Genomic DNA, 125,403 nt, shown 5'->3' on the forward strand with positions numbered 1-125,403 from the left:
GGACACACTATGCGCAAGAGCTTGGCTGGGAGCCGCGATACACACACCCTCCCCGTCGCGCATCGATTAGCAGATTGGGTGCTTTGGAGATTGTAAAGGCGCTGTGTGCGCACTAGTCTCCAGTATCGGTATATCTCGTGTAACATTATCCTCAGGTAATTAAAACACAGCATAAAACTAGGTGCAGAGGGGATCTGTAAAATACACAGCACGAGTTAGCTGATAAACACAGAGCGCTTTAAATAATGAATCTGTAGTGCCGATGCCTCCCTCGGCACGCCCTTTATAACGGAGAGTCGCAACTTATACCTGAGGTTCTGGAAACGGCGCTAAAGGACTGCTCCGTGCCAAGACTATGCGTAGAATTGTTCGGTAGTTTTGTATTGTATTCGTTTGTATATAAATATATAAGTAATAAAAACATAACTCAGATGTTTGCTTATGTTGTTCGTTATAACAATAACAGGAATAATTTTGAAGACTGCTTGCAGAAACCGTTGTCTAATATTGTAAAGTTAAAGGTGTTTACTATACCCAAACGCTATTTTCTCTGTAGGCACACTACACCTTTTAATAGGTGTAAGATCAATAATTGAACCCTGTCACTTCGGAATCCATCCTCATGAGCATCTTGTCAGTACAGAATAAATAGAAAACATTTTGGAAGTGTCACTATTTTTGCATTTTCCATGAAGTTTCCTGTGAGCTAAGCAACTCTTTCGTACTTCTGTTTAAGATGTTCATTTAATTCGAGATGTTATGTTATTTAAAAAAAAAAAAAAAAAAAAAAAAACACCATACGCACACTTTGCATGCAACTACATGCAGAATATGTCAAACGTACGCCGAATACAGTTCTGCTTAGTTTTATTTTGGAATTTCTTCGACGACCATTTGAGGAACCACTCCAGACTGAGGGAATGCACTTTTCCAATACGGTGTGCATTGTGCGACTATACAGTACACTCGTGCCAATGTTCTTATGACATGTTCTGTGCGTTTCAATTCACGAATATTCTACTCTGAAGTTCGCATGCCTATGATTTATACTTGTACTTATCACGCATGAGTTGCAATGAAGAAATGTTGCCTATGTAACATGTCTGATGAAGTAGCCTACAACGCATACTATTTTATTCGTGTTCTGGTTCGCTTAGGGTGGTGTTTTTGAATCTCAAACAGAAACACGGATCTAAGGTTATATCTTCAACTGCGTTTACTTGTTGCAGCTTGCGATGACACATGTAAAAGTAATCTACAGACAAGAAGCGTGCCAGATTTACTATGGATAACGGTATATTTGTAAATTTTGCCCCCTAGAAATGAAAGTAATGTATATTTTGGACTCTACAGTTCCGATAATCTACTTGTCACCGGTTGGAAATGTTAACAGGGGGTTTGACTAAATAATTCACTAGTCTGACATTAGTGGTTAACAGTTGTCTGTTTACCTCTCCAACCTGTATTTATTTGCATGGAAAAAAGGTCACAAATTTAAAGAGTTGCTCTGGCAGTGTCAACGTCACCTGCTGCCCCGCTGAACGTTAATACCACGTCAGTCGTACCAGGTGACCGGTATTATTTTCCGACAGTCACTCGCTGGCGAAGTAAAATGGTTTTGTACTCTGATCTGCTACTATGTTGTACTAAACAACAATCAATTGGTATACAGCGTAACTTAAAACCATGCTTTACCACTTAAACGTGAGTTTCAAAAGCCAAGGTGTGCTGACTGGTTTATATCTGCATTCAATGTTTACACCTTTAACAGTTGTTGTTTTTAAAGACAAAGGCTTTAAAATAGTATGTTTAAATGAACATAAAATAAATATTTGTATTTCCAAAAAACATTACTGTTTGGTATAAGATAGCACAGACTGCTAGAACGTTCCTATAATATCACATTAGCTAAAATGGCAAGTAGACTCCAACATAATTGTATTAGCTTTAAAACTTGCATTTCTGCAGGAGATATAAATCCTGCAATTGGATACATTTGGGGTAGCACCGACCTTGTGATCATGGTTTATTAAAACAAGTTTAATTCATTTGAACAGTGCGTTTGGTACAAAGGGATATAGAATAGCAAAATGACCTTCGTCTCCCAGACCAGCCCTAACCTCTAGAGCTATTGCAGTGTAGACTATCCCCTGATCTGATACATTTTGTATCTTTCTACTTGGAAGAGAGATAACTATGGAAAATAGAAGAGAATACGACAGAATTCTGTAGCAATTACCCAAAAGAAAGAAAAAAAAATCACAAAAGGAAATATGGTTTACAAAGTTGTATAGCTATTTAAAAAGGTCATGTTATGTACATTTTACAATTAACAGAATACTGGCAAGTAGCAGGGTTCTGAAAAATACAACATTATACGTCCCCACGTGTTGCACGTCTGTTGAAATGATGTAGCTGTATTTTTTTTCTTTTCATTAACATCCTGACAACTTTTTACACTTAATAAAACTTTTAAAAGTGTTTCAAAGCTCTCTTCAAAACGGCCGCTGTAGTGCTATGGGGTTTGAGATCTGTCCTCTATCTAAATCACTGCAGGATGAGCAATTAAAAAAAAAAAAAAAACGTGTAACACTATTTCAGAACCCCGCTACTTACTCTTTCAGATGCTCTGAATGGTCCAATATATTTCACGTTTTTTATTTTAAAGTTAATGACTAATAATTCATGCAAGCAAAATACACCATTTTAAAAATAGAAAAATCTTAATTCTGAAATGCAATTGTTGTCTTTCTGCAGAAAAACAACTTCCATGACTGATTTAATGAAGGAATTCCCCACAAAAAATAGGCTAATTTTCACATGCTACAATTTTAAACAGTTCAGTGACACAATGTGCTGCTACCTACATAGATTATAGTACAACAGATGAAAAGTAAAAAAAAAAAAAAAAAAAAAAAACACATCATTAAAACACTGAAAAAAGACTTGATCATGCCTCATTTAAAAATACAAAAATGAAACTTTCTTCAAAAGATTTCCCTTATATTAAAATGATTTTTAAAGTGAAGCTGCATGTATTTTGTACAAGAAAACTGGTATATTAACTTCCCAATCTTTGCCATAAAAATCTTAGTTCTTTAATAAATCATACAAAAGCAAGCTCTTCTTTAGAAAAGTGCCGTTTCATCTGTATTCACTGGACGAGGGAGGGGGGTACAATACAAGCCTAACAGTCCAGGCATATCAATGCAGTCAAAAGAAACAATGTGCAAACGACCTTTTAAAAGCTTCAGAGGTGCATTGTTTTTAAATATTCCTGGAACTGTTGGGCAAAACTGAACACCAGAACATGTCCATTGATAGCGTTTTTCTAATACAAATTAGATAGACATTACATAGTGAAATAAAAAAAAAAACACACACAAATCCCCTCGGGCTCCATGCTTCCACTGCATCAGAACAAAGACTCGAAACAGGTTTAAAACCACAGTGATAACACTTGCTGCACTGGTGCTACCTGGGAAACTAGAGCCTTCGCTTTTACTTTAGAGCAGCTTCTTATGGGTTTCAAAAACAGGCTGGCAGCAGTGTGACAACCTGCACTACATTTTGGCAATGTTTATTTTTGCTATTAGTTTTAGTGTTACAAGACTTAAATACTCTACTCTTGACAATGACCAATGGGTGTTTATCATTACCGTGAATTGTGCTTTACGTAAGTTCCAATTGCACTTCAGTTATGGATGACAGAATTAATAAACACCAGCTTTCAGACTCTCATCTAGCACCACTGCAAATGCGGTTGTGTGGAAGATAATGGCAGCTTTTGCATGCATTACACTCAGTGAATTTATAGGCAGGGTTTACTGCACTGAATGAGGCTAGGAACAGGTGGAAATTAAGGTGAAAGCAAAAGACTGGTCAATAAAGGCAGCAGAGCACATCAGAGCCCATTTATTATATTGTTTTCTTAATGAGAACACTTTAATAGCAGGAAAGACCAGTTATGATAAAAATACAGACATTCTAAAACAAGGTTAAAAAAAAAAAAAAAAAAAAAAAGAAGAAACCCAGAACACACAGGCAAGAGAAAACATTGTGGTAGTCCTAGACTACCCATTTCCTCTTTTTGGTTACTAGATCTTTTTTAAAAAAAAAAAAAGAAATTATATATGTATGTTACCATACATTGAAAGTGTCAGTTTTAGAAGTTACCAAGTTTTAAAATTCCAGGTTTCAGCAACAGATCGCGCTCATAATACTTTCTTCTGCCTCAGTATACAAGCCATCACTATGGTTTAAACTGCTTTTTGTTACCTATACAATATTTTTATACATAATTTTAAAAACTACAGTAGAATATTGCAGAAACAATAAACGCATGTCTTGGGACTAAAACTATAGATTTTTTTAAACAAATATACAATATGCAGGCAGACAAAGCAGAAAAACAGCCATTAAAATACATATGGGGGGGTGGGGAGTAATAAAATGCTGGCTATTACCAGACTTTCTGTAGAGCAACTCCACTAAAACGGAATGCATAATGAAATTCTAGTCTAATACAAGTAAAATGTAAAAAAAGTTTAAAAATCTGGACAGGGAAAAAAAAAGAAAGAAAAGAAAATTACTGGCCATTCCTGTTGAAATGAGAGTCTGAAGTCATCAAGTGGCAACAAACCTACGTTGAGCACCAAACTGAGGGAATAGTCCTTCTCTTCATTGGAACATCACAAAATCTTCATATAATACAGTCTGAAACTGCTGGTGGCCGAAACAGAACACTTCTGAAACTTTGTCAAAAAATAACTAATAAGGTTGCACCGCTAATGGATCCTTTCTGTTCTGGCCTATCATATGTATATATTTCTCTACTGTGAGATTATGTCTCTTCATAACCCTTAATTGCCGTTTAAAATCAGCAATATGGGGGTACAAATGAATTTCAACAGTAACGGCAACCCTCTAGTTGTAGTCCAAAAAGGGTCCTGCATTTCCCTCCCCAGTCAGTGATTTTTTTATTGTCCTGGCACTCCGTCTGGGGGAAGTAAATCGTGCAATCGAAACCGCTCTCTGATGTGAGGTCTAACATCCTCATTCTGAAACAATAAAACAAAATCGAAATGAGCTCCAATATTGGAAAAAAAAAAAAAAAAAAAAAAAAAAGTGACACTATTCTGGAAATACACACAAAACAAAAATCATAGTATGGTCATCTCATTCAGTTTTACTGTTATATACTCCAACATAAACTATGGCACAAGCCCTTCATGTTAAGGTTTAAAACAAGTGCAATTGTACATTAACCAGAACAAGGTTTAAAAGTCAAAACTTACTAGTTCCACAAGTTTATCCAGGAAAGGAACCAATTTCAGGAGCTCGTTGTCATTTCTATCCATAAACCAACTCTCAATAGGAATTCCATTGGAAAGCTACAGGAACACACAAGAATTACTTTCTATAAAGTATTTAATATTTTCAATGCAATCTCAGATAACCGGTGCGCATTTAAAAAAAAAAATTGACCCCTCTCGGCCAATCAAATTATACATTTTATAATTACCTGGTATGCAAAGGCCTGTGGTGAATTGTCAATAATGATCGTTTTTGACAGATCCCGTCCAAGAATATTTAAATCCTTGATATAATTTCCTTGAACACAAACACAATGTTCACGGAAAAGTCTGTGCCTGTTGGGTAAAAAAAAAAGCACACACCACATCTGTTACCTGTTCTCTACAGACAAGGCAAGTTCATAGACAGCTAGCGCGTGATTGAAATGCTTATACTGGCTCTACCACACAGTTCCTATTTTATTTAATTTATAAAAAAATAAAAATGTATATGCACTGTTAAAGTAAAATGTTTTGTTTTCTGAAAAAAGCCACTCAAGTCCTGCTATGCATTAGAATATTTACCTGACCAACTGCTTTTTAGGGTCCAGGATGTTAAGCAATTTATCTGCATATACCTTCTTGGAGGCAGTGAAGAGGATGATCTGTTAATAAAAGTCAGAAGGAAAAGATTTAAAATGCACTGATCATAACACTTAGGGCATTCCTAAAGGTTATTTTAAACACCAATACTTTTTTCAGAAATGCCCAGCATAGTTTCACAGTCTTACCTCGTATATCTGGGACATGCGCTCAAGGAATTCTCTGAAGAACGGCCTCAACCGCACGTACACCTAGGCAAGTCGAAAAGTGAAATTTAAAAACAGAACCGCCAACTCCAATTATTTTAAATCTTCCGTTCCAAAATATAAGGCGTTCAAAATGTAGATACTTCGGAAAGTATCTTATTAAAAGCAACACAAATGTAACAAAATCTCAGGCAGCAAAACAAGACATTATGTTAAGATAAGGAACTAAAGTCAACCTCCTAAATCTGTCACACTTACCGTGTGCATTCCACCAAGTCTGTCAATGTATCTACATAACACAAGCTTGCACCATCTAGTGGCTGTTTATTATTATGCCTGTCAGAAGAATCACCAGCGCTATCACTTTCTTAAAGACGTGCAAGCTGGTGACTACTAGCTGATACTACTTTATTATACACAGGATTATTAAATGAAACTATGTACTACCTTTACACTCGTTAACAGACCCTTCACTACTTCATACAACAGAACCGCAATTAACTTTGCAATTATATTTCAAATACATGCACCTAAAGTCTTCATAGTACCTGGTATATAACATCTTGGAAAAGGACTGGGAAAGTGAGAGCTGCATCCTCAAGCTCATTCAAGCTACAATGCACCAAAGTTTCATCCTGGAGAGGAAGATAATTGTAACTATAAAACAGAACACTGCATGGAACAGAATATTTTGTCACAAAATAGGTCTTGTTGGTTTTGAGCAGTAATGTGTTTCAGACATCTGTCACCAACACTTACCAAGTCCAAGACTAAAGAGAACTCGGGTGTGCTTCTGGTCTTCAGAGGAAGAGCTGGCTTCCGGTTCAACTGTTCTTCAGTCAGTGGTGGGACATGCTTGATGAAGAAATACCTACAGAACAAGACCATAAGGCATAGGAAGATATTTTAAAAAGGAAGAGTTTCACAATAAGCACAAAGATGGTCAACCAAAATTCTCTGTGCACTGCACACTTACGGGTCAAAGACTTCCCAGTCCTCCTCGTACGTTCCTTCAGGGGGAGCTGTGGATGCTTCAGAGCAACCACCGTCCAGAGTCGATCCTGGTGCTAAAAAGAAATAAAAAGAAAAGCATGTGTTCAGTTAAATTAGAACAAGCAAGAATGAGAAAAACCAACTCATGTTTCACTCAAAGTCTGAATGGACTGAGCCATCTTGTGGTTCAATGGTTTAACAAGCTATAAACATTTGTTTTGTTTAGGTCAACCATTAATTCTCTCAGAGCTGGCCTTAAATTACTGCACTAGCATTCTCAAGCATGCTCCAGACCTGTTAATGGGGGGATGTCCGCATCAGATGTTATCTCCCCCTCTTCTGAACTATCATCTGTAGTGGACCGCAAGGGTACAGTCTGGTTGGAGAATGCAGCCCCTTCTGTTGAGGTTGCTGTGCTGGTAGGAATCTCCTCTCCCTGCTCCATATCCAACTGCTTAACAATCTCTTCGGCTTCCACAGCCTGCCCCGGAGAGTCGGAACCTGATGTTCCTGAGAGGAAGAGCGAGCAAAGAACAACTGCTGTAAGCTTTAAGGTTCTCCAACTCACCCACAACTGTAAATCAACTGCAGTGGAAAGCACACCTTACAAACATCGAAATGGACACAGTAATTCGGCAGATGGCCTCCCAGGAAAAGAGTTTGTGGTCTTCATGATGGCCAGTTTAAAAGAACCAATGCACAAATATTTTCTACTACCCACCCCAAAAATTGCTGAAGGAAAAAAAAAAAAATAATAATAATCCAGCTAATCTAACATTTAACTTGGCTTAAAAATAAATTGTTCAAGTCCCTACACATTTAAGGATGACAGCAGCCTTAAAAACATGAACATTAATTTAAATTTTCTATATACGCATGGCTCTATAAATGTAATTAAATTAATAATGTCCATTAATTGCATAAGCCAAGCCAAAAACAAATGCTTCTTACCATTTTTATTTGAGGATGAGAAGAAGTTAAACACCGGTGAGAAGATGGTCCCCAGCAGCGTAGTCCTCGGAGGACTCCCCACTGTGTCAGGGGAGTCGTCTAACTTCCCATTAGGCTTCACGTGCTTGTTTGTGTTGTGATTTGTAGCTTCTAAAAACAGAAATGAATGAAAACAAAAAAAAAAAAACGTTTCACAATTTGAGACACAGGCAGGAAGGCAGACAAAGATAATCTGTATTTTAGTGAGTTTACTGATAAAATTCACCTTCAATAAAAAAAATAAAAAAAAATCAAGTAGGCGCACCTTTTACGTCAAAGTATTTTTGCCATCACATAAAATTTAAGCAAGAGAAAGTGTTTGCCATTGCAGATATTAACTTTAACTTGTCTCACGCTTGCCTTCAAGACCAAGCATTATTTTTTGGTTGTTTTCAAAACCACCAAGTATTTGGACTCAGGATACAGTCTACTAGTACTGCAAGGGGGTACGACACGTGAAGCAAGAGACACAGTGTAAAACAACCTCACTACAGACCGTTTCAAAAGGTAAGAACTCCTACCCCATCTGTCAATCAAAAGTACACAACAGGGACTGTAGGGCACATTTACAGCACTTGCCTCCATTTACTGGGCTTTTCCGTCGAACCCTGGAAAGCTGTTTGCTGGGCAAGTCACCAGCCTGTGGGGTTGATGATATCAAGTTATTATCCAGGTCATGCTCAAGTCGACTCTTCTTTGAAGGATTTTCTTGCTCAACCTGAAAGAACCAGCAATAAAAATTGAAATCTAAAAACCATAATACAGCCTGGTTTACTACAGAAAGTAGCCAAAAAATCCCTCACAAAAATGCTTAAAGCATCAGATGGTGAACTGGACCCAACATTTGAATCTAAAACTGATTAAAACAAAAAACAAGATACAACTAACTCCCATTAAAAAAAAAAAAAGAAAAAAATTCTGTATAATGGTCACAGGATGCTCAAGGCAGAAAGAAGGGAAGGGCAAGGTTTCCTGTTGCAGAAACACATCAGGTTTCAATGAAGGTCGTCACCTGAAACAAACTGTGTACAGTAGGGTGGTACTCTTTAAACACACATGATCAGATGAAGTCAGTAAGTGTTTAACGTACCTTTGCAGCATTTCCTCTGATAAACTTTTTGATTGAAGAAAGTAAGCCCGTATCATTTTTCTGTGGTTTTCCTCCCCCCTCTTGCACACTGTCTTCAACCTCTGAGTGTTTTCGCTTAGTTCTCGAAGTATGGGGCGTGAGAACAGGGTTTGACTGCTGAGAAATCTTCCGCATTCTCAGCCTCATCTTCTTAAGTGTCACATGTAAAACTACAAGGGAGTGAGAGATAAACCAAATCAATTCAGCAACACAATTACTATACATGTGGTCTCTCGACCTTGCCGATTGTCCAGAGGGCCCCGCTCACAACATAAACACCGAACAGTCCTCAAAGCTGCCCAAACATAAGATTCAAAAGCCAGCACAGTACATTAACCCGTTAAGGTCAACCAGTTTGAGGTTAGGGGCTTTCTTTGCCACTGGTCCTTAGAGCTCCATTGCTAAAAATGGCAAAGCCATTACTGTTCAAACCCAAGAAAACCATAAAAATTTAAATCACACTACAAGGATTTGGGACCTTGTGGGAAGAGCTAAACTCATTCCTGCTGATGTCACAAATTCTGCCCATGGTTACTGGTATTAGTTTTTTCATGCAGTAGATAGATAGACAAACAATCAAGATATAAAAGGAACCCCCACTGTAGTAAATGAGGTTCTAAACCAACACTCGACTTTTGATTGAGCACACTGTCTGACAAACTCCAAGTTCCGAGTTTGAAATTCAAACCGTAAGAACGCATTCAGAGTCCCTTTTCAACATCTGGTTGTAGTCAGGAGCCCCCCCCAAACCCAAACCCGAACCACCACCTCTTATTGTGGCCTCCAAAAGCTGAGATTATGTATCTACTGAACAACTTCCTCAAGTAAAAAAAAAAAAGATACCATTGACGCCAACAAAGAAATATGAAACAGCTTTAAGTCGAACAGTCTTTCTGTCCTGCTAAGTGCTGAAGGCAAGAATGTTTGTGGAGAGAATTGTACTAAAAGCGAGGACTTATGCTTGCTTGCAAACATAAGTTAAACAGCTGCAATCATCAACAAGTGTAATGAAGTACAGCCAGAGCACACCCTTAGTGTACTGTTTTTCTGCAGTACACCAGATTTAGCAATCAGAAATATTTGCATGCTGACATGTGTTTCACAAGCCATTCACTTCATGAAATGCAATTATGATTTTGGGGCTATGAATTTTGAAGAGCCCATCTTTACTTTTGCAATGACCTGAACTACGTTAACTGTGTTCAAACTCATTTTTGCTATTCCCTTATGAATGCAAGACTTTATTGCACAAGGCAACAAACTAAAAAAACCTCTTAACCTGCTATAAATGCTTAAGATCAGTTAGAGTACACCACAAAAACAAAACAAAAAAAATCATTGTTGTTCTACCCTAAACCAATGGACCTCAGACTTTCTTTTAGAAAGCACCCAAGTTTGATAAGTAAAACTTAAATTCAAATTTTCCTCAGGTCACTTGGTATTGAAATCTGTCCGGGCATGTTCAGGGATTGTCAGACTGCCAATCTTAAGTATTAAAACAAGTACTTTTTATAGGGTTATATACATACCACGCATGCAATCATAATTACAGTATAACCATATGCGTCTACAATCCCTAGCACACCAATACTTTATACTTTGCATGATGTATCATTACATCAATTTATAATTGTCTCATGAAAAAACGGTGGACGCCTTGGCTGTAATTTTTACTCATTCAAGGATAATTTGGTATACTACAAAAAGTAGCTACATATTGATTAAAGTCATGTTTGGATACAAGAAATGTGCGCCTCTGGCATGATGCACTAATTTGATATAGCCAAACAGCAGATTCAATTATGTCATTTGTTTTAGCTTAACATATTATCTATAAATGAATTAACATGCTTGTAACTGCCTGGAACTCCCTTCAAAACAAGATGTGCCATTTATCTCAATTCTGGACTGAAAATCACACCAAAAGCCCATTACACAAGAACTTACACATACCAGAATCTATTCTAATATTGTAACCTAAACTGAAAATACTTTCTTTGATTTAAATACATCTGGGAAGAGTCCATCGCCATTCAAGGGGATGCAAGTTTAACAGATGTATTTGGATTAATAGTTTGTGAATACATTTTAAAAATGAAACAGTTGAAGTTGAAGCCCCGAAACAAACGTAAACCTGGCAAGCACATGCGGTCATTATTCTCCACTGCTACTTACCAAATCTCCCCAGCGAGGACAGTCAAATAGTACAGCCTATTTACTGAGACAAAAGCATGGCTCATCAGTCAGCTATACTGTCAAATTATGAGCAGCGTCATCAAACTTTAAAACTATGCTCACTAAACTGAAATTCATACCAAGAAAACTTTCAGGTCTGAACAAACTTTGTAACCTTTCTATTTATTAACGACAAACTGTGCGTACAGAATTCTACTCTTAGACTTTAAGAACATGCCATTATGACTGAAAACTTCAATGAAACACATAACCTTGATGAATTACATTCAAGGTATGGACACCTGTGTTAGAAATAACTAGGTAACTTTGGATATAACTTGTAATGTTCTGCAAAAATAAAGTAATATGTACTGTAAAAATAAAGTACGAAAGGCCCCGTCAAAGGAATAAACTGGAAGTTAGTCAGAGTTTAGTAATCTTGTCAGTAGAGTCGTCCAGGATAAAGCGATGGCATGCTCAAATTAAAAGAGTCCAGCAGAGCAGAGCGCTGTGAGACAGAGCCACGCCCCCTAAACAAACACCAAATCCTGTGAATGCAGCGCTGGAGATAAACTAAATTGTATTTGTATAAAACATGTATTAGCAGCGACTGTTCATATGCAATATCCGACATTACATGCAGGGTTTTAATGGTCTTTTACCTTATAGGTTTAAAAAAAACACACCACACAAAACACACGAGACCCCAAACCCTACAAAGAGGTGGGCGAGAAATGCGAAGGGGATACCGGTAGGACTTCAGACTCAAGCCCGGGGCGGGAGATGAAAACACAGGCCACGGCCTATCCAAAAAAAAAAAAAAAAAAAAAAAAAAAAAAAAGCGCCTTTTTTTTTTCTTTTTCATAAAATCTTAAACACGTAGTTGTTTTAATAAATACAACTTCACAGCGTCATGGGATTCATAGAGTACATAAAACCCCATGAGATTATACAAGTGGCAGTCTCCGCCGCAGGCTGTATTTACTCCAAACAGGAACTTGTTTATACATATTAAATGCGGTATATGCACAGAAAAAAAATGTCAACGACAGAACAGAACAAAAAAATTAAATTAAAAAAAACAAAAAAACCCTCATCGGTCATCGAAAACAAAAACAAAAAACAACTGACAAAGCGGATTGCCCGCGTTTTCCCCCTGAAACAGCAGGGTCTACGAGCGCAACAAAAATGGTTACAGCTCGAAACAGATCGGGGGAAAGGCAGAGATTTAAAGACGCTGCACAGACCTGCCTGTGAGGTAATGTCAGGGTAAATATGTACAAACAGAAGCACTAAAAGCCGCGGCACTGACACGCACTTACTTGCCCAGAGCTACTGCGTCTCGTCCCCGAGGTGGCTGTATTAGCTAGACCGCTAGACCTCGTAGCAGAGACTGGCGTGTTTACTGACAGGCTCTCCGATCCTCCGCTGGTCCTCCAGTCGCCATTTCCCGCCTCCTTACCGACCTGCAGCACAGACTCTCTCAATGGCAGAGACCCGGATAGAAAGCGATCCCACGCAAGCGCACACCAGCTCAATGTTATGGTCACGTTTCTCGATATACACTGTACGTAAAAATAAATGTGTGGTCGCATTTGGCATTAACCTCAGACTGTGAAGCCCTCAAAATTACCGAGGAATGACCTAAGGTTTTATAACACGCATTGGTAGCTGTCTGATAAATCCAGAAAAATGACATAGAAGAACATAACATTATGGAGCAAGGGATACCGTATGTGGGGGTACCCGCGTTGTTGTGTGCGTTACCTTTTGCCGGGAACCAATTAGCCTGTATTTATTTTGTTTCAAATATGCGCAAAAGCAAATAGTTTGAGGTTTTCTTTACAAAGCCATCAGTAAGTATAACAGGTTAACAGCGCTACACAGTAGCTTATTCTTGTGAGGACCATATGGCAGTGATGGATCTGGACCTAATAACACAGCTATGCACGAAAGGATGGTTTAAAGTTGCCCCAAATTAAATCTGGATATTTCCACAACATTAATTAAAAAGCTAGAGCACGAAGTGAAGTTTAAGGCGCTACAAATATTTGTTATTAATATTAACCGTGTTAGTACGGACAAAAATGTTTTTCTTTTTTTTTTGACAAAGGGACATTTTAGCAAAACTGTTAGGTTTGATATTAGATTTCACATAAAACTCAAAGTCATAGATGACTACTGTATAATTCTGCATTTTGCAGACGTTTCATTTGGGCATGGATGACACTTTGTAGTACCTCAAACTTTAGAGTACAAGCTAATATTTTACAGACTATCTTAATACTACAATTCCATATCAGGTGCAAGTTAAACATGGGTAATTATATATATATATATATATATATATATATATATATATATATATATATATATATATATATATATATGTGTGTGTGTGTGTGTGTGTGTTTAAATTCCTCATGTTAAACCTGCCTGCTTTGTGCAAAACACACGCCAATATTCCAGGAAAGAATAACGCTTCTTTTCATCCTGAGGGTCCACAGAGTGCTGCTGCTTGGCGTGCGCTCCCAGCGGCAGAAACAAACGCAGTTCTGGGAATGCACTTGCAAACATGCAGCGCCGTTGCCATGGTGATGTATTATGAATGATACAGCTGGCTGGATCAGGGACGAGTGTTCCAAACCCCCCAACTTATCTAATAAAGAGCTTAAAGATGTTGTATTGAAATAACACCCTTGCCCACCTCCCTGTTGTGTACATCATGTTTTAGAAAATTCTAAATTCTGTACTAGGCTACAGGTTTAAGGAGTGTTGATGGTACAGACCAAACACAAACATAACGATTTGTGCTTCCTAAAGAAAAAAAAAAAAAACACTATTACCAGTATATTATCTTATACTATTAAATTGCTTCAGATATTTTGTTTCAATTTGTTATTGGTTGAGCCGCTACGTCTATACACTACAGCAGGCATCCTGACTTCATCTACCCCTGCTGTTACAATCAACCACTTTTAATTGTTCGAAATGGAGCTAGTCACACATAACTACATTAAAAAGTGCTGTTTCCCATCTTGCCTTGAAACTGGGGAAGAAAAAAAAAACACACACACAACCACTTCCATTGGGGGGGGGGGGATCACCTTTATTCAAAAAATCTTGCAAACAGCTCAGGAACATCAATCAATTCATGCAGTATCTTTAGTGTCAGTAATGTTGGGACAGCTTTAAATCAGACCTAAAATTCTTCTATATGTCTGGGAAAGCTACAGATATCTGGAGAAGAAGACTCGGCAGACTGTGCAAACCCATGTGCAGCAGCCAGCTCTCTACAATGAGCTATCCCTTACAATAAACAGCTTTATTAAACTCAACGCTGGTGTCGGAGGTGTGAGGTTCACATTAGAAGTTCTAATTCTAATTTACTAATATTGCTGTATTTGTAAGAGCTCACCTAGCAGATGGATTTACAGATTCATATCATCGCATGCTACAGCATCCTTGCTCAGGGAAAATGCGCACCACAATCATGGCCCAAAATGTCCAGACAAAACATGTTGTTGTCTCAAACAGGAAACTGACCTCAGTCTTGGACTCAGCCATCAGCTGTGTACTTAGAGTTCCTTGCTGTCTGTCTTCAGATGTGCTCATCATGGGTAAAAGCACCATGTGTGAGCGGAGCTTCAGAACAACTGTGATATGGGCAAAAGGAAGAGTTTTGAGAATTTTTTTTTCTTTTTGCAGTTTGAGAAAACATGTTAATTTTCTTGCTCTGTTCAGCAAGCGTCTTGAAATGGATACTGTGGCATCGTACAGAAAAAGAAAAGCACAATAAAGCCATCCTCCTCTTGACGTCTCTCCTGTATGTCTACACCGTGGGATAAGATCCAAATGCCAGGTTCCATCCCCCCCCCCCCACTTTGTGAAGACAGTGCACAAGCATGCTCTTAGAAAACAGCCCATTAATCTAAGAGAATACAAGTTCCTTAACCAGCAAACTGACAGACAAAATGCAGAAAAATGTCCTGTAAAAATTAAGCATTACAAATAATTCTACAATTTTGTTTTTAGAAAAACATTCGCATGAACACAAACTGGATACATTCTTACTAAATTCTGTTTTTTTTTTTTTTTTTCCTCCTGTTGATTTTGTTAAAGAAAACATCTCAAAATCAGAAATAATTTACATTTAAATGTATACTATATACTTTTGTACAGTATAATCACTGAACACAGGCTTTTAATCATAAACCCAAAAAAGTACAGAATATTCAAGAATATACAGAGGAAGTGTCAGGTCCTACACAATTTCTTCATTGACCACCACCGACAGTACAGCCTATGCTGACCTTTAAAAAAGAAAAACGGGAATCTACGCTGCCAGCCACTGCTCCATTTCAAAGCAACATGAACTCACATTCTCCTAAAGTTGAGACCTAAAGCACCAGTGAAATAAAGGCCAGGTAAGGATCACATTTTTTTTTCCATCTCTTTCTATTTTGCAAGTAATTTTCCAGTCCCAGGTTTATAAGATGTCATTCGCTGGGTGTCGCTTTCCATATTCCATAGGATTTGCCCCCTGAGCATCTCTTTCATCATCATCTAGAAAAAAAAAAACAAGAGATATCATTTAAAAAAAAAAAAAAAGAAAGTTACAAATGATTTAAAATGGAACCAATTACAAACCAAGTATCAAGATTGCTGCAAGGGTTTATATTCAGCCAGGAGACTCCTCCATTAAAATCAGAGATACACCAACTACTCCACCACAGCTTCTTCCAGGTTTAATCCTTGAAACACAACCATACAAGTAGCAGGCACTTGTCACCTTGCTCAATCCCTAAAGCCAAGGGAACACAAAGCCACTCTGTCAGGCACAGTGGCTTGAGACCTGGTTCCAGGAGACCAGGCAACCTAGTTTGAGGCAGCTTTGAGGCAGCTGGTGTGCCATGCATTGGCCTGAAACCTATTCTGCTGAAAGCAAGTTTCAAGCCACAAAGTAGCTTCGTGTTCCCTCAGCTTAAGATTCATCACGAAGGAACTGATCCAGGCAACTGTTGAAGTTACTAGTAGTTGGAGGCATGACAACAAACCCCATCCCAACACATACAAAGCCCCAAACGCATGTCCCAGCGCAGAATACGACAGAAGTGTTGTCATCTAAACACAGTACTCATTCAGTCATGCTGGGACTGTTGCTGAACTACGTGTAAAACTCTACAGTAATGTAGGATACAAATGCATTCACACAGAATTAAGTGCTGTAGTTAATAGTAGTTGATGCACCCAACACAATGAAAGAGCCAGTACCGTAAAACAAAAAAGCAAATTGGCATTCATCCACTTATTAGAACAGTATAACTGTATATAAAACATTTTACCTCAGACAAGTGTTCACGCAATGATATATAAAAAACACATGACCAGACCAGTTCAGTGGAAACGTTATCAATAATAAAATGCAGAACTGCGTGTCAGCACTGAACTCCGCAGGGGGTCAGAGTTTAGTTACTACATAACAAGTTTGTTTTTCACTCAAAGTAGTTTAAAGGATGCTGGCTTAATGCCATATTTAAAACAACACAGCATGCACGTTACACATAAGACTAGACTACACATTACACATTACACATATTCTAGAACACAGCAGCAGCTATGAGACGACAGATATGAACAGGCAGGTATAAAAACACACACAGGGACACATCACAACGCGAACTCAATGCAGGCAGTCTCAGCGGGCAGCGAGGCCAGCAACAAACGCACGCGCGCACACAGCTGGATGGAAGCATGCAGACAAGGGGCAACAGATCCACCCGAGTTATCTGCAATGTATTCCATGTACTCGGCACAGAGGAACTCCATGGATTATTATTAAAGCTCAACCTGCCTTGTACTCTGTTGAATGTACAAGGCAGGGACACAATTCTGAAGCTCCCATATAAATATATATAAGTTGAATGCTACAGATTTTGAGCTGACTTAAATGTGATTCATAATACGTGACCTACATAACACACACACACACAAAAAAGAAGAAAATGTAAAAGCTGTTTTTAAACATGCTGGTCGGAAACACAGGAACAAGGAGAGTCCTGTGGCATTACAATTCAACGAGTACCTACTGCAAGTACTGACCGAAAATAAAAACAAAACAGATCTTTAAAAAATAAAATAAAATAAAAAAGTTTGCATTTTGAAGTTAGCAGCATGGAGAGGATTGAGGGGCAGATAACTCAACGGTGGATTGAGTCAGACTCAGTGGCATGGAGACAAGGCCCAAGCTCACCTTGGACGTCTTCTTCCCCACCATCACCATCCTCTTCCTCATTGTAAGCCAGCTCAGCCTGCTTGTCTGCCTCATACTCACCCACGTTACCATCATCCCCATTATAATCTGCAAGCTTAGAGCCATGCTGCGGGTCTACAGGGGACTCGTTCTCGTCAAAGAACCGGCCTGTGAAGGCAGAGAAGTCCCCGTCAGGAACAGAGGAAAGGAAAGGCAGAGATAGGAAAGTCACCCTGATCACTGCAGAGAGGACTCCTCTATGAAGCCAACACCACTGAATAGAGTGTTCAGTATCTTTAGCACCACAGCAGATAGATCTCATAGGGTTTGTAAAGTCATGGGTTAGATTACTCAGAAGTTGGTTAAAGATGAAGATGGGAAACTGTTAAAAGCGCCAACAGGTGGAAGATTAAAGCAACAAGCAAAAGGGACAAGCTTTTGGGCTTAATTTAAAGCATTGGCAAGCTTTTCAAAATGCAGTTTCTAATGCAAAACAAACACCAAAAGCCACTGCGTGCCGCTATAAGTGAAAAAATAAAGCACATGTTTTTCATGCCGATATAAAAAAAAGTAACTGGTCGGGCTGCTGGAACACACTGGTGCAAGTCTCCTTTTGTCCTGTAAAGCTCCTTGTCTAAATAAATAACAAAGCACGTGACGCATGATCTTCGGCACCAGGAGGTGCTTCTTTTCCCTTTCACTGTCACCATCCTCAAGGTTGTGGTGAAAGGAAGCTGCTCTTACTTTGCCTGTGCTTGTGGTGCTCTCCTGCAGCAGGCTGTTGGACGTGTTCAATGGGGTTGGGCAGCACCTGGGCTTGGTTCAGTGGCAGCTGTGGGGCGATGTTCTTGGGAAGCTGCTGCTCGGGCATCATATTGCTGTCAGGTGCTGCAGGTTAGAAGACCATTCGAATTAAAACACAGCAGAGCTCTCAGAATCGTGTCTAAACACAGTTCAAATTAAGAAATAGCACATTGGCTCTGTTATTGGCAGAGTCATTTACCAAGTCCAAGCTGTTTAATAGTTATTCTGAGGAGATATTTGAATACCTGCTTGTGGATCTCATCTCCTACCTACAAGCACAAAACACCACCTCATTTTGACTCTGAAAATAAAGCCCAAGAAATAACACAGCAGAGATCTCTGTATTCGGATTGCCAATGGAATCAGAACAGCTTTTGCAGTTAAATAATTCCTCATTCCCTATAGAATACATTCAATCCTGTACAAAATTCCTGATTATAGGTCTTGAATAATTATATATATATATATAAGAAATAGGATAAAATGATGCTAATGTTTAATAATCCATATTATTCAGGCAGCATTCTATCCCAGAGAGTGAAATACTGGCCGTCTGCCCTTGCCAATTCTTATAATGCAATACAATACAATACATCTCACATCAACGCTAACTCCAGAAGACAGCATTCACTTATTAACATATTTCAAAAGGCAAGCTATAGAATTCTAATTCCTTTCATCCCTGTTAAACAGATGGAGGCAGCGCAGCCCAGCCCAGCGGTTTCGTACCTTCCCGTTGTTTGGGTTGCTCTCCCAGCTCCTCGTTGACCTTCTCGTTCCCAGGGATGGGGTTCTGCTGGTTCTGCAGTTGCAGCAGGTTGGGTCTGCCTGCATCGCGATGCACCTGGTTTGGTTCGAGCTGCTCAGCTGGGTTGTCTTCCTGAGCGAGTGCGAGAGGGATCTTCCGAACCCCCCCCAGCGATCTGACTGCCATCGAGGGGGGGCCGGTGTCCTTTTTAATGAGGGTATCAGCAGGTTTCTTCAGGTCTGTAGACAAAGAAATAAATACAACCAATCAACCTGTTTTAAACTAGTACTACACTACCCTGTGGCGATGCATTAGGGCTAAATGAATGTGCTTCTATACAACGGGTTGTAGCTGGAGTGTACTGTACACGTGAGCTCCCTTGTTTTGTTTTTAATTTTGTACATCGCTCGGGGGTGCCAGGGTGTGAAGGGCACTATATAAAATGTATTTGTATTGCATTGTAAAAGTTACTAACTGAAAAGTGTATCCTCAACTTTCCCAACTTCATTGTCCTCTATCCCTGGCATGCCAGCATCTCCCCCGGGCTTCACCAAATCACCTGGAGAGAGGAGGAGTACAGTTCCATCAGCAGGTCATACTCATTAAATACGGTGTGTGCGTGTGTTCTGGGAATGTGCTAGCTTATTGATAATCTGATTTAGTGTGTTAGTGTGTGGACAACAAAAGAAAACCAAAAACTAAATATATACAATAAATTCTAGCAAATCTATAAAAGCTATTTACACCATATCATCAGTTCTCAAGTGACATATATTCTCATTACACTCAGTATAGACACAAGCCCCCATTCAATTAATATCAGACGCTGTAAAAGGATGATCGGTAGAGCCAGTGCAGCAGGGGACGCTGTTGTACAGATACAAATGGACTCTTGCATTCACTCTGTCTCCAGCCAAATCTATACTGGAGTTCATCGAGTTGAGCACATTGAGAATCCAAACAGATAATTAAATAAATAGAATCTTATCAAAGGATAAACTACAGATGTGCATGAGCTGCTACACAGTCATGAGAAAACAAAACATCCCTGAAAGGATTATAACCAGTGCTATAGAACATTACTGGCATCATCTTAATGGAACAATCTCTGCCATGTTCACATTTAAAGACATAATATATATTAAAACATTCCCTCACCATCTTTTCCTTCCTTACTGTCCAGTTTGTGGGTGCTGTCTTGTTTTTCCAAGTCTGTTTCCTTTCCTGCAGGTTTCACATTGCCAGCATTGTTAACTGCAGATTTATCTTCTTTTACATCACTTTCAATGAATTTCAGCTGCAGAACAAATAAATAAATAAAATCAGCACAGTGGCGGAACAGTTCACACACATTTGAACCCCTTACAACTTAGCTTACCCTGTGTCAAGTTTTAATCATGTATGGCCATGAACCAAATTACAGCTGTGCAGAAATGAATAGTTGGCCAGTGGAAATTTTTGCAGCAACGCACCCATTAAAACCTTTGAAATGTGGTGGTTCCTCCAATCAGTAAGGGGGTTTCTGAGTTGTACAAAACTCATGATTAAAAAATGCAGCTAAACCATACATGGGAATCTTTGCAGTCTGTAGCTGGGAGAGGCAGTTTTCAAGAGCTGCAACCACAACACTCTACCTGTTTCAGCTCAGCAACTTCCTGGGTGAGTTTCTTAATGGTCTCCTCATACTGCTCTTTCAGCTCTGCTATCTGCTGGCCACACTTTAGACTGAAATTACAAATAGAGACACAACACTGCAAAGTGTCCAAAATGTACAAAGGCTGAGCCACAGAAACTTGTTCAGGAATTGGCTGCAGCACCTACAATTGTACAGGAACAGTGAAAATCATCCAGCTGTATACAGGATTGTTAACCTAAAACCTTTTTCAGAGGCTCAGGACCTCTGATATATAAGCTCCGATTGTGGCGAGTGCACTTACCTCTCGTACGCCATCTTCTTCTCCAGGGAGGAGCTGTTCCTCCTGTACTCATTGATCTGGTCCTCCTGTTTCACAAACTCCTGACGCAGTTCAGTCAGCTGCTCTGGAAGCACACAAACAAAAGCACTTATTTTTTTTCTTCTCGTTTTCAATCCCTTTTTGAGAGGAATACGGATTTCAATCCCAGCACCTTGTCTTTATCTGCTCACTCATTCCAATGATGGGATTGACTGGTCATGGGGATGGAGGGAGGACGCACCAGTGTTCCTTTAAAAGAGAAACACTGGAAGGAAGCCCCTTCTTACAAACCACAGCGCAACTATGCCATTTAGCCACCAGGTGGAGGCCTAGGTTAGAAATCTATTTGATTCAAAAGTAAACACCACTATCTCAAAAGCGGAAAAACTTTTTGCACATCTCCAGTAAATGGAACAGCCTTCCCTTATATTTGGTCATAGCTTATATGTATATAAATTGTACCAAGTGCTTCTGAACTCTACACTGTGAATACCAGGGGTATGAGGAGTCTCTTACCTTGGAAATGACGAGTCTCAGCCTGCTGGTCAGAAGCATCATTCAGTAGCTTCATCTGAGAAAAAAAAAAAACACAAAAACAGGCTATTAAAAAAATAAAGTGCTGCTTAATTCAGATCTTCACACTTTGATGCACCTTCCTGTTATACAGAGGCATGCTTTACAGTACTGCTGCACACCACCTATATTTTGTAAAGATCCACAAATCTTAAACAAGTTCCAAAGGAATTAGATGCGAAAGGGATTCAAATTGGAAGGCACTGGCTAAATTAATTTTACAATGTGACCATGGCAGACAGGAGCAGAAGCAAATGAAATATTCCAACAACCAGGAGCACAGCTTGAAACAGCAAGGGAATGACAAGTACTCCTCCCTGCCTGCAGCTTACACACTACGATGCTCAAGGTTACAGTACTGACAGCGAGCAGAATGTACAGTACCAGCTAACAGATACAGGTAAACCGGGTCTCTCCAGCACACCACACAGGTAAACCCTGTTTCTCCAGCACAAAATACAGGTAAACCCCGTCTCTCCAGCACAGCACACAGGTAAACCCCCGTCTCTCCAGCACACCAGAGTTGGCAAGTCACTAACTGACCTAACCAGAACACAAAGCTGCATCCAGAATCTGGATAACGATATGCAAAGCATTGCACAATACAGTCAGCTGTCAGACAGCGATTGCAATTTTGACTGTGATATGCTGAACTCCTTATCCAGATGTAGAGGAAGTATATGCAATGAAGTTTGGGTTCACATGTCTTTTCATACAGACTCTGAAAACAATGAAACCTGACCACACTAAAGTGCAGTGTCTCACATGGTGTAGCACTTTTATAGCAGACACACATTATTATCTCCACTTCAACTTTATATGTTAGCACAATGGGCTCTATTCACAAAGCTATAATTTCTTCTGCCAGGTACTTCCTGTGGAATCTGCTGGCCCTGTTGTACACGCTGGACGTGTGGAACGACGCCTTCTCCTGGCCGCTGATTGTGCTCCTGGTCTCCTGCTGCATCTACCCCTTTTATATATATAAAACAGAAATATCAGTCCAAGTTGGTCGTGAGGACTACAATGTATCTATTATTAGGCTGAAAAGCATGCGTCAGAAACAGTATCACACATTGAGGAAGAGAAGGACAATGAAAGACAGCGAAAGCAGACAGTGTTGCTAAAAACAGAATGTGCATCTTACCACCTGCTAGCCCAGCCATTGCATTTGATTGTTTCTTAGCAACCTATACTGGGAACAGGGGTAAGGACAGTATGTCTTCAATGGGAGTGTATAACACACAGGTTCTTAGTGGAAGACATTCTGTCCACTTCAACTGAGAACCTGTGTGTTACACTCCAACTGAAGTGGACAGAAGGGTCATTACTTATCATCAAGACCAAGCAGCCTGACCTTTAAAAGATGGGCACATTTTGCAAACAGATGCAGAAAGATCAGATTTGGGGTTAATTAGGAATGGGGACATAATAAAATTGTCAGATTCAGTATTATATACCTTTTTAATTAATATTGCTTTGTACAGTCATTTTTATGACGGATGAGCAACAGAATGAGCAAAAGGACCCAGATGTGTATCAACCACACTGCTGCTAAGCAGCTCAACTACACTACTGCATTAGACAGCAGCTTTCCATGCAGCAACATTCGCAGCTCACTAACACCCAACACAGTTCTGTTTCTTTTCTGTGTCTCTTGTGCAAACGCCACTAATAAAAGCGGAACAGAAAATTCAATCAATAAGATAAACGAGCAGCTTCCGAAACGATTTATGCCCCAATTCGCTGCTGGATGTATTTAATGTCTCGATGTGTAGCAGACTGCACACAGCACACTCTGACCTACAGATGGGAGCCAAGAGAAACTGAATGACTAACCTACAGTACTACGGCCACAGGAAGAGCGCTATGAAATATGACAGAGCTCTCGCACTGCTTACATTCAGCCTCCCAGCATACAGTACTTTTACAGGAACAATTTAAAGTCCTCCAGCAGTGTGACCTGGCTTGGAGACAGACCTGCCCTACCCATCTGAAATCCTTTTTCTCTATTGCATTGCCTCACATTAGCCCTAGCACTGTGGCTCTGTGTTTTTCTACCTCGCAAGCTACAGTAGGGGGTAGTGGGATGGGGTTGCAAACGTAATGAGTCCTTTGTGTTTAGCATGCCAGGCAGGTTCGCAGTACGACTCACAACCTCGAAAAAAAGGACCTGTAACAGGTTATAAAACACAACACTCATAAAGGAGATACAGTAAAAAAAAAAAAAAAAAAAAAAAAAAAAACTGCTTTTTATGGGAAAACAAAACAGCGCATTTTGAAGGTGAAGCTCAGGCTATAAAACAATGATTCTTCTATTGTAGCACGGCATCATTACAGTGCACCTACTCCCTTGTACCACCTAGACGAAGACCTTTGAGACAGGTGCATTAGCAATGACACACTAATGCTCCTCCCTCCCATCAGAACATCACAGGGAAGGGATTTACATGAAAGACCCGAGGAAAAAGCTGCTAGCAACTACAGCAGTAGCATTATTACTGCAGAGACAGAAAGTAATAGCAATCCCCAGTGTGTGCAGGATGGGTGCCATGCTGACAGGACAGGGTGGTGCCGGTGGTGGTGGTCTTGAAAGCCAGTTTAATGATGGTGTGTGAATCCGTTCATAGCCTTGCACAATAATGACTCCTGTCCTCAGCAGCACTGCTTGAGACGGCAGAATCATACTTAATCAAAATCACAGAGTACTCAATGCCACTTTTCACAGTAGCAGGTGAAAATAAAATGTTAGTTTACACCCTGATTAAACAATTTGAAATTCAAATAAATAATACAATTGTAATTCTTCCATTAATTTACTTGTAAGCCTACCCTTCTGTGACCCGATTCGACGGTCTGTATAATATTCCATTTCACTACTTGTTTGTATTTTAGAACACAGTTTCCTAATGAAATGTGAATTAGTTCAGTCAGTGCAGAATCGTCAGTCTACAGTAATGGGTGTACGGCATTCACTTCATTTTGTTTTTCCATTCTTTCAAAATTTGGAACACAATCGTTTCCTTGTCTTTACCTCCTTTTTTCTTTAAACCTCTCGTTTTGAAGGTCAAATCGGAGTGCTGCCCTTAAACAGCCAGTCCTCTGTAAGAGTAGATGAATGCTTTGAGAAATCAGTTTGCAGCCCTCAATGAAAGCGTTATGATCCATTAAATGTCACACATCCATTAGATGGAAGCTCTACAATTAAGACAACATTGTCAACTTCCCCTCTCTGCACTAACACCAGGGCTTCTATTATAACCTCCTTATTTACATCCATGAGGTGCACTGCTCAATAAAAAGTTCAGAACCGATCTTAAAGGAAAAATACAAACCGTACTTAGTATTAAAGTTTATGAAAAGAAAGTCATTTTTCACTGAACTGTACCCCGCAGGCTTTTTTTTTTTTTTTTTTTTTTTTTTTTAATCATTCAGAATTACATTCCCATTCGAGCACTGCCTGAATCTTACTGCTTGTAATTCAAATTCAATTTAAAACGACGAGGCATCAAACAATTGCTGCAGACTCTGGATGTCTTCAGTGTTATTGGAAACTATGATTAAAGCTCAAGTTGACTGCATTCACAGCACAGATCACAATCGAAACATTCTTGAAACGGGAAAGAAACACTTTCATGTTACCATGCCTCACTGTGAAACACCGAATTAGATACTGATCCTGCAGTCCAGATGATTTTCATCAGTATAAATTACATACGGACCCAGGCTTTCAGGGATAGTTTCTGGAAAATTACAGACTACCGTTCGTAGTGTTGCACTGAGAAATCGCTCGGGTCTGGTTCAGCAAGCCATCATCAACAATGAGGAATGCTCTGCACAGAACAGTTAACCCAGGACTCCATTAACCTTTTCCTGTTTTCCAACACCTTGACTGGGAGAGAAAAGCAAGTTCACTTGTGGAACGAGAAAGGTGGCCTTCAACGTGAATGCATAATATTTTAGACTGATAGTGTGTTCTGCTGCTAGATTAGCTAATTACAGTACGATGGATGGGAGCTTCATAATAAATCACAGTGACAGAGCTACATGTTTTCTAGGGCCAGCTTCATCATGCGGTACAGACAGAACATCCTGATACATAGCTAGATTATATATGAGAAACAAACAGAGGGCATAGCGCACAGCCTCACTGGAACGTTTTGAGCACTTAACAAAAATGCATTACGCATACCAACTCAAAAAACAAACCCTAAAAGTAGATCATAAATAAACAAAACACACAAAATGTGGGTGCAATTAAAAGCACCTGAATTTACAATGCATCCTATCCCTGGATTATGTTCAAATCTTCAAACTTATTAATGGAATAGACATAAAAGACCTCTGTTTGCTATAGTTGCTCCGGAAGATTCATCTGAATCCAACAGAGAATGTCATCACCTACAGGAGGAGCAGGACAGAACCGATCCTGTGAGACACAATAACAATAATGCAAACAGTAACAACAAGAGAGCCAGCTCCACGTGAGACAACAGAGCAATACCGTACCCACCAGAGACTGCACTGCAGCTCGGCTTGTTCTCATCCCAACTGGGAAGGAGCTTTGCAGGTTACGGATGACTGATTAAAGCTTTTAACCGGAAAGTACAGCCAGTACTGATGTGATCGTCAGTCAAAAGTGATAACGATCCTAATCCCTAAGAGAAAACACAACAATGCTGCCATTTTCCTTAAACGTCTGATCACTCAGTCTTTAAAACAATCAACAACTAGCAGAAGAGGTGGTGATTCTGCACACTCCGTCCGTCATTGTAATTCTAATCGCCGGGGAAACGAGTGCTCAGGATTCCTATGAGCTTTGCATTATTCAATACAGGAATTTCTAATACAAAACAGAAACATGCAGGTAATCAAAGTGCAGTTGCTTCCAATCAGATTAAAACTCACACCATGGAGCTGGTTAGAATACCAGCACATACAGTACACTAGCTGAGAGAATAAACTCAGACTGGGGGAAGCTACTGTTTTCACCATTAAAGGTCACATCAAACTGAAAGATTTAATCAGTTACTGTACTTTGAAGAAACATACACTTGACCAGTCAAATGCATTGTGCTTCAGCAGATCAGTGAGGTGTGGACCTACTAAACTTTAAATACTTTAAATATAAGGAATATGGCTCTCCCGATTGGTGCTGCCCCGGTAGGCAGGGCTTAGGTCGGCAGGGCAATCCATGGTTCACCGCGCACCAGTGACCCCTCTGGCTGATAGGGAGCCTGAGGGTCTACAGTGGAACCATTCAGACCTGTGTTGTCCTCCGGCACTATAGGTTCGGTGGCCTGCCTGTAAAACCGCAGTGCAAAAAATTACGGATTAGCAAAGAACACGTTTCAGAGGACGTGTATTTCAGCCTCGCCAGGGGGATGCAGAGGTGAACCGGGATAAAAATAACAAATTGGGTGTTCCAAATTGAGTAGAAAACTGGGGTAAAAACCACTGGCGACAACCTCATTTATATCTAACAAAATAAAAACAAATACAAAGAGGCACAGGTGTTACCGGTCTGCAAAATGAATGCTGTGCTTATTAGTGTCTGTGCTGATCACTGTTGACACCGTATGTGGCTAATGGCCAGGTAGCCATCGTCCCTTTCCAGCAGCACCAGACGTCCCAAAGGCTAATCCCTGCAGATCAAGAACTTCATCAAGAACTTAAAACTGAAATGTCAGGCCAGTTCCAGTTCGAGGTTCACATTTTCTTTTAATATGCGATCCAAACTGTGCAGCCCTTCCTAGGTCTCAGTGCTGACCCTACCAGCCTCACTTTTCTTACAACCCCATTCCTGTTGGGTGCTGGTTGAGTTTGCTCCATACTGCATTTCTCCTCATATTGTGGAGGTGTGTGGTGTCGTTTATCCCAATGCATTAAAAAAAAAAAAAACTCCAGTGAAAAGGAAAGAAATAAAGAGGCTACATTTGAATTCAAAACGACAAAAACAACTACTGTAACCCAGCCTTCTCACAACCTGGACATGAATAGATGTGATCCACATTGCAAAAAGAGAATTTCCTTCACCTCTTCGCTACACCATCAGTAGCAGCTGCTTATTAATTTAAATTTTCTGTGGCAGTGAATACAATTACAGCATGCAATCGGTTCTCAAGGCTGAATTTAGCAGGAAACAAATTAAATTAAATTAAATTAAACAGGCAGTGTGCACTAGCATTATAATTCTCCTAGGCAGTTGACACACAATTGCACTGAAAAACAAATGAAAAGTTTCAATCGAACCCCTCCCTCTCCAGTCTTTTTGGATCTGGCAACGATTGTGTTTGTCCAAAAATCAGCACCAATGAAAAATTAGGAGCATAAAACACAACATTAGAATCTAAGAAACTGTATGCTGAATCCGAAACACAGCCCTACAGCAGAGCGCTTTCATTACCTAGTGCCTTGAAAAGGAGAGATCAACATTCAAATAAATCCAAAGTGTTGACATGACAGAGGAGTGGAGTAATAGAACTTCTACATTGCAAGCTCCCAGATCCCCCACTGGGCTTTGACATCAATCTGAGGCTTAATCAATACCTCTATTACCATCCCTGCTCAAGAACTCACATTTCCAAGCACTTGTAAACTAACATGACCCTTACCTCTGACAAACACATTTCTCTTTAGTACTAGATGAGAACACTGCTCATAAATCCAACGTCAAGCACTCAAGATCATTTACGTTTCACAGTGTTTTTCCTAAATAGATCAAACGTAAGCTTTGTGCAAAGACTGACTGTTCTTTTGTTTGATTAGCATTGTCCCACAGCCTTGTTCAACTTGCTTTATATTTTTCTTTGCACACAAATACTCACACACACACATATAAATATCTGTATATTCCCCCCCTCCCCCATATCCTTAAAGGTCAGCTCTGCATGTGATTTGTGCTCCGTATACACTTGGAGGCTTAAGGACAGCTTGGCAGACCTGAGCTTGTCTTAATAACATCTTCCAGTGAGAAGTGTTAACCTGTGCGACACCAAGAACATTGGGGAAACAATGCTTTAGCAATACTGCCTCCCTGTTAAATGACAATTCAAATACCTTTTAAACAAGAACTCAAATGCAGTGGCACCACAATGTGTTTTGGAAAACAGAAGATAACAGACTATTTAAACCTCCTATGAATTATTGTTTATTTTTGGTTTAATACAGTTGTGACGAGATATTACTTAAAAAAAAAAAAAAAGTAATGTGCGAATGACAATTTGTAGATTAAATCGTTTTGAGAACTTAGTCAACATGTTTTGCCCCCATTCTGTATAAGCTACTGTAGAAACAGCTAGAAAAACAAATGCCTTAACTGGAATAGTGTCAGCTACCATACCTTAACAGGAGGCACACAGTACAATGTAAACATCAACGCCTTTTAAACAAACGTGTGTGAGAGACGCCAGAACGATGTGAGACACATCCTTACTTGCACTGAAGAGGGAACGTGCTTGCTCATTGTGTGTGCTTTTAACCTAGCTCAGGAGCTGCTCCCTTGTTTGCACTGAACAGGGGAAGTGCTTGCTCATTGTGTGTGCTTTTAACCTAGCTCAGGAGCTGCTCCCTTGTTTGCACTGAACAGGGGAAGTGCTTGCTCATTGTGTGTGCTTTTAACCTAGCTCAGGGGCTGCTCTTCTGCTCCAACTGCCTGCCTTCCACACGTGTAACACAGGCTAGATCAGCCACAGTGTCTAAGAGACAGCGTCACCTAGTGCCACTGTGGATCTGGTTTAGTTTCTCTGGCAGCACACCGCTGTTCTCTAGATGCTGCTGACACTTCTTAAAGCCGCTCGGAAGATCTGGCTAACATTCTGTCTGTGGAATGCACCCAACACTGAAGAGCTGCTCCTCAACTCAATCACAGCACCTCATGAACAAATAGCCTCTTTCTCTTTTTATTGCCGTGGGCAGTAGAGACACGTTCGTGACAATGCTCAGTTAGATTAAAGCCTGGACTGGCTCAAGCAGCTCTGTTTACTTGTATCAATACCGTCTCTGTGGTTTGGGACCTGTGTGAATGCCCAATATGCTGTGTTACAGCACAGTAGCTGTGGTGTAAAAACCTTTAACGTGACTCGTACAGTAGCAGGTGAAATTGTATTGGATCTGTATTGTTCTGCGATTTCTATTCTTCCTCGACTTTTGTACAGTAACCCGCAGTGTTGCGAGTGTCACTGTTCAGACCATGCGATTTCAAAATGCAATTAAGAAGGTTTTAACCAGGACTATGGAAACGCTCAATATAAAAGAATGCTTCTGCAGTTCAGCTAGACAGCAAATGCTTCTTCTACACAATGTGTCTGACAGCCCATTCTCAATTATTTCTTAAAACTCCTGTCTTTCAAAACACTGTCAATGCCAGCAGAGGTAAAATGGCAGAGATGAAAGTGGCAGCTTGTGATGAGAGAACACCTTCTGAATGTGAAAACACTGCGGCAGCCAAAGGACCTGTCAGCTTCTTCATTTCCAGGAGAAGCAACCCACTAGAAAGTCTAGGCGCTATTGCCATCAAAACAGACAAGCGGATTCCGGTACAGCGTGATTGAACACAAACTGATTCAACTTCTTCACAGAGACAAAATGAAAAGAAGAAAAATACAATCTACCATTATTAAAAGCAATCATTAATTTCATATCATGGACAGTAAGTAGAAAGGTACCTTAAATGATAACACCGTGTAAAGATTTAGAAGCGAGTAGTTTTTTGAGATTTATGATTATACTGTATTTACAGTATAATCGTAAATCTCGAAAAACTACTCGCTTCTAAATCTTTTGTAGTCATTTTTGTATTACTTTAGTATAAATACATGTTAATTTGGATTCATATGTTGTTTTTTTCTGACTTTATGTGAACGAAAAGAAACACATTTGCCCATTTTCCCACTGGAAATAGTGATATTTTGAAATGTCCAAAGCAAAGTTTGTGGCGAATAATAGCCATTTTCTATACTTTTGAAGCATAAGCAATTAGGAAATAACACTTACTACCCAGGAACAAAAATTGTGTTACATAGTGTATTGACTACCCAATGATGATAATTGTTTTTTTTTTTTTTTTTTTTAAACAACTTGTTGTATAACACAGAGTAAGAAGTTTTACAACGGTTTTGTTTCTGAATGTGGGTAGAATATCACCCCTATGCTAAACTGTGTATATTCCAACACTGGATATTGAATACTTCATGGGGAAGCAAACAATAGCATTTTAAAAAAAAGGTGAATAACATGTTCCTTTTACTAAAGCAAAACTTGCCATTAGGTTTTAAACAGACAAAAGGTGACATTCTGTGTAGGTGGCTGTTATATTGACCAGAAAGCTGCAGAACCAACTGACCATCTAACAGTTTCACAGGCCCTGCTCCATGGCACACACTGCGATACGCATGTGATACGCTAAAGAAAACGCAGTACGTAAACCTGTCAGAGAGTAACACACGTGGAAGCACTTACCATTTTCAAACATTTACATGGAAACTAATGAATGCATGATTGAGGAAGAGCTCATATTTTCTTAGTGCCCTACCCAAGGTAATGGAAAATGATTCACTAGGTGCTACTTGTTTTTCACCTGTTGAGGGAATTCAGTGCACAGAACAAGGGAAGTATATACAGCAGACCTACACAGCAGACTGTAACCTTGATAATGCTCACAGCATTGGGACTGCTTATATTAACATATGACTTAGAAACGATCTAAATACAAAGTCACAGGGAGTAGCTGCTCCTGTGTCCTCAGCCGCAGTGTCAGTGCTAGGTGAGGCGCGTGTATAATCATCCTCACAAGCACACTGTGAATTGTTGACTCCGAGGGAATCCATTCTTGGACTGCATGTGAAAAGGGAACCCTCACAAGAGCTGAAGAAGGGGCGTCGCCTGCTGCACTAAAAGCACTTTAGCCACAGCCAGCAAGCAATTTACAACTTCACATCTAAGAATCTTTTAAGAGGTGTGCGCAGGTCTGTCTCTCAGCGTGCAGATTGTTCATGAGCACATGCTTCATCTAAAACGATTACATACTGATGGAACTGGGGCTTGAAAGTTATTGCTCATCAAGCCGCTCTCTTATTGTTGTAGGGTACAGTACAGTAGCTGCAGAAGAACTAAAGCTATACAGTAAGCATGTCAAACTCTGATGCAACATAAAAAAAACAGATCATCATATTAACCAATCCTCTGGTTACCATAGCTACTGTACATAGAACTCCAACAATTCTAGACAAGAATCTTCCTAGTTTTATGTGAAGTAAGACCTTGGTGCCTAGACTGATTGCAGTTCACAAAAGTTAGTTTATCGGCTGCAAGGACATAAGCTTCCTTTCTATTTGAAACATGCTTTAGCACAAACATGCCGCTATTGCCTGTGGCAAAAAAAAAAAAAAAAAAAAGAAGAACAAAAAGTTATGATTGAATGACTGGCTCTGTTGCAGCTCAGGATGCACATGTGAAGATACTGCAAGAACTTTCTGAAACATGTCAATTAAGAATCACACGTGCACACGGTGTTAACCTCAATATAAAAAGGATTTATTAGACCCAAGGAATGCATGTGCACGGATGCAATTAGCTCCCAATACAAAGCACTTTGATCCATTCCAGGTTTTACTGCAGGTCAACAAAACACATCTGAGCTTGTCACCTTTACACTGTGGATCATGAAGCTCAATGGAATGGCTCAGAATCCATTGCAATGGGAGTCTTATTGCAGTCCCTGATTAGACAGCACTATCATCACCAGTGCTGGTCTGGATTGAATGGAAAGGTTTGGAAAATGAAAAAGTGAGGTGCTTAATAATTGAAGATGCTGTGTGAGAAACACGGATTCTGGATTCAGCTCTGGAGTACGAGTCTTCAAGTACAGCAGCGTCACACCCGAGACAGCTTACACCTGCAGCAGTTAAAACCTGTTTACACTACCGGAACCTATTTACACTAAAGTGGCTGTACTATGAGCAGAGTTCAACTGTGGGTAATGTAGCACTGCCACTAGCACTGTTCCAAATAAAAAAAAATAAAAAAATTGGGTCACTTGTTGTAATATGAAACTACACTATTTTTTTAATCAAAGCAAACACCTGGAATCGAACCATTACAGTAGAATTTAAAAACTAATACTGCAACGCTCAACTGCATCCAACATGTCTGACTGCCTGAACTTGGCACCTTGACATCCAGCCCACACATTACAGAGCAAGGTCCCCTCCCTGGGGTGTCTCTCTTTAAATATAGACAAGAACTGAAGGAGACATCTGCAATTGAAAGGTGATGATGTTCAATGCATACCATGTCATTCTGTCAATACAGCACCAGTAGGACTGGCAACCCAGGCAGGAAAAGAGAGACTGAGATTCAGCTTGGAAAAAGGGGTCTACCCTATTCACTCCAACAACGTCTTGAACAGAACATGCCTGCTGACCAAATCTATCGCGTTAAATGCTAGTTTGAAGATATTTATTTTTGTAGGGCGGTCAGTCTTTCAAATAAGGAGGTGGCGGGGAGGCTTTATGTAAAACAACAATCCCTCTGTACAAACAGAACAGGGTTTCACAAATGATCAATTTAATGTCTACCTTGTCATCCGTGCATTTCTTGACCAGGGCATCTTTCGCCTGCAGCTTTCCCTCCAGGGAAATGTAATCGCTGTCTTTCTGGTCGATCTGCTTCTTATGCGTGTCCACCTGCACCATCAGCTCCGAGTTGCGCTTCTCCAGCCGGCCCCGGGCGGTTTCCGTGCGCGTCACCTGCACCTGCACCTCGGCCAGCTCCTCCTGAACCCGGGAGTGCTTGTTCAGGAGGTTCCAGTAATTAAACGACAGCAGGGCGATGACCACGAGGAGGGCGACGAGGATGAAGGAAGGCAGGCGACCCCCCCTCCGGTTAGCTCCGAACCCAACCATTGGGAAACCCGACCGACAACAACCACGAAATCCAAACAGAACTGGGCGAGGTTGCCTGGGTGCGCTAATTATAATTCAGATACGTGTGATTCGAGCTTTTTCAGTCGGACTACGCTTCTGATTTTAGATTAATTCTGCCTGCGAGAACGTAAATAACTAAACGCTCGGGCCAGTACTAATTCAAAGAGATCGGGTTTTCATCAAAACTGTTCTCACAGTATTATTACTGCTGCGACCACAATCCCAACACGCGATTACCGCAGGTAACAGCACAATAAAACGAAGATCGGGAAGATTTATTGTGTTGCAAGTTAAAAAAATAAAGTCTTTGAGATTGATTTAAAAAAAAAAAAAAAAAAAAAAACCCAAAAGTAATAACAAAAGAGTTCCACCCAACGCTCGTAAGATTAAACGTTGATTTCCGATTTAAAAAGAAAAATAGTAAAAACAAAACTCTATATCTTATTATTATTATTATTATTATTACTATTATATTTAAACAGTTCGTATGCTGATTTTCGTCTTGTTGTGCTTTCAATACAGTGTCAACACAAACATTCTCATCGTCAACACCTCGCTTGCTCACCTTTTATTTGTTAAGCATTGCACTCTGAAGTGTGTAGAAATGACGGATATGGAGCGGTATGTGCACAGTGTGATCAATCACCCTATCGATCTCCTCGGTGCATTTTTCTGTGTCTTTAATTCAGACTCGAGTTCGTTGTGCTCGACAGTCCTTCCTCTGCTGCTCAATCAACGGCTAACGTATTTAAAGCAACCCCTGGAGAATGCTAATAACAAAGTAAAGATTTTTAACGGCTCTCGTCTGATCTCTTATTTCTAATTTCGCAGTGTTTTCTAATCAGCTGCTGCAGTGAAAGCTTGACACCAGGAGTCACAACTGACACTGCTGTGTGTCAACCAGAAGGAAATGACAGGGGGGTTCGCCAATCAAGGACCGCCTACCGACGAGAGAGACGTTTCTCATTGGACAAAATATTCATGATAGGCGGAGTTTGGAGGCGCAAGTTTGAGTGAGACGCTTGGGCGCAGGCGCGTTTGAGTTCCGCATTCGTATTCTTGCGTCCCATGGTTGCGTAGTCTACGTGTTTTTAGGCAGCTTGGCAACTGTTGCTGGAGGCAGTGGTGCAGCCAGTAATTAAATCAGTGTACTCACAGAGATACCCACAAACTGTAATCCCCGACCCACTGCTTAAATATACAGGATTTAAATTGAACCTGAAAGTCGCCAGCCTCAGCAGTTGAGCAATACCGTCGGAGTGATTGGGATTTCATTGTATAATCATTCGCTCAAATGAGGTTGTGAAATAACCTTTAAACTGACACATATATTCCATTAAACACATCATAACGTTTATTAACTTTAAACCCCAACCCTATCAGCAATAGATCAGTCATTCTGCAATGGCACTTGTGTTTGTTCAAGCTGTCCATATTTCATGTCCACTAGACAATTTCTAAATAAGTTATTTTGTATGTCAACTTATGGAACAGGACAATAAAGCGTGCATTTTAGATTTGTATTTGTATGTGTATTTACTGAACGTCATTGCTGGGTGCTGCTGTCGTTTAATTGTATAAACCCAATATCGCCTCCTATTGTAACATTATGCCAGCCACTTCAGAAGGGCTGCTGGTTGCCAAGAAAGGTATTTAATCAGGGGATTGCTGGAAAGAAGCTTAACTAAAGGGAGGAACAGTTAAAAGGCAAGAGTAGTCCGTTCACAGTGACACACCAGATCTTCTCCAAAACTCATTCATGAAAGGGAGATCAACCCACCAGTAAGATTCACATCAAGCAAAGATGCAAACGTTAACCTTCTTTGGTCTGGACTTCTAATATAACAAAATATTCTATTAAGCCATGAGCATACATAAAGAAAAGATATCCCCCTGTCCTATATGTGGCAGTCAGGCATCCTCAGGGTGATCTGCAGGTCTCTGTGGTGGAAATCGAACTGCCTGCTGCACTGTTCACTGTGCTTTTTATCCTACTGCATGAAACAGGGTCAATTCCCTTCTCCCAAATGTAAACACATTCTTTAGGCACACAGCACCACACCAAAACTGGAAAACAAAGGTTTTACTAACGAGTAAACATTGTGTCGTGAAGAGGACAGTCACGTACCACAGCTGCTTCATCTTTGGAATGTTTTCAAGCCTAGTGAGCAATTGCCTTTCCTGTAGACTGCTTTATACAATGGAGTTTCCTGGATCTTCATATCACAGACTGCTTTATACAATGGAGTTTCCTGGATCTTTATATCACAGACTGCTTTATACAGTGGAGTTTCCTGGATCTTCATATCACAGACTGCTTTATACAATGGAGTTTCCTGCTAGGAGGCTTTCAGAGTGTATCCACGAGTCCCTTTGATCAAACTGACAGGGAGTGCCCAGAATGGACAAAGTCATCACTGGGACTATTAGCTACTGCAGGAAACTCCAGTGTCCTATTGCATAGCAGTTTATCCCATTCCAGGTTTTACTATGAGCTTGATTAGCCCCAGTGTACAGGTAACAAGCTCAGATGTGTCTTATTAAACTCCTAGTAAAACCAGGAATGGATCAAACTGCTCTGCAATGGGAGTCTTATGGCCATCCCTGCACTTATTCAGGAAGTCCACTCTAGTATTCAGCATGGTAATGCATATTTTAAATAATTAATTCCAATGGCTGTATGCATTGTACTCATATTTCCTACAATTGAAATGACTGGTTATCACGTCTTTACATTTATATTGGTCTAGAACAGGGCTTGTCAAACTTGGTCCTGGGGACCCCCTGTGGCTGCTGGTTTTCATTCCAACTGAGCTCTCAATTACTGAACTAGATGCTTAATTGAACTGATAATTTGTTTAATTAGACCTGTTTAATTGTTTTCAGCTCTTGAACAGTTTGCATATTTCAAGGCAGCTATAACATTTGATAAGTAACTTGAACTGCAACTGATTATGAGCAGACAACAAGTAAAAAAGTCTAATTAAGCAAATTATCAGTTCAATTAAGGGTCTAGTTAAGTAATTGAGAGCTCAGTTGGAATGAAAACCAGCAGCCACAGGGGGTCCCCAGGACCGAGTTTGAGAAGCCCCGTTCTAGACCAATATAAATGTAAAGATGTGATAACCAATCATTTAAATTGTAGGAAATATGAGTGGAATACTCTAAAGAAGCAAACATTACGCATATCAGTGACACCTGGTGGTTATTTAGGAGAAGTGAAACAAAATACTTAATTGGAACTACAGTATTCCTTTTCAATTTGATATGGCAATACAAAATACGTATTGTTTCTTTTATTACGCAATTCAGTTTATTACATAATTCCAAAACAAATTACATTGAGACAAATAAAAAGTGTCTTGCGATCTACCACACAAAGAAGGCGAGCAAGGTAGAGGAACTCGTTTTACTTGATCATCTATCGATAGCATTTCTGTCTGAGGTCATCAGGGTCCCTTGATTAAGGTACCATGCAGGTACATGTTTCCTCTGTTCTGCATATTTGCATATTCAAATTGGCAACGAGGATTACGCTTGGTGATCTTTAGGTTATATTTTGTCGTAGTTTTTTTAGGCAGGTGGATATCTGTTAGTAATACGGTTGAAGGCTATGCTAACAGAGCACGCATTGTAAGTTGCATGTGATGTAGCTAGCTGCACAGCAGTAACACACTTATAACAGTTTGATGAATTTGCACTGTGCTCCATAATGCTTGTCTGCTCTTGTCATGCTTTCACTGCGCTCTGCTACACTTTCCTGTGCGTTTACCATGGTATATTGTTTAGTCATTTCTTTTGCAAGCCCGCTTGTTGTTAGAAGATCCAACAGTTTGCATTGAATGGTTTTTCATAGACACACTAGCCGTCACTGGAATGAATGGGAGATTGCCTGTACAACGTAAGTGGAGAATGCACATAAAATGCACATGATATTTCTTGCTTTTATTCTATTGATAAAGGAGGGGTGACGTGATGGGGCAAACACCAGCAGAGTGCGCACTTAAAAATAACAATAACAAAAAAACAAAAAAAAACAAAAAAACAGGAGAATGATGGCCCTTTTTACACAGACCGGATAAACTATATATATAATTACCCAGTGTTCTGTAGCATGCTAGTCATTCCTGAGAACACAAAGCTGCTGTCTGTGACCTAGCAGGCACTGCCCGCTCCTTACAGTAGCCACTTTGGAACTGCACATCTGAAAGACTCGGCTTCAAATCAGCGCAATGGGTTTTCAGCCACCTTATAACAGTGCTATCTCTTATGCAAAGACCGTTTAGCAAGACCCTTAGTAAATAAGAAACCTAACTTTAACTTAACTGCAGCTCAGGGGATGTTCTATTACGAGTGTGTTGTGTTAAAAGCAACTTCTCCAGTTGCAGACACTACCTATACCTCTCCCCGAATTGAACAGACTTTCCTTCGTTTACCTTCAACTGTCACTTTGGAAAACTTAAGCAGTGTGTGCCCTCGGGCTCCCCCCTGTGTCTAAAACACACACTTCAAGAAATTAAAGAGCTGCTTATCTACTCGTATGTGAAACCATAGACAGTGCAGTACGGGTACAGCATACTGTACTTCCAGACCAGGTCTTTCCTCCAGCCATGTACCATTAATAATCACATTGGACCAATGAAACCTCTGGCCAGGTCCTTATTGACCTAGTAATGAGATTCTACAAATAAAACCAGGACTGGAATCCAGGGACCGGAGTTGCCTACCCTCGCAATGTCTACTGTTTTGACAGAATTCTACCTATAGCATTTTTTTGCAGGTATACTATAAAATATTGCAGTAGTTTTCTTTAGAGACTTTACAATTTATGTATTTCCAAATGTATCTGATACAGAACACGTCTTGAAAAGTTGTAGTCCTGTAGCGTTTATGCAGGAATGCAAACAAAGCGGCTACATGCGGCATTTGCTTAATTTGAAGAAGTAATTATTTTATTATTAAAATAAATAAATACAAATATTTTCCACACGCTGCACGAAACTAATGTCTAGATTATTTTTTTCAGCCTACCAGACCGACACTAGAACAAAGCATATATGCATTAAGAGCTGATTACCTGCATACAATCTCTCTCTCTCTCTCTCTCTCTCTCTCTCTCTCTCTCTCTCTCTCTCTCTCTCTCTCTCATTCTATACACACACACACACACCCCTATATCTATTAAAACAGTGCCTCTTATACAGGACTCGACAGCGAGAATAATTACCCCCAACAAGCTTAAAATTCAACTGCATCATAAAATTTAAATACAAAATGAATTAAAGCAAACTAAACTACAGTATTGCAGTAAATACAGCACCGGTGACTCATGTACACTCCTCTACATTTACCCTAATGCATTTTCACACACTCACTATTACAGCATGACAAACGCCGCTTACAGCTGATGCCGCATATCACTGGAAAACAACATACCCTTTGGCTTGGAAACGAACAGAGAAAATATACCAAAAAATGACGTCACTAAACCGGCTACGCTTCCTGCTATTGGCTACAACACAGCCCTTAGCCGGGGTATTCTGGACGCCCTTTAATAGGTCCCATTTTCTATTGGTGCTTGACGCTGTCTGTCACTCGCGTCTGCTTGACCCGCCCACCTCCTCAAGCAGCAAGCGGTGAATGGTGAACGGACCGCGGCGCTTCGCCTATGCCCTGACTGTACAGCACTGCTGCGATTCACAATCACGGAGTTTCTGTGATTGCACAGGAGCCGAGAGAGCAGAGAGTTCACAGCTGCCGGCTAACGATGTCTTGCATCCCAGCTGCTGGAAACACATCTGCTACTGCCGCCGTGCTGAAGAACTGGACGAGGTGGTCTATGTGACCTTTTCTCATGGTCCACGCCACACGATTCTCTCGTTCTGGACTCAGGAGCTGCAGCCTTGTAATTCTGTACGAAGATGCTGAGTCGATTGATGAGCGGAAGCATGAGGACCCTGGAAAGAGAATACAGTTGCACAGTGAGGTTGTTGGATGATACAGAATACACCTGCACCATTCAGGTCAGTCTTACATATTACTGCTGTGTGTGTGTGTGTGTGTGTGTGTGTGTGTGTGTGTGTGTGTGTGTGTGTGTGTGTGTGTGTGTGTGTGTGTGTAGAGCCGGTTTCTACAGTGATGCTGAAACACAACCTTCTGTTAAATGCACAGCGTGCAGAGCTCGACTGTTGCTTGTGTGCTACAAAAAACAAACAGAAAAAAAAAAACCTGCATCTTGCAGGTCCGTGCTTCCGTCCATATCAGTGTCATTGATAAATCCTTGAATGACCACCATTGATTAATGGGTGCCATGCAGATAATGATAATAATAGAGGTAAAGATGCTGATGTAACTTATGTGGTTTGGTGCTGGGTGATAGTGGACATGTGCTGCTACTATAACGAGTGTCGATATGGATGTCAGTGGTTCTGAATTATGAGCAAGGAGTCACGTCGTGTTAACAAACTTGGGTACTATAGATCTGTGTAGTTGGGAATTACGCGTAGGCTATGCTTGCTGCAAGTCGTTGGTGAAGTAAGTGAAGCTGCTAACTTTTGCGGCGCAGCAATCCATTACAAACAGCCCTGCCTGGATTATATTTCATCTGCTACAAGAACTACGTATCATCGTGTGTTTTGCAAGTGAATATCGTAGTATATCCTTGATTAAAAACGATACCCGGGCAAGGCTAGGCGCAGAGGAGCAGAGGCTGTCTGTGTATACAGTGGTAAACCAGAACAGTGCAACCAGTTCCGTTTATCACACCGACACATAGAAACGGGGTTACTGCAGCAATACAACTATTAACAATAATTGCCTTGAATCTGTGCTTTGATTGCAAGAGCCGTCAGCAGCTGTGGCGTGTGTACAGTTGTGCACAGCCTGTATGTTCTGATTGCCTCGTGTAATGTTCGGTTTATTATTCTGTAAGTGTTGCCCCGGCTGCACAAGTGCACAGTAAAATGTAGCACTTAATGAAATGGATAGTAAAAAAGGCACTCTCCGCTATGTAAATTACTGCAGTTACAATGCATTAGTCTGTGCTCAGCTGAGCCATTGCCTCATGTTGACTTGGAGTCGGATCTTTTCAAAGGGCTTTATTATTATGACAATTACCGGGAAGGTGAACATTGAGATAGTACTGTATTATGATGCCGTTCCATTATCTGTCAATTTAGCATTTTTCCTTAAGAAATATAGCCAGCCTTTATACCACAGTAGAAATACTGATGGCCATCAAAAGACAGAAATGTAGGCACCAGTAGCTATGGAAGTGTGCAGGTAATTCATAAATAATAATAATACCATTTCTAATTCATAAAAACAACCAGTGCATCTACCTTTGATTAATCATATTAATATAATGCATGCTGGAGACTGCTTTGTCATACCATTCCAGCTGCACTTTATAGCTCTCTCATGCAAACTTTGAAACAGTGACACTTTCACCATCATTTGCATTCCTTTACATGTGTGTGCATATGTTAAAATTCTGCAGTGAATTATGCACACAGATTACAAACACGCTCTGGAAGAAGCAGTACTGCAGTATATGCAAGGCACTGCTGTACAAAGCTGTGCTTATTGCATTTAAAGGTTGTTAAGTACAGCGCTCTGTTAAGAGCAATACTCCGTTACAGTAATGTGCTTCGTTCTGATTGTTTTGAAGACTGTGGCCAGACTAGTATGAAAAGGATTGCATTGGTGACCGCTAGTGATCTGTTTCAAATCCTATTTAGAAGTTTAGTTCTACAGGAGTCCCATCAAAGAGGTGGAACTTTTGCCTCTGCACTACTTCAATCAGTCTCACTGTGCTGTGCAGATGGACACTCCTAGATTTGCAGAGCACTGTTGCTGATGTATAGGTTGAGCTGAACTTGTTGTTAATCTTTAGTTTGGACACTGTGAATCACCTTTGCATATACAGTATACTCTAATTGTTTTAAAATGATGCTTGAAATAATATTTGTAAGAATAGTTCTGATCTGTGATCGCCAGTTCTTCCCGTGCGAGGTGGAGTGACGGTCACAGTAGACATGTGTGCTGTTCAGTGCTATCTTTGCCTGGCTGCTACACTGAGATGGATTGCCCTGGGCACAGAGATCTAATAATATGGTCCCTCTGTTCCAGGCCCATTGATTAATGCATGCAGAGGGTAAGCTGTCAGGAGCGAAGGCAGACTGAGAATGCCAAGGATGTGAAAACTTTTAAACAGCATAGCTTTTAAAAATAAAGGAATACCCCAGCAAGCAGGCCACCTAACTAAAAAAAAAAAAAAGAAAAAACACAAAATAAATGTTGTCAATACACAGGGAATGTGTTCATAGGTGTAGGCTGTGCTTCAGAATGGCAGCGTGGGAATAGATTGTATTGGAACTGAAACTAGAATAATATCAAATGAAATGCATTTAGGCCAAAGCAAGTTCGGATGAAGTTTGACATTGGATTTCATTTTATTTTTTCTTCTTTGCAAATGTAAAGAAGCATGCCCTGCTATTTCGAAACATATATACAAAATGCATAATAAAGCTTAGTGCTGGGTTATATTACCAAAACCACTGGGGTATGAATATGAATTTTTAAAAGCAAGAATGAAGCTCCGATTTTTTACACCCTTTTTTAAAATATTTTTTCTTGCACATGAAAACCTCCTGGCAGCGCTCCAGATTAGAGTTTGGGTCATTGAGTAATTTGCACTGCAGTTTAGACACTATGCGAGTCAAATGTATTTTGGGCGAGTAAAATGCAACATTACCTTATTCACCAGTCACAAACACGCATTGGAAGTGAGTGCATTACCTTCTTTTCTAAATTGAAAACCGCACCTATTGACCATTGAGATGCCGGGAACCAGCGAAGTACAAGAAGCTTGATAACATGCAAACTCGAGCTGTGCAGCGAAATTACTGTGCATATTCTTGTTAAATTGCAACATCTAACTATGTAAATATCTAACTAGCTAAATATCTGGCCTCGGTAACACATCCTTGGCCATTCTCCCAGTGGGATGGTTTATCGACCTGCTTATTAGCCTCGTTGAAATGCAATGCAGTGCACAGAACCCTGAATCTAGACCCCACGTGTGGTTTATTTAGTGCTGTAGAGCTGGAGCTGGGCAGACCTAATGCTGGACAGCCCCTGAAGCGTGGCACACCTAGCCGAGGAGTTAATAACACATCTAGGTCACACTTTCTCTCCTAGATGTTTCATTTCCACCATGTGCTGCGACTCAATCCCCCCGGGGTCTGTTTTCATTACATCCCCCTCTGTTTTTCTAAACTTTTTCAACGGTTCCTTCTAAATCTTTCTCTGTAGTTTCAGCGCGTAGGAACCAGGCTTGTGTGTGCGATATAAAATTGAAACGGATTGAAATTCTAGCAGTTATTTATTTGTATTTTTCACACATTCAAGGAGCACCCATTTAGTTTTTATATCTAAAAGAACCCAGGCACTGCATTACAATGCAGGAGGGGCTAGTGGGAGTGGTAATTGTAATAGCCTTAATGCAGGGCAGCATATTCAGTTCTGCCTTAATGCACAGTAACCTTTTTAAATATATGGATTTGTTGGCTTGAAATGGCTGTACCGTGTTTGCGGAATGAAACTCCATCTCTTATTATTGTTATTCCTCCCTGGGGATGCTGCTTGATTAATCACAGAGTGCTTGCAACCCCCCCCACACCACCCCACACCACCCGACACACACACACGACACACACACACACACACACACACACACACACACACACACACACACACACACACACACACACACACACACACACACACACACACACACACACACACACATAGCCTGTGAGTGTGGTATATTAAAACACTCCTCACATCTCGAGGTCACATTGAAATCGTGGGCTGACCACTGGAGCTGCTGTGCGATGACCTCACCATCACGACAGGGGCTTTGTTGAGTCACTTTGCCAGTCAGACAGCCTTTGTGAAGATTGCAGAGTGTTAGACCCAAGATGCAGGGTCTTACTGAAAGGCTGTTACAATCTGTAGTAGCAATCTCTATTATTCCTTATTAACAAATTAGTTCAGCAGCATTATTTCATATTGATGGCCAGTGCTTTCAAAGTAACAGACTGCACAATAATGCAACATAAACAAGCATTGTCAATGTGCACAAAAAATGTTAGCTTTAGCTGTCAATAAAGAGTGCCAGTTCAGAAATGTCTTTCCTGTACTGGTGAATGCTAGCCTATTTAAGCACTGCAGATTCCTGTATTTAACATGTGAAAAGAACATAAGGGCTACAGATTAATGACGATGCCTGTCAATACACATTCATTAACATTATTTACAGCTTTGGAAATACATGCCATTCAACACTCAGTGCAAGCTTTATAACATGCATCTGGCAACTGCCTTTCCTGTCTATTACATTAGGGGATTATGTGTTTTAAGCTGTGAGATCGGGCCTCTACTGTTTGTTTTCGCGGAGCATGTGGTGAATATGTTACTGTGCTCTGAAAGAGGGTTTTGTGTGTCCCGCGCCCCTCCCGCTCGGCCTGGTGGCTGTCGAGAGGCTCCCATTGTCTCCTCTGTGTTCTTGTTGCTGCATCTCTCCCCTGAGCCCTGTCCCATGATGGCTTTCAGCAGGGATCGCTGCATTCATTAATTCACACCAGATGTCAAGATGTCATGCTCCTTTCCCCAAGCCTGAGCAAGAGCACCGACTAACCATCCAGCAACAAGAGACCGGAGCAAGAGCACCGACTAACCATCCAGCAGCAAGAGACCCGAGCAAGAGCACCGACTAACCAGCCAGCAACAAGAGACCTGAGCAAGAGCACCGACTAACCATCCAGCAACAAGAGACCTGAGCAAGAGCACCGACTAACCATCCAGCAACAAGAGACCCGAGCAAGAGCACCGACTAACCATCCAGCAACAAGAGACCTGAGCAAGAGCACCGACTAACCATCCAGCAACAAGAGACCTGAGCAAGAGCACCGACTAACCATCCAGCAACAAGAGACCTGAGCAAGAGCACCGACTAACCATCCAGCAACAAGAGACCCGAGCAAGAGCACCGACTAACCATCCAGCAACAAGAGACCCGAGCAAGAGCACCGACTAACCATCCAGCAACAAGAGACCCGAGCAAGAGCACCGACTAACCATCCAGCAACAAGAGACCCGAGCAAGAGCACCGACTAACCATCCAGCAACAAGAGAGCAAGAGACCTGAGCAAGAGCACCGACTAACCATCCAGCAACAAGAGACCCGAGCAAGAGCACCGACTAACCATCCAGCAACAAGAGACCCGAGCAAGAGCACCGACTAACCATCCAGCAACAAGAGACCTGAGCAAGAGCACCGACTAACCATCCAGCAACAAGAGACCTGAGCAAGAGCACCGACTAACCATCCAGCAACAAGAGACCCGAGCAAGAGCACCGACTAACCATCCAGCAACAAGAGACCTGAGCAAGAGCACCGACTAACCATCCAGCAACAAGAGACCCGAGCAAGAGCACCGACTAACCATCCAGCAACAAGAGACCCGAGCAAGAGCACCGACTAACCATCCAGCAACAAGAGACCCGACAAGAGACCCGAGCAAGAGCACCGACTAACCAGCCAGCAACAAGAGACCTGAGCAAGAGCACCGACTAACCATCCAGCAACAAGAGACCTGAGCAAGAGCACCGACTAACCATCCAGCAACAAGAGACCTGAGCAAGAGCACCGACTAACCATCCAGCAACAAGAGACCCGAGCAAGAGCACCGACTAACCATCCAGCAACAAGAGACCTGAGCAAGAGCACCGACTAACCATCCAGCAACAAGAGACCCGAGCAAGAGCACCGACTAACCATCCAGCAACAAGAGACCTGAGCAAGAGACCCGAGCAAGAGCACCGACTAACCATCCAGCAACAAGAGACCCGAGCAAGAGCACCGACTAACCATCCAGCAACAAGAGACCTGAGCAAGAGCACCGACTAACCATCCAGCAACAAGAGACCTGAGCAAGAGCACCGACTAACCATCCAGCAACAAGAGACCTGAGCAAGAGCACCGACTAACCATCCAGCAACAAGAGACCTGAGCAAGAGCACCGACTAACCATCCAGCAACAAGAGACCTGAGCAAGAGCACCGACTAACCATCCAGCAACAAGAGACCTGAGCAAGAGCACCGACTAACCATCCAGCAACAAGAGACCCGAGCAAGAGACCTGAGCAAGAGCACCGACTAACCAGCCAGCAACAAGAGACCTGAGCAAGAGCACCGACTAACCATCCAGCAACAAGAGACCTGAGCAAGAGCACCGACTAACCATCCAGCAACAAGAGACCTGAGCAAGAGACCTGAGCAAGAGCACCGACTAACCAGCCAGCAACAAGAGACCCGAGCAAGAGCACCATTTGCTGATTGGATCGACCCAGCTAATACTGTTCAGAGTTCAGGCTTTGGTCCGAACACAGTTGGCTCTTTAGTAGGTAAAAGTATTTACAAGGCATTCACTGACCATGATGGCATCCTCAGTATGATGGCTTCATTCCTCACTGTCACAATAGCAGCGGGCCGACACATTGCACACAACTCCAGCTAACTGATGTTGAAAGCTGAGGCTTCTCCTCTTATGTCCTCCTGGGTAAAGCTTAAACAGAGTGCAGTTAAATATTTAACGTTTATAATGAATTCGCTTCAGTGAACTGTTGATGGATGCTCTCCTGGAAAGGACAGAAATGTCAACCGTCTCGTTCCTTGTACTGTATGGTTTTCAGTGGGAGGACGAATGTGGATCTGTTCACGATCCGTATGGCTAATAAAACCCATGTGATAGTGTGGAATACAGCACTGAAGATACATGTGATAGTGTGGAATACAGCACTGAAGAAACATCTCCACTTTTAGGGTTTTGCATCAGTATTGTTTTTGAAGGTTATGTCGTACAAATTCTGGAACGGAATGTCAATTTTAAAGTTTTTAAAATCTTAACAAGACCCTGCCGTTCTCACATTTCACTCTTCACGTTTCATAAGAGGGCAAACGATCCCCTCATTCTAACTTCTCATTCCTACTACGTTACTTGTCAGATATTGGCACTGCACGTTTATTAGAGGACATGCACCTTGGCTATTTACTCAAGGTTATTTTGGGGTTGTGATTTCATTATTGGGACCCGTTTTGATATCGGGATGTTTCTGAATACACTGCGCTCTTCCTACAATGGATCAGATTTCAGTGACCTGCCTTTCTTCTTTGTTACCAGAGTTCAATTCAGTCAGCAGCAGCGACAATAGGTTATCAATACGCAGGTCAGCAGAAAGGTGTTATTACTGACGGCACATCATTGATTTGCATTTGAGATTTCCAGCAGCTAATATGATGTTGCACCCAAGAATGATTACTGTGCAATTACAGCACTGAATGTTCTGTAGTCAGAAAGGTTACTACTGTATACCAAGTTTAGGTGCATGGCAGAATCTGGGAATGCAAGAACACCAATGTCAGCTGATGAAGGTATTCCAGTCCTTGGGATATTTAATGACAGATAAGTAGCAGATCTACACAGATGACTCAGATCCTTTTGCTTGTGGTTTAAGCTGTGTTCAAACCCTGACTTTCAGAGGTGTAAGGATAGGATGCATTAACCTGCAGGATCCACAAAGCAGTTAACCTTCTATCACCTACAGGGGGCAGAATGGGTAGTAGTGCGTCGCACAACAGTGCCCGGTACATTGACACATGCATTAACTGTTGCTCAGTGAGGCAGATTGTGAATAGAGACGAGGAGCTGTAACAGCAGTGACTGTCAGTGTAACGTACAGTAAGAACTTGAAAGAATGAATGCACAGGTTCAAACATCTTGGTATAAAGTGGAGAGCTTCACGGACTGGAGCCAAGTGGAACCTGCAACGTCTCCCGGAGGCAGGACTGTGTGATGCAAGTCTGGTGAAGATTGGTCAAGGCTGTACAACCCAAACAGCCGAATGCAGCATTTCAAAGGGACACAGTGCTGTAAGCCATCAGGTCAGTTAGGAAGGGTTTTATTCCACGGCAGGTTTTGGCTGACTGCATTTGCCCTGCATATTTAAAGGAATTGAAGGCTGTTGAAAACAAAGAGAATGGCATGGTTTAAATTTTTTTCTGGGGCTTACAGTAGAGGGGGGTGAAATCTTAACCTGTCTTAATCCTCTTAGTCTTTTAGCCCCATTTAAGCAGATGCATTTGAAAAGGCTCAGTCTTCATTTAGAATACAAGCAGGCTGTATCCTCACCAGGGCTCCAGTGCATATCTGCTTCTATAATAATACGCCAGAGCTGCATTTCTGAAAGAAATAGCTGTCTAATTATTAGGGACCCTGGGAAATAAATCTTCATCTTGCTTAATCCATATGAGAAGAAATATTTTGTTAAGCCACTGTCGGGTTTAGCCACTCCGTCACACTGCTACGGAATGTGATAATAGCGCGATGATGCTGATGGTTCAGCTGTTTGTGCAGAACTTGGCTTCTTCAAATCCCATTAAATGCACTTCATTGTCAAATAGTATTTGAAGTCTAAAACTGACACGTAAAACGCTTACTCTGTTTCAGTATTTCTTATTAGAGTCAGACTGCTTTATGTATCTGAATGTACTGCCAAGTTCAGGGTTAGTAGCTCTGCCGTGCTGACTGTTAACATCTCCAGTCCATATGAGCAGGATTTGTGTTATTAAAGGTAGGGACTGCAGACATCTCCCAGTTTAGTATAGTAAGCAGATTAACTTTTAGATTTGCTGACCCACCATTACTGTTAATCAATACAAGTTGTTATGAATGTATATATAAATATATTCGCCCTTGCAGTGTGCACGCAGAAATAGTTTCTTCTGCCTTCTGGTACCAGCAGAAACAAAAAGACAAAAAGAAAAGACTGCTTGAAATTGCAGGTTTCGCATGGGAACTGATCAAAAACAGCCGTGTACCGTTTGCATTTCATTCTAAAAGGAATGAACACCACTTTAAACAACTGTGCTAATATTGCCTGGAGTTTGATAGATTTTTTAAAAGAGCAATAGAAGCAAAAACTTAAAAGAATCCCCTAATTGCCAGCCCCTTTTCCAAATACTAGCTCCATTGGTGGTGAAGATGAGGTATAGGCTGGGATTGCTATTAGAAACATTTGTCTCAGGAAGCAGGGTGTCTCCTAGGTGACAGGGGAGTGCACATAAAGACTCTGTGAAACTTCTGTTGTTGCCGCGGTGATTCCCAGGCAACATTATCGGACAAGGCATATAGTAGCTGCTTTGATTACTACACCCCCCCCCCCCCCCCCCCCCCGGACCCCCCCCCCCCCCCCCCCCCCCCCCCCCCCCCCCAGACAGAAAAGCAAAACAAAACACAGGGACCTAAAAGAACAAAACAAAGAAATCAACTGTTTTAATGAACTTCTTTATATTGGGTCATTAAAATCAATTAAAATTCTGTAAAATGCGCTGTTTTGAAAACGGCCCATTTGGCACCTATAGAGTGAATGGAAGAGGGCACAACAGATTGGTGTCATTGTTCTGTTAGTTCCAACTGCATTAAAGAACCAAATCCACAGAGTCCTTGCTGGCCTGTTCTGTTCTCCTGTGGGAATTCTCTGGAAGTGGAATCCCTTTCTGACTGGTCTTAGCTTGTTTCATATGGAATAACGTTTTGGATTGATTACGTTGACTTTTCCCTTTGTAACCTATTGGAGATTTGGTGGTAAGAAGCAATGGGCGTGTCAGCATTTGAATCCAACTCCAATAAAACCTGTAGACTGTGAGCTCTTAAATATACAACAACTGCATGCAACCTTGTTAATTCACTTCAACAGAACTACATTAAAACCACTAGAATCACTCGGGAGTGACAACAGCAGCTGCTGCCAGCACCGACAGCATCTCAATACATTGTGGCAGTAAAAACAAGAGTTGAGGGGCCTTTTCAGTACAAGCATTTCGGTTTTTAATACCAGCGATGATATCGTCTTTCTTTTACAGAAAGTGTGCCTTTGCATTTTGTTTGGATGTGTTTGCCTGCAGAGCTCCATTGATGAGAATGAGTTTATTAAATTGCAGCTCTGTCACTGGCCACCTTGTCCATGGAACTCATTGGCCATTGGTCAACTTTACTTATCAGTGCTGTTTTGTCATCATTGGCTGTCTTCACTTGTCAGTTATGCTTTCTGCCAATGCAACAAAGTGATCGAGACCAGAGGCAGGCAGGTTTAGTGTTGAATTGATAAAACAATCATTGCCTGGAGGATCTCAGCTCAGTTGGACATGGGAGACAGAAGACAGCTGACAGGAAAGGCATCACATCCTGTTGGTTTGCCAAGCTTAAATGGAGGCCCAGTCTTCTTGTCTCCCATCAGCTGATGCAGTGAGAGCATCTCTGGGTTTTCTTGAAGGAGCTTTTGTCAGTTCTGGTGAAGGGGTTTTCTTTGACACTGTGTATGTTTGGAGATCAAACAGCCACACTGTTGCTGTGCTTGCTATAAAAGTTTAAAATGTGTGCCATGCCTTAATATTTCATGAGGAGTTATTTCAGTGCACTGCAGTACAACTCAGGAAGCAGCTGGTACTGCAGTGTTGCAGGATAATCCCGTCGTACGCTGCCTGCCCGCCTGCCCGCCTGCCCGCCTGCCTGCCTGCCTGCTTCAGCCAACCTTATTCAATCATCGATAGTGTTGCAAATTGCGGTTAGAATTGTAAAACCAGGTGGAACTTGAGACCAGGGCTGCTGCGGGTTGTTTTCAAGTGTGGAAGTAAGTGGATAGATGGGACAGTGGATGATCATGTGGAGCAGTGGAGTGCAATCCTGGCAATTCTTCATATAACTTGTAAAATATATATAGGTATATATTATATATATATATATATATTATATATATATATATATATATATATATATATATATATATATATAGCATTTAACCTGTCCAAGGGGAGTGTTTTTTTACAGTTTTTTTTTTAGAGAGTGTCAAGCCATTCCTTGATTATTAGTTTTTTTTTTTTGTTTTTTTATAGGTAAAAGATTTCAAAATAAATCACAGCTCTAGAGATACTGGGCTTAATTCTTTACGAAAAGGAGAAACACACCCATTAAAGTTGCCACACCAAAAATAAACAACTTAGACTTTTAATTCAGGGGCTTGAATGAAGTATTATGTTGTGTCTTATTAGTTTTAGATGTTTCACTGGTGTTTTTTCTACCATTCTGAACTGTATTTTTGCTAATGCCGATTTGGAGTAAATAGCTTTGAGAATCGAGCCCACTATGTTACAGTTTGAAAGGCAAACAGTGCTTTGGGATGCTTAACAGAGAAAACGTCAGCAAATGTAGCTACATTATTTTAATACTTCTGTATAACAGCATGAAAGGTACTCTATTAATATGTATGGATTTGTATAGTATTGTATCCTTGACTGAGTTTCCTGTCAAAAATGAGTTCTCATTGAAATTATGTCCTTGAAATAGAAACAGACACACAGTGGGGTCCAAGGGGAGTGAATACATACACCTGTATCTGCACTGCACACGCTTTAACATGATCTACCTTTTAACGCTTCTATAACCCAGCAGGGTTTGCAGTCTGAAATACCTGGAGCAAGGCACTGGAACAAGCTGACGTTGTTTCTTTGGGATACAAACTGCCCAAGAGATCAACAGTGTAAGTTTCAGGGTAAATAGAAAAACAAACAAAAGAACACAGAAAGAAAAGGAAGGATGAGATTTTGTCTGATCGGGTGTCTGTTTCTGTGAAATGTGAGCTCTGATATTCCAGTCACACAAACCCTGCCTGTATCAAAGAGCAGGGATCCGGGGGCCCAACCCGCGAGAGAACCGGTACTGCTAAACCAGCATCAGGCCAGGCAGACCCTGCACTCGGGTGCAATAAATAATTAGTGCCACAGGCAGGCTGCAATTGCAATTTATCCAGATTGCACAGATGGGTTGTCATATTTATTACATGCTCGAGTTGCATTGCGCAGCATTTAACTGGGTGCGCAGAGAGCCAGAAAGCCTTGAAGGAGCTGTGTAAGAGCAGTTTTAGCAGTGAATCATTACCCGTTACTCACTGTAACAACACCTTCACATATCAGTGAATCATTACCCGTTACACACTGTAACAGCACCTTCACATATCAGTGAATCATTACCCGTTACACACTGTAACAGCACCTTCATCAGTGAATCATTACCCGTTACACACTGTAACAGCACCTTCACATATCAGTGAATCATTACCCGTTACACACTGTAACAGCATCAGTGAATCATTACCCGTTACACACTGTAACAGCACCTTCACATATCAGTGAATCATTACCCGTTACACACTGTAACAGCACCTTCACATATCAGTGAATCATTACCCGTTACACACTGTAACAGCACCTTCACATATCAGTGAATCATTACCCGTTACACACTGTAACAGCACCTTCACATATCAGTGAATCATTACCCGTTACACACTGTAACAGCACCTTCACATATCAGTGAATCATTACCCGTTACACACTGTAACAGCACTTCACATATCAGTAACACCCGTTACACCTTCACATATCAGTGAATCATTACCCGTTACACACTGTAACAGCACCTTCACACATCAGTGAATCATTACCCGTTACACACTGTAACAGCACCTTCACATATCAGTGAATCATTACCCGTTACACACTGTAACAGCACCTTCACATATCAGTGAATCATTACCCGTTACACACTGTAACAGCACCTTCACATATCAGTGAATCATTACCCGTTACACACTGTAACAGCACCTTCACATATCAGTGAATCATTACCCGTTACACACTGTAACAGCACCTTCACATATCAGTGAATCATTACCCGTTACACACTGTAACAGCACCTTCACATATCAGTGAATCATTACCCGTTACACACTGTGCACCTTAATCAGTGAATCATTACCCGTTACACACTGTAACAGCACCTTCACATATCAGTGAATCATTACCCGTTACACACTGTAACAGCACCTTCACATATCAGTGAATCATTACCCGTTACACACTGTAACAGCACCTTCACGCATCAGTGAATCATTACCCGTTACACACTGTAACAGCACCTTCACATATCAGTGAATCATTACCCGTTACACACTGTAACAGCACCTTCACATATCAGTGAATCATTACCCGTTACACACTGTAACAGCACCTTCACATATCAGTGAAACGTTACACACTGTAACAGCACCTTCACATATCAGTGAATCATTACCCGTTACACACTGTAACAGCACCTTCACATATCAGTGAATCATTACCCGTTACACACTGTAACAGCACCTTCACATATCAGTGAATCATTACCCGTTACACACTGTAACAGCACCTTCACATATCAGTGAATCATTACCCGTTACACACTGTAACAGCACCTTCACATATCTGAATCATTACCCGTTACACACTGTAACACACCTTCACATATCAGTGAATCAGTTACACACTGTAACAGCACCTTCACATATCAGTGAATCATTACCCGTTACACACTGTAACAGCACCTTCACATATCAGTGAATCATTACCCGTTACACACTGTAACAGCACCTTCACATATCAGTGAATCATTACCCGTTACACACTGTAACAGCACCTTCACATATCAGTGAATCATTACCCGTTACACACTGTAACAGCACCTTCACATATCAGTGAATCATTACCCGTTACACACTGTAACAGCACCTTCACATATCAGTGAATCATTACCCGTTACACACTGTAACAGCACCTTCACGCATCAGTGAATCATTACCCGTTACACACTGTAACAGCACCTTCACATATCAGTGAATCATTACCCGTTACACACTGTAACAGCACCTTCACATATCAGTGAATCATTACCCGTTACACACTGTAACAGCACCTTCACATATCAGTGAATCATTACCCGTTACACACTGTAACAGCACCTTCACATATCAGTGAATCATTACCCGTTACACACTGTAACAGCACCTTCACATATCAGTGAATCATTACCCGTTACACACTGTAACAGCACCTTCACATATCAGTGAATCATTACCCGTTACACACTGTAACAGCACCTTCACATATCAGTGAATCATTACCCGTTACACACTGTAACAGCACCTTCACATATCAGTGAATCATTACCCGTTACACACTGTAACAGCACCTTCACATATCAGTGAATCATTACCCGTTACACACTGTAACAGCACCTTCACATATCAGTGAATCATTACCCGTGTAACACACACATATCAGTGAATCATTACCCGTTACACACTGTAACAGCACCTTCACACATCAGTGAATCATTACCCGTTAACAGCACCTTCACATATCAGTGAATCATTACCCGTTACACACTGTAACAGCACCTTCACATATCAGTGAATCATTACCCGTTACACACTGTAACAGCACCTTCACGCATCAGTGAATCATTACCCGTTACACACTGTAACAGCACCTTCACATATCAGTGAATCATTGTTACACACTGTCACCTTCACATATCAGTGAATCATTACCCGTTACACACTGTAACAGCACCTTCACATATCAGTGAATCATTACCCGTTACACACTGTAACAGCACCTTCACGCATCAGTGAATCATTACCCGTTACACACTGTAACAGCACCTTCACGCATCAGTGAATCATTACCCGTTACACACTGTAACAGCACCTTCACATATCAGTGAATCATTACCCGTTACACACTGTAACAGCACCTTCACATATCAGTGAATCATTACCCGTTACACACTGTAACAGCACCTTCACGCATCAGTGAATCATTACCCGTTACACACTGTAACAACACCTTCACATATCAGTGAATCATTACCCGTTACACACTGTAACAGCACCTTCACATATCAGTGAACATTACCCGTTACACATCATTACCCGTTGTAACAGCACCTTCACACCTTATCAGTGAATCATTACCCGTTACACACTGTAACAGCACCTTCACATATCAGTGAATCATTACCCGTTACACACTGTAACAGCACCTTCACATATCAGTGAATCATTACCCGTTACACACTGTAACAGCACCTTCACGTATCAGTGAATCATTAGAATTATTACAATTAAAAGCCAGATGTTCCTCTGGCTGCGAGCTGGTCGTTTAGCCCTTCATTTAACAGAGCAGCTCCAGTCTCTTTACTGTGAACTGACCCATGCGAGTTGGTATGAGGGGGGAGGGTGATGGCTCAGTCTTCAGTATGTGTGCACAGATGGACCCTGAGCTGTGCAGATTGCCCGAATTGATGCAACTTTTCATTTTATTCTTGAAAACTGTGGGGGATAAAAATGAATGGATTCCAGTGCGGTCCAGTTGTGGGGACATTTACAGTAAAATACAACTTTGCCACTGATCTTACATGCACCCCAGCATTGTAATACAGTCCTCTTGCTATGTTGATTCATCTTTCACAGAGTTATGGACTAACCTGAATAATGTTGGTTCATTAATGTATTAAAAGATGTCATTGGGATCAAAATAGAGCTCCCAAGTTTATAAATGGCTATAAAATGGCTTTTCAGTCTTTCTTCTCATGATTCAGAAACAGATCATTGAACCTGCTAAATCATTTTACTTGGTTTGTTCAATCTTTTTAAAAGGAGCAAAAGCCTGTTTGTCCCATCTGGAGAATCACAGTTTAATGCTGCACAATCCCCACTTTCATTGTCCTTATTGGGAGGCAGCGTGCTGTAATGTGTAGAGCACAGGGATGCTTGAAGCCAGACTCTGCTGGACTTGTGGTGTGATCTTGAAGGGCAGGTCACATGTGGCAGCTGGGGGTCACTTTGCATGCCCTAGTTTCAGAGCAATGTCGGGGCTTGCTGTGCATACACCATCACCCCCTAACAGGGTCCTGTATGGACTGCATTCTAACATGGGTTTATACAAGGCACAATACAGATATTTGTGACTTGCATGTAACACACATTGATTTTCCATGCGGAGATTGGGTGACAGCTGGGAGTAGAGACTCTCTCTCATGTCGGCCCATTTTCTCTGGGCTCCCCTGGCTCTCCTCTACCCCCGATTCTGCGTGGTTGGAGGTCAGAAGAAGAATCTCCAGGTGTAAAGACGCCATGATCCCAGAATGTTACAGCGAAGGGTTTGCTACCAGGTAAGAAGCTGCATCCCTAGTTTATTTGATACAGAATACAAACCTGTGTGCACCCCCTTTTGCGATATAACTGTATGGATTCAAGAGAAGATCCTGTTTTCTCTGTTAATTAAAAATTTCAGAGCAATGAAGCACCTTAAGTATCTTGGTAATATGCAGGTCATTTATTATTCTTTGCTCTTTCTTCTTAAAGAGGCCCATTGGAGACCTATAGATACAAAGATAGGAAGTCTTGGCACCCTGGTGAGGGAGTGTTACTGTAGAGTTACACTACATTAAACTCCCAATTCAGTAAGTCTGTATGGACACAATTCCTTCTGCGCTAGTCTGCAATGCTCAGTCTCCTCTCGTTTCCAAGATCAAACTGAGGCTGCAGTCTAATCTGCAGCTAAAGTCAAAAATCACCTGTATGCATGACTATTTCATGGAATTGCTATTTATAAATGAATTCACCAGTTCCCAATATTACCCTCTCAGTATGATATAGTAAACGGCCTTCATCTTTAGACTGCATATTATTTCTGTGCATTCCAGATTTATAGCCTGCTTCTCGCATCCTGTGCAATGGACCCACATTAGGTAACTTTCAATGCTAACAGGAGCTGGCAGAGTCCCACCAGAAATCACTTTGATCTCGATCTGCTGCTGGTGGAAGTGAACCAGCCTGATTTCTATTCCCTCTTCAAGTCGATCTCTGTGACAGCTGGAAATGTGGTTTATTTTTCATTAAACGTCAGTTTTGATCCCCGGTGCCTGACAAACCTGAAACGTATTGGTTTGTCTGGCACAGGGTCCCAGCAATGGGTTTAGCTGGGGTTTGGTAATGGCTCTCTTCAGTTTTCTTCAGGTTAGAATGGAATTATAACAAAGTGTTCCTCATTTCACACTGAATTGGGGGTTGACCACACCTGGCCTCATTATCATCCATGCATTATTTCTGAGCAACGTCTGACTGCATCTGTTTGCTGCAACCCTTGTACAAAATTGCCATTGAAAGCATTGCTGGGAGAGTGCCCGAGGGATGGAGTTTAGGCAGATCTGTTCTGTGTGAAATGAAGTGTCCCAGGGCGTTTCATTGCGTTTAATTGCCCTTAGAGCTCCATTGACTCCCCTATCTGAGGTTCATTAGGAAACAAGCCCCTTGCTCAGCCATTTATTTACCCAAATTGTCAATGGTAACGTACTATTAAAAAGGGTAGCTTCCACTTTCAATATTCCTGCCTTTATTGTGAAACAGCTCCCAGTGTGTCACGGGTTATTACCTCTGAATAAGGGTGAAAGCAATAGCACAATGTATTCTGTTCTGAAAAGAAAATGAAATGGAAACCGACAGGAACATTGGACTCAAAACAGGTCCCTCTCAAGCAGCACAGTCAAGCACACACAGGCCATACAAAAGAGCTATTGACCTGTGGGTGTAGAACACTGGAATGATTCTGAATAATTAAAAAAGAATTACGTTTGCCATTTGTTTAGTAACAGAAAAAATGCTTTACGGCTCAAGTATCGTTTCCATCAGCGTATTTCATTATATTCATTAGAAAGCTGTTTTGTTTTTTGTTTCAGGCTCCTGCATTGTAAAAGCTGTGTGTTTTTTTTTTTTACACTGAACTGTAAGTGTCCCTTGGTATTGCAATACTTGCTGTCAGCAACAAACTGCACATGTATCTGCAATTAAAGACACACAGCACAGGTGACCTGAACCTACAGTTGTGCTGTTAACAGCAATCCAAAGGCTGGGCATTTTTTCATCAGTGCTTTTCTAGTTTATGTTACAAAACCAGAAGAACAAAACAGGTCCATTGAGCTGTTTTTACAAGTACTGTAGCGGCTTGCTATTATTGTGACACAATTCGAAATGCAAAGGTCTTTCCCGAGAGGCATAAAAAGAGAAGCCCAGTGGTACAGTACCAGACTGGAGAATCAGTGGTAAAAGGAAATCAGGAAAGACCTAATAAAATGCCTCTTAGATTTTCAAAGACAGCCACAATGAAGCACAGATTCTGAGCAGAGCTGGAGTGCAGCTCAGCACTAATCTTCCTGCTGCAGCAGCATGGGAGCAGGTGTCTGACGCAGGCGGGTTTCTCCTTTGCCAACGTAAGGATTCTGAAAATAGATGATCCGAAAGTAAAATATTACATCCCGACATAATACGTGCTGTGTTCAAATCTACAGTGCATGGGTGTTTGTGACGGGGGAAAAAATGAAAAATGCTTTGTTAAGCTTTTGCTGCAGTGCAGCCAAATACTACCCCCGTGGTCTTTTAAAATATTTCTAGCCATTTCAGGTTCTGAGGTGGCATATTAGTTAGCAATGTAGAGCTGTGAGGTGTTTCCGGAGTTAATAACACTAGTCTTTGCTCATAGCATCAACAGCATGGCTGTGAACGTATCATTGTATTGACAAGCTAAGGTTTTACTGAGGTGCCCTAAAGGGTACAGAATATGCTGGTAATGAAGTATGCACAGAGAGGGGCAAGGACTGGAGAAGGACAGCACAGCTCAGACGTCCGTGTGCGTGCGTGTGTGCGTGTGTGCGTGTGTGTGTGTGTGTGTGTGTGTGTGTGTGTGTGTGTGTGTACTTAGGTAACATACTTCTTAAAATTGTATTCCACCTAACAAAACAGTGAGATTCAGTGATGCAATCTTCAATCTGCATTTAAATTGTATATTGTGAGCCCCAGTGGGGTTGTATAATCGTGACAGTGTGGGAGTGATTCGTTTTCCATTTTCAAACAGCCCCCCCCCCCATTTGTGCTTTGCTGAAGTTCTCCCGAGACACACTCTTCCCTTCTCTCAAACACGACTGTCAGATTGCTTAGCTATTATCAGATAACCCTTCATTCACTCCATCTTGTTCCTTCCTTGTGTGTCACTCGTACATCCGCCTAACCACGGGAGCCATTCTGCACTGGGACTGGAAAGCAACAAAACACTTGAGTAGCATTGGAAAATGCACACGCTGTGAATTGTCATTTCTACAAATTGTCAGTAGCAAGCGCAGCGGATAGTGTGCGCTGCTGTTTGGGATTACGTTATGCTGCATATCTGCAGAAATAGGCAAAAAACAGCAATAGGATATCTGCAGCACCCTTGAACTTGCATTCTTATACCTGAACCGGAGGCAGAGCCACGTGTATATCATTAGAATGTATTTTGGATTTTTTATTAGGCTATTTCAGGGACAGTTAAATCTCGGGCTGCACTAGCATTTTGTTTACGCTGGTTCTGTTACCAGCATTTACAGTACCTGTATTCTTCTGGAAAATGTCTATTATATGTAGACAATCTTAATCTGAAACCAAGGTTGCTCCACATTAAAAGGCTTGTTTGAGACAGGGACAGTAGCATTGCAACAGATGCTGTTTGTTTAGCGGTGCCACTATTTGGAGAAACAGTTCTGGTAAATTAAGCTTCTCAGTTGTTGCTTTATGACCCGCGTACAGCAGACAATGGGATTCATCACTAGTGCAAAATTCTGAAAAGATTCATAAACGTAGGAGAACGCACAAAACAGTGCAGATTGATTCCTGGAAAAAGAGAATGCGTAAAGAATCTGAAGTTAAACGGACACAGAGACATCCATGTCAAATACACACCTTTGTTACTGCAAGAACAGTGTTGAACAATGGGCATTGCACTGCTGCATTTTACTCAGTGGAGTCCCAGCTGCTGGTTCAGTGTGCCAGCATGTAGGTAATCATGAGGGTCCTTTTAACCCTTGGTTTATTATCAGCACATAATGTAGTGTCAATTGCCCTTGTAACGTAATGAGGTGGAAATATATTGCTAATGATAAAGCATGTTTTATTCTGTGTTCTGATTGGTTGACCGGTGGGTTCTGTTTGTCTGGTGACCACCTGCAGATCAAGGCAGATTCTTCACAAATTGTGAGCATAATATCAAGCAGATATTGAGAAGGCATATCTTACAAAGCATGTACCCAATCATTAAACTGACGCCTAGTTTTTAAAAGGTGAAAATATGAATTTCTATAATTCAAAGCCTGTGAAGCATTCTCAGGGTTGTTTGTTTCTCAGTTTAATCTGGAATATGAGTTTGTTGAAGGCTGCAGTAAATGCTTTAATTACTGTAGTTTTAGACTACTTTGGAGAATTAGATCTCTTGGCGGTCTACACTGTATCTAGAAGAGTCTGGGCAAGTTGCTGTTGTCCTAAAAATGTCTGCTACACATATTGCTACTGTGTAACTGAAGGTGTATAACTATAAGTGACTGCTGTAGCACACTTGTATGCTCACTTGAAACAAAACAGAAATTCTCTGGTGTCACTCTCTGCTCTGAAGGTCCTTGACGTATTTCTCTGGAAGAAGGGTATTGATTTTATCAGGAATGTGCAGTCTGGGTGTTAAAGACCTTAGCGTGCCACTGATGAACAATCATGCTAGAGTTCTGTGGCATCACAAAGCTCAAGAGAAATGGGACTGTGAGCAGGAGGAGGGAGGGAGGGAGGCAGCCTCTCACGCATGGCTCATTCTTTTTGGGTTTATTTTTTCCTCTCTCTCGCCTCATTTCCCACAACTGATTGCAGGACAAAATGATAGGCTTTACAGAGGTCTGGGTGAGTTCCTAACACTGTAGTTCATACAGTAGACGGCAGCTCTGAGCATTTCCAACAGCCAGAGGGAGCTGTTTCAAAGGTGGGCATGTGACTGTAATAAATGCAGGGACTGTGTAGTAAACCCTGTAGTCTGGGGGTACTGAAGCTCACTCTGTGCGGTAAAAGAAACTGGAAGCCCAGGGCTGCAAAGGGGTTCAGATCACCTGTGAATCCTCCTGCACTGCTGACCTGAGCATTCTGCAGTGGACATGTGCGAATTTCAGTCTGTGCTGCCACAGAGTTTCTTCTGAATGCTGCTTCGAACAGGTAGAACCTGAGATCTATCTGTAACACATACTCTGTTCGAGCAGTGTAAGGAAACAGTTTTGTGATAAATTAAATGCAAAAGAATGATTACAAGTTCTGTATTGGTAGGGTTGGCAGGTGCAGGAGTCACAGTGAAGGGAGCTCTGATCGGTGCGCTGTGTCCTTCACTCTGCTGCGGCAGCATTTCCCCCTGGTGATTTATTAGTGTTGCTGACAGTGTAGCTGCACTCTGAATGGAGAACAGGCTCTGAATTCAGGTGTCTAGACTGGACTCGCAGCGATAAGCAACGACTGGAAGGCTACATTGTTGGTTGTTTTCAATCACTCTCCCTCCCTCCCCAACCCCTCTACATCCTTTGAGAACACTCCACCCCCTCTACACCCTTTGAGACTCTCCTCCCCTCTATGCCCTTTGAGAACACTCTCTAACCAGTTTACTTCCTTTGAGAACACTCCAACCCCCCTACTTCCTTTGAGAACACACTCCAACCCCTGTACATCCAGATTCGCTGGACACAACTCACATCGGGCTTTTGAATCAGTGAAAAATAAACAGTATGGCCGCGAGGGAAAACAGGAGCGTGAAGATTGAGTTTATTTATAGCCAGGGGTTGCAGGGGTGGAACAATACCCTCCTTCTTGTGTCCAGTGCAAGCAGGCTTCACATGGAACACATGGATAATTTCAGCTTCCCTAAATTACTCTGAACGTTGTCCTGAACCATACTGCAAGGAGAGGAGGGGGGGGGGGAATGGTGGTTATGAGCACAAAATAAATTCAATGACAACTTTCAACTCCTCATTTTCAACATCACCGAAGTGGTACAAACCAACTCACTATCCCTGCATCTCCTCACTTCAAATAAGAGGTGGCGTGTTAATTGACTTTCCCAGTCTCTACAAACACGGTTTCAATAACGTCATAGCTAATTAATTAAGACACACTTTTTATATAGTTTACAGACGCAGGCTCTTTACCTGCTGTGCAGCAATGGCAGTGTGTCTGTCTGGCTTGGAGGCATGTAAACTCTTCCTATTATCAACACTTCTGTTAATGAAAAGGGGTTACAATGATGTTTTCTCACCTCACACTACAGGATACCAAAGGATCCCATCACGCCAACATGTAGGGGCAGAGTGCAACAGGAAAGCAGCCGCTGCATAACATTTCTGCGTTAGTATTCTATAATGTAGACCTTGGTGTGCATCCACTAATGTACAGCAAACCTAAATCAAGAGGCTGATCACATGGAACTCTATGATAAGCAGTGTACAGGGAGATTATTATATAGATGTGGCTATTTTAAGAAGTGGTGGATGTGCTTTCGAAAGGCTAAAGCAGCATGGACAAATCTTTTTTTGTATGTCTCCTGGGCACCCCACTAACATTTCTGATCAGCAGCTATGGAGAGCAGCATGTACATGTTCATTTCTTGCTGGCAATAAAAATACAAAACAAAAAAAATACACCAATCTGTCTGTTTTCTGGAAGAGTGTATGCTTCATAGACTTCATACTCTCGTTTATCTAATCACAAATGATAGCATGAAAACTCGATAACCACAATTGTATATGCCAAGGCACAAAGACATTTCAGATCTGATTCTTTCATTTCATTTCTTACAAAAATAAAGATTCCACATCCCAGCAGCTGCTGGAAATATAATATTAAGCACAACACACACTCATTCTTTCAAGAATGAAATGCTGGTAGTAGTTTTGCCTTCAGTAATAACAGAGAGTTGAGCAACCAAGATCAACACTGCAAACTACTTCCAAACATTCAAAACAAACAGGCATATTAATAAGTTAAATGCATTGACAGGATGGAATGTTTTACATGCAATGTTTTAACACAAACACACACAGGCCACAGATGTAGTGTACCCCAACATGTTCTATCGGGATCAACCCTTGAGGACATAAACTCCCCATCTTCTGAACATCCATCTATCCTTTTTTTACATTAAAATAAAATTGTAACACTATTTCTTGTATATCCCAGCTTGTTTGAGAGGCTGAAAGCGAGCAAGGGGAGTGGTTTCCTGTTTTCACTGCAGGATCAGAGACAGCTGAAGTGTGTTTGTGTATGTGTGTGTATGTGTGTGTGTGTGTGTGTTGGGGGGGGTTCAGCTGAGAATTGCTATTAAGTGCTACAGAAACCTCATCTGCTACTCTCGCCCTGAGACATACAGCAGCCAGTCTTCACACCAAGCATCTTTACTGCATATTTTATTAAACGTTGCTGTTCTGTGGAGCTTTAAAACTCTTGTGAACGGTTCGGTGGCACAAATTGAAGCCCTCCATTATCAGCAGCCCCTGTAATTATACATTTATGCAAACTAAGAACCATGATCTGCGTGGCAGTTAATCCACGCTGATGCTCTCGCGACTCCCTCCCTCTCGCAAGCCGAGTACCGACAGCCTGAAAACAGAAGTGAGTAGAAGAGATTGAGCCCGACAGGGAGGTCGAGTGGCGTTTGCATAGGCTCTGTTTGGAGAGCACTGGTGCTTTTCATTTACTGCAAACTGCAGTCAAATGAAGGTGTGCTGTCTGTAAACCAGGAGTTCCAAAAGTGTCCTGGGTCAAAGAATTATGAAAATGAATAGTCCTGTTAATAATTTTGGACTGCAAAGAGTTTTTTTTATTTTATATATTTATATTTATATAAAAAAAAATTTATTTATCTGTCGCCTACATGCAGTAGATGATTTGGGCTCTACTCAGATCAATGTCAGATTAATCAGCTTGTAGGTAGTGGAAGGAAAGAAAAATACATTTTGGAACCTTGTACAGCCATCATATGTCGCCAGGACTGGAAGAGACCTGCAGCAAACTAATAAAGGCAATTCTGATGTGCGTTCACAGGTCAGGATTGTCCTGTCCCGCTGGGTACGGAAGGGATTTGTCGAGTTGAGAAATCCGGATATTGTGTCTTAAGGCGAGAGTGGAGTTCTATTTTTTATTTTGGACTGCACAGGTGAATAGATTGACAGCACTCCAGGTTAAATTGGTAATTCTGAATCTATCCATCCAAACGCAGCAGGCAGAAATGAAGAGTTTTTTTTTTTATTGCACAGCTCTTATGGTAGAGCATCAGGGAAGCAGCACAGCTGGCGTTCAGGTATCCCCAGACTCTTCTGTACAGTCAGCTGCTTCTGTGAAAGATCTGGCCCTGCTCTGCTGGCTGGAGAGATCTCAGGGGTGAGTCAGTTAACCTGACCACAGTTGCACTGATGTTCCTGTCAAGTACAGTCAGGCAGAAACACAGAGTCCAGCTCAATCCCCTTTCACTCATGCGGTTACATTCAAGCCTTTTGTCCAAGCCAAAATGAGTCCGGGACACCAGGTGCATTTTTCCTTCCCCAGGCAATATATTTTACATTTAATGACGCGGAAGGGCAAGAAGAAGCAAACATAAAGTTTGAAAACACACACGGTAAAATAGATATAGCATATGGCTCCAGTATTTACCTGTTCTTGAAAAGTAAGGCCCACAATCCCTTGTCGTGTTTTCTGCCAAACATGAAACATTAATGCCACTCAGTCAAACTCATTAGTCTACCCAGAACTCTGTTGTAGCTCTGAAATCCCCTAAGCATTTCCAGAGCCAGATTGTAAACTTGGTTCCAACAACAGCATTCCAGTTTATGTTGAACAGAAGGCAATCTGGAGATGAAGCACAGTTTTGAAGTGGTGTTGAGTTATTTGAGTCCTGTTGAAAGCACGCAGGGATAGTGACGCTGTAATGCCATGTACCTACAGGCTGATCAGACCCTGCGGAAAGTGACACTGAGACTGTCTCTGGACCCCCCTCCCAAGCTTGCACTCGCAGGAGTTTCTATTAAAGCCTGTCATTACCTGGGGCATTGACATTGGTGGGTTGGTCTGTTGTTAAATATATTACCTAGAAATCACTGTTGAGGATTTACAGCAATTGGAGAATTGCCTGTTTTCATAAATATACTACATTTACACCCTGACTAGATTCCATGCTTAACATATGGTACATGGTCTTCCTTTTTGTCTAGTTAGGTGGACTTTATCAGTTTTACTGTGTATCTGTCGTACACATTCAGTTTTTTGTAGTAAGCGTGCACATGTGAAAGACACCTATAAACCGTAAAAGGACCATGGAAACCTCTCCAAACTCCTTAAAGAAAAAACAAAACAAAACAACTACATTGTTTCACAAAATAATTACATTTTCTTTCTGCATAAAAATTATTTATTAATGAAAAAAGTCCAGCAATGTTGCAATATAAATAAGATTTTAATGAAAATGCCACGTCCATATTGATATGAGAGAAAAGCTATCTGGTGTAAAGGCAATAAAGCAGAGTGTAATTGAGTCTTGTATTTATTTACTTCTTATTTCATTCCAGTGATTATTCAGGGTGTCCCTGAGAGGCTGCGGCTCCTTCACTGTGTGCCTGGCTGACAGCTGCAGCAGGGAAGTTCATCTCTGTGCTTTAAGAACGAAAGCAAGCTCTGGAAACAAGCTGTCTGCTTACCTACAGAGCAGAGACACTTTACACTCCCCACCAGGGTGAAAGCACTGCAGTGCTGTAAAGCAAAGCAGGCAAACTCATAGGCAAGCATTGTTAAGAATAGTGACGTACAGCATTGCAAACCACAGCAAAGGTATCATATAAGCATTCAGCGGAAACTGCAAATCAGTTGTTATATGGGACAGCACAGGCTGGGTCACTGCAGACTTTGCCAATGCCAGTTTTATCTTGAGGAAGCTTGAATCCTTTTCTTTTCTGTTTTTTTTGTTTTGCCTCAGCTAGCCTTCACTGGACCGAGCTGCCACTTACGAGTGAGATGTGTAATTCCTGCATGCAATCCTTCAGCTTTCTGATAGACAGTGTTCAAGGCAGCCCGATAGTGTGAAGAGGACCCCAGCCCAGTGGGTACTGAGCTGAGACCACTGACACTCATTACACACAGTCCCCTGGCAGTCACCAGAAACAAATCATCACTGCTGTTTCTGGACAATCCACTGAGCCACTTTAAACAAAGTATGGGAATAAATATTTTATAAAGGGTACCATATATTGTGTAGCTCTTATATTGGTGCTTCCCCTGTTTACTAGCCACAGTAGTGCTATTGCAATCAATGTGGTAATAGGAGACCATTAATAATGGGCTAAAATGAACCTTTGAAACAACAAATGAATAGAAAAGCAGAGATAATCTGTATGAGTCATGAAACAGCCTGGACTGGGCTGACAGTACCGGCTCTGTTCTGTTAGAAAGATAAATGACTTAATTGTGGTCAAGAAAATGGCGCCCCATTGTATATATGTGAAGAATTCAAAGAATTATAAAGATGTTAGCCTCGTGGTTGAATAATGCCTAAGCTATTTGCTGTCATTATTTTACTGGAAAGCAATAATGTTCTTCATGCCTTTCCTTATAAAATGCTAATTCTTCCCCCTTTAATAAAACACCCACTTTCACACTTGATATGAAAAGTTTCATCCACGCACATAGAAGTTACTGTCCAAAATGTATTCAAACTTCACTGTAGCTGCATACAAATGCATCAAAACCATTAGGGCTGAAAACAAAACACAAGCACATGCAGAAAAAGAAAACTAAAGCCAGGGATTAGAATTGCATTTCTTGCCAGCCCAAGACTTTTTGATGATCCATCTGCTTTGTTTTAGGATAGAGTCCTAGGCTAGCCAATAGTCTGAGATTAACTTGAATATACCATTAAATGAAATGCAAGGTAATTACTGAGTAAACATGGGAGAGATAATGAGAGATAATTAAGCAGTAATCTACTAATCAGTACTGTGAAACATGGGGAATGGGTAAAGAACAGGCTGTGGTGCAGCACTTTGAAAGAAGTCCTTTAAGATACATTTCTAAATGCAAGAAGGTGCAGCATTGTGTACAGCTGGGCAATGGCACTGCAGTGGAGTGGTAAGGAAAGGAGAGAGTTACAGAAAGCAGGCGTTCTAAAAAAACACACACACAGTGCCTCCAGGAGCTGCTGTCAGTGGATGACTAATGTCTGGTTGGCAAAGTCCCTGGCAGTATGGGTCAGGTGTGGGCACATCAGTTGCTCAGAGGTACCCTCTCTGGATCCACAGGCATGTTAAAGCACACACACACACACACACACACTCTGAGTAATCTGCAGTTTACAGGGCAAGCTGTGAAGGTGCAGATCCCTTGTATAACACATTGGTTGCCGTTTTGTTCTTTATGTTAATTTAACAGTTTTCATATTTGTAGTGATAACAAGCAGCGAATGTTTTTTTTTTTTTTTTTTTTTTTTTTTTAATTTGAATTTTCACGTTCCAATACCAAGAACCCTATTTTAAATACATGACCGTAAATAAAGTTACCTGAGATTAGTTTTCATCAGACAACAAACTAAACATACAGTAATGACAGCTACACAGGGAGGGCATTCAGGTTTTAATTTGAGGCATTTTATCTGACAACACCCATTCAGCAATGAATCAGTCTCTACTAAACCAAGACCTTGCTAAAGTGAAACCTGAAAGGGCATGTTTTTTAAAGGAACGGGCTGTCATAGTAAATGCAGTATCAAGGTAACCGGGTGTTCCTCATGGAACGTGGTAAACGATACTCAAAAAGGAAATCTTTGGATGTGCAATTAATCAGCAAGTTGTGAAATTGCTGCAACAAAAAAAAAAAAGAAAAACAATGATTTTCGAAGTCTTGCAATAAGGACTGGAATGCTGTATTTGGTGATCAGACAGTGCCTTACATTATCTTCCTCTCGTGGAACAAAAGAGCGTCGTTTTCTTTTCAAGTGCATCTTGAAAAGGAAACGTGACAGATCGCTGAGGAATGCTTTGCTTTTGCGCTTTGAAACATAGCCAGCCATGAGGTTAAATATCCCAGCATGCTCCTGGGCCCATTGGCCTCATGGTGTAGAGGGTGCTTGTCTCTATCGCGCCTGTTTACTGCTTGAAACATCAGTTATTTAACAGCAGGTCATTGATTCCCAGCTGGGGCAGTGCGGTCATATGGTTCTGATTCAGATCCAATTAAAAGGCCAGCAACTGCAGTTTTCTGATTGTCTAGTACTGTTCAGATTCTACTGAACAAGTGCCATGTCACATTCGCTGCATGACTGCAGTGATCTGCTCACATCTTTAATCACATCTTGGTGTGTTTGTTCATTTACTTTAATAACCACAGCCTGGGGTAATAGAAACCGGGCCTGTCTTGGTGCATCAAATGGAATGACATTTACATTGGCTGATGCTTCAATCAAACCCAAGAGGATTACAAAAAAAAAGGCTGTTGTCTCGCAAACTCCAAGAGGAAGTATTTTAATCCTTTTCCAATTACATATTTATCTATTTACCAACTTAACTTATTCATCTGAGGGCCCCAGTGCTGGTTTTCCTAAAGGCACATGTTTTCAAATACGTGCTTCTCAGTGAAAGTCCTAAACCTCTCCATTCCTGTGGGCCTTGTCACGGCCTTGCCTCCTCTCAACTCCTGTTGAGCTGCCCCAGAGGAGTTTCCCTCATTCCTGTGCTGTGAATGTTTATGATGTCATGTCAGCCCACCACCCACTATCTTTGATCTGCTACGTGCCTAGCTAACGTTTGATTTGCGTTAACGCATGCTTCCATTCCCAGTTGACTTGAGTTCAACTGCTGCCTTTGCCTAGCCAACAACAAACCTAGTTTACTTCAGAAGAGCTTTCCTGTGACAGCTGAGGAGGTGTGCTGCTGAAAAATAACAGCATTTTTGGTACAACATTAACTGATGGATCCTCTTACAGAAATACCTCCTCGAAGCTCCTTCCTCAGCTGAACCTGTTCCCTCTAAATTCTAATTCAGCCGTTCCCAGGGGTCCTCTGGCTGAAAACACAAGTTTGGAAATGCAATGACTATAACAGATTACAGACCCGTGTGTTGTAAGCATGATTCTTAAGGTACAGGAGAAGGTGTAATTGCTCTTGTAATTGAATCCGCCTCAAACAGAAAGCCATGCGTAACGTGATTTAAAGAACAGAGATGCTGGAGAAGATGTAGAGAGAGGGTGACTCACTTCCACAAGGAATCAAAGTAATAATAATCTCAGGAACCAGCTGGTATCTCTGGAAAGCTGAGAGAAGAGGCTTGATGAAATCTGATGCATCTGTCATCCCAATCCTGTTGGAGAACGATGTACTGAAGTGCTAACCTAATTTAACCACATACCCATTCGCACACGTTTCCTTGTGTGTCACCAGATTTTACCTTCATCATGAACTTCATTCTTCCCCCAAGGAATCAGGTCACATCTTCTGTAAATAAACTGATTTGATCTTCACAGCAGGCCTGTTTCTTCCCATTAGGTTATAAGTAATAAGACAAAGAATAGATGGTGCCATAATGAATGCTGTAAGGCTGTATTTCAGCTGTAGATTTGAATGACTTTCGCAAAACAGCTCTAGATTTACTCACGTAGGTTGTGATGCCAGCAGGGCTTGATTGAATACAGCCTTGCAGTCATCTGATATCTTACTCTGCACACCTGCAGATAATTACGCTGCTTCACTTGCAGAATTCATCAGATTGCAATGTGCTATATGCACTTTGCAAAAGCAGTAACAGTATCTTCTTTCGATTTGATGCACGTTTACAACGTGGGGCTATTCATCTGTAATGTCAATCATAGATTCTGTGATAAAAGTTGACAGACGCTTTTGACAACTTAATCGTAACCCTGAGAAAAGCTTCAGTCAAACGCTTAGCTGCTTGGAGAAACATGGGAGTAAGTAGGTTATCTTTCCAATGCACTTATAATTCCACATGATTATGTAGGTCATTGTGCAGTTACTGAGCACGTGTATGTGCTGTTCAAGTGATATTCATGATCCCCTAGGTCTGAAACATCAGATGGACGTGTTTATTCATAAATGAGTTTTCACTGGGAAAGACCACCATAACATTGTAAAGCTCCTGCTGTATGATGGTCAGTACTTTCTTGTTAATTTCACCAGCCCCCATCCATCTGCATGCATCTTTATCCTACTTTCACTCTCGCTCGGGGGAAGGTTACGTTTTAAAACGACTGTGTTGCTGATAAGGTCTGCATTTTAATCACTGTCACTTGGCTGGCTGAATGGTAACTCCCTATAGCATTGCATTTTCCTCATTGCATAATTCGAGTGGAGTCTCATTTCTTCTGTTCCTGTTTGTTTCACCTACCTCTTGTGTTCTTCACTGAAACAGAGTGGAACCTGTGAATTGTGCAACAGGTTCCAGAGGCTGTGCAACGTAATGTGCAAACCAATCAGCTGTAGTTAACTGTGTCTGGCTGAGTGGGCAGATGGTGAGAGCATGCAAGGCTGACGTCTGTCACAGCCCTCCAATTAGGACCTACGGGCTCTTTTTTGACCTACAGGCCTTTTTTTGATTCGCTAAGTTCAAGTTAAGCGTGAGCCCCCAACTGTAGATTCATAATGTTTAATGTAGCTGAATAGATACAAATAGAAAAGTGAAAAGGATAACAGTAATATACTGCTTCTTACCCAAAATCAATCTCTCTATTTGAGGGTGCGTTTGTATCAACCCACCCATCCTGTGCAGTGCATGAAGGTTATAAAGAGTCATGTTGTTTGCAATTTCCAGCGTTAAGTAAAAACAAAGGTCGGATCTAAATAAAACTCCACTGTTTGTTCAAATATTACCAGACTTCTCTTTTGACCTGCTTCAAAGACAGACACACACTTAAGAGACTCACAGATGATGATTTAGATGATGGCAGCTTTTAGATGCCTCACCAATCTGAATCAACCCCAGCGAGCAGGTTTATAATCCTACAAATGTGCTCTTGTGATGCTCAGCTCTGCCCCTGAGAGGGAGTTGCACTAGATTAGAAGTGCATTTGCCAATTAAGGATTTAATAGCCAAGCTTAACAGAAGTGAAAGCATCAAAGTTAAAAGTATTAACTTTGACAGTTTTTACATGCGGGCCCTAATAGGTTTGCATGGGCCCCATAAGGTTTTACTTCTCTCTCTCTCTCTCTCTCTCTCTCTCTCTCTCTTGCTCTCTCACAGTTCCGAGTGCTGCAGTAGGCTTCACTCGATTTACAGGGCTGAAGCTCTTTTGGCAGGGTCATTTGCTGTAGTCTTTCCACCAGATTTTCATCAACTTGTCACTCAGGCAAAGTACCATAGGGGCCTGGGTTTTCAAACCTTCAGGTATTGAAAGGGACCTTCCCGCTTGACTGGAGCCTTCACTCTGAATTGATCTGTCACTACAAACTAAATCATCAGCTATTAGGCACAGACAAGGACATATGCAAGGGTACTTAGGAAAGGATGAGCGTTCAACGAGAAGTGAAATTCACTGGGGACACCGCACTCCCCAAACAGAGTTACCCTGGGTGACCGAGCGGCAGCCCGCTTGCTGGAAGATACTGGCAGGTATGAAGCAGCAGAGCTCTTGAGACCCTTCTGCTAACCCTCCCTTTTTATTGAATGTTTTGAGTCAGCACTCTTCCTGAAGGCTGTAGAGAGGAGGTAGGGGTGCTGTGTCTGCTTGAGAGAGGAAAAGGAAAACTTCACACTTACAGTGAATCTGCCAGTATCTGCAAGTAATCGTAGTCAGTGTTAAGGCTGTGTACCTGTGCACAGGTGTGAAGAGCGGTGCCTGCTGGAGAGTGCAGAGAAAGGGCAGAGCCTTCAGGTGGAAATGGAAATGTCACTGGATTCAGAAGGAGGAAGCACTACCTTGCTTCAGCATCTTCAAATAAAACAAAGTGAACTCAGTATCTCTAGTGGTATTCATAGTGTAGCATGCATGGAGCTCAGTTTCAGGGTGATATGCACCTCTTGCATTATTTAGCATTTTATAATACCAAGCAACCCACTATAGACTTTTAAAAATTAAGATTTATGTAGGTAGCACCATGATAGTGTGTGCACCTTCTTCACGAGAATCCCTTACACTGATCATAATGAACATGCTCGCCCTTGAGACTGCAGTGCTCAGGAGTAAGCACTGAGATTGCCGACAGCTCCATTGTCATTCTGGGGAGGATGCAGCTCCCGCCTTGGTGACGCACGAGGCACTGTGATTACAGAGCGGCTTCAGCTGCAGGGACTGACAGACGAGGTGGCTGCTCTGTTCTGCAGCAACACAAACAGTGCTTGTCTTGTGTGTTGTTCAATGTTTATACACCCAAAAACTCTTGTCTTTTGATTCTTATGGGGCTGTATGTTTCTGTGCTTGTCTTGTCAAGGGCCTTTCATTTAAAGAGAACTAAATTATTGATATTATTGATCAGTGTTTGTCACGTCCATGTCCTTGCGATGGATTCTGCATTCAGAAAGTGGGAGAAATCTGTCTGCCAACCCAACGCATTCAAATAATGTCACAACACTGCTAGAGGATTCAAATCAGGAAGAGGCCATGACAAGGCACTGTGTGTGAGCCTAGAGCAATATGCGTTTGCAGCCTTAGGAACTTTAGATCAATCTGCCTTTTTTAATCAGCTTTTTTCCATCGTATGTTTGTGGTCTGAGATGATGTTAAATTTGGTGGAAAACATATGAGCAGGATTAAAGGTAAATTGAAGAGTGGCTGTTACACCCCTTCTCCCCCATCCCCATCTCCATATACAGTCAAAACTGGGTGTGGTCATGCTTTCTGCAAGAATGCAGAGAACTCCAGTAACAACCTCCTAACTTCTAAGATGTACAGCATTGTTAAGGCAAGGCCTGAGAGAGAGAGAGAGAGAGAGAGAGAGAGACTTTTAACAGTTTGTCGTAACTCGAGTCATAAAGAGCACTCAGGGATGGACTGGTCAACAGCAGAATGGAAATTGTTTTTAACTTGTAATGAAAGAAAACCACCCTTTTAACCACCTAGTCAGAGGCCTGTGTTTCCTGCTTAAGCCAAGACGGGTACAGTATAAACTCAGCGAATGGTGCAGAACTGATTATCTCATGAAAAATACAAACACACTGGCAAAGATAATCCATGAAGCTTTAGCCATGACTAAAGAACGTGCAACACATTTTTTACGTCCATCGTTATTTAACAATTCCATAGCTTACATTTAGGACACCTTGACTGTAAATTGTATTGATAACGATTTACTGTGTATGAGCCCTTCACTAATTCGCTGTCCTTGTTTTATGTTTTGATGTGTAAATACGTGATAAACAAGGAGCCATATGTATATACAGTATGTGTATATATAACTAGTGCGATTCAGTGAAGTGGTGATGCATGATAACAAATGGTCTTCATTGCATAACTATCCATTTGTGGTTTGCATGCCAGCTTCCTTACATAGGGTTGCTCTTTTTTTTTATTCATATACAGACAAAAGCCAGGGAATTGGGTCCAGACACCCCAAGGCTCAGGAGTCTTGTTCTTTTTATTGCACACGTCTGGCACCAAGCAACACCTATTATTTTGGTTCCTGTCCACCTTGGGTGCTTGCTCTGGAGAATAAACCGAGGTGTAATGTTGTGGAGGTGTGCACTCATTCAGCTGCCTCTTCCATTGCCAGGATATTTGCCTGAAGCCTAACCCTCTGACGGATGCTTTCTGAAACCCACTCCAATCTAGCCTACACTTGTTTTCAATGCTCATATCGTGCCTTTGATGTCTTGCTGCAAATCACATCTCGAGCAAATAGCCCACGACTTTTACAAAGGCTTGTTTTTAATTCATTAAAATGCCCTGACTTTTCAACTCAGAAAGCAGGGAAATGACGTCTAAATGGCCCAGAATATGCATTGCTTTCCATAAAGCTCACAAACTGAGATTGATTAGGGTCGCCGTGGCGCATTGCAGGAGGAGGGCAGCCATCCGCAGCGCTGACGAATCGAACACATTCAGCTTCATTTCCAGCGTTCAGGAAACCACAGGCCTGGAAACTTTTGCTTTTGAGGCGGTCGATGACTATAGAAGTGTTCAGGACAGGACAGCCATGCCTCCAGTTTACCATCAAGCAGTGAATGGTTTGAAAATATTCTGTATCAATACGTGCATTATCTTATGAGTCTGGTAATATGGGTTGTGGGCGTATACATTAAAGAGCTGTTTAAGCTTTTGCCCTTTTATATTAATAATGATATGATAATTAGATTGAGATGTGTATTAATAATGTACTTGAAGGGCAGTAACCTGTGCTTTTAAAAAATGTTCTTCCCTCTTTATTTCCACTTTGACAGATGAAATAAAAAAAATGTTGAGTCATGCTAAAGAAAGGAAACAGAGTGTTTTAAAGTCTTGGGTATTGCCCCTTTAGTAGTCTAAATTCAGCTGGAAAGGCAGCTTGGTGCACGTTGCATTGAAACAAGATAAAAAAAACAGGAAAGAAGCAATGTAGGGAACATATATCTCGCATACTGATTTCAATGCAACAGATCAACACCCCAGTATTGGTTGAACTAGAAATGTGCAGTAATGCAGTGGTCAGGAAATGATGTGAAGAAATGCAGCATATAGCAGTTCTATTCAAGTCTCACATGTTAGTATTGTTAGTGATCTATTTCCTGAGATTGCAGGATAATGAAATAGGTAGTGCCAGCTGCTTCTGATTCTTAATCAATGCATGGTGCTTGTGATTGCAGAGTGACTGCGGAGTCTGAGAGGAAGCTGAACAGCAGGGTTGGGGAATGATCTCCACACGCCTGGTGCAATGTGCACTGGGGAGCCATCTCTCTCAAGTGGAGCACTTATGCTGTGTGAGAGCACCGCTGCTAGAGAATGAGTGAGGGGCCTCGCAGCACTGCTACATGTTCCCTCACTGACCTAAGCCAAGCGAACCTTCCACTCTATTAAATTAACTTAACTGGTTCATGCTGCACAAAGGAAGCCCCCTCTGAGTAATAACATCTCTGCCTGATGCTCTATGAACAGTTTGTTGCTTTTGGGCGCTTTTCTCTTTAAAGTAACTCAGTAGTCCTCTGTGATTCTTTTTTGTAATGCTTGACCGGGCCGCACTGCTGCTGACGTGCTTTGAGTACCTCTTCAGTTTGAGCCTTGGAGGCTCATTCAGAAGCCGCGTTCAACTCCACCACGGGGAAAATGAAGCTGTTAAATCTAATTAACGGATACCAGGATAAAAAAGGGGGCCCAGTGAGAGGAATTGCGGACGGTGCGTTGAGAAATCTCTGCTGTAATGAGTTTTAAAGGGATATCCTGGAGTTTCCCAGAAAGAGCTCCTGGAAGGTGTGTGTAGACGGAGCAGAATCTAAAGAGCTCGGAGCACAAGAGCAACACAACGTTTGTGATTCCGACAGTCAGAGGAATGCACATGCATGTACTGTATTTAGAACAAGCAAAACATTTCCACAGCTGAATGATGTCATTAAGCGCAGTCATGGATGGATTTGACTAGTTTTCCTTATGTTAAGATATCACTAGGTGTTCTTTTAATTTGATTGGGTCACTCATTTTCTCACAGGCCCGTGCTCAGTCTGGGAATCTCTCTGTAGCAGTTCTGGTCGCACTGTTTTTTATTCACTTTCCCATTGTCTTGCTTGCCAAGCAGCAAGGTGATGCCAAGGTGATGAGGCTTACCTTCAAACCCTCTCCCATTCTTTTCCTCCAGGCTCTCTCTCTCCTTCGAGTTTCAGTCCTACCACTAGAGTAAAGTACACAACTAGGTGTCTTTCTCCTTTCTGGAAAAAAAAAAAAATGCTAATGACGATTTACGAGCAAGTAGTTTTGAGAATCTAGTCCTCTGTGTTTGTCTCACTTTGTCGCACACTCTCTCACAGTAATCTTTCCAACGCTATCTTTAAAACAAAACAAAAAAAAACACATGACAACATGGGGGAAAAAGATAACACAGATGCATTAAACATGAGTCTCTGTCGATGCACAAATGGCTCACTGGTTGGAATGATACAGCTCAGGGAATTGACACAGAATTACCAAGTGACACGTCCCTAGCTAATTCTTAAAAGCATGTATTGGTTACCAAATGATTCGGTGACATGTTGAAAAGGAGTCTGACAGCAGCTTAGATTCACAAAAACACTTTTAAGCTCCTAATTTACCTTGAATTACACATCCTTCTTAGTTGCAAATTGCTATGAATTATTAACCAAGACGGTCTCACTGTTGTTCTGAGATGTGGTGTCAGAGTACAAAATACATCGTGTTCACATTTAAAAAAGCAATGAGCGAGTACAAATTACACAACCCCTGCGTTATTGTTTCTAACATACAACACCGACACGAATTCTCCGGGTCACATTATTGAAAGTAATTGTCTGGAAAGAAACCTTTGTCTCACAAATGGCTTTGAGGGTAAAGTCAATTCTATAATAAAAACATTCCCACATTAACACTCCTTTATAACTGCAATCACATTCTAGCTAGCATCTATTTAGATCATTTCCATTTACTTACAACAATGAATTTGCCGTGTTTTACAAGCAAAAATACTTACATAGTAAACACAATGTGTATTAGATTGTATTTACTATACAGTTACAATGGAATGGGCGTGTGTTCTGATTGTAATTACAAATTAGTTACAATGTAATGTGTGGATAAAATCGCTTTTTACTGGACCAACAGTCTTCTTGCTCTGGATACACAATTTGTAAGAGAAATGCTCCTTCTCCTGGCAGATACTCCTGAGTAAAGGTTGAGAAATGCACTCCCCAGGCGGTTTGTGACCCTTGATGTGTGAATAGAAGTGATCAGGGTTATGTTGACAAATATATTGCTGCAGTACGAGGAGCAGTTTGTTCCTTTGTAAGATTGCTGCAGGACCTGGTACTTGCACACAGAGCAGCGTGTCTGTTGCTTTACATTGCAAGAGCCTGGGTGAGGATATTGAAAGATATGCTCACTTTTCTCCCTGACAACATTTTTCAAGGACCATCACAGCAAGATGATGATTTTTTTTTTTGTGTGTGTGGTGTGTGTGTGTGTGTTTTATTTTTTGCATGCGTTTATCCGAAATCTTATTTCTCTTGATGCAAACTTCCTATAGAAAATTTCAGAACACAATCATGACTTGACTAAATGCTAATTTATAAAAAGCCATTGCCGAGATGGATTTTTAATAAGGATTTTTTTTTAAATGCAATCAGCTGATTGCATTCACAGCGGAAGCATGGAGAAACTACAAATGAAATGAACGCGTGTGAACCAAATTTAAAGTAAAAAGAAGCAATCCTGTTTACCAATGGTACCATGGTTTTCCAAACGACAGAGAAACTTGAAACTGTTATAAAATTAAAAACAAACATACAATTTGTGATTCACAGACCCTCCCTCTATGAAAGAAATACTATTGTCCATTACACAGTCCTGGTTCCACATTGTTAGTAAGCAATTGTTTTAGTTAAATTACAGTATAGATCATACACGACGACAGGTCGATTAAATATGAATGAATCGGATCAACATTAAAGAACCATCCAGCATAAGCTGTTCTGGAGGCTAATTCTGCTGAACATGTGCTTTGAAAAGGTCTTTAAGAAGGAGATAGGAGGAATACAGCAGTGCAGATATACCCTAATCAATAGCCGAGCAGAAGTGTTTCTTAATGTCGCTTACTGGCATTTTGCCAACCTCATTAAACAACCGTTTTTGGAGTCAATGAATTAATTCACTGCAAGACGTGCCTGCGATCTATGGTCGCGCTTCATTGATACACAAGTCTTAGGATGTGCTGCTTCGTTTGCAATCGAAGTAGAAAGCCTCCACAAGTTACACTGAAGTACGACTTTGCAGAAGTCTGCACAGTGCAGTATGGTTTATAAAGGCTATGGAGTACTAGACCATGGGTATTCCTCCTGCTGTAATACAGTAAACTACCTCCTTGTGAACAGCTGCTTGTAAGATCACTGTCAGTCCCTTGCAATTTGGAGACAATGTGAAAATCTCCCTCAGTTAGCGACAGATCTCTATGAAGAGTCTCTCTTTGGAGGTCATAAATGTGGAATTCATTTAACTAATCTTTTTATATTACTTCTGAAAGGTGTGATGTTCTTGCATGCTTTAATGTTTTATAAAGTGCTACCCATTACTCATTAAAATTGAAATGGGATTTAATGTTGTTGGATGGATTTAGTGGAAAGATCTAGGGGTCATGTGGTCTACTGTTCTCCATGAGTGCATCCTTTGCATTTTCCACACTCAGATTCCTCCAGAACCTTCACTGTTACTGTGGGAGTCCAATCATACTGTATGCTATATGTTCTTTTTCTGTACTGCTTTGATAGAATATATCACAAGGAGTTGGGAGGGGGGCTAGCAACTCTTGCTTGCTGGAATAGTGGGGAAGGTAGCTTTCCTTCTCTGCCAGTGTTTCCTGTCCAGAGCCTCAGGTGGAAGACGTGGCAGAGAGCATTTCTCCAAGCCCTCCTCAATGATGGTTTGAGTTGCTGATTCACTGTTAATCATGCTTGCAGCGGATTGCATCGTCCTGTTAGTCTGGTCCCTGCTGTCGATGCGCTGAGACAGGGCCTGCCTGGCAGCGTCCAGCGCTGAAGTCCGTGTCAGGAGAATTACCGCAGCCCGTGTGATAAGGGCAGGAGTGACACGTGTGTCGTTTTGCTGGAAGGTCTTCCAGCTCAATTGAAAACATCGAGATAATTAAACGGACGACCTTGTGTCATATTGCAGGAAGGAAGACGAAGATAAATATTAACTATTTTATCTCATGTAAATGTCAAGAAGGAAATACGCAATGGGTGTTGAACATTAAACACAGCTCTCGACATCAACGCCAGTGAAAGTCATCTCAAGGAGGAGGACTCGGGGGCATTAGCGTGATCTCTGTCTGCTAAAAGCTGTACAATGGGAGCATGGCTGTTTTCAAAATGCTAAATTATCCTCACAAACTTCTTCTCGGGTTTCGTATGATTAAGATGAAATTAAATTTCACGCTAATCCAGCTGAGTTTGCAACGTTAAAAAAGACAGCTGAAGATGGAAGTTAAAATGTCGCTTTACTGCTTTCATCCTCAAATGAAATGACCTGACAATGGAAATACCTACTTTGATGACTATGTAAACACAGGTGATTTCATTAAGTACAGCCTGATTTCTGTAAGCAAATTATCCATAGCTTTTATTGCAGAGGATCCTGGGATGTAAAGAGGCAGCCAAGTTCTAGTCGTGAAGATCATTGTTTAAAAGACCACTCATTCATAGTGAATTCCAGTGGAACAACACAGGAATAGCAGCGGATGCATTGGAGCTCATAGGAATTTGAGACCATTATTTAAATGAATTTCACAAAACCCTGGGCGTTTTCATTACTCAGAGGTTTCTGTGGCTGGTCTACAGTTTGCCAGGGAAAATGGATAATCTTAAAAAACAAGGTTAACTGCTGGGTCTGAATCAAAATGATCCATGCAAGAGAAAAAACGATGTTGTTCCAGCTTAAATTGTGTTTCACAGACCCCAATAAGCGCTAATCTTGAGGCTGCTCACAGTGCTTTACCAGGCCACCCTCAGTAATTGTTACTGTGTGCAGTTCTATTGTGCACAGATTGATTGAGTGTATTTTCTCTTGTGTGTTTTTAAGAAGCTTGGCCCTGGAAAAACATTTTTTTTAGGACTACTTGCCAATAAGAGCCCACTTGTTCCGCTGTGTAAAACTAGTTTCATTCAGCATTATTTTCAAACTAGGACACATGCTTGATACAATCAGCACAGCAATTCAGTGCTGGCAGCTGGGTGTGCCGTCATACTCCTAACAAGTGGTCTGTGTTGAAGAAAATTAGCATGAAGAAATAATCAGGACGCTTTCTGAGTTTTGTTGCATTGTGTACCTAATTAAACCTTTTTGATAGAATTTGTCAGCTGATCAGTACAAGTTTCTGGGCTCCATTTAGTTCATTTATAAAAGTTTTTTCAAGTGCCAGTGTGGGCCGATCCACCTGCTTGTAGTCTTTGTTTCTTATACTAAAATAAATCATTTCAATTGATTACAGTATATTTCAAAGCAAAATAGCACATAGATAATGCTATGAAATGTGCTCCAGAGTCTTATGAGTTTAGAGAAATCCAGAAGCCCAAGAGTCATGTTTATAAAGCATTACCACACTACTTAATGTATTGCATTGATATGCATCGTTCAGAAAACAAATACATACAGCCCCAAGTAGTACATTTCAACACGCATTATTACCATTGAGCTACAAATACTAAATCCTGTTTCAGAGTGCATAATGTAGTCCAGATCCCTGCTTTGCTTTGGGGAAGCATGATAATATCAAATGTAATCTCAGCTGATGCAATTCTTTATTAAGTGACCTTGGGATTGAAAGCATGGCTCTCTATAGTTCTAATAAATTTGGCCATGCTTTTTCTTTTTTTTTGTAAACCTAAGAGCTAGAATCTTCCAAATATGGTAGCATGGTCTAAATTTTCTGGTGGCTAGAGTTCATGTATCTTGAAACTCTTATTGAAACTCTTCTGTCTATTGCTGTCTCACTTTCAGAATATAACATCCCCTAAAAAACAATACTAGTATCCTACTGTATACTGTGCTACACACTCTGTCCTTTTATAGGAAACTGTATTGGGGTAACACATCTGCAGTCTTTAATAGCCAAAGATTATTTAAAGAATCCACTGTCGTTAGCCATTGCCATTCAGTGTGGTGTACTATAGAATACTGTGCATTGATAAGCTGTTGATACGGAAACTATACTTTACTCACAATGCAGGGAATGGAAACACTGCTGCAATCTGAAAATATCCCTTGGGGCCCATGTATCCGGTTGCCATTTTTGGCTGCAGTTTTCCCTGGAGATCAGTGATGTTCTCATCCCATTGCTCTCTCATTCACTTCAATGGCCGCTTGGTGACAGGGGCCGCTGTGTTCTGCTACCATTGTATGCCAAAACAATAACAACGATGTTTTTTCTGCAGCAAACTAGCAACATGTGCAATTATTGTCAAACACTTTGAGAGAGCAGGTTGAGTCAGCAGGGTTCCTTGAATTGCATTTTTAATAAGGACAGATCTGAATGGCATGATGAAGTCTCTTGGTTCGTTAGTGACAGCAAATTACATTTTCAATTAGGAAACCAATACATGTCTTATCTGCGGCTCAGCTTACCTTATGCAGAATGTCTTCCCTTTACAGCACTTGACCACAGGTTAGCGGAGTGAGCTATGCTAAAATTCACGAAGACCTCAATTAAAACTGCATGCCTGTGGGGTCTTCAAAGTGACTTTTTGAAGAGGTGCAAAGACGTTAATCATTTGTAGCTAGATCAGTTCAGAAATATCTGTACAAGTGTTTAATCACATAAAACATTCACTTGATTCCTAGAATGTGCAGTAAGGAAAAGTACAACCCCCTTGCGGAAACATTCGCTTAAGATTGAAATTCTTCCACCACGAGTCTCTTAAAACGCAGTGGTATTAGATTGCCCATCGGAGAACTTTTGTAAAATAACTCCTGGGCATTTGATTAAGAAGCACAACACTTGAATGGGATCTCTACTGAATAGTGAGCCTTCCTGCCTCATTACCACAACCATTCATACATGCCAAAGCAAATCAGAAAGGGGGCTGTAAGGAGCGAGAAATCAAACGAAATGAGTCATCCTCTTGCTAAAACCGCTTCCAGATTCCACTCCCATATTCTACAGCACACAATAATTATACCACCTAAATCAGTGACAGTAGTCTCTTTATTTTCATATTCACTTTAATTTTGGTAGTTTTGGGTGAATGCGTGTTCTAAACCCAGGAAATGGTTACGTTTGTGCCTTCTTTAACATACTTAATCTCCATGTGACAATGTGGATAGAATTGAGAAAACTGTGGGCCATGATTGGCCGTCCAATGAATTCATTATTCAGTTTAATTTAATTGAAGCAAGGTGTGTATAAAAGGCTGTAACTGGGCTGTGTCTCCAGTCTTGTAGAGGCTGGGGCTTAAGAAGGAGTGCAGGGAGTTGCTGCCAGAAAGTAACCAAAAGCTGACTGCATATTGTTTGTTAAAAATAATTTGTTTTGTTTTTGTTAAGGCATAATCCTCAGTAGCATTGTTATTTAAAGGCTGCCTTTTTACCTAATCACTTTCGCAGACTCTCACACTTTATGAGATCTGCCCAGCCCCATTATCAGCAAGTATGGGGAAGCCATTTCTAATCTTATATAAAAAGTTCTGTCTGCACTGTAGTAATGAAGAGCCAGACTCTGTCATTAACAGAACAAAGTAGAAGACTTTCATCAGCTCAGGAAGTGCACTCATGGTAGTCCTCTCAGTCTTTGTCTGACATATTTTTGCACGCTAACATAATGGAACAAAATGATTGCGGCCTGCCCCCTTAGTATGCGGTTAGTGCCTGAAGTCAGGTGAATGCATCTCATCATAAGATTGTCTATTAGAAAATTGAAGTGACACGATTTGCCCATCGTGGGGATAATAATAGACAAGTGGCCTAGATGCATCCTGGCATCAGACCTGACCAGATCTTGGCTAAACTAAATCTGGACAGGTTTGTCACGGCAGTATTTACTGGGTTTTTGAGTTTGTGTGTTTTGTCAGTCCGTTTTTAGTAATTACAGTTCAACAATTTAAAGTACAGGTCACCTATAAGGATAGATATATACCATACCATGCTAGCTTTTAAAGTGTTTTTTTCCCCCTTGTTTTATTTTTCCTTTAAAGAAGTTGCTTTAGTTTTCCACCGGTCTGAACATTGCATGCTAAACTGACAAGACAGCTGATTAGAAGGAGGGCTAATGTTCTGAAGCATCTGACAAACCGTGTTTCATATTCACAAGCCAGCCTTGTCTCTCAGGGTTTAACGACTCAGTGCAAATGTCCCTCTGCTAAACTCGCCTTTTGTTTCAAAGCACAAAATCCTTTTTGTGCGCAACCAACAAGAATAATTTCGCCGAGATGGAAAATCTAAATAGGAGCGACTCTGTCTAAAGCCAGTGCTGTTTTGAGCTCCAGAAATAATTGTTAGGAGAGGACACTTTTTTTTTTTCCCCAAAAAAATATTGTACGATATAGTCATTGTTGCGTGTTATTGACAACTGAATAAAGAAGTTTGTCTTGAAACGCATTGCATCAGTGTTGGGTTCTGCTGATGGATGAAGTGCTCAAGAACAATACTTTACTGGGTTTGTTACTACCCTGCAAACGTGCTGCTAACCCTTTGACAGCTGTCATCAACACAGCCGCTTCATCACCAGACTAAAGACACACGGGTCTTCAAAAGTTGTCTGCTTGTAGTTCGGTCACAGTCTGGTATTTGGACTCGTGAAAAGAGCTGGTTATTTTTTTAGGTCTCTTATAAAATCAACCCCCCTAATTTATATGTACCTACTGCACCTCAGTGTTGTGTAATATAGAAAATACACAGTATACTGTACCCTCCTGCAAGTACTGTACACAGGGCCACAATGAAGCAATACAGCTCCACAGGGTGCACCTGATGAGGCAGAGAATGACAAAGTATCTCCCACTGAAATAAATAGGCATGCTGTAACTCTAGCACTGTCCGTACAAGCATACAATAAGTGTTAAAGTGGTAAATCACCAAACCATCGTTTCTTATAAGAAGAGTCCAGTTACTTTTCTGAATTTGAGGATTAAAAAATGTGATTATCTTTTCTAGTCTTTTAGTGTTTAAGTTTCAAGTTCTCACAAAATGAATTTCTAACTCTGTTTAGGCCATGGAAAATTATTTTTGTTCAGCAATGATGGATGCCTTAGCCAGGACAACCTTCTTAGCTGTTCTGTGAGCCATATAACCGAACACAGCAGACTTGTCATTAGAAAAGGAGGAAGGATTCGCTCTGCTTGCTGGCCGTTGGGAAGAGTCTCAGTCTTGGCTTGGACCAGTGGCTGGACTGGAAGGGGCGCTGGTGCTTTCCCCTGCTTGGCTGTTTCACAAATGCCTGAAAGCCCTTTTTGGTCTTTTCAGGTCATCCCTTTAGCAATCCTGTACCACCCCCATCCGAAACTTAACAGTCGTCAAAATAAACAATACAGGACTTGCCTCGCTGACCTTCGTCTAGGCCGTCTCCAATATAACATATTTACTCAATGACAGGCCCGGGCTCCGTCTTTCTTTTTGATTACATATGATTGCACCTTTTTTTTTCAGAGAAGACTCCTTTCTAACTGATAGTATACTTCTTTATGGCTGTCACCGTGCTTGCCTAGGCAATGACAAACAGCTACAGTATGTGTTCTGTGTAAAAGCTGCACATTCTGCAAGGTTTCTATATGGTTGGGGGAACGTTTCTAAAGAGGATACATTTATTCAGATGTGATAATATATTTCTGTAAATTGCAATGGGAAATTGAAAAACAACGACTACCTTTTTAAAGACAGCCTCTCTCTTTTATAAAATATTTGTAAGAAGAATGCATGAGCTGAAAGTGAGTGATAGCTGGGAAGCCTGTTTGTTTTTGTGACTCCAGCTGCAATGCCTCTATACCGGTCTGATGAAATACAGAATGTTTTTCTGCAGAATGTTAAATCAGGTGTTGCATTTATGGGAATTCTGCCGATTTATTCAGATGGTTATTATTTTTCTACAGTTGCATTTCAACCCTCTCCAGGTTTAAAGTAAATAAGACCTAAAACAGGAAAATGTGCACAAAAATGAATGTAAATATAATAGATAATTAAAAAGACACCTGAAAGATGAATGTAGTTATTAGATTATTTTATGAGCGCGAGTTCACTTTGAAACAGCTGTTTATTTTAGATAGGGCTTAACCGTTATCCCTCTTCACAGCAATCCTGAGCTGTTAATAATGTCCAGAAGTCTAACCATGGATCAATCAAAACCCTGGTGACAACCTTTCACAACTCTGTTATATACTGACCAATACTGCATGCACCACTTACATAAATCACATTACCTGAGCCATTCGAAAATCAGTATGTTCCTTTTGAACTTACTTCGTTTAACAGTATTATAGTTGAACTTTTCATTTGGTTGGGTACACCAGAGGGTGATCAGTACGATAACTGGTGAAGGAACGTCCTAAACGTTTGTCTGCTTCACTTACTGTACCTTATCATTTTGTGAAGCGCTGGCAAATTTAACTTATTTAAGACTGTCCAGTCCTGCATAGGGACAAAACCAATTGACAATATTAACAGTATTTCAGTTTTGAAGTGAAAAATAACCTTACTACGTCTTCCGTGTTTGTGTGGTTGAAATCGTGTAGTAAGAATGTTATAAAGCACCTGAATGGAGCTGTAATCAACAGTTACAGCTTGCTGTCAGGAGTCCGCATCGTGTAGCTGTTACACTACATTGATCACTGCCGTTCTGACACCTGCAGTTAGACAGACATACACTGCTGTTTAGAAACACAGGCTCCTTTTGATTTGCTCAAATACCACAGTTTGTTGGAAATAAAAATTCCCTCCTGCTCGCTACACTGATGTTGAGAAGATGATAGAGTACTATGAAGGACAAGCCCAGCAGGTTATCACTGCAGCTCAGCCAAGGGCAAGCCAAGAGCGAGGTATAAACAGATTAACACATGGGAGAGACAACACAGTTAAAAACAACACAGGCTGGTTAAAAGCCCTTCAAAACAACCTCCTGTAAGGCAAAGGTAGGCAAAGGCTTGGTTCAGGTTGGAGGCACAGCTGCACACATCCCAGCTTGACATTGTGTACTGTTTTGGAGGGTGTGTTGATTAGAGCCCAGTGATGCAAACAATTACCAGGGGAGTTAACCTAACAAAGTGCATTTTAATGAACTGCAAGACAAACTGGAAACAGACTGCTCTAAGTGGGAATGTGAACCCACAGCCAGGAGTGAGGCAGGTCTGTGCACTGGGCAAGACTGCCGCTCTGTCGTACTAAGATACCAGGAAACAAAAAGCTGTATGCATGCCAGCGCTCTGTACTCTCTTCGTTCGGCAGTGAGCCAGGTCTTGTGACTTATGTTCCAGGAAGTCATTGAGGAGAGTGGCTTTTTTTTCTCATTTCTTACAATGAACAGCAGAGTGTAGCACATCATTGAAACAAGGGACCACGCTTGTGCTTTCAAGTGGATGTCTGTCAGCAAGGTATGCTGGGTAGTTTTTATGTTGGATTAATTGGGGCAGGTCCAAACAGGACAGGGAAAGTCTGTTCAACCATTGCTTTAAACATGGGTTTCTGTCATGTGTTTAGCATGTCTGATTGCTGCGTTAGTGTCCTATGTTCCATGTTGTTCACTGTTGTTTACGCTTATTAAATTGGCCCATGTGATCTGTATGAATTAAAAATGATCATGGGCCACCCAGTGCAGCATTCCTGAGCTGTGTTTTGTTTAATTAATGCCTGCGGGTTTCTGTTCTATCCCAAATGGAATTCTGCCCCCTAGCTCAAAAAACCATAAGGTGGGACTCTGACAGGCGTTATGTCGTCCAAACAGAACTTGTGCACGATATGACGCAAATGGCTCCATTGAATTTGGAATGAGCCCGTCGCTGCAGCCTACAGACGTGGTGGCCGTTGAGTATTGGGTCTTGATCCTGACAGCTTTATTGGTTGTTATGTGTGGAGAAAAGAGCTTGAAAGATTGATTGTTGACTGGAACAGTCTGGGGAGATGAGAGTGCCTGCAGGAAGATGGCTTGCGTTTGTCATCTGCATAATTGCCAGCTTGGCGAGGTGACACGCAGTGATTACAGGACGGAGCTGCGTAGGGGCTGCTAGGTGCTGTTACAGAATACAGATACGAAGGCATCATCAGTGTCCTAACTCCCTCAGCTTGACAGAATTAACAGCAAAAGATTCATTAGAAATAAGACAGCGCTGACACTGGGCACACTGTCATCTGAAATCAAACTTCACGCATTGTGTTATATAAATGGAATAGGTACTTGACTCTGACCTCTAAAAGCAGATTTAATTAAAGCTAACAGTAGTTTTTTTTTTTTTTTTTTTGGGGGGGGGGGGTTTGTTGCTGTATGTAAAGTTAAATTTGGTTAACATAGTATGTTGACTCTTCAATTCAAATGAATCAATCGAAAATGAAAAATAATACAGATTTTTTTAAGTCTATGAAAGTAATCCCCAGATAAGCTGCTTTTGTAAATGCGGGTATCATGGATCGTTCTTGTGATAGTCAGCATAAATGACAAGAATAGAGCCAGTTTTGCTCAAGCAGTTTCCAGAAGAAGACTGTAGCCTTACAGCAGCACCCTGCATTGTAATCTTAGGAAGTTAAGCGCTGCTGACGCCAGCAGATGATGCGATGAGCCTGATTTCTGAGACTCTTCCCTCGATTTGATGAGGTGCTTTGAGTTCCCACGTTCCTGATGTTGGGAGCTGCACTGTGGCACTATCGACGTCACCTGAGACCCCACCCCTGCTGGATTCGATAAACTAGTGTGTCCGGAGAGTCTGTGGAGTCTTCAAGTAGACCTTGTCCTTGGCAAGCCGAGGAAGCATGACTGCAGTGCAGGAGAATGACACAATAAAGCAAAAAAAAGTACCGTTCCTCAGAGTCTGTTAAGGGTAAAGATGATGTCAATTTGTCCCTCCAATAAACATGTCCTTGGGTCTCCCTTGCAAGCATTTTAGTGCAGTGGCTCTTTCCTGTCACAAAAAGTTACCAAACACAGAATTAAAATGCGTCTTTCTGCACAAAAATAGTTCCCTGTCTCTGCCGTGGGCTTATGTTATTTTCCAAGCAGCAACACACAAATTTTACAGTATTAAACAAGACAGCCATGCGCTGTTCAGTGTTCAGAACTAAGAGGCTCTGAGTTTTCAAGAAAAAGATGCCCATTTCAACTTGTTTTACTGTAGGGTATGTGCTGTTTTGCTTCCATTTGATAGTGTTTTACCTGAAATAATGATGACATTTGGCATTCTTCTTAACCATGACCAATAACCTGACAAGTACATTGCCAAAAGCATTGCAGAGTGCAGCAAAACACAGGTGCATATGGTAAAGCAAGGTTACCCATTATAAAACAAATGTATGGTACATTATAAGCATGTCGAAAGGAAAGCAAACTTGCAAAATTGCAGTGTAAATGTGCTGTTGGAAACTTTGAAAAGGGAGAATAAGCATTTGTATTTATTTTACTATTAGGGCTCATGCTTTATATATACATTTCCCATCATGCTGATGTGGTGATGGATCATCAAACCCTAGTTCCAATTCTAGCTCTAACCCCAACTCTAACCCCAACTCTAGCCTGAACCCCAGCTCTAGCCCTAACCTCAACTCTAGCCCTAAGCCATTCTGTTGGTACTCATTCAGCTGCAAAACATTAAGCAGCAGACTGTGAGAGAATTCATTACAAATTCAAGAGAAGAGTGGGAGTTACCATTAGTATCTCTTTTAAGGGACAGTGTGTGCTCCCACCCAAAGTACTCTTCAGCACACAGTGCTGGTATCACAGCAGGAGGTGAGATCTGATGCCAGACTGGTTGCTGGTGTCCAGCTTGTTTTCGTCTGCGGCGTATCGCTTTCAACAGCCACTGTGAACTAATCTTCACTCCAGGAAGTTCTTCTCAATGGATTCAGCCTCTTCTCTCACTGAGGGGAGTTCCCTGGCACTCCCTTCCCATCTCAGCCCGCTCTCCTCGCTATAGCGGGATTGTTTCTCTAACCTTGGTGAAATCACTTACAATTTATGAACCCAGCCATGAAAATGAAGAAAGCGATTTGGCCTCAATTCGCCTTTCTTGTGTGTGTGAGCATTTCAGTCATGTGTTATCACACTAATGGAAGCCCCTGGGGCTTGTAATCCCCACAATATGAATGATTTAGAAGAGTCTCGCAGATTATATTTATTGGTGATCTTCAAGGGCAAGCCTGCTATTTACATTGAAATGTATCGGATGATCCAGGTCTTTGTTGGTTGGCTGGTTGGTCTGTTGGGTATCTGGCTGGTGTTGGGTTTGATAAACGCACAGAATCTAGTTTTTGTTCAAGGTTAACTGTCACTCATGCAGCATGTGATGATCATGCAATAACATTGAGGGAAGTATAAAAAAGAAAGAAAAAAGGAAAAATTAGGCCATATTTCTGTATTACTGCTTATTTTACATATATTTAGTCTGATAGGAACCCATATAAAACCCATATAAATCTCCTTCTTTCATATCTAATAATATGTATAATAATATATGTACTGTTTTGGCGGTATATGCAAATGTGTGTGTGTGTGTCTGTGTGTGTGTGTGTATATATATATATATATATACACACACACTCTGTGTACATATACTGTGTCTATATATAACTTGGTAGTTTAAAGCCCTTTTCTGCGCACTTTCCTTATTTAACAAACAAAATCAAAACACTGGAACAAATAAACGGTTTAAACAAAACACTAGAAAACAACTAGAACTTCATTCACCTCTCTTTCTCCCCTCTCTTCATTCTCCATCTCTCTCATTGTTTTTGTAGCATGTGGCCAGGGTTAACTGACAATCAAGACAGTAGTGGTTTTAGGCACATGCAGCCCATGCAATTGTATGGGGCCCCAGGCAGCTCAAGTCTGCACCAGAATGAATGACTTATTAGCCATTTTACCTTTCTTTTTATCTATAGCCATGCGCAAATCTATCTATGTTTTGCATAACCATGTTACCCACAATTTAAGTAAAAAAAAGACATTTAAAAATGACTAATTTTGACAGACTACAAACATAGTTGCTTGCAGGTGCTGCGAATACATTTATAGGTGTCTCACACACACAGGGCTGCGTGTTTGAATGAACCTGGAAACAAAATAAAATAAATGCATTTCCAGCCGAAGTATCGTCCTTGCCTCTTGCGATGATCAACTACATCTACAGGGAAATTTGCTGGACCTGTATCTTAACCTCAGTATTGTTGACTTGCATCTGCTTTTGACTGTGCCTCTCACAGGAGTGTCAGGAGAGAGAAGCTTTTCTTGCCTGAACATGGAATTAGTAAAACAAACTATTTACTTTCTACAATCTCGCAGAAGCGTTTGACTGGACTCGGGCAGATATTGATCGGTCACCAGGTTTGCCGGAAATGGGATTATTCAGCTATAATTGCAGACTTTGTCGCTGCGAAAGCTGGAAAGGTTCATTTCTAAGTGTCTCTGTGAGTGTTTTATTTTTGCGATTGCTATGGTAAAATGCAGTACATTTAATAATGTCGTTGTTGCTCTGTTTGACAATCATGGTATCGTAGCACAGTATTACTGGTAAGAATATGGAATAGGGGCCCTGGAATCAAGCTTTGCATGGGGCCACCGTGGGACAAACTCCGTCACTGTCAACAGATCAGTTGACACCTTGCCACATTCCACACTTTTAAATTAATCAATTTAACCAAAAAACATTAAACAATTAACCCATAAAGCAATTAAGAGGTCTTTACCAATACGACCTCTTCATACATTTCCCTGTGTGTGTGTGTGTGTGTGTGTGTATACATGTATATGCTGTCCTGTTTCTTAGTACACGAGTCACATGTCTGTACCTTCAGGTAGACAGGCCATTATGTGCGCTGCGTTTAGACGTTCTGTTACCATGGCTCCAGCTGTGGGCTGCTGCTCAATGCAGAAACATGTCCCCCAGACTGGCCGGTGAAATTCTGTTTGTTCCTAATGTTGCGTATCATTCTATTACATGATTCGGGGTAATTGCGTTATTAGGCAGCCCCTCTCGCTGCCAGAGAGCTGCTCCTGCGCTGTGCTCAGTCTGATCAGCTGCGTGGAAAGCTGGTATTGCATTTCTGGGGCAAATCCATACTGTATTCTATTCTTACACTCTGAGGATGACCTAGATACTCTGTATGCTCTGTCTCTGTTTATAAACCACATGACACGGTGCAGTATCTGGGAATCCTTGTATCCTCCCTGGTGATTTCACAGTGGGAGGATCTCTCTTATTGTGACTAGGGTAGCCAGGAGTGCGTTCTCCCTTAGAAACAATGGGCATATGTGGAAGGGATGGCATGAGGGTTCTCTTGAGTGTTCTGATCCATCTTGCACAGCAGGCAAGAACCCCCCCCCCCATCCAAAAAAAAAGATGTTTCCATTGAATACCTAAGAAAACTTTGGTATAAAATCCCCCCCCCCCTCCAGTGCTTTTCTCTACTCCTGGAGTTAAAGGGTTAACAACGCAATCAATATCATTTAGTAGAGATGCCTGGTTTGATTGGAGGTCAAGCGTCAGTAGAAATAAAATAACCTGAAGTTACAAGTAGTTACAAGTGTCTCTGCCCTTAAAGCTTACTGTGTTATCCCAAGAGCATAGCAAAGTGTAGTAAGACAATAGTAAAAGCCCAGTGAAAGCTTGGTTTATCACGGAGGACGAATGCAAAGCATGGCACAGTGCAAAAATCACAGTTCAAATATACTATGTTAAAACAATGATAATGACAGGCTGTCTGTATTTTTCACATTCCCTGATCTATGTATATTCTCAGTGGGAGTGGTACTGGTGTGTTGGAGGGTGCATTACTTCACCTTGCTCCAGTCCTCTCACACTAACCCGTTCAAGCATTTCCAAGCCTAATTCACGGAAGCTGGGCGGAGACGTGCCTTTCTCTGCTGAGGGGTGCCCTGCTCCCTGGGGAATTAGCTTCCTGATGTGTCGATGACATCTCTAATAAACTGCCATGATGAAGCCTTTAAATAGTGCGCCACTGTTTGCCATTATTATTTCCCCAACAATAAATAAACAGTGACTGGTAGCACTGCAGGATTTTTTATTCTTCCACTTCAGTCAATCAATCTTCCATTGATTTTTAACTGCATTTATAGCCTTGCAATTATATCCATCATTTTAAAATGTTTCCCTTCCATGGGGAAAAACAATATCAGTTATACTTAGCGAACACTTGGTGTAAACATGCCCGAGTACCACGGACACACACACAGTACATACACACACACACAGAGTACATACTACAGGCCTACTGTACAGTAGTCATGTTCAAGTGATCTTTGAATAGCAGTAACTGCAGATGTAGCCAATTTAGAAAGCATGCAGAGTAATTTTAGAGCTGGATTTCCGAGCTAACACAGAAATGTCTGTGACCTTACTCAGAAACTGCTGTGATTGTGAATCTTGAGCTAATATCTCTGCACATGATAGGACTCCTAACCACAATGTTGTATATCTGCCATGTGTAGGTATAATTCAGGGGGACTGGAAAAAGAAACAATGGTGGTCTATTTGGTATTACAGTACTGCAGGCGACAAAACAATGTAATAATCTTACTTTCTCAAAAGTGCTGTTTTCAAAGAAGCTAAACATGTATTTTCGTTTTAAAACATGACAGATTGTTCTGCACAAAAGTTAAAGAAATCTCTGATGAAAAACCTTGCGCTTCCTTGGAAAACCGTCAAAAATCTATTTTTTATTTCAGACCCCCAGATACTCGAGCTGTAATGGAAAGCATGCACCTTTATTTATTTTACGCAGAGAAAGAGACTTTCAGTGGGTGGTTGTGTAGACGATGATATTCCACTGCGCTGGGGACACAACGAAAAAGCATGTGCCAGGGGACAGTAATGACTTCCTTGTAATTGTCCAGAAGATCAAAAGCAATTTCTCATTCTCCTAACAGTAAATTATCACATCAATATTCAGACAAATATATAATCAATACCTGCAAATCAATAATAGCTAAGGGAATGCTCATTAGACATTGAGGATGAATGACAGATGTTGCTGTTCAGAAGAGTGCTCACCGGTGCCCAAGGCCTGTTGTTTCAATATCCAACACAGAGACCGTTTCCTTTATTTATACTCCCAGAAATGGGTATGATTCATGTAAGATTCATGTGGATTAAATTCAGAAACGACTGTCAGTGTTTGGTTTTAATATATATCTTATCTAAACTGAATAACACAAACTTTTTACACAAACATTAATTTACCTGTTTGACAATATGGGCAATAATCCTAACACTAATAGTCAGTGCACTAGAGCAGCCATTTTGAAAAGAGCTTTGAAACAGACTTTAAAGCTACAAGTGTAAAAAGTTCACTATAACTCTTTGAAAATATCAGTTGAAAATATGTATGATGGCTGGCACTCTAGGGTATGCAGTAATGGCTGAGATATTAGAATCTGAGGCTGTACAGAGCGTGCCTGTCTGTAGTCCTCACTTTTACATGGGCAGTGCAGGTGTCAGTCATGGTGTTTTGGTGGGAATTGTATGTTAGAATGAACAGTACTTGTTATAAAGTTTGTTCAGGTGGTCCTATGGTTTTAATGTACTGGCCACCAGAATGAAGCTTGTTGCCAGTTTCCTTTGAGAACTTGTTAAATATAATATAATAATAAAATAATAAAATAATAATAATAATAATAAATAATAATAATAATAATAATAATAATAATAATATATTGGGGCAATTTATTTGTTCAACATGTAATATAATGATATTTATTTATTTTTTGCTAACCTGTTAATTAGACAGTCACATCTGATACAAAGGGAACGAATGTGCATTTGGCAGATGTCACAAGGCAATATCTGCTGGAAAGTGCAGTGGCCTGTACAGTCAATTTTTGCAGAGGGCTAGTAAGCAGACATGTCTCTGTATATTGTGGAAATGTTTTGAAAGGCACGCTCTAAAGTGACATCCTGAACGCTTGTCGAGAGCCCCAAGATGCGATTCTAATCTGGGAAGGTCAGACAACTGGAGCAGCTAATGCCAGCGCTGAGCCTGAAAGCCCCCTTTACGGCAGCTTGCCTCTTGTCTTGCTTTTCCTTTTAATTAAATGTTTAGCTAGCCTTCATTCTTTCTTTCTTTTTCATAATGTACTGAAATTGGAAAATGTTGACGTGGCAGACACACGGTCATAGCCACTGGACAGTCTACTGGACGGCAGCAGTAACAGGAGTCGTAACCTAGCTAAGAGCAGAACAAGGAGAAATTCCATTAGATGAATCCCCTTTTAAAGAAACACATTCATGAATGCATGCCAAGCCTATACTATTAGCCATTAAAAAAAATTCAGCTTTCAAAATGAAGGCCACATTTGCATTAAAAAGATAGATAGATAGATAGATAGATAGATAGATAGATAGATAGATAGATAGATAGATAGATAGATAGATAGATAGATAGATAGCTGGCTGGCAGGGGCTTAATGTTTTGTAACATGCAGTATTAAGGAATATCCACAGGGTGAGGTGGTCTGCAGCCTGGTTTACTTGTTCACATTAATCTGACGAGCAGGGGTGCCAGCTTTCAGTAATAAAAAAAAATACAATCTGGGTTTTTCTGTGGGTTTCCAAAGAGATAACACATCTTCAATCACCGGCTACTGTACCTTTCATCAACTCATTGTTGTGCTGTATTGTCCATGCTTGGTAGCAGGTGTGGGCTGATTGGTGACAGCACGGAGGCAGTTCCACAGAGACAGTTGACTGTGTAAAGCTGGTTACAGTCATGGGGGATTCAGGGATCAGCAACAACAGCGGCTGCATCTTTGCATTGATTTCACTCTGAAGAAACAACACTGTTGAGTAGTTTGATATTGGTTTGGGTTCCTATTTTCTCTGGACAGGAAGTCACTGTCTAGTTTTCCATGTTGTGTAATCCTGTTTTACTTAAACCCTGGTGCAGGGTTACAGAGTTTCACTGAAAGGGACCCTCTGTCCAGCACAGAACTTAAGGGGACTTAATAGTTGCGGACCAACGTGGAAGAGAGGGAAGCTTTATAGTGATGCGCAATCAGAGATGCTCCTAAGGTCCCGCATGCGAGGCTGTTTGCGTATGGGGGGGGGGGGGGCACGCTGCATGTGTAAAACAATGAATGCTGGTGCAGCAGTGATATTAGCTGTCACAATAGATGCCAGTGAAGAAGAAATTACAAAGCGCATCTGCCAAGTGAGCCAGTGAATAGAAGAGCAAGTGTAATCATTTGAATGCAGGCTTTCTGGACGATGTTTAATTTTGGGTCATTTGTAATGCAGCATACAGAATTGGGGAGAAGAATTGTGAAAGCTCTTTAAGATTCTCATGAGGACTGTAGAGAGCAGTGTGCCACAGGAGTGTTTGATACAGGCTGCTGGAGGTGAGCGCTGCAGATTTAGAAGTCTTTCAAAATGCCGGCTCACTGGTAATGATTTTTGTTTCTCTTTGATTTCTGCTAAATGCCTCTAAACCCCCCCCCCCCTTTTTTCTTTCTCCCCAATGTGTGCTGCATCTGCTGCAGAGTGAATCTTCTGCTGACGTAAGTCTCATTGCCTAGCTAGGTTCAATTCTGAATTCTGCCTCTTCTTAGTCACTGAGAAACTACTCTGATTGGGTTTGCTTGGTCTACTTTTGGTTAGTTTGTAAGTGGGCATGGTGGACAGTCCACCTTCTACTGTATTATCACAATGTTACAAGCTCCCGTCGTACACAATGCTAATGCATTTCAGTACCACGAAAATGAGGCTGCATGCCCAGGATTCTGTGAGTTTATTTTAGGGCAATACACAATCTTGTCTCCTAATGGAGACTAATGTTTTCTCAGTACATAATTAGAATGCAGATAAGTGCTAATACAGTACTGTGCAGGAACAATACAGCATTATACTTAGAAATTAAAAGCTCTCAAGTAGCTAATGCTGGCTAATGTGAAAAAGTGTGTGGTTTAAACTTGGGAAATGTTCCTTATTCATAAAGCGTTATCTTTGCAGTGCTATTGTGAAGCTTCGGTGATAACGACAGACTACAGTTGTGGGTTCCTGTGGTGCAGCTGAACTGAAGAAGCGCTGCCCTGGCGCTGTCAGACAGGGCATCTGTAAAAGGGCATGCCAGAACATTGCTAGTCCCTCGAGTTTATTCTGCTGCCAACATGTATGCCAAGGAGAGAAAAAAGCCCTCCAAGCTGACAGTATCCAGGGAGGAAGATGGAAGGCATACAGTATCTCGATAGTGCAGCTGGCTTGAGAGAAGCATATCAGCGTGCCTCCAGGGCAAACAAATTCAGCTGCAGGAAATGTGGGTTTTTGCGTGTGCGCATTGCCTTTATTTTGATTTCCTCCTACTCCACGATTATTCTTTCCTCTGCTGTAGAAACCTACAGATGGCTGTAATGTGTGTATTAATATTTGATAGAAACCAAGATACCACCAGGGATATGTGGAATATCAATCAGAGGTCTTCTTCACTCGAAATACAAACGGTTTTGCCCCTGTGTGGTTCCAGGCAGTACAGAGACACAGATTGAATTATATATAGCACACAGTTTGAATCAGGCAGCAGTTCATTTCATGTTATTGAAGTAATAATTATAAAAATAGAACTATACCTATAGTGCATTGGAATCAATGCACAGCAATTGACTTGCATTGTGGAGAAACAAAAGACTTTGCAAATGCATGTTTAAATAGCAATTATTAAACAGCAACGTGAGTAAAATGCATTGAGCCCAATTTCGCACTGTGATGTAATGATAATTGTAGTTTAATAAGATGCTGAAAACACGCTTTCTGTAGTTAAACCAGATTTATATTTTCCTTTTACTTCTAAACTTTTTCATATTGCCTTTCCCTTTAACTGGGATCTACAACTTCAGTGACAGAAGATTAATAAAAGAGAAGCCCAGGCAGCTGTATTCAGAAACTTCATTTTGGTAACATGTTACTACCAGTCCTTCCTGTGGTCAAAATGGACCCGGGAACCAGCAGTCTGGGTGAAATTATGCTCCTGCCTCTTGAGAGAGGTCTCGTTTGATCAGACAATGCCATGTGTTTGCTCTATCTTTTTTTAATGAGAGTTTGCTGTTTTTTCTTGCAGCGAGATGCAAAGGGACATTACCTGTTTGACCTCATCTGCCATCACCTAAACCTATTAGAGAAGGATTACTTCGGAATCAGATTTGTGGATCCTGACAAGCAGAGGGTAGGTTCTCAAAAGAAATGCACAACCCATCAACGCTGACTCGCATGAGGGGCGTCTTCTTGTTAAAACCCTAATAGCTGGAACTACTTCACGGTTTTAAGTCTTATTTACAGTAGGCCTATTACAGCTGTTGGTACTTGCTGGGTTATCCTTATGTAGCAAGCAGTGAACTTCAAACAGCAAAAATGATCAAAATCAGTGAAAACCCGACTTTGGTCTTGTGAAGGTCATTACAGGTCATTGAAGGTCATTGAAGGGTATTGTTTACCTACCCAGCTGGAGTGTCCAGTATTCTAGTCAAAGCATGAATTCATTCTACTAGTACTATTAGTATTCTTATATGTTGTTGTTTTAGGAAGTTGGTACCCATGGTATAATTTTGTTAAGTAACCTTGACTTTGACCACCTCTCCAACATGGCTGGCTTTTTTTTTCTTCTTTTTTTCACATTACCCAGCTTGCTTCAAAATGCTGAAACATACTGTGATAAAGTTACCACCATGGTAACACTGTAACTATGTAGCCCCACAATGCAGACCCGTCACATTGTCAGTAAAGATGCTTTGCTAAATCTAACCCTTTGAAATGTGCTTTCATCCCCTGAAAGGCAAAATCCTTCACTTCTGTGCATCCGTGAACAAAGAAGGAACCAGGCAAGCTGCAATGCTGGCACTGCGAGACAGTGAAGTTCAGCAGAAAAGCACATTCATTCTCGTCAAAAGCAGACGTGATTCAGTTGCGACAAGCAGCCGGCCTCAAATGTAGAGCCATGGGCAGGGTCAGCGAGGAGGGAAATTGGTTTAGCTGGCATGCTAAGAGATGCAGACCGCCACTCGTCTGATAAGACTGCAGGTTTTCTTTCTTGGTGCTCTGCAACAGCCTTCTTCATCACTTCATGTGGGAAAAGGATGCCAGCAGAATTGTAATGACTCCACGTGAACCACTCGAATCGCAGCCGGGTACAGTGGATTTGAGTGTTGGGTCATTAGAAAAAACACATGCTAATCGGGTACAGGGCAACAACACTTAAACTAAAAAACACATGCTAATCAGATACAGGGCAACAACACTTAAACTAAAAAACACATGCTAATCAGGTACAGGGCAACAACACTTAAACTAAAAAACACATGCTAATCAGATACAGGGCAACAACACTTAAACAAAAAAAAAAACATCAAGTTGGTTTATTTTCCAGTTAATAAGAGCACGGTGCTATTACATGGTGGGAAATACTGCATTTACCACAATTTGATTAAGATTTGATTTTAATAGACCATTGTGTTGGAACGAAGGTTGATGCAGAGGCTGCTCTCTGTGCTGGCCTGCTAAGGGAAGGTTTTACTCCCACACCCCTCGGGTGGTGGGTTGAAGGCTTGGGCCTTAGTAAACTGGGCTCCACCTGATCCAGCAGTTGACAAAGATAGCCCTTCCAGTCCGGATCTTTGATCCAAACGTGCTCCGCGATACCTAACTGGATAAATAAACCAAGCGAATGAATGCACCGTTTTTTTTGTAGGAAGAAATTATGACTATGAATATAAATAATTACAAAGCTAATACAATGTATCTAAATGATTAACATAATGACATAGAAATGGGCCAGTTAATCCTGTGTTTTGTGATACATTTTCTGCAGGGTCCCTTAGACCCTGATGGAGCAGAGATATGTAGGCACACTGTACAGTATGTGGAATGTAGTTGTGTCCCCACAGCTGAGCAATATGGGAACAGACAGATAAAACGCTTTATCACATGTGATATTTATTTTTTAATGGCTGATAATATGTCAGGAAATTACATTTGTACATGTTGTTTTAAAACACTGTCTTTGATCCTAGCAGAAACACTCCCAATGGGGACAATACTGTTAATATAAATACAAGTGTGTACAGAAGAAAATAAAGAAATAATAAAAACACTGCCTGTTAGTCAGAGAGAACAAGACTGATATAATAAAACATGTGTGTTGTGCATTGCAGTTTGTCTGTGTGGTCTTCGTTGTATTATTCATCATGTGCTCCTGAATGCTATCTACTAAAACTTCGTGCTGGTTGAATGCTAATCTTGTGTGTCAATATTTACATTAACACTGTTAGCACCCTAACAATAATCCGGCCGCAGTGAAAGTCGGAGCGCCTGTGTTTAATTTCACTTGCAGAAGGTATTTACACACTGCTGTGAAAGCACAAAATCATGTTGACTGTTCAGTAGCCAGTCATTGTATATTTAAACATCTGAAATGCTTCTGAATGTGTTTTGTGTGAAAAAACAGTGCTGTATTTTGTTAACCAATTTCAACGACTACATGCAGGTGCAGGACTGTACAGTGTTTCACTTTGTTGACATGTTTGATGTGCTTTTGCCTTCGTGAATGATGTATGTGTCATGCTGTTACAGACATTTACTGTACATTTTGCAAGAAATGCCTTCAGACTGATTGATCATCTTTGCTTTATCATTGCAGCATTGGTTGGAGTTTACAAAGTCAATTGCCAAACAAATGAAATGTAAGTATCCTGATGAATCAGCTTTTATATGATCAGGGATATTTATACTGAGAGCTTTCGTACAATAACTGCAACGTGAAAACAAATTCTTCTCTAGGCTCATGAATGAAACAGGAGATTTCTATAGCAGTCTCGTGCATCCACACCACCCCGAGCAGCTGGAGATTTCTATTCAGCATTAGTCTGCCGCCTTTGGAGAGATGAAGGGGTTAGATTTGGCCCAGCTGTTTGGTACAATAATAATTCTAGTCAAGCACTTGCTTCCCTACAAAATTCCATCCCTGAATCCAGAAGGACATGGTCCTGCGCCCACAGTCTTATCTGGATGTGGACATCAAGACTTCCGAGATGTTTCTGCAATGACTTATCATTGAATGTCAGCCATGGAGCAAGAGCAGAAAAGACCACATCACATAGAGCTTGGTTTGATCAAAGGTGTTGGAAAATCAAACCGGTACAGCAGCACCTGCTTCTTAAATTGGGTACTAGAGATTGAAACTCAGATGGTTTGGATCAATTGATGCTTTTAGTTTTCCCAACTTTGATGTCCCTGCATCAGTTCTAACATCCTATTTACTGTCTCCTTGACAATGGAATATAGATCTTTACAAATACAAACATGCTGTATACCTTCAAGGGAAATAATATTATTGAAAATGGTATATAATGTATTATAATTTGAATTTTAGACTCTGATATTATAGTGGCAATTTCCCCCACTCATCCTTGCTACTTAAAATAATTCAAACATCCAGAAAGCGTGTTTTGTGTGTTATTTTAACGATTGTTTTCTCTGGTTGTATTATACAGCTCAGCCACCGTTCACCATGTGTTTCCGAGTCAAGTTCTACCCTCCCGATCCGGCTACTCTGAAAGAAGAAATAACCAGGTAAGACTGAACAGCCCCCCTTCATTGCACTAGCCAGCTCAGACTGGGACTGATCACAGGTGACTCTGCTCCATGGTGCTCAGCTGGGAAAGGCACGCCCGGGTTCCGTGCAGGTGAGTCATACAGTTAGGAGGTTCCACAATGTGTCAAGTTATCAATCTTAGCTGGGGGTAAAATAATTGCGTTCTCTCAATTAAAAAAAAACTCTATTGCATGGACAGATGGAGTTGCCGTGGATTTCCAGTCATCCCCGTTCTGAGTAGGATTTGTTTCTTGTTACTTACGATCATGGTCATGAATGACAAAAAGCTGAACTGTACTGACAGCTATCAAGAAATTCTACTTGTGGTCACCTGTTTAAGACCTGTTCTGTTTATGGTCTACTTTCCCCCAGTGCTAGTTCCCTCTCTGTGATGCAGGGTACCGCACATGCCTTTCAGTAGTCACCTGTTTGATTGGTACAAAATTTAAATTTATAGTACTTAAAAACCTGCACCAGCCTTAAGAACTGATTAAACTCGACATTGCAGTAAATAGGATTCTACCAGTGTTTCTTATCTCATTAACGGTCCCCAGCTCAAAACTGTTAAATACAATCTGATTGGATATATCTAGGTCCTTCAGAAGTATATCATAAATGTCCTGAAATGAAGAAAGCAAACAGCGGCAGAGTTTGGTGTTCAGTATCCTGTGGGTTTATTCACTTGAAAAAACAGTAAGAGGTCACTAAAGAGTCATTCTTCACACCAGACAAAAAATAAATATCTCCCGCTTTCCTCTCCCCTGCTGTGCTCTCCGGGAGATAAACTCAATCAATAGCTAGAAAGGTAGAAAGGTCAGCGTAAGCCAAAGGATTTTATTCAAGTATACATGATCAGTTTACAGATGCCCCACAGACAGTAGCACAATTCTGTACGTGCTACTCAATGCTTCTGTTAGTAGAATAGGTTCTTCTGCAAACATTCATAGTCTAATGCTGAGGGAACACAAAGCCACTTTTTCAGGAACCTTGTTCCAGGAGACCGGAAGACCTAGTTTCCTCAGCTTAAGACTCCCCATGTCCTTCCTGTGGTCTGTTAGATTGTGTGCAGTTTACTGCTACAAGGATCACTTGCTGTATAGTTGTGGGTGGGCTGGTAAGTGAGTGTAAGCATCAAAAAATGTTAGATCATCTTGAGCCAAAATAAATTAATAGTGTATTCTGTCCTCATTATCCATTTTCACAGGGCAGAGGGTCTCCTTGTGACATCGTGATATGATAAGGTGCTGTTAGTTTAAAACAAAGACTGCTGCTGTTTCTCACCAGAACTGACAACTGTTTAAAATTGTTCTCGTACGTTCATCTGCTCTTTTAGGCCAGAGAGCTGACATGCGCTCAATGTAGTCTGAGAGCTGCTGTGAGTGCCACACTGGTGTTTAATTACAATTCAGACAGGGAGTCACGTTTACTGTAGTGTGAAATGAATTCAGTGCATATGTAATGAGTAGGACTGAGGGAATAAGAAGATGAGAGATTGACTCTCATTTGAGACGGTTACTGAAACATGAAGAAGGACAGTGCAGGTGTACGAGGGAGGGGGGAGGGGGGAGTCTGTGGGTGGGAGGGCTGCTGTGAAGTGGGGAGACACAAGGGGCCTGTTGACTTGTTTATGCTGCTTAATTAAAACATTATTAATTGTAACTTGTCAGAACAGTTTTGTTGTATCCCTTAAAGACGAATGTATTACACTTTTGTAATTGACTCTAACTTATAGTGTATGCAGAGTTTCCTAAAACTAGTGCACAGATACTCAAGATGAAAATGATGACGATGATGACCAACCCTGTGGTTTTTCTTGCAAACGGTCGTATTAAATAGATTTTCTTTAACTGCGTTTGATAGAAGAATATCACTTGCAGATTGCAGCCCTCAGTGTTCACAGCTAACACTCTCCTTCAACAGACTGGCCGTGATGAGCTGATGCATGTTGGGACACACTGTGCAGATGAAAGGGCCGGCCTCAGCAGTGTCAGGGAGTTATATGGCACCTGAAGAACAGTACAGCATAATGGGCTGACACAAGATTGGCGCCCAAGTAGAATACCTTTGACAGAGCTGGTGTTCAGTACAAAACTGCCCCAGTTTTTAAACTAAAGGATGAGAAACTCTCTATATTAACATGGGATTGCACACATCAAAGATCTCCCTTTTGATAAGCACTCTTCACAGAAAGTACAGCACCAGCGATACAGCGATACAGAACCACGTTGTGCCACTTTGCAATGGAGTTCCTCCCGGGCCAGGAGGGATATCTCACAGGGTTCTCTTATCTCTCAATGCTGCTCAGTAATTAGCTAACAGTGGAACTCCCTGACACCTCAGAGACAGCAAAATCCTGAAACGTACTGTATCTTATTTTGTGTGCACAGACACGAGGCAGGAAAGGGCTTCCACTTGTACAGTTGGCCTCAGTTTTAGTATTCCATTCAACACAAATAAATATTGCTCCGAACATTCCCCGACTGTTGCATGAATTGATCATTTCCCCAAGAGCTTTTTCCCAGGAAAATGTTAATTGAATTGGGCCCTTTGTGTGCATACTAGCAGGGAAATGTAATGGAGTGTGAGTGGGGGGTGGGGGGGGTTCAAACGAACTGTTTCAAGGTTATCTCACTGCTCTGTCCTGTATGTGCAGAACATACGTTTGCAGCGCAGCCTTCATTTTTAACCGCAGTCTGACACAATAATCTGTTTTTGATTTTTAGTACATTTGAAAACTGAATCTTGCTTTTTATTTGTAAATGCCTCACTTTGGTGGTGCAGCTACAGTACATCACAATGACAAGACATGAGTCGCTGTGTATCCGCGGGCATGCATAACACTGCCTTTAGCTCGGAGGTTACACTTAGCAACAACAATGATTTATTAGACATTATCCACGGCTCTCTGCCATGCATGCTATAGTGAGGCTCCAGCTCAATAATCTGATGCAGGATTCTGCACAGACAGCACAACGCAAGAGACACATCTCCCACTGCATTTAGTTTTTTATTGAAATACTGTTCTATACATACTGTGCTACAATCCATTACAAGCAAGATTTCTCTTTTGTTTCTCTTGCGCAGATATTTAGTCTTCCTGCAGATCAAGCGAGATTTATACCACGGTCGCCTGCTGTGCAAGACTTCCGATGCTGCGATGCTAGCTGCCCATATCCTGCAAGGTAATTTGTTTGGACAAGATAATTGGGCCATTCATACTGAGTGCTTATTACATTACTTCACCTGCAACAGGTCATACCTCTTAAAGAAACCTCCATGATATAGATAAAGAGGGTAGGCACAGGTGATGCTGAAGAGAAAAGAAAGATAGCACCATGTGAGGAGCCATCTGAAATGAAGAATGACAGCGCGATGTGAGGAGCCATCTGAAATGAAGAACGACAGCGCGATGTGAGAAGCCGTCTGAAATGAACGATAGCACGATGTGAGACAGCCCTCTGAAATGAAGAACGACAGCACGATGTGAGACAGCCCTCTGAAATGAAGAGCAACAGCGCGATGTGAGGAGCCCTCTGAAATGAAGAACGACAGCGCGATGTGAGGAGCCATCTGAAATGAAGAACGACAGCGCGATGTGAGGAGCCATCTGAAATGAAGAACGACAGCGAGATGTGAGGAGCCATCTGAAATGAAGAAAGACAGGACAATGTGAGGAGCTGTCTGAAATGAAGAACGACAGCGCGATGTGAGGAGCTGTCTGAAATGAAGAACGACAGCGCGATGTGAGGAGCCATCTGAAATGAACGATAGCACGATGTGAGGAGCCATCTGAAATGAAGAACGACAGCGCGATGTGAGACAGCCATCTGAAATGAACGATAGCACGATGTGAGGAGCCATCTGAAATGAAGAACGACAGCGCGATGTGAGACAGCCATCTGAAATGAACGATAGCACGATGTGAGGAGCCGTCTGAAATGAAGAACGACAGCGCGATGTGAGGAGCCGTCTGAAATGAACGATAGCACGATGTGAGGAGCCGTCTGAAATGAAGAACGACAGCGCGATGTGAGGAGCCGTCTGAAATGAAGAACGACAGCGCGATGTGAGGAGCCATCTGAAATGAACGATAGCACGATGTGAGGAGCCGTCTGAAATGAAGAACGACAGCGCGATGTGAGGAGCCGTCTGAAATGAAGAACGACAGTGCAATGTGAGGAGCCATCTGAAATGAACGACAGCGCGATGTGAGGAGCCATCTGAAATGAACGATAGCACGATGTGAGGAGCCGTCTGAAATGAAGAACGACAGCGCGATGTGAGGAGCCCTCTGAAATGAACGATAGCACGATGTGAGACAGCCGTCTGAAATGAAGAACGACAGCGCGATGTGAGGAGCCATCTGAAATGAACGATAGCACGATGTGAGAAGCCGTCTGAAATGAAGAACGACAGCGCGATGTGAGGAGCCGTCTGAAATGAAGAACGACAGCGCGATGTGAGGAGCCATCTGAAATGAACGATAGCACGATGTGAGACAGCCCTCTGAAATGAAGAACGACAGCGCGATGTGAGGAGCTGTCTGAAATGAAGAACGACAGCGCGATGTGAGGAGCTGTCTGAAATGAAGAACGACAGCGCGATGTGAGGAGCCATCTGAAATGAAGAACGACAGCGCGATGTGAGGAGCCCTCTGAAATGAACGATAGCACGATGTGAGACAGCCCTCTGAAATGAAGAACGACAGCGCGATGTGAGACAGCCATCTGAAATGAAGAAAGATAGCACCATGTGAGGAGCCATCTGAAATGAAGAGCAACAGCGCGATGTGAGGAGCCGTCTCCTCTGGTTCGCTTGTTTGCTTGCCTGTTTGCGAGTGATTGGTTTTTGCTCCAAGCTTCTTGCGGTGTGCTGGCAATCCTCCTGCGAAGCGATTAACCAGCAGAGCTTTAATTTAGCAGAGCCTCCCGAATCAGAGGCAGGCAGCCTGGGGGCTGAATCATTCCTGAAATCATTATTTCAGCCAACCTGATCGTCTTTTTAAGAAGCTCTTTAGGGAGGACATCCTCGCACAGAATACTGCACTGTGTAGATGGGACAGCTTGCATCATTTACAAGCCTACAGCAGAATGAAACTTCATCCCAACTCTTTACATCAACCTGCCTCTCGTCTGCAATGCAGCCCTGTCCCGAGTGCATAGGAAAGAAAGTCGCAGCGCTGTAGATTCTGATAAGCGGCTGTTTATCCAAATGCCTGCTTCTACTGTTTGTCTGTATGTATGTGTGTGTTTCGAGAGCAGATAAAATAGGTTCTACTGTACTTAACCCCCTAGCTGCAGATGCGTAAGCCCTGTGTTTTGAAACTATTGACTACTTAAAGATTTTCTCCATTCCAGCTGAAATCGGGGACTATGACCCTGGGAAGCACCCTGAGGGCTACAGCTCTAAGTTCCAGTTCTTCCCCAAACACTCTGAGAAGCTGGAGAGGAGGATCACGGAGGTTCATAAAACAGAACTGAGGTAATGCTTTGGTTCCTGTTTCGTTCCCCGGGGGGCAGACACACAGATCCTTGAGGCCTGTCTTTGCATTGATTTCGTCTCACCTGATGAAGGAGTGTGATCCAGAGAAGCTGCAGTCTGGATGGATTCCATGCTTCTACTGACTGTGACGTCTCTCTTGAGACTCGGTTAGCACCAGCTTGTGATGTATTAATTGTTGCCACAGCAGGTGCGTCTCAGTGCTGCGGCTGTAGCCGGGGTCTGTAATAGATATATATTGTATTTGAGTTCGATATTTCTAGTCCTGGATTATTAACCCAGTTACCTGTCGATGTAATAAAAAAGAAAAAGAAAAAACTAACCAATCATAAAAATGAATTTGTCCTTGTTAAGGGCTATTGTAATGTGCGATGTATTAGAACAGCAGCAATTCAGTTTGTGAGAAACATCTGAATGCATGTGTGAGTGTTGGGGTTTGAGATGCTCAAGGGGTTGTCTTGAGTTGTGCAATACATTCTATTGGAGATGTTGTTCAGTTCTTACTTTAGTTGTGATTGTTCCAGAGAAGCAGTCAGAACTACCAATAGAGTTGTGTCATGGAGATAAAACACAACTGGGGGATCCAGGAGACAAAGGGTTAAGAGCTAATGCAAAGAGTTGCTTCAGAAAGGTGGCCTGCAAACCACAGGTGGCCTCATGTGAAGGGCAGCTGAGCCGCAGGGTTCTACACAGCTCCCAGAACAACACTCCTTGCCAGTAAGAAAGCATAATATTAGTCGAAACACGATTCTCTGGATAGATTCCTGTACATGTTGCAATGCTCAATCCTATAGTGTGTTTTAGTCGGCTGCAAATTTACGACCTTGCAAGTTTCAGAGGGGTCCAGGATTAATATCCACATGCACAGTTTGCGGTTTGCCGGAGGACACTGTAAAATACAAGTCCTCATTCCCTGCATTACAAAACATTTATTTAGAAAAGTGTGGGTGCCGATTGTGATGTTGCACAGATTAATATCCTGCCTGATTGGACAAGCGGTCCTAGGATCGAAGCCTATTCTTAAACAGCGAATGAGAATTGATAAATAAAACATACCGTCATTGCTTACTACTGTTCAGCACCGCTGAATAATGAAACAGGCTCATAGCCGTGATGAATGCTGACTGCGAAGTACGTCTGAAAAATATTTTAGGATTGTTCTGTTTCATTAGCAAAGCCCAGAGAATAATATTGAACTGTACAGTAATGAGACAATATTGAGGACTCTGAGTAATGTAAGGTAGAATGTAAGACAGTTTTGTGACATGTTTGAGTCATTGGTAGAAATGTTTTTTTCTGCTTTTTTTTTTCTTGTCTATTGCTGAATATCTTCTTGTTGAGTTCAAGGGTATTCTGATGGGGACTTCTTTGTCCTCAAGGCAATCTGTGAGGCAATACATCGCCTGCACGGCTTTATGGTTTGTCTCAAAATTCAATCTCACTGTGGGTATACTGCAGAGCTGCAACACCAACTGATTCCCACTCCAGATAATACAGCTGATTGGGGGTAATCTTCCTTACCTCCTCGTCCAATCAGTGAGCTAGACTCCTCCAGCATACCAGTGCTCATTAAAATGCACAGCACATTGATTTGCGTGATAAGTACAACCATTGTCTGTATATATCCGTCAGTGATTAATGGCTGAGGGGCTCATCATACGCACACTTTTGCTAAATCATGATGAACACCTCATTAGGAGAAATAAAAAAAAAAAAATCAGTAAGCCTGTAAAACTTGATTGCTGCAGACTGATTCTTCTTTAAAAATGTTTTAATAAAAATCATCACACATCATGATAAAGTTGCTCGTTCCCTTCAGCTTATAGGTCTTTTAAAACAATACAAGTACGATGTTAGTGGATTTGAAGCTGATTTGAGGTGAGGGAAAAAGGCGCTGGCTACAGCTAGGCAGCATTCCTGGTCAGAAAGCCTAGTAAAGATTCTAATGCTGTCATATGCTGTAGGACAATGCATGAGCCCTGCAGGAACGCCATAGGCAGTATAGCCAAGTGCAAGGGCAAGGCAATTTTTCTGAAAGGGAATAAAACAATTTCAATGGTATGCTGTGTATCTACCGAGATACAGCTCAAGTCAAAAGCAAATTATTCTTATTATTCTGAAAACGTGCCTTTGTATCCTGCATTAATCACAGAGGGAATATTATAGAAACCGTGTGCAAAGACGTCTTGATCAGAGCAGTTGTGGAACGCTGCCATTACAGTGCGTGTTACCAATATATTACCTATAGGAATATACTGTGCGTTTACTATAGGGTTTCTCTTGAGAAGGTTAATCCATTGAGCCACCTGCAGTGGCCTTAAACGCGTCACAGACTGCCACTGAAACATGTCGAGTCCTGCACTTGTCTCCTCACTGCAAGAGCTCCACAGGACTGAAGGTCAAAGATTTTGAACTTGTTTGCTTGACTCCCCTGTATTCCGTGCGGCATGCTCTACCGCCCTCTTCTGTTGGAACGTGTGAACTGCAAGCCTGTATCTCTTGTCTGCCGCCTGTGAAGTCTCACTCTCATATGTCAATTAATATTTCAGTTTTTTTGTTTTTTTTATGATGTCATACTCCTGACAGCACAGTTCGATGGCTGGCGTGTTGCTCTGCAGGTGAAGCGTGCGAAGCGAGCACATTTACTGCACACTGATCTGTCACTATGGCGCAGCCGGATTCAGAGCTACAGTTTTATATATAGATTGGGTTATGTAACATTTATAAAGCTGCGGAATGGATTTCAAAAACGATATTAATATTAGGAGAGTCTACAACATGAATGGCATAACTTTAATGCTAGTTAGTAATGCTTAATAAGTTACGTTAAAGTGATCTTTTTAACTGGAAGTAAAATCATCTTCCAGGAATACTAAAAGAAGCATTTGCACAAAAACTTTCTCCCTGTGTTGTATGTGTTAAAAAAAAAAAAAAAAAGTCATATCTGATATACTTCCATTACGAAGACTGTATTATGTGTGATAAGAATGAAAAAAAATCCAAATTAAAAGCCTGGTCTCTTTGACGCTGCTTGGAACCCTGCTGTCAATGGTAAACCCTGAGGCAGGTCCACTGCACACACATCTAGCTGCAGGTGCATAATACGTCACTCACCTTGGCTGGCTTCAACTTTGTTCTCTGTGGTTTGTTGACCGGGTCCTACATGCTCTACAGCCCTCTTGTGTTTAGTTCTTGGTAACTGCAGGCTTGTTGTCTTCACAGTCCTCTCCAATGAGAATATTTTATTCACTCTCTTCAGGTTTTAATAATGTGGCCAGACATTCAATAATCCCAGTAATTGAACCTATAAAAAAACACAGGCAGTAAACCAAATATCAGTCAGATGGGTATCGCTATGGATGAAAACGTCATGCTGTCAGTCCAGTTCCTGTCACCGCTTGTATGCCCTCCAACCTTCCAATAAGTAACATTGCGATTATTTTTTTAAACTGCCCCGCCAGTGCACATGATATCGCAACCCATGCATGACTCAGGGTTGTCATCTGATGAAAAGCTTGAAAGGGATCAGCTGAAATCCAGGGCTTTTGGGATTCAGTTTATAGACGTGAGGGTCTAGTCACAGCATTGCTGGGTTGGATATATGAATGAAGAACAATGAGGCAGCTGCAGCAGGGGGGGGTGGGGGGCCTTTTGGCTGCTGCGCCCCGAGGCAGTGTATGAGGGATTCAGAAGCATGTCTGTTTTGAAACCTGTTTTATTTCATTTTTAAGTAGAATTTGATGCCTGCAAAGCTCTTTGAGACAGCCTTGGTTGTAAAAGGCACAATCTAAATAACAAGTTTCTTTATATTTCTTTATAAGTGGGCAGACACCCGATGCATCAGAGTTCAACTTCCTCCAGAAAGCCCAGATGCTGGAGACGTACGGCGTGGATCCCCACCCCTGCAAGGTAGCACACTGATAATAGCGTGCATTCGCTGTCTCTTAACACATTCAGACTGCACTCCGATTTCAAGAGGTATTTTGCTGTAATTTCTTTCAAATGTTTACCAGTAAAACAGCACAGGTACAGTAAGAACTGTGAAGCCCAGAGAGGTATGGAAAACCATATTCAAAAACTATACTTAATGTACACAACAGCCATGGGAAACCTGCAGAGGTACTGTGCTAAAAATAAAAAAGGGTTATTGTGTCTTCAGGTAGTTTCTTTTTCTTTCCAGGACGTGTCGGGGAATCCTGCCTTCCTGGCCTTCACTCCTTTTGGATTTGCGGTGTTGCAGGGAAACAGAAGGATTCATTTTCTAAAGTGGTGAGTGCAGCGACAGTTTTGCAATAGCGCCACCGTGGTGAAAGCAAATCAATGTATTATATGGTAAAGCATGGTAAATACATTGCACTGGTACAAACAATTGGACCTATTGCATTTCAGCAAGGATATTAACATTAAATCTACAACATGAATGGCATTTAATGCATGCAGTTAGTAATGATTAACAAGGTACGTTAAAGTGATCTTTTTAAATGGAAGTCACCTTCCAGGAATACTAAAAGAAATGTTTCCACAAAAACCTTCTCCCTATGTTGTCTCTATAAAAAGCCTGATATACTTCCATCACTGAAGGTTGTATTATTTGACCACGCCCTGACCTCAATTGTACAGCGGTTCTGCAGCGTGATATTATTTGACCACGCCCTGACCTCTGATTCTACAGCGGTTCTGCAGCGTGATATTATTTGACCACGCCCTGACCTCTGATTCTACAGCGGTTCTGCAGCGTGATATTATTTGACCACGCCCTGACCTCTGATTCTACAGCAGTTCGGCAGCGTGATATTATTTGACCACGCCCTGACCTCTGATTCTACAGCGGTTCTGCAGCGTGATATTATTTGACCACGCCCTGACCTCTGATTCTACAGCGGTTCAGCAGCGTGATCTTATTTGACCACGCCCTGACCTCTGATTCTACAGTGCTTCTGCAGCGTGATATTATTTGACCACACCCTGACCTCGATTGTACAGTGCTTCTGCAGCGTGATATTATTTGACCACGCCCTGACCTCGATTGTACAGTGCTTCTGCAGCGTGATATTATTTGACCACGCCCTGACCTCGATTGTACAGTGCTTCTGCAGCGTGATATTATTTGACCACGCCCTGACCTCAATTACACAGTGCTTCTACAGCGTGATATTATTTGACCACGCCCTGACCTCGATTGTACAGTGCTTCTGCAGCGTGATATTATTTGACCACGCCCTGACCTCGATTGTACAGTGCTTCTGCAGCGTGATATTATTTGACCACGCCCTGACCTCGATTGTACAGTGCTTCTGCAGCGTGATATTATTTGACCACGCCCTGACCTCGATTGTACAGTGCTTCTGCAGCGTGTCACAATGCCTCTTTCTTATCTACTGTCACATAGCTCATTGCTCTTCTAGGATGCTGTACTGTTCGGCACATGGAGTTCATTAGAGAGTGATCTGATTTATCAAACGGTGGAATTCAATATAGTAATAACAATGAACTGATTGTTCACAGTTATTTCAACCACTGTGGCTTTTTTTTGTTCAATCATTGAATCTTTTTTGTGTGTAGGAACGAAGTGACGAAGCTGAAGTTTGAAGGGAAAACATTCCATATATATGCAAATCAGAGGGAGGTAAGCAACATGCATTCAAAAGCGTTTCTATTTTTTTTAAAGCACCGAGATAAAAAAATCAAAAAAAGAATCAATTACCATTTGAGCTGTGGTGTTCATGCAGTGCGTCAGAAAAAGAACCACAGTCTCAGATTCTTTTTTTTAGTAGACTTTTCAAGTTTGTAATTTTTATTATTTATTTATTTATTTATTTATTTATTTATTACTTCTCCCAGGACAAAAAGATAATTTTAACTTACTTTGCACCGACACCTGAAGCCTGCAAGCACCTCTGGAAATGCGGTGTGGAAAACCAGGCCTTCTACAAGTAAGTAAAGTGTAATATAGACTCTTCTGCCGTCACGAGGCATGACATCACAGTGAAGGCTCTGTTCTGTTCAGCTTGATGAGTCACACTGACTCATGAGATGGAGAGATGGAGAGTGTTTTGGGATCTAGCGGAAACATCATACACGACAGGAAGAGGGTTTAATGTGCGGATCTGTAATTAGGGAACCGCATCATTTCATGAAACTACTTGGGCTTCAACAGCTCCCCTAATACTGTCCTTTAAGTCCATTCTGACAACATGCAGATATTTGAGCATAAGCATACAGTAACAGATGGTTAAGTTTAACATAGTGCTCGTTGCTCACTCACTGCTTTAAAGAGTTTATGGCAGCCTAGCGTAGTAAAAACACCGTAAAGGCATGGTGAAGCACATGGCAAGCAAGGTAAAGTATGGAAAAGTGGGGTAAAACCAGAAAGGTTTTGCATATGCTGCATATGCTGATTCATCACCAAATAATTTTAGCGAGTGAAACCCACAGGACAGAAGTCTGCTTTCTGATGAAGTCCAGTACAATGACAATAAATCAAAGGAATCATCGGATTTAATTAAACCGAATGGGACTTTGAGACACGTAATGTGCAGAATCTCACATCAGCATTAAAAATGCATGGCTTTGGTGCATAGCGGAGAGATATGCATGAGCAAATATATAACAGCAGAACAGTTTGTGCAGAAGGCAGACGCCTCTTCATTACTGACGCCACTACAGAGCAGGGGGGAGATTCCATGCTGGCTTCTCTTCCGATCATCAGCACAAGATATTACACCAGAACTGGAAACACATAAGGGATTTGAGTTAGTGTAGTGAATGTGTTCAGACCCACACTGTTGAACAGTCACACAATATTTACCTTCCAGACCATTAAATGATGACAGACAGCTTCTAGAATAATGAATTGTTAATGGCTTCTTATCATCTCTGCCTGCATTAGCCAGAAAGGATCCTGAATAATGCAGGAGGTTCATTTTCTCCAAGAACATTTTTTTAGACACCACTGACAGAATTCATAGTTGCCGTCCCTGCGTCAGGGTAATAAGACAGGACAGTGAGCCACATCTGACAGCATAGATGAAGAGACACTGGTTTACACTGCAGTCTTTCACAGACAGAGATGTTCAAGACGCCAGAATTTTCCTTTTGAGACATGTCACTGTTCTGTTATAGAAAGGAGCCGTTGCTATATTAACTTGACTCATCGTGCTGTTCAGATGCGCTGGATTCGTACCGGTACATAATCACTCGTCTTTTTTTATATTGTTTTAAACAGACCAGAAAGTGTTTAAATATAACAGGTAATTCATACTTAAGTCTTAGCCGTTTTTATAACTGACATTAAATGGCTGTAAAGGGTTTAAGTAGATTTGAAATACAAGAAAACTGCAGTCTCCTCTTGGTTTGTTCCTTGTTCTAGATTGAATGCGATTTGTGGTGAAATAAATGTATTTGTTTTTTTTTCTCTGTCCCTTTACTAAAAAGAAAAAAAATCTATGACACAAATCTATGACGATTGCTTCGACAGGAAGTCTTTACCTGCCCAGTGCACATACTGGTGCTGCCTCCCCAGCTCCCACACTCTCCTTTCTCCTAGCAGTACACAATCACATTTCAAAACCTGCAGTGCTCCTTTCAAGGATCTCAGAGCGCAGAGACCCTCTGCATATTCAGAGTTCCTCTTGCTTTCATCCAGCGGTCACCCAGCAGATCCCCTGTGTGACTGAGCACTCTGATGCTCTATGTGATTTCCATGTTTAGTAGAGTCGTGCAGGAGCATTGGACTCCCTCTAACAGGATTATCAAGCTGCTTTATTTGCAAGATGTTTACAGTGTCCACTCTGTCCCCTTGCTGCAGGCTGGAGAAGTCAAGTCAGGTGCGCACAGTGTCCAGCAGCAACCTGTTCTTTAAGGGAAGTCGGTTCCGATTCAGGTAAATAATGACAGTAAGTAGAGGTAATTGAAAATATTTTCCCGTAAATAAAAGGTGCTTTACATTAAGAGTGATGACCTCATCAATGTTAATTTATGCATTCTGCTCTGCGCTGAGCTCGGAGGAAAAGCCGGCTTATCAAATTGCTTCATGGTATTTTGCAAACATTTATCTTAATGTATATATAAAGGCTGTAGTGCAGTGGTGCCATCTCTCCGTTCTGATAAAGAGCTGCCGTATTTATTAAGATAAACTTCCTTTGTAACTCTGTTACTGCCCAGAACTAATCTAGAGGGTTTTTAAAAAAAGACATGGTGTCTATTGAAGAATACACTTATGAGACTCACAGACACTGTTAAAGATGTTAGTTTGCTCAAGTCCTCTTCTTACAATGATTTACACAGCGGTGGAATTTAGAGGAATTGAATAGGCTGCTGTAACATCGTATCTCATGGATAATTGCCCGTGGACACTGTAGCAGAATCAAATGTTGCTGGGATCCATGTGGTGACTGTTGTGAGAAGAAGCTTGGTTTGGTTTTGAAGATTTCTCATATTGATTTGATTGAGACACAGAGCACGGCCCGCACTGTGCATTGTGATGCTATAAATGTTTGCTTATAAGCTGTCTCTCTTTTTGCATTTTTCTAGCGGTAGAGTTGCAAAAGAAGTGATGGAGCAAAGTGCAAAAATCAAACGAGAGCCTCCTGAAATACACAGGTGAGAACTATTATTATTATTATTATTATTATTATTATTATTATTAGCCGGTTTGTAATACTGGCTGCATCTTGTAAAGTGCTTTGTGATGGTGGTCCACTGTGAAAGGTGCTCGATATAAAATAAAGATTGATTGATTGATCGATTGATTAATTGATCGATTGAATGATTTATTCATGGATTGATTGATTCATTGACTGGTTGATTGACTGATGGATTTATTGATTGATTGATTGATTGCATGTCTACTGTTTCCATTCCCAGGGCAGGGCTGGTGCCCAGTCGGAGCTGCCCCTCTATCACTCACGGGCCCCGGCTCAGCAGCGTCCCCCGAACTCGCAGGAGAGCCGTGCACATCTCAATCATGGAAGGTAAAAGCCAGCTGCTATCATCTTAATGTACGACTTTCAGCAGGGCTTGCATAACCTTACTAAAGATATTCCATTGAGTATATATTGAGGTTATTGCACATACTGGTCCCAGGTTTGCAGTGATGTCAGATCGAGGCAGTCAAATCTAACCATGTCTGTACAGCTTTTCAGACTTTAGAGTTGTACATTACGTGCATCAAGAAAACAGGCATGTGCAATTATGATGGGACTCGAAACACTTTCATATTGAGAATCTGGAGATATCTGGAGGAAGCTGTCTGTCTGTCCATCTGTCCCTCTCACACTTGTAGTTGTTAAGGGCCTGGCTTCTCACACAGCCCTTAAGCAAGGTACCTCCTATTAAAGACAAGCCCTGCTTGAAGCTGAACGATTTGAACACACTGTGGAGGAGAGTCAGTGTGATTCTGTTTCATGTCACAGATGGCTCTGGTGTTGTATTGACAGCGTGCTGAGGAAGGGATGTTTCTAGCATTCCTGTTGTTGTTGCTGTATTTGGTTTCTGCTTGGCAGCATCAACACTGACGTGCACTGATAGGGGGGCAAAGTGTTCCTTTTCCATGAGCTCGTCTCAGTTCTGAACAGATAAGATGATGACCTCACTGTAAAGCTCAGCAGATCCCGCCCCCCCAGGTCTGAAACACGACTCTCTGGCTGGCTGACTGGAATCACTTCCCATGTGCCTGTGTCACTCAGATCTCTCTATTTCTGGAGACACAGAGGATGATCTGCCGAAGTCATTGTGTGTTAAAGTGAGGGATGGGCCAATAGGAAAAAAACATCATGAGATGCCTGCTGTCACTGCACTATAGAGATGCCTGCTGTCACTGCACTATAGAGATGCCTGCTGTCACTGCACTATAGAGATGCCTGCTGTCACTGCACTATAGAGATGCCTGCTGTCACTGCACTTCACATCATCAGTAGAAGGGACTTCATGTTTTCTTAGGCACTTTGTGATGGTGGTCCACTATGAAAAGCTCTATATAAGATTATTATTATTATTATTATTATTATTATTATTATTATTATAGTTGTCTGTGATTGCCTTTCCCCCCAAACAATACTCATTTGGTCTGTTAACTCGGGAGGCTTTGTGTTACAGGTACATTTACAATATATATATATATATATATATACCATTATACCATTCTCTGCATGCATTCTTTTAATTTAGACATTGACAAAGCTCATGTTATGTAGCGACCAGGCTCAGCTTTACTTATCAAACTGTAAGGTAAGCAGTGTTCTTATTGTTGGGAACAGTTTAGTTTTAGTTTTTCGCTGAACAAAACCCTGCAGTCCATAGCTGTGTGTGTGGGTGTGTTCCACCTCTGCCCGGGTATTAATAGCACTCTGTAAATAGCACCAGCAGGGTTGCATATCCACCCTGGCCATGTATGTAAGCCTGAGAAAGGCCACAGGGCACACTGCATTCCGATCAGAGATAACTCTGCTCATGTAGTCCAGCGAGCTGCTTCTGCTGTGTGAATAAAGGGGCTGTTGCTGATCTGAAAGCCACCATGGTGAAGTGCCTGATCAAGATCAAAACCAAGGTTAACGTTCATCTCCGGATGATCAACCACTGCTACCGGGATGTGAAGGTGCGTGTGCTGAGCCTCGGACCCCGCATCCTGGGCAAGGCTCTGGGGGCCCTGCCGCTCTTTCCAGCGCTCACCAATTTCAGCCATGCAGAGCAGCCAGCGAGCCTGCAGAAGAGCTACCGGCAGAGCTCTGACGAGCCGAGCTGCTCTGCAGGCCCCTCCACAGGTAATTCAGTGCGCTTTGAGGGCAGGAGCACCCCATAATACTCTTTTCCCTCATTAGCACCGCATTCTAAATGTGACTCTGAACCTGCTCCTGCTTGCTTTAAGGTGGTGGTGACAACTTTACCGTCTTGCAGGTTGTGCTCAGAGCTTTGTTTTCGTAATTGTGGAGTTTGGTTCTTTTAGATGTAGCTCCCAATGTGTTTTACTGGACAGTGACTACAGGCAGCTAAGAGGACTGGGGAAAGGTGCGTTAATGTTAGCAGTTTATGTGTTGGGTACTGGCAGGCACTGCACCTGCTCTCCCTGCTCTACCCCTATTATCTACACAGAGCCTGTTTTAATTATCCCAATGGTGTCGGAACTGTGGTGTGTTATTCAGCAGCCGGAATACGGAATACTGCGTGTTCCCTGTTGGGCAGCCAATACATTATACCTGTATCTAGTATCCGTCATGCAACTCCCTTTGTCAGTGTCATCTAACAGTAACATTTTGGAATACAGAACCCCCTGAGTCAGGATGAAGCTTCCCAGAGCTAGATGTATTCCTGCATTTTTTTTTTTTTTGATGCCACACTGTCAAGAGTTGGGATATAAACAGAATCTCCACAGAACAGTGTAATTGATATGTTCTGCCTGTTCAGTAAAGAAAGGTACTATCTCAGCACAAATCTATTCGCTTCCCTGCATCACTGCTTTCTGTTGATTCTGCAGTGAAATGCAGTGGTGAGAGCTGTCTCGTAAAATCAGACCATTCGAGGGCATACAATAATAACCAGAAGGTACAGTCTGCTGTTCACTGGCAAATAATATCTCACAACAGGAAAATCTATTACTATACAGACACTGGAGGGAGGCCAGGGGTAATCTTAGAAAATAAGCTCTAAATGTGAATTCCAAGGGCATCCGATTATAGAGTGAACACATGGAGCTGTCTGCTACAGCTTCCTAGAAGCACACTTACTGCTGCAATGTATAAGGAAGCAGGATCTTATATGGACTCCAGTCGTATGTTAGTCACTTATTTCCAGACATATCTCTTCTTATCGTTTTTATGATTACCCATGACAGTATACCCAAATAAAAAAAATACTATTGTACTTCCAAAATAATGCTACAGTTTCCCATAAAGTATTGTAGTATTTTGTAAGTCAGGTAATTCTGCAGTGTAATGCAGTATTTCAGACACCGTGTACCTTATAATGCAGCTGCACTACCCAGTTGCTGTGTTAAGGCCATTGCAGTACAGATAGTGTTGAAAATTCACAATCTTGGCAGAAGAATAAACCTACTTGGATTAAAATACCTGCAGAGAAACACAATGCATTTTATAAGTAATTATAGTATGGTTGCAAATGTTAAGATGCAGTTTAAGATCCTTGACACCAATAGACACTAGAAACACACTAAAATGCAATGGGTGGTTTATAATGGACAACGGGCACAAATCTCTTATTCAATGCGTACCTGAAGGGCATATCCTACTAGATCATTGACTGCTGTGCTAGTTAACCATCACAGCTGAGTTAATTCCCACTGCTGAGGGCTTTATTGCTATTATGATCTAAGATAGAGACTATCAGTTTAACAACACTGCTTACTCCCCTCCCTTCTCTGTGTGACCTGGCAGGTCTGGAATCGCTGCGTGACAGCGCCCACTCCACCCCGGTGCGCTCGGCTTCGCACGGAGACTCCTTCATGCCCCGCTCCCGGAGCCTCATGACGGACAGCAGCGAAGGGGCGGCTATCATCTCAGACGAGGTCTACAGCCCCTCGGACAGCGTGCTCCCCACGCCCGTGGCCGACCACAGCCTAGAGCTGGCCATTTCGCGGCAAATCAACGGCGCCCCCTGCAGCATTGAGGAGGAGAAGGAGTCCGAGGCTGGCACCACCATAGTCGGGGATGCGGTCGAATTCGGGCCCGATGGTAAAGCCCTGAGCTCGGATAGTGCTGGCGGGGCAGGGGCGGGGTCTGTGGGCGAGGTGGAACAGGTGAATACATTTGTTTTAAGTGTCCTCCGTCTGCTCCTTGTGACCATTGGACTCCTTTTTGTCTTGCTCCTTCTCCTCATCGTTCTTACCGAGTCTGACCTTGACGTTGCATTTTTACGTGATATTCGGCAGACCCCTGAGTTTGAGCAGTTCCATTACGAATACTTTTGTCCCCTCAGGCGATGGTTTGCCTGCAGGTTCCGTGCCCTGGCTGGTCTGCTTATTGACACGTGAAGCGGGGCTCGGGGTTAAAGCAGCTGCCCCCGATCGGGAATCAAGAAGATAACACACTGCTGCCTGTTTCCACCACAGCGCGATGGAGCGCAGCACCATCAGAACATGAATCCAGCTTCTTTCATGATGCAACAAAGCCAACTCGCCATGGAAGAGTCCAGGACAGATTCCACAAATTTTTTTTTTTTTTTTTTAATTTGTTTTTTTGTTTTTAAAAGAGGGGAAAAAAAAGGATTTTTTTTTTTTTTTTTTTTTTTTTTTTTCCCAATTTCAGGTCATTTCAGGAATTAATTTTTCAAAATGGTGCACAGTTCATTTTGAAAGCATTGATATTTTTTGAAAAAAAAAAAAAGATGTCTTCTTTATTTTCTATTTATTCATTTTGATTGAAAATGTGATTTACAACATGTTAAGCGTACAAAACAGAGCCAGAGATGCTTCTATATTTCAAGTGTGTTGTGACTGTGGTTTTGAGCAGTAACAGGAAAAAAATGATGTTTTAAAAATCGTCCGTTTTATTTTCAGCAGTGAGGAACTCCCGTTTTAAAGTCTTGATTCTGTGGATTTTTTTGGCGGATTTGAAGGGGCGACCGGATTCCAGGTTACAAGCTACTGACGCCAACAAGATTTATTTCAGGTGTTTTTCAAGGTTGCAATGAAGTTGGGATCCGTTGAATACAATACTGAACGATGCAGGAGACGCAATGTGGGGTGGTGTGTCTACACCCACTGAAACGCTGGGCCGTGGTACTGAGATTAATATATTATTTTAGAATCGCCATATATTATATCATGTGTTTAATGAATGAATCAATTCAACCAGCAGGGTAGTGGTATTAGCTTTTGAGAGGGAGGGAGCGATAGATGTTTTAAACTGATCCTCTATTCACTGGCTTTTAACTGTGAGGTTAAACTTTACTTTCGTAGAATTCAATTATGTGTAGGCAGTAGCAAGCTATGTAGTAGAACTCAGATTAAATTATTATTAATAATAATAATAATATAATAATAATAATAATAATAATAATAAAATAATAATAATAATAATAATAATAATAATTAGATACAATGGTGTACTGTTGTGTGATCTAGCAATGTCAGTAACTGGTAGAAAAGTGGTGATGGTCAATCCCAACACTTGCTGGCATATTTAGATCAAGTTTAGCTTGTCATGCAATATAACAGAGCTATGAAAAAAATAATCAAGCCTTCAGTTTTCTAGAATGACTGCGTGTGTCAGTGCTTTGTTTGACAAGATATTAAATAAACAAATAAGCAGAGGCACTGTGAAAAAAAAACACAGTACAGTGGATACTCATTGGTTAATCTGGGGGTTCACTATAGTGGATACTCATTGGTTAATCTGGGGGTTCACTATAGTGGATACTCATTGGTTAATCTGGGGGTTCACTATAGTGGATACTCATTGGTTAATCTGGGGGTTCACTACAGTGGATACTCATTGGTTAATCTGGGGGTTCACTACAGTGGATACTCATTGGTTAATCTGGGGGTTCACTACAGTGGATACTCATTGGTTAATCTGGGGGTTCACTATAGTGGATATTCATTGGTTAATCTGGGGGTTCACTATAGTGGATATTCATTGGTTAATCTGGGGGTTCACTATAGTGGATATTCATTGGTTAATCTGGGGGTTCACTATAGTGGATATTCATTGGTTAATCTGGGGGTTCACTATAGTGGATACTCATTGGTTAATCTGGGGGTTCACTATAGTGGATACTCATTGGTTAATCTGGGGGTTCACTATAGTGGATACTCATTGGTTAATCTGGGGGTTCACTATAGTGGATACTCATTGGTTAATCTGGGGGTTCACTATAGTGGATACTCATTGGTTAATCTGGGGGTTCACTATAGTGGATATTCATTGGTTAATCTGGGGGTTCACTATAGTGGATACTCATTGGTTAATCTGGGGGTTCACTATAGTGGATACTCATTGGTTAATCTGGGGGTTCACTATAGTGGATACTCATTGGTTAATCTGGGGGTTCACTACAGTGGATATTCATTGGTTAATCTGGGGGTTCACTACAGTGGATATTCATTGGTTAATCTGGGGGTTCACTACAGTGGATACTCATTGGTTAATCTGGGGGTTCACTATAGTGGATACTCATTGGTTAATCTGGGGGTTCACTATAGTGGATACTCATTGGTTAATCTGGGGGTTCACTATAGTGGATACTCATTGGTTAATCTGGGGGTTCACTATAGTGGATATTCATTGGTTAATCTGGGGGTTCACTATAGTGGATACTCATTGGTTAATCTGGGGGTTCACTATAGTGGATATTCATTGGTTAATCTGGGGGTTCACTACAGTGGATATTCATTGGTTAATCTGGGGGTTCACTACAGTGGATACTCATTGGTTAATCTTGGGGGGGTTAGCGCAACAGCAACTGTAACTTTGTAATTATGAAATGTTTTGCCGGAAAAAAAAAGATGGTATGCTGCAGTTTTTGTAATAGAACGAGTTGTTTCCTAATATATTGACTGTGTTTTTTTTTCCTTGTACATTTTAACTGAAAATGTTATTTTGTTATTCAAAGTGAAATTCTGCCTTTTAGTTTTTAGCTCTTAGTAGTGGATCAGGAGTGAGACAGCACTGATAACGGAGAGGAGTAAACTGAGATTAAAAGGGTTTATCCAGATTCATTGCCGGCAGGGTTCCAGCACTGGTATTGCAGCCACTTGGTTACCAGCACGATTTAGCAATGAGAACACATCCAACCCAAACTAGCAACTGCAGCTGTTTGACAGCAAATGCCAGTTAATGGACTGTTTCAGGGTTAAATTTTACAGTGAAAGGGACATAGCTTGCAATGGTATAACGAGTTCAATATCAGCTGAAAGTCCACAAAAGCTTTATGTCTGGTAAGGCCATTTCTTCCAATACGCTCGTCCCAAACCTGAAGCCGAATCCAAGAACGAGGACAACCAAGCATAAGAATGCTACTCTGCCCTACTGCAACCGCGCTCCTTTCCCTGCAAATAAAACCTGGTTATAATGCAATCTGTGCATGTTAAGCAGGTTTTGCTGCGTTCTGATCACTTGGTTTTTAAAAAGTACAGTACTGTGTGGGGTTCTCGTAATTGCATATACTGTAGATAGATGCAATGCAGGTATATGTTTTTCTATCAGTTAATAGAAATATTCATATTAAGTGGTATGGGGCTGCTGTGCACTTACCGACTGTTCATGGGGAAGCAGTAACTCTGCCGTTTTAGCTTTTGAATGCTGGATAAATCCCTGAAGTATTTTATCAAGAAATGTGTGTGTGTGTATTATATGAAAAGTTGATAAGTTCATTTCAAATAATTTATAGAACTGTTAGAGCTTTTTATTTTTGAAATGACTATAGGAAGTGCTATTTTTTAAAGAAAACAAGTGTGGCAGAAGGGGGGCAGGTGAGGAGTTCCGGGATTTTTGAATTATTAATATTACATTGTGGCAGTATGAAAAAGCAACTACTGGGATGGGGTCCGATGTACACGTGTGTTGCTCATAATTTCATAGAACAGCCGCATGTAGCAGAAACCCCCCTTGCCTAAAGCCAGACCACATTCAATTCTGAGCCTATCAGTTCTTAAAGTCAATGTTGGCCCTGGCCAGTACTGGAGCTCCTGTGGTCAGCTCAGTAGAGGCCCTCTTTCCTCAGGACCAGAGCTCCAGCAATGCCATGGCATGGGTTTAGGTGGCACTGTGCTACAGATCCCTTACTGTGGGAGTTAACCCTAACAGAGGTCAATCCAGCCTGTTCAGTTACCCTCTTATTCTCCGTGCCTGGGGTTGGGGGTGACGATAGGTCACTGTGTACTCTGTGACTCCCCAGGGGAGCCTATCTCTGGGTATTCTACACCTACTTTTCATGGCTTCATCGATTAGGGTCGTAGGTGAAAGCCATTGAAAGTCACCAAGTTCATCGGGTAGAGCCGTGCCTGCTTGTGTGCTCCCCTGAATGTTCTGGTCACATGACCAGAGCTGCAGCAGCTATTTCTACTCTCAGAGCTGTTCTACGCAGTATGAGCAGTGTCTGTGTGAATGTGAGTACCCCATGGTTATGACAAAAAGGTATTAAAATGTTTACTAACCAAGGCTTTAAAAAAAAAAAAAAAAGATCTATTCTTATAAGCGTGTGAACAAGATCCTTATAATTTTACTGTTGATATTTTTGTTTCCAGACTTGTTTATTTTCAATTGGACTCCTGGTTGTCCTGCCACATTACTCTTGCGTTACAGATAACAGGACCATATAGTTTAGTACGGTCTGCAGATAGGGCCCTATTATATGTAACTCAGGAAGTGAACCTATAGCGTTGTGATAAGAAATAATTGGATTCGATTTAACTGATAAATATCAACAGCAAAACATCAAAGGACATTTTGAAAATGCAGTTGTGACTAAATAAAAGCATTGGTTATTAAAATAAATAAATAAATAAAATAAAACATTAGGAGCAGACAAAACCCTTTGATTTATTTAAATATGAAGTTTAGATCTTAAACAATGTTACAGCCTTTCAAAATGTTAAACTGCTTTCAAAACTTAATTATTTGAAAGCAAAAATCATTTAAAACTCACCAAACATAAACTGAACCCGAAGAAGCCAAAGCAGCTGTCCCAGTTTGTGTTTCATTTTCTTTCTGCTCTTGTTTGATGACTGGGCTCAGTGAAACGTCAAGACACGAGACGGCCGGCTCCTGAAGGAAACAAAACACCCCCTGAGATCATTGCCGGTCTAGTTTTCTGTATTGTGTTCCAAAAAGGCATCATGTAGCGTCAACGTCAAATTACTTCACTCTGTGCTGTTGTGAAAATGTGGACTGTCATAAGGCAGAGCTATTCAAAAAGCAATAAAGATGTAAAAAAAAAAAAAGCAAAATCTCAAGCTGTGGTAGACACAGGCTGTGCTGTGCAACCTTCAGATGTAGTTTTCTTCACCACAATTTGAGTCCGAGTGTTGCTTATGCCAAAGCACATTCCCACCTTGTTCGTTTATTTCAGAGACCTACTGGATACCCAATTGATGTCTGATGGATTTCAGTCGAGGTGGTTCACTCATTTTATATTTTACATAGTTTAGCAAGATGGTTTAAACTGTATTTGAGGTTTGGTATTTTACCAGAAACATATGCAGCCTAAGTTTACTATTGTTTTGTGCTGTTGTTGAAACTACAGTTTTTTTGGTGTTGTGTTCCTACCTCAGCTTGTAGTAAATGTCCATTCTTTCAGTGAGTGAAAAATTCCACCTAAACTATTATACACCTTCATTTACAATAAGCAAAGATGCAGTGGCTCTTAGGGTAGTTGCAAGGTGTATGTCAAAAGCTTTGCCTGCCCTAAAAAAACCAACAAAAAACAAAAAAACAAAACAAAAAATATATTTTTATGTTGATAGCCTGCAAGCTTAAAATCTGATTGGCAAAAAAAATTGAAATGGACAATGATTTGTAGTAACTACAAATCATTGATGACAACTCACCAATTGCTTCAAATCAATATCTTTACTAAATAAAAACATGCAAGTCCGTGAAACAGGGCTGTAACTGAATAATGTGCACTGTCTGGATCTTTCATAGCGAAGCACCTGAGGGGCGGAAACATTGAGGGGACTGATTTGCGTTAGTGCATGTTTTTGTGTATTACGACATATCAGAAACTAATCCCAGCCAATTTGTTTTTTTGTTGGCTTCTTCCTGAACCCATCAGTGCCCACTGCTGGTACCTCATTCAGAGGGCAGCCTCACGGGTTGCAGTTTGTAAGGGGTTAATATTAATAATGAAACGGGCCGGCAGAGCGGGCAGCACCAATGCAGGAGCCTCCCATTGTCCCATCAATGTAATCCCAAAGCCTTAGCGCCCTTTGCAAATCCAGCTATGCCTTCCTCCATCAACAGTGCCCAGGGTCTTAAGGGTTGTTCAGGATCAGGCTGCTGCACTCCTGCCCAGTGCAAACTGGGAAATAAGTCATTTGGCAAGTGTTCTGTAATGACTGTTCTCCAGCAAGCACTGGCTTTGCATCAAGGCCCTGGTGACTGACGGCAACTGGCCACAGTAAAATACACTGCACTCCATTGCTGTGTGCTGTCAAGGTGCCTCTTAAGTTTAAAATAGAGGACAGTTGTGTGTCACTTGGCCACTACAGTGGAAAGAGACAGTCACAGAAAAGTCAGCCTCTTAATAAGTCAGCCTCTTAATCACACTGGCTTCTTGCATACTCTCAGCAAAAAACAAAAGTGGTTAAATACTCCCCCTTTTAAATTATTATATATATAAAACTCTAAATCCAGAGAGACTGCATCTTTTAACAATATAAGATTGGACATACCCAATAATGTTACTGTTTTAATACTGAAAAAAAAAAAAATCGTTCCTGTGCCAAATCAAGTTCTCTGTTCAGATTCGTACTTATTCCGATAGCGTCTTTGTAGGTACATGTGAAGCAGTATAAGATATTGTTTCTTTTGATAGTCCCCTTGTTACTGGTGCCATAAGAATATTAAAACTTGAAATAAACATTGAAACAATGTTCTAAACAAGCAGGAGAGTTTTTTTTGGTTTTCTTTTAATGTAAATTGGAGTAAAAAAAAAAAAAAAAAAATTAAAGATTATCACTGTACAGATGCACATTGCTTCTATCAGCTTTTATTCTCAATTTCCACATGGTAGGGGTAGGGGTAGGTTACACACACACACACACACACACACACACACACACACACACACACATGATATATATATATATATATATATATATCTAAAACACAGCTTGGAAAAATAACCTATGGTTAAACAGCATCACATGACCGTGCATATATACAGCGTACAGCACGGCTTGCATACTAATAAGCAGTTTATGTTGTTGTTCCGAGAAACAACTTAACTCCCGCTAGCTGCTCACCTGTATCTTTTGCAGTTTCACGAAAGGCTCTTTCGTTTCATAGTGCCGATCAGTTTCGCCCATGGGCCTCTGTACAGATA

At 41.4% G+C, this 125,403-nt stretch overlaps 3 protein-coding genes across 7 annotated transcripts; 1 reads left to right on the plus strand and 2 right to left on the minus strand.

Annotated features, from left to right (window-relative positions):
- Positions 1-3,899: 3,899 nt before the first annotated feature.
- On the minus strand, positions 3,900-12,894 carry LOC121299206 (CTD small phosphatase-like protein 2). Its single transcript, XM_041226839.1, has 13 exons — positions 12,713-12,894; positions 9,177-9,385; positions 8,666-8,804; positions 8,048-8,197; positions 7,391-7,606; positions 7,080-7,170; positions 6,863-6,974; positions 6,652-6,738; positions 6,086-6,148; positions 5,880-5,959; positions 5,525-5,651; positions 5,298-5,393; positions 3,900-5,060 (listed from the first exon to the last, which is right to left on the minus strand). Exons 2-13 carry the CDS (start codon positions 9,360-9,362, stop codon positions 4,980-4,982), a joined length of 1,428 nt encoding a protein of 475 aa, XP_041082773.1. The 5' UTR covers positions 9,363-9,385; positions 12,713-12,894; the 3' UTR covers positions 3,900-4,979.
- A 1,586-nt stretch (positions 12,895-14,480) lies between these two features.
- LOC121299096 (protein GOLM2-like) lies at positions 14,481-34,550 on the minus strand. Of its 4 annotated transcripts, none has more exons than XM_041226632.1 (10): positions 33,300-34,550; positions 21,667-21,721; positions 21,133-21,235; positions 20,830-20,920; positions 20,354-20,492; positions 19,671-19,754; positions 19,177-19,434; positions 18,388-18,531; positions 17,644-17,811; positions 14,481-15,956 (listed from the first exon to the last, which is right to left on the minus strand). In XM_041226632.1, the coding sequence occupies exons 1-10, from the start codon at positions 33,624-33,626 to the stop codon at positions 15,880-15,882; spliced, it is 1,446 nt and encodes a 481-aa protein (XP_041082566.1). In that variant the 5' UTR covers positions 33,627-34,550; the 3' UTR covers positions 14,481-15,879. The 4 variants fall into 4 exon arrangements, with proteins under 4 accessions (XP_041082566.1, XP_041082567.1, XP_041082568.1 ...); XM_041226633.1 differs by having other exon boundaries at positions 17,725-17,811; positions 33,300-34,549; XM_041226634.1 differs by lacking the exon at positions 19,671-19,754.
- Positions 34,551-39,202: 4,652 nt separating this feature from the next.
- Positions 39,203-118,509, plus strand: LOC121299077 (FERM domain-containing protein 5). Of its 2 annotated transcripts, XM_041226593.1 has the most exons (15): positions 39,203-39,670; positions 96,382-96,486; positions 98,953-98,995; positions 99,806-99,884; positions 102,991-103,088; positions 105,264-105,387; positions 109,227-109,314; positions 109,586-109,674; positions 110,968-111,031; positions 111,247-111,338; positions 113,213-113,287; positions 113,938-114,006; positions 114,271-114,377; positions 117,792-118,153; positions 118,333-118,509. In XM_041226593.1, the coding sequence occupies exons 1-15, from the start codon at positions 39,569-39,571 to the stop codon at positions 118,378-118,380; spliced, it is 1,545 nt and encodes a 514-aa protein (XP_041082527.1). In that variant the 5' UTR covers positions 39,203-39,568; the 3' UTR covers positions 118,381-118,509. The 2 variants fall into 2 exon arrangements, with proteins under 2 accessions (XP_041082527.1, XP_041082526.1); XM_041226592.1 differs by having other exon boundaries at positions 39,210-39,670; positions 117,792-118,509.
- The last annotated feature ends 6,894 nt before the right edge of the window (positions 118,510-125,403 follow it).

Source organism: Polyodon spathula, chromosome 24, assembly GCF_017654505.1.
Source record: "Polyodon spathula isolate WHYD16114869_AA chromosome 24, ASM1765450v1, whole genome shotgun sequence".
Lineage (NCBI taxonomy): Eukaryota > Metazoa > Chordata > Actinopteri > Acipenseriformes > Polyodontidae > Polyodon > Polyodon spathula.

What these genes read in the sequence shown, in the direction of transcription:
- LOC121299077 (XM_041226592.1), top strand. Translation starts at nt 39,569, where the DNA reads ATGCTGAGTCGATTGATGAGCGGAAGCATGAGGACCCTGGAAAGAGAA. An exon ending in TGGATCCTGACAAGCAGAGG is followed by an intron (nt 96,487 to 98,952) that starts GTAGGTTCTCAA and finishes TTATCATTGCAG; the next exon opens with CATTGGTTGGAGTTTACAAA. An exon ending in GGAAGTCGGTTCCGATTCAG is followed by an intron (nt 113,288 to 113,937) that starts GTAAATAATGAC and finishes GCATTTTTCTAG; the next exon opens with CGGTAGAGTTGCAAAAGAAG.
- LOC121299206 (XM_041226839.1), bottom strand. Translation starts at nt 9,362, where the DNA reads ATGAGGCTGAGAATGCGGAAGATTTCTCAGCAGTCAAACCCTGTTCTC. An exon ending in CCTAAAAAGCAGTTGGTCAG is followed by an intron (nt 5,652 to 5,879) that starts GTAAATATTCTA and finishes TTTACCCAACAG; the next exon opens with GCACAGACTTTTCCGTGAAC. An exon ending in CACAGGCCTTTGCATACCAG is followed by an intron (nt 5,394 to 5,524) that starts GTAATTATAAAA and finishes GTGTTCCTGTAG; the next exon opens with CTTTCCAATGGAATTCCTAT.
- LOC121299096 (XM_041226632.1), bottom strand. Translation starts at nt 33,626, where the DNA reads ATGGTTGGGTTCGGAGCTAACCGGAGGGGGGGTCGCCTGCCTTCCTTC. An exon ending in AAGTTGCTGAGCTGAAACAG is followed by an intron (nt 20,493 to 20,829) that starts GTAGAGTGTTGT and finishes TTTGTTCTGCAG; the next exon opens with CTGAAATTCATTGAAAGTGA. An exon ending in TGGGGAAGAAGACGTCCAAG is followed by an intron (nt 15,957 to 17,643) that starts GTGAGCTTGGGC and finishes TTTTTTTTCTAG; the next exon opens with ATGATGATGAAAGAGATGCT.